The following is a 137,755-nucleotide window of genomic DNA, read 5'->3' as shown; positions in this document are numbered from 1 at the left end:
TTTGGGGCGGGTATTATATTTTTTATCCCCATTTCTGATTTTGAAATTAACTTTCATTTTCATCCTTGATCTCTGTCAGGGATAAAATTTGTTTTCTATCTCCGATCCCCGATGGGGATAGGTTTCTTGCGGGGACCCAAATTCTCAATTTTTCTTAGATAATAAAATACTCTTTTGAAAAATAAATTTATTTAAAATGAATACAAATTTTAAATTATAAATAATTCTTTAAATATGTTTTGATATATAATAAATAATATACATTTAATATAAATAACATTTATATAATCGAGTTAAGGCGGAGCAGGGGCCTAAATCCCCATCCCCAATCTCAACCCCAATGGGGGATTCTCATTAATCCCGGTCCCTGTTCCCGCCCCGTTAAAATATTCTCCATCCCCGACCCCATCGGATCTAAAAAATCGGATCCGGTTGTGGATGGAAAAATTGCCGTCCTTAGTCCAGTGCTCTTACCAAATATAAGTTGAATTCCGTGAAACCTCCATAGCTATGACACCTCCTCTAAAGACTACAAAAGAGAGAGAGAGTCACGGGCCACGAGAACGTGATTAGCGCAAGACAAAATGGGGCATGATTTGGCATAAGATTCCAGTATCTCTCCATTGCTGCCCAGCCCACTTAGTTGATCATATCATATGAACTGAAATGTGACAGTAGCAACAAACACATACCACCAGGCACCAATGAAAACGCCGTAAGCCATTGCCGTTTCTGGTCCCGACTGTCCAGGACCTAACCTAGCCTCTCTCATTGTTTACACCACCAAGTGGCCCTTCTCTGATTTTTTAATTCACCGTTTCACACCACGCAATAGCCCCTAAAACTATCAAAAGCTTTATTTATCTTGGCCAGCAGTAGAATGGAAGACATTAATGGACTGAAAAATCGCACAGGCGACTGATCCAAAGGAGAGCGATGATTGGAATATAATTCCGTCATTGATGAGTAAATCTGTGAAAAGTGAGAAACGTCACGCGATTCTCACTCGTATGGGGAGGAAATTCTTTCTATGTTGGAGCCAATGGTGACAAACAATCCTCACGGGTTACCATCTGATCTGATCACCAGCATAGAGGGTTGTCGGCTTTGTCGTATGGTTAATCCAACTGACCCATCCATCCCTCAATGTCGCATAGAGATTAGAGTATGGGAATGGTAGGGTTAACTCATCAACTGCCCTTCACGCCTTCATGATTCATGAACTAAAAAGCCTTTTGACCCTTCTGCAAGAGGCCAAGAGAGAGTAAATATAAATGCACGCCTTAGCCCATTGCCTAAAGCACCCCAGTTCAACTAGTAGCCCAAAATATTTACCTACAAGCAAGTCCATTGGACCAGTCCAATTCAATGTTCGGATCGTTTAATTTGTTTAAATTTATCTTAATTTAAATTGGTTTCAATCTAAATCTGGTCCATTAACATGTATATTCTTATCTTATATCAACGAATTGGATATTGGCTTAATCCAACCAAATCCAATATAATTTTTTACGGATGTATCTTTCCAATCCAATCTAATAAATATTTTGGACCAGATTGGTCCAATTTACTGTCTTTTTTGGTCCGACCAATCCATTCAAATTGATTTTGGACTGGATGAGGTCCAATTCAAAACGGGTCCATTGACACCTTTACCGATCAGGACTTGGGCCAGGTCCAGGGGCAAATTTGAATAATAATGGATTATAAAATTTGTGAATTTAATGAGGGTGAAAGCTAAACTATCCATTTGACTAGAAGGCCAAGTTGGGTTGTGCTTGCACTGGGATCACACTAATAATTATTTATTGACGCTTGGGAAATAAGCCCAAAACATGTACTTATTAGAGAATCCCAAAAGTCAAACTTATTTTTAAGTGCTTATTCAATAAACATTTATCTTTTTTCTGGCCTATCTTGGCCTGTCATGTCATTTTGAAGATACCTAAATTAGCCCTATTTGAAATAAATGCTTTTCACCAAATGCTCATGAATACTTATTATAATAAGCACTCATTTTTAAGCACTTATTCAGCATATGTTTGGCATTGATGCCATTCCACCAAAAAATGGTGATACACCTGTGTAACGTCGAAAAAAATGGTGCTCTAGGAAATTCCAATATGTTTGAAACCATTTTTCCATAAAAAACAGTGTTCCAAGTCACGTTTTAAAAATCGAAAAGGCGTGATTTGGAGCAATGCCAAATTTGACATTTTCTCATATTGCAATTTGTTGCTGCCAACAAGAACATGATGTGGCAGTGATGTGGATTTTCTATAATGGGTACCAATGTTGAAAATATATATGGAATTCTGGTACCAAACAGAAAGTGTTTCTATTGCTCCAGGAAACGTCTTACCTGGCAGCAACGTTTCCCAAACAGAAAAAAAAAAAAAAAAAAAAAAAACACCATTTTCTCAAAAAACGATGCTTCTAACCCACACATCAGCAGCATCAATGCCAAATATATACTGAATAAGCACTTCCAAATGCCAAAATTGGAGAGCCCATGAATAGGTTTGTTGTACATATCGACCACAAATCACAAACCAATCCGTCCGTGTAATTTCCATTTCTTCTATGTTAGTAACAGCATTTAAGTTTCTTTTTCTTCAAAAAAAAATAAAAAAGTTTCCTTTGCTTGAAGTGATAGTTTATTTCTGGGTGGGGGACCCTTTATTAAGGTAGAGAAAATGATTCTTTTGGCCGTGAAAAAGATCGCCACTGAACTATACATAGGCACCTAGAAAGATAGTAATGTGGAGAAATTTTTACTTTTTTTTGGGTACAACTTGAAAGAAATGTGTAGCAAATTTTGGACTCTAAATCCACCCTATTAACGGATTTCCCAATAGTTGAAGTGATTTTTTTATTAAGATAGAGAAAATGATTCCTTTGGCCGTGACAAAGATCGCTGCTGAGCTAGAAATAGGCAATTAGAAAGATGACAATGTGGAAGGATTTTTATTTATTTTATTATTTTTTTAGGTGGGGAGGGGGGGGGGTAGAAATTAAAAAGCAATGTGGGGCAATTTTGGACTCTAAATCCTCCCTGTTAACAGTTTTCTCAATTGTTGAAATGACTTTTTTTTTATGGGTGGGGGACCTTATTAAAGGCAGAGAAAATGATTAAATTCCTTTAGGCGTGACAAAGATCGCTACTGATCTAAGAAATAGCAACCTAGAAAGACAGTAATGTGGGGCAAATTTTGGACTCTAAATCCTCCCTATTGATAGATTTCTCAATAGTTGATACATTTTGAATGCAGGGTATTTTGCTTTCAACAAAATTCAGGTGCAAAACACATCTGCTCTAGACTTTTGAAATTAGACTACAAACTGCCATTCAAACATTTGAAGACCTTGTCTGAAGATACATAATTATAATTGGCATTCAAATCTTGTCAATTGGGAAATCAGAGTGTTCTAAAACAGTAAAACCTCCTCTAAGCATGCATCAAATGAGGGTTGGTGAAAAGAGTTGTTCTCACATCGTCTACAAAAATCATACTGCCGAAATCGGATTTGATACTCACAAGACTGCTCACACCGTTTGTACAGTTCTTTACAGCTTTGTATTAAGAATATCTCTCCATGAAAAAAAGGTAGAGATATTTCCAATGCACAGTTGTAAAAGGCTGTACTGACAGTGCAAACACGGTTTTGTGAGCAATGAAGCCGATCTCCATACTGTTAGGGACAAAGCCGAAGGCGGAGACCAGTGGTAGATCAGTCTTGCGCCGGACCCCAGTTGATCTGGAATGTTAAAACAGAAGGATGGGATCTAATTTTATTCAAAACCCTTGTGGACTAATGTGGTCGGATGCGTTATGAACCTGCTGTTGCTTTTCTTAATCTACTAAAAATAAAAGAAGCATGTTGTAACGTAGTGCCTAGTTGAGTCTAATTTATTCAAAAGAACATTAATAAATTGAACTAATTAAATTGAATAAGCAGTAGGTCTTTTCAAAGGAAACTTCTAGTTGTGATACTAGTCCTACTAGTGAATTGATGATTAAATCATCTATTGACGCGGGCCAATGTCCCGGTGAGATCCAACTCAGTCCTCACAAGATCATGTTTATATAGTATTCACAGCCACTTGCAATAGTGTATTGAAAATATTTTTATTCATGGGGAGATATTCCCAATACACGGCTACAATGCAAATGGCTGTGAGGACGGTGTTGAATCCAAGTTCTGTCCTGGTACGTTCCTACTTTGCTACCATTAATTATATTGTTAACTACCATTTACCCATTTAACTGCTTTGAAAGCTGAAATTCGACTGATACACAGCTACCATGCATCATTCCAAGACTAACTTGGCGCCTGTTTGAGAGTGCTTTCACACCGTTGCTTTTGCATCGCATGAGCCATGAAACCAGAAAAGTCGTAAAGCCCCGTTTGATAAAAATTTGAAAAGCTGAAAAGACTTAAATGAGCCTAAAAATCAACTTTCCGGAAAAGTTATCACAAGCTCTTAAGCAATCCCCTTTGGCATGGCTTCTAAGTTTGGGGCAAGCTTGGATTGAGCATCCCTATTTCGATTAAGCCCTCTCTTCCCAAAAACAGGCTCTTACGCCCATTACTTTTCCATTTTGGGGCGAACTGCATTAATTGAATCACTTTGGTTGAGCACCCAGATTCCGGATAATCTACTCCTTAAGTTGAACCGGGCCCCCTTTAACAGTCTCCACATTCCTCTGAACGACGACAAGCGTAGATTTAACCTCCAAATTCGACAGTAGGCCTAAAGTTGTAGCCAATTAATATATGGATATGGATAGGAGAATGGGAGTTGGCACTTAAGTGGATTAATGCACAATCAGTAGTTGGTATGCATTATTGTTATGTCGTGAGCTGGAACCATAATAAATTGTGTCATTCCAGACGTGTTCAACTGTTTATTTATTTATTACGTTCAGTTCAACTCTATAGATATAAATAAGAATCAAATGGTATTATCTTATAAGTTTGAATGAAAGACTGTCGTTATGTCGCAACCTATAATCTCCTCTCCAGATGTAAGCTCTATGGTTTCTAACAGTTGTTTTTATTTTATTTTATTTTATCTTCACAGTTGGTTTGGTATTGATATATCTAAGACAACAATTGAATTCCATCAGTAGCCGCTTATGATTCAATTCAAAAATCAAAATTGCAAGCCTCACTTGGTACGGTAATATTTATGAAACACATGTAATGGGCATTCAAAACTAAGCAGTAAGAGCAGTGGTGTAGTTACAGCAATGGGACACCCAACCTGTACATGCAATGTAGTGAATGCCAAAACCATTCCAAAGTTAAGCAACAAACTAACAAACAAAGACGGTGCGGTCCCAAGTCCCAACCCAAATTCATCTCATCTTCTATTAACAATAGGATCAGAGACCTCTGAAGTTGAAGCAGAGCGGGCATTTCAAGAACAAGAATTTAATAGAGACATTCAAATCTGGGCCCTGGGATATATATTATATATATGGATGTGGAAGCCGGAAGGGACAATAATCTGACTACTCGGAAGATAGGCCATTTAAGACGGCATTGCTTCTTGTCCGTATGGTCCTAGACTTTGGACCTACCTCTGCCCCAACCTCAAATATGTCCCACTATAAGGACCACATTCCCCTTTCACCTTGTAATGCAAATTGGGAGTAAGATTTTATCTGCTTGAGTGTTTGCTACTTAGCAGGGAATTCATAGTAAAGAACTAACTATTCATTTGATTCGTTTCAAGTTTCAAACTCCAACTAGGACCGTGGCGTTGATGAAGATGAAGTTTGAACATAAAAACAGAGTCTGCCCTGGGGCCGGGGTATTAACTATCAATTAAAGTCAGACAGATCAGAGCTTGAATATTTCAGGGGCAGCACTACCGTCTGTATTTTGTTATGACATGATAGAAAACCGAAGCATTAAACACAGCACAACTGAGGTTTTAGCTAAAACATATATTAATATGATACCCTAACCCTAAGTGCTCAAGGGTCCCGCTCAATCCATTGCTCAAAATGATAGTGACCAGATGAAATACACCAAAACCCAGATTCAATTCTACTTTGTTTAGGCTAAGAAGTTCCCATAGAAGATCCCCATGTCCCCTAAATGAGACACTAGATGATAGTTTCTCCTCTTTTGACTGGAAGCGGGTCTTGCTTTTTTCTCGTGAATGGCTATATAAATCATTATTCATTAACCTTAAGGGGGGGGGGGGGGGGGAGGGGGGGGGGAAATATAAACAAAATCTAGCTGGTAGCTGCTTAATGGTTAAAAGACAGTAAAAGTTCAAACACCTAAAGGATCCACAACTTCCCTAATCTCACATTTTTATTCTGAGGAAACAGAGGCAGCATGAACAAAGATGATTATCTTTCTTCTTTTTTCTTATGAAGGATAGACACGAAAGCATTTCTAGGTGGCAGATACAGTCAACATGGAGAAGGAGCCTACTGATCTGTACCATGTGGGTTGGGGTAAGGAGGAATAACATTCTTTCGATTACATATATATAAAAGAATTAAGAAGAAAAAAGAACAAGGAAATAGCTGCACAGACAATTAATCACCTAGATCAAACCATGTTATAGCGGTTGTTGCACTGACAATTAAGCAGCCAGATTGAACCATGAGATAGGGTAATGAAGAAAAAGGAAAAAGAATTTCACAAAACTTTCACAAGCTATAAGACAAGGAATATCTTTTAATCTTTCAGGGTTTGCATATTACCACAAAGCAAGGGAGAAGAGCTCTAGGGTTAAGCAAATAGAGCTCTTCAATATTTGAATAAAGGCCCACTTTCCCAGCTAATGAATCGAACCCCGTTTGTCCTGCTAGTTCTTGGAAGTTCTCCAAAGGTCTATGGACCCTCCCAGCAATCACTCGACAAACTATTAGAGCCTTCCTCACACATAGGTTTTCTTCATAAAGTTCTATCGATTCAAAAGCTCTTCCACTTGTGGAAGTCGTGAAAACACCAATGCCTCCCTTTATCTCCTTCTTGGTAGAAAATCCATGTCTTATAATCCGACAAACACTGCATTTGTCGGACACACAAAGATTGGAAGAGCCATTCATACCAAGGGAGCATGCCACAGTTGTGCCATAGAACCTCAAAAGCTCATTTCCATCAGCCAGGCAACGAGGGTGTTTCTTGGGGAGTTTGCTGGCTTTCGTCTTCACCATCTCCCTGTATTCTTCAAAACGAGCAAGGGTCTTCTGCATATTGTGGACCTTCAATACCCTCTCAATCCGCCCACAGTTGCTTTCAGTCTTTAACCAACTTGTCCGACAAATTATCTCTACAATCTTCCTAGATGAGTCTCCTTCAACAAGTTCAGTGACTGCACAGGTCCATAAGCAGAAAGTGAATCATTGGCAGAGAAAACTACCCCAGAGAAGAAAGAAAAAGCATATGTTCAAAGTTGAGAGTTGGATGAATTGAATCCAAATATAGGGAACTAGATGAAGCAAATGCTAGATATTAGAACAAATTAATAGCATGGAAATCCAACAAAAATACTAAGGAGAATGAGGAGTTACACATTTTGTTACCAACTCAAATAATTCAGATGATCGAGAAGATGAAATGGATGAGTAAACTCTTTATCTTACTAGTTTGATAGAGCTTATACTAAATTTGAATATATAAATAATATAAATCTATAGAAGAAATTATATCTAAATAAAGAACATGTGAGCATCTAATAAAGAGAGGAAACATAGATTGTCTTTGAGAAGAGAATAAAACACTAGGAAACAGAGATGCCCACCAAGGTTTCAGAGAATCAAGAGGAAGAACAAGCCAGTGAAAAGTTCAAAGGGTAATCAAGTCCTCATGTCAATAGATGATTTTTTGGAATTAATGACCTTGTCTCCATATGCAACTTCATTTAGGAAGGGAAAGTTAGTTGATTTCCTTTATTTTTCTCTTCACAAAAAAGAAAATTCACTGCATTTAAAATTCTGAAGGATGCATTTGTTGTGAAAACTATAAGAGGAGAAAAAGAATTGTGGATACAAAGTAATCTCAGATGGCGACTTTCCCCTATTCAGAAATCAGAACCTAGGGAAAAGAAAGAAGTCCGCTAGAAATTATCAAAAAGAAGCCTGGAGTAGAAAGGACTAAGGAGAATATTAGGTTTCCTCTACTAATGAAGGAAGAAGCGTCAAATGTAAACATCTTTTTGAAATGCAAAAATCAAAAAAAAAAAAATGCTTGCAGAGAAGTATAATATTGCTTACCAGCATGTTTGGATAGATGGTGGGCTTCTGCAGCTTCCCATTTCCCAAATTGCTCTCCACATTTATGGCAAGTCACAGTGGAAGAACCATGAGAATCTACATCATGGGAAGCCCTGGGATTTGGTGGAATACCACCACCATCCCCGCTACCAAAAATAGCAGAACCTCCAAATATAGAGCCTTCTCTATCAGAGAGAAAACCAGGAGACTTCCTGGGAGGGGTGGCTGAGCTCTTAAATGAAGGGTTGTAGTAGTGCATGGTATGGTGCCCTCCAGGACCAGGTGTCCCAGGCCTAAGCGTACCCACAAATGTTGAGTCACCACCACCAGCCGCTTCATGTAAACCCCCAAAACCAGTTATCTTGAGCTCGCATGTTGAATTACTGAGAATCACTTCGTGCGTTATTGGGTTGAGAAACTCACTACTTCCAATAGATCTCGGGCTGCAACTCGGAGGCTTCTCCAAGTGTCTCTTGCTTCCATGGATTACATCTTTCAGGTTTGCTATGGACCTTGAACAGCCGGACCTCCCTGTTTTTCTTGTCAAGATGGTGCTCAAATGGCTCCTGGCTTTCGGGTCATGAACATCTGAAGGCTCTGATTTGCAGTGGAGTGATCTCTTTAGAACAAACCAAACTGTAGGCATCTCTTTCCTTTACACTGTTCCTATGTCAAGGGGGTTCTGCCTTCAAATACTCAAAACTCTTCTCTGCAACCTTTCTCTATTTCTGACCAGCACGGCCTTCAAGGGTCCATCACTTTCCATTGCCATGGTTTTCAGAATCACCGTTGCCCGGGCTTTCTACCATTGAAGCTACAGAAGCATGTCACCCCTTCGTCCTTCCCCTGTAATTTCTTTCTAATTTTGGAACAAGTATCTGCAGCTCTAATCCAAAATTAATTTGCAAGCCCACCGGTTCTGTTCTGTAAGGCCTCAAGCCCTCAACTCAACTACCGCAAGTGCGATAGGAAACCAACTAAAAAATCCTCATAAATCACTCAAAAAGATAAGATTATTTCAAACTTCAAAGCACTTGAAACAATGCGCGCGTCTTTTGGGAATCAAGCCTACCACTACAGGAGCTGAACTCGAAAATCCCAGCAAAGCATGGCTCAGGCCTCAGGATGGACCTTCATGAGAGAGGAAGAAGGGGACAGATATTAAGTTAGAACCAGAAACCAAGGGAACCCCCCAGTAATGAAAGAAACAGAAATATATAAAAACTCAAATGGGAATTTAAAAAACTAAAGAATCTTTGGTTCTTGGGACGTGAAACCAACCTGAGAAAACCTTGTTCAGTGGCATTAATTAATCAAATACAGAAAGCGCAATGCCTTTTTATTACACTCATATCTAAACAACTCAAATTTCAGAACAGAAGCTTACAGAGAGAGAGAGAGACTTGATAGAAGCGTACTAGCATTTGATTTAAGGTCTAAAACTTTCATAGAAATCACAGACTCTTTGGATGAATTTTCGCCGGTGAATGAATCCAAAGAAGATCTAAAGTCTCCAGGAATTCAATTCATATAATCCTTGCCTTTGGCTTTTGGCAGCACCTGTCCTCTCTTTTGTCGCAGACCGGAACTTGGTTTACATACTTACAGGCAGTAGCAGTGCTACACGTCTTAAATTTTGTACAGTTGTCGCGTCTTAATTGCATTCAACCCGTAATAATTCCAATTAAATTGCACTTAATTTGCAGCAACTGATGGGATTTTAGTTTCCACTTTACCCCAGTGAAGTCACTTACTACATCCCTGAGGCCTGATCAATTCATTAATTGATCTAGCTTCCAAAGGAAATTACCAAAATTTCCCTTACCGAAATGTCAATAGCCACCAGAAAGACAGGGATCACATCAGAGACCTCCTCACAGTTGGAAAAGGACCGTAAGTTACTCTCTTTAGACCGTCAGATTGGAACATTTGATCTTTTTCAATTATCGGGGATGAGCATAAGTTGTGGATGATCAGTAATCACTCAGACTATCAAAGATTTGAGCAGATTGCGACAACGAGGGACTACAATACAATCCTGAATCCTTCCGCTGGAGTGGGACCCGCAAATTAAATTCATAGTGGTTGTGAACATGTGGAGGTGATGTAATGTCCTATACTCCTATTTCGGCAAATTATCGTTGTCGTGAACCGGTTTGTTTGTGCACTGGGTAAAATACTTAAACCTCCCTTCAAATTTCTTCTAATTACTAAAGCCTCTCTCATTTATTCTTGGTAAATCATTAAATTTTCAAAATAACAGAATTGTTATAAAAATAAGAATGTACCCTTCTATTTCAAATTTCCGTCCCATTTCAGGTAATAATAATCATCGTTTTCAAAATAGTACCGGATGGTCTAACCGGAAAACCAGGTGACCGGTTTTATTTTTCCCTAAAATTGTTGATTTTGATCAGCAAACTGCTGACTCGGGCGGTTAACTGATCAAACGGTTTTGACCGCTTTTAATTTTTTAATTTTTTTTGTCGAAACAGGCTGACTGTTGAGTTTAAACAGTTGGACCATTCGACCCGAGAACCAAATCTCTAACCGGTTCATTCTCCGAATCAGTTTTAAAAACCTTGATCATAATTGAAATCAGACAACTCTATCACCATGTTTATATTAATTAGTTTCTCAGCTAATATACCTAATGGACCTCAGATCATGCCATGTGGCATCGGCTTGATAGTTCATCATCAATTGATTTCTACCATTTTTAGGTAAGGTTAGCTATAAAAGGGGTGCCCATCTCAAGGTAAGTATATACACATTAGAATCTCAAAAGAATTACTCATGTTTATTAAGGATTAAACTTTGAGCACTCATCTCTTACTTGTTCCGGCCCCTCTTAAGCAATCTACTAACTAAACTGTTAGAGTTCCTGCCCTTGAAATAACACTAGAGGCCTCGGACAGTACTCTTCTTTAATTACAGATTGGACCTGTTAGATGTCCTTATTACCTTCGACCTCATATATATTCGATCAGGATTTGTTGCACTTTTTTCAGCACTTTCATTTCCTTGAAAAGATAATTAATGCTCATGTAAACTCAATTGGAGTTTTATTTTGGCTACAGCTCAATTTGGCTTTAAACCATTGAGCTGCTATTTCATTTGAGTTTCACAATCTGTAAACCATTGAGCTCGGATTGTCAAATATGCTATTTCATTTGAGTTTAACAATCTGTCGATAGATGACAAATATGGCATTAACAATTTAGTATTTGTTTTCTTTTGTTTATCTGAAATGTTAAACGTTATAATCTTAGAATATGCAGGCTTTTCTCTTTTTTGTTTTTTTTTTCTTTTTTTTTTTTTTTTTTTGAAATTAGAAAACAACCAGCGAAACACAGGAAAAGAACAAACTACTTATTAAACTCTCCATCATCTAGCAATGTAGCTAACCAATTAGGAGGTGAGCTCCACTCTGCACGAAAACCTGATTTTACAAGTTTGAAGATCCAACACCCAAATTACAGTTTTGCAAGATTCTATAGATTGAATCTCACTTCCATGGTCAAACCTTGCAGGTTTCAACACCTATAAAAAATATTAGAAAATAACAACATATTTATTTTTACATTTTTCCTTGCTTCGCCGTAAAAAGAAAGGGAGGTGTTAGTCATTTTGTAATGAGAGGAAAAGTTTCAGGTATTTATGTAAAAATTTTAAGAGTGGTTTAAGTCTTTTACCTTTATTTAATCTATATCAAATTACAGTTGGCTTAAATCCGACCCACTTTTTTTCTAAATAAAGCAATTCGACCCATAATGCCCGTACGTCTAAGGTTTTTTACCCTTTTTTAATATTGAGATTGGGTTAAGGTCCTGCATAATAAGAAAGTGGGTCGGGTCCAACTTTCTATTACTATAAGTCATAACCTTGGATGAATTAGGCTGCATTTGACATTCCTGATTTTAAGGATTTATATTCTTTTTGAGGTTAAAATAAAAAATACAAAATGCAGCCTTTTTGTTATGGGTTTGTAAAGCATGTTCAGTAACTTCAGTTTTGTAGCGGGTTGGGGTTCGTGGGTGGTGGAGCTTCGTGTTCTGAATCGAACATCAAATTTTAGGCCAATTAGCTGAAAGTGAAATGCCCAGCTGGTCGGTGGTGGGCCTACTTCCTGGCTCCTGTGCAGCTACATTGCAGGGCTATATCTAGAGAGAGAGAAAGAGCGAGAGTGAGTGAAGGGGGTGGAGGGAGTTAAAAGAGTAAAGACGAGTGGATAGAAATTAGGAAGCTAACTTCTTCCACTCATTTCCTTTTGGAAGGGATTGTGTGGATTTTCGTTCTGTGTTTGTGAGAATGGACGATTACTACAGTCCAATGGTTCATAAAAAGACCTCCTTTAGTTATTTTTTATGAGGGGCATTTTGGTCCTTCAATGATTCATAGGTGGATGTTATTTTTGCATCCACATCAGCAGGTCAGTTCGACAAGACTGTAAGAGACATCCAACGTTAGGTGTGCGGCCGAGTTGAGAAGAGCTTGAGACATCGTCAATGCCGAAACCATTTCGTGTGCCATGCCCTCGTGGCTGTCGTTACCGTGATCATAGGAGCGGTTCGCTGAACTGTGTGCCACAAGACCCGCAAGCAACCTGTAACTGTCATGTGAATCTAAGATATGCCAATACGTCTTATATTATAGAAACAGCTCCATCAAAGACAAGAGGCATTGCCCCAAGGCACCTAAACCCCAGATAACTATAAAAGGGCTTCAAATCCATCTAAAAAGATATGTGCACTGAAGCATTTAAACTCTTTCACACATTCTTATGAAAATTTCCATACTGACTTAAGCATCGAAGTATTCTCCTAGGTAAAACCTACCCAGGCACTCTAATCCATTTTCCTTTATAGCTCTTTCCAACTCGGACATATACTAATTCAGCCGTGCAGCTTGGCACTATCAAATTAAGACCTTGTTCGAACCCAATCTAAGAACACAAGGGAGCCAGCAAATTACACATCATCAGCTTCCATCCATTAGAAAACCAGCTTAGCACTAGACCAATGGTACAGCAGCGTAGTTGTTCACCATTGGATCTTGAAGAATTCAGGATTCAATGGCCTACACCATGCATTGACCTCACAGTGTCCTCACAACCAACTTAGCATTGTTTCCCAAAATCCAAATGTTATTATTTATTAGTGTTACTAGTACAGCCTTGGCCCTTGGTGAGTTTTGTAAATAAAAGGAGGGACAGGACTGACAGAGAGATAAAGAAATCTCAATTCTCAAGTGTTCATTTAAAAGAGTGGTGGATATGTAGATACCACAACCACAACCCATTTAATGCAGCACATGAACACTTGTACTAATCACAATCTGCCCTTTGCTTTCGCATTTAAACTGAATTATATTAAAGCCAACTCTCAACGGGTCTTCGACTGATCATCTGATGAAGAATGAATGGAGGCATGAGGAGCAGTTCTGTTGCCTTGTTGGCCTAAATAAACAACAACAGAAAGAGGAAGTAACCAAAATCCATGGTTATTGTCCTTTTCTTTTGTTTTCTTTTTCATTTTTGGTAGAGAATGTTTATTTTGTGCAAGGTTTGGACAGACATCTCTGTGGAATGAAATGAGCCCCATGGACCTGCAAATAACTGTAGCCAACATTTCTTATCACATATCTATTTCTCCCATTGGTGTCTAAATTATTCAGGAAAGTGAAATGAATACTTATAATCCCATGCCCACCTTTTGTTAGGCAGAGGTTTCTAAGTCATTTCTCACTTCCTAAATTTATCATCATTTTGTCCATGTTTTAAATCCTTGTTTTTTTTCACATTGACTAAAAAGTAGGAACTGTCAATGGGTTGGATCTGGGTCCGACCCGACGGATCGAAACCATTTGAGTTGGTTTTGATTCAGGATTCAGGAACCAGAACTGATGGATCGATTCCGGGTCCTGATTATTTCCAGATCGGAACATGTTCTACCCAATTCCAAACCGATTCAGACCTGACCCGAGTTATATCAGACCTGATTGTCCTAAGAATCAATCGATTCAATTCTAGGTATAAAAAGTATAAACCCTATTATGTCCGGTTCTGTTCCGATTTCCAACTGGGACCGACCCAGATCCAACAAAGAACAAACCCATTAAGTAATAAGCTATACCCACGGAAGGATATGTATGGACCGGATCATGAATTAGATCCGGGTCCAACCCAATATGTTAGGCCTTTTTTACTTCTTTTACTAGAGCCTAGAGGGTTTCAGGTTCATGTGTCATGAAAATCATTGTTAATTAGTTGTTTTTATGAAGGTCCTCACGGATATATAGTACTCATATGCTCGACACCCAAACCCGATTGGATTCTGATATATGCCATTCACGTAGAACCCATTTATAGAACACCGACAATGGTCAATGGGGCCTCATCATCGATCTCTTACTAAGTCACTCACTGCAGACTGAATATTTCAGTTATCGTTTTCACTTTTCATCTCTTTACGGTGAAAATTTTTTTTTATGGCCCTACTACTTTAATACTATTGGTGTAAATAATAAGAAAAATATGGAAGATTATGCCTATATCCGATATCTAAAATCATACTCATTTTTATAAATGTAACGTATCAACATTTTAATATTTAAAAAATATAGATTAAACATTTGCACTTAAAAATTTTACATACATTTTATTTCAAATTGAATGAAATCCAAATAACCTTTGATTTCATCTCAGTATAGAGGTGTTGACATCCTCTCATAAGTATGATGATACCAGTTTTAATGCACGAAATCACATTGGAAAATCAGAGAAGTGAAACCAATCTTGACCGATGGGATGATGAAGAGAAGGAAACATGACCAGCCTCTCTATTATGCAAGATTTTTTTTTTCCATTATTTTACAATCTCCTAATGACTCCTATTCAATACAATTTTAAAAATATATCAAGAAGACTTACAAATTAACATTAGTATGTCCTATCTGTCCCTAAATAATTTCATACTTGCTGGTTGTGCTTCATTTTTTGAATGTATATAGTGGATAGGTATTTTTCTCTCTCTCTCTCGTTTTTTTATAAGGTTGCATGTGTTGGTTAGTAGTGTTTTTCAAACATGAAGGCAGAAGAAACATTAAAGAGTCTCTCTCTCTCTCTCTCTCTTTGCGGGGCCTCCCATAGTCCCATGCAAGTCATCCTAGACCAGGTCTTAGGAAGCCATCAAGGGGTAGATTGACTGTACAAGATGGGCTTAGTAGAAAAGATCAAAATGGTGCTTTTCCTTCAGGCCTGAGGGCCCAGACTGATTATCCATTTGTATTGCTTATGGGCCCCAACGATGTACATGTACTAGGAAGCTGTCTTACAACAGTCAATAAATGAATCTATCTACTATAATCATTACTAAAGAAGTGTGTAACAATTATATTTATTTACTATTAATGATGGAGATCCATGGAGAGGGGGGATAAGGAAATTGATCCTCCTTAGTCCTTACTTAATGCGCGCAATGTTGTGGCCAACAGCTTTTCTCTAATTAATTAACTATTATGCTACTGGATTTCAAAACCAGTACTGTGATCACGTTGTATTATAGAATAAAGAAGTGGCACATGGTGAGGTTCAACGTCTCCTTCGCTACTACTAGAAAGAGAAACTTAAAGCTGTGTTTGCTTTCAAGGAAAAAGTGGGAAAAGAAAGAGAAAGGTAAGAAACCCTTTACAAATTTTGTATGATTTCCATACTTTTTCCCTACTTTTCCTTCATACCAAACATAGCCTTATCGTTGGACCATCGAAGGATACCGAAATATCTATTTTAAGGCTTTTGAAAATAATGATATTTTTAAGTGTTAAACAATAATATTATAAATTCCCTGTAAAAATATGAAAGAGAAACAAAAGTCACGTAAAACACTCAATAGGCATGTTGGTGTGTATGGGATGTATGGATACTTTGAACCATGGGCCTATGGCCCCTTTCTTCTCATGTCTATTAGTCTAAAGTTTGCAGGGGTCAATTCAACAAACAACTGCACAGCTAGAACAGTTCAAGCCGATAAAAACAGTAAACAAGTTGAACAATAAGAGCTTTTGACTTTGACTTTTCAGGCGGAAATGTTTTTATCTTTTATATATATATATATATTAATACGATTGGTGTATTCGTGGCAATTTATATTTTGAGTAAATGGAATCTTGTAGCGCAGGTGAAATGATATTCGCACGTATTGCCTATTTTGATTTCATTTAATTTTTGTTTTATTTCATTTATCATTTGTCTTAATTTTTTTGATAGCAGACAACTGAAAGTCTGAAATGTTGACTTGATAGCTGGTGGGAAAGACAGTGATAATTTGTCAGCAACAAATATATTAATACTCTCTTAACTATAGTTTCTCTTCACATCACAACATCAGAGTAAGTTTGAAACAATCTCTGAACTTGTTTAACCTGTTAGTACCTTTGGGCTTAGGTAGACTTTATAGTATCATTATTTAGATACTATAGGCTATGCCCCAGGATTTTTTTTTTTTTTAACATTTTCTGCAATCAGAAATAGTATTTGAATTGTAGTGTTGTAGGGAAGGGGGGGAGTCTTATTAGGATTGGATCAGAGTAGTGGTGGATGCTAAATTATCACCTGGGCCCAGAACTGGATTGGATCAAATTGATACTGTAGATATACTTAAGTACCGATTATGAGTTATTTTCCCTTTTCTTAGCTTTTTGTAATGGGTTATGTTTTCTTTTTTTATTTGCAAAGATTGAGCAAATAGACAGTAGGTTAATCTAATATGAATTCTTATTCAAGCATTGATCATATTTTGTTGTTCAAATATAGTGTGGTTTTTACTATTAATTTAATTAGCCATCTGAAGGGATATAAATTCGTAGCATAGAAATTATAGAGTGAAAAGTGAATAAAAAATAAAAAAATTAAACACATTAAATACTAAGATTAAATGATTAGTATATACGATAGCTAGATTGATAAAAATTAAAGATGTTGCAAATGGATGATTCATTGAAAAGTTTCAACCATATACCTATGTTTCCCAATTCAAAACTTTTCACAGTATAGGCAAATCTTCAATTATTGTAGTTAAGCCTCAAGACTTTTCCAAACATAACAAACATTTACTTTTAGTCTTAAAATAACCCTAGGCCAGTAATAACCGTCCTGTAGTCCATGATTCATTCAAGCTCTATAGTTTGGAGTCAAAGCAAGTAGCCCTACATAATTTGGTGAATTGAGAAAATAAGTGCTGTCTTTTATGATTCAACAAAATTAGTTTCATGCTGGAACAAAACTTCTGAGTGGTACCTAAGGATCAATTTGGAAAACCTTTAACTCTTCAGCCCCACAAATCAACCTAATGACCAAAAAATAAAACAATGTCAATTTTGGGTATTTGATAATTGTACAAATTAGTTTTTGTTTTGCATATATCATGCAGGATGGTTTTGCTGGAGAAATCAACACGCATAGATGAGAGACTGCTGATCTTCTTTTGAAGCCACTATACTTTTGGTATATCATTACACCTTCAATATTCAATAAAGAATGGTAACACTTCAAAAAAAGAAAAGAAAAGAAAAGAAAATGACTCACCACCATCTAGAAACTTTGAAATAAAATAGTCAAAAAATTATTTATCTTTCATTGGTTTTTTCTTTTTTTTGGCACTAACTCTAAGTAACAGGCTTATTCTCATTCTCCAAGTGTTAAATAAATAAATTTCAACAAGAAGACAAAAAATTAAATGCTCAATCTAATCCCAAAAATTAAATACGACTGTCATTAACCCCTGTGATTGCATGAATAGCATAGAAGAATCTAATCCAATTAAAAGAAATAAACTTACCATGTGGGCACATTTCCCCTCTACTAAGGATCGTTATTAAGAAAAACAAAACATGTACAACAAATTCTTACAACTTAAAGCACAAATTCTTGTACAAATCCCATCTTCCTGGACTTATTTATACTAAACAGAAGACCTGCAAATGGATGCAAATGCCAACAGTGCATTAAATCCTACATTTTCCCTTTTTTTTTTCTAGGTGTTTTCTGTAACTTTTATATAATTGTCTCATAATTGTTTAAGTAATATGCTTCTTTCCTTGCTAAGTTCCCCCACCCCCTCTATCCGCAATGCAGCTAAGAAGATTTTAATGGGTTTGAATGTTTTGATGGTGCTTATTCAAAATGTTTTTGTATTTCAATTCCTTAAATTTCCCCAAATTAGGAAACTTGAATTAGATCATGGTAACACCAACCTTGACCCTACAATTACAAGTACTAACAATAGAAGAACCATTTAATTATTGAAAGTGCCAGGCTGAGTAGATCCTCCATTGATTGATGAATCTTCTTACAAATCAAACAGAAGTAAAAGCTATATCAAACCATGTATGTTAGTGACTGTGAAACCCTCTTGGTGAGCCACTGAGAAAATTGGTGAGCCATTATGAAACCCTCTTAAATGATGATTGATTTAAGGCTGTAGTAGATTTGAAGATAATCAATATAGACAATTAGGTGAAAAGAGAGAGGTTAGAACATGGTCCATTGGAAAGTTGAACTATTCTTACAAATTATATTCTAGATCAGTTTTCTTCTTTTGCTCAGGCCTATTCAAAAAGTTGAACTATTCTTACAAATTAGGGTACAAATCCCATGTTCTTGAACTTATTTATACTGAACAGAACTAGAAAGATGTACAACAGAAAGTACTAGCTATTACATATCCAAAGTTGCTGAAATATTTGTCCCCTTAAGGAAAGCTTTTGCAAATTTTCCCCCAAGCCATCATGTCTGGTTAAGTAGTCTCCAGTACTGATTTTGTTCAGCAACTTGAGTCCAAAAGCATGCCCTTCCATAGGACCAATACCCCTCTTTTAGATATTAATTTTAGTTAAACACCTGTCCAGAGACAGCCCACACCAGAGGGCAAATGATTTTACTGAAAAACACTATCAGCATTCTAATTCCAGCTCCAACTGTCATTATTATTTATCTCCACAGATTGGACTGAGACCAGCTCAAGCGACTCAGCAAATTTAACAATTTCCCAGCCCTGAAAGTGTGTTCAAAATGAAGGGCACAAGATTACTGATCTACCATTAAACCCATAACAGTTTGTTGCAGCAGCATCCTGGTTCTTAGAAATCTGAAACAGCTTTGGAAACAACTCTGAGAGAGGGCAGTTGTTGAACCAAGGATCTTTCCAAAAGGCCAGCCTTTCACCATTACCCAAAAAACCCTACAATTTGGAAATTTTAAAAAAAATTCTAAACCAGCAAATGGTTGCAAATGCCAACAATGACTCAATAATTGATCTTAGCCCTAACATAACAAAATGTATGCGAATGGTAGAACAAATTGCTATAAGAACAAAAGAAAGCACCAAATATCCCATAATGGCAGAACCTTATAAATAGGTTGTGTTGTTCTTGGGTTTCTTTTTGATATTTGATTTGTTGGAAAGGGATGACGAGGATTATTCCTTGTGGAATCCGAGTCAGAATGTTTCCTTTTTTTTAGTTATTTATTTTCTTATTTAGGCTGTGATTATTCCATTTTTAGGCTGTGATTTAGTTTCCTTTTTTTCTTTAGGCTAAATTAGTGGGTCAGTTTCCTAGAATAGCTCCTAGGTTGATTCTTAGAAATTGTATATATTTGTACAGATCTTCTCAATGAAAGTAGAACAGAAATCTTCAACCATTTATTTTTGTTTTGATGGTATCAGAGCCTACGGCGATGTCTGGAATGAGCCATTCTTCATCAACAGTGGACTCGACAGCAGTAGATTCAACCATGAATTCATCAAGATCCCTTGGGACCTCCTTCACCACCTCTGACATAAGCCATTCTTTGCAGATTAACCAACACAAATTAAATGGGTCCAATTTTCGTGAATGGTTTCAATCCGTTTTGTTAGTGATTCAAGGAAAAGGAAAAGTGGGTTACCTTACTGGTGAAATTCCTCCTCTAATGAGCAGTGATGCGAGTTACAAGACATGGGAAGCTGAAAATTCCATTGTCATGGCATGGTTAATCAATTCCATGGAACCGCAAATAGGACGCATGTATTTATTTTACAAGAATGCTCACGAAATATGAAAGGATGTTCAGGAGATGTACTCAAATCTTGGAAACATGTCTCAGTGTTTTGAAATCCGTTCTCTCCTGCGGAACATAAGGCAGGGATCAATGTCAGTAATAGAGTACTACAACAGGTTGATTGATCTATGGCAAGAAATTGATTTGTTTTATACAATTCCATGGAAGTGTACTGATGATGGAGTACTATACAATCAAGTCCTTGAGAAAGATCGAGTATTTGATTTTCTTCAAGGACTCAATAAAGACCTGGATGAAGTACAAGGTCGTATTCTTGGAATTAAACCCCTTCCTTCACTTCGTGAGGTGTTCTCTAAGGTTCGATGAGAATAAAGCATGAGGAAAGTCATGCTGAACCCATCCTCACATGGAATCCTAGAGGAACAATCTCAAGGATCTGCACTTGCATCTACTCGGTCTCAACCTCAAAAGAAAAAAAAGAAAACCACCAGTGGTGTGAACACTGCAAAAAGTCGTATCACACAACGGAGACTTGCTAGGACATTCATGGAAAACCTCCAAATTGGAAACCACGGAATCAGAGGAAAGGCAATCCTTCAGCTCATGTAACCGAATCTGCTGAGACAAAGAAGCCTAACACAGTAACTTTCACACCAGAACAAATGGAGATTTTAAGGTCTCTTCTTCACCAGCAACAAATTTCTGAGGCATCAGGTTCTACACCTACAGCAGCAATTGCACAACGAGGTAATATTTCATTATCTCTATTATCACGAAAAAATGATCTCAATGATTGGATTGTTGACACCGGTGCATCAGATCATATGACAGGACATCATACAACTTTTTTGAATTATAAAAAATGTAATGGTGAGATAAAAGCCTCAGTGGCAAATGGGAATACAATAATTATGGCTGGAGTTGGAGATGTTTTTTACCAACGATTTATTTGAAATCAGTTCTTCATGTTCCGAGTTTAAGATATAATCTCCTTTTTGTTAGTAAGTTAACTAAGGATCAAAATTGTAAAGTAACATTTCTTTGTGATCGTTGTATTTTTCAAGATTCGTCTTCGGGGAAGATGTTTGGCAATGCTGAAGAACGACATGGTCTCTACTATCTCATTGATTCTTCTCCAATGCCAAAACCACATCTATCTCTTTCTGCATCTAGTTCGTTGAATTCAAATGTAATTCTATGGCACAAACACTTAGGACATCCTAGTTTTCAATACTTGAAACATTTGTATCCAAACTTATTTCTCAATAAAAAACCTTCTTCTTTCCATTGTGAGTCATGTATTCTTGTGAAACAGTCCAGAAAAAATTATCCTATTCACAATTACAAACCTTCCAAACCGTTCCATCTTGTTCATAATGATATTGAGGAGCATCATGGGTTGTGGATTTAACAGGCAAGAGATGGTTCATCACCTTCATAGATGACCATACTCGTGCTTGCTGGGTCTATCTCTTGAAGAACAAATCTGATGTCGGGTATGTGTTTCAACAGTTCCATAAAATGATAAAGAATGTGTTTCAATGCAACATTCACATACTCCGCACAGATAATGGAGGAGAATACTTTGCACAGATTCTTGGAGATTACCTCATTCAGAATGGCATATTTCATCAAAGCTCATGTACATCTACGCCACAACAAAATGGGGTTGCAGAACGAAAAAATCGTCATTTGTTGGAGGTAGCTCGATCACTCATGTTTGCTAGTGCTGTTCTACATCATTTTTTGGGAGAATTTGTATTAACTGTTGCCTATTTAATCAATAGACTTCCATCGAAACCCCTCAAATTTTGTACACCAGTCAGTTGTCTCCAAAAAGAATTCCCTCATATTCGTTTACTCAACTCTCTCCCACCAAAAATATTTGGGTGTTCTGTGTTTGTTCCTAATACCAGTCCTACTCGAGGAAAACTTGATCCAAAGGCCATCAAATGTATCTTCATAGGATACTCTCCCACTAAAAAAGGATATAAATGTTACAATCCTATCACAAAAAAAAAATTCTATGTATCCTATGATGTTACATTTCTGGAAGATCAATCCTTCTATTCCCATGATTCTCTTCAGGGGGAGAACTTAATTGAAGATAATCATTGGGATCCTTCGATATCTCTTCCTGTGTCTTTGCCCCAGTCTCCATCAATGTTCACTTTACCATCCTCTGAGTCTCCACCATTACCCCTACCAGATACAACCACAGGTCTCGGTCAAGGGGAAGAATCAGTCCAACAACAAAGTGAACTAATTGTTTACTCAAGGAGGCCCCGTGTTACTCAGCAAAACCAATCATCGGAACCTATGGCAGATTCACCACAAGATTCACAAAGAGGTGATGTTACAATTGGTGATCTGGGTGTTCCCATTTCTATAAGAAAGGGGGTAAGATCTTGTACTCAACATCTGATTTCAAATCATTTGTCATATTTCCGTTTATCTAACACTCATAGGTCATTTGTATCTCAACTTGATAATGTAACAATTCCTGCAAATATATATGATGTCTTGAGAGATTCAAAATGGAAGGCTGCTATTTTGGAAGAGATGAAGGCACTAAATGACAATAATACATGGGATGTTGTAAACATGCCTGAAGGTAAGAAGTTAGTGGGCTGTAAGTGGATTTTTACGGTGAAAGTAGGCTTGGAAGGAAAAATAGAGAGATACAAGGCGCATTTGGTTGCTCAAGGGTATACGCAAATATATGGGCTTGACTACGAAGAAACTTTTGCACCAGTTGCAAAATTGAACTCTATACGGGTTCTCTTGTCTATGGTAGCCAACTTGGATTGGGAATTGCACCAAATGGATGCTTCAAATGCTTTCCTGAATGGAACTCTTGATGAAGAAGTCTACATGAAGCTGCCTCCTGGCTTCAAAGACAAAGAAAAATCATGATCAGTATGTAAATTGAAGAAGTCTCTATATAGATTAAAACAATCTCCTAGGGCATGGTTCACTTGATTCAGCACAGATATGAAAATGTTTGGATACACATAAGGACAGGCAAATCACACCCTATTCATAAAACAATCAAGGGATGGAAAAAAATCAATCTTGATTGTGTATGTTGATGATATGGTAATCACGGGTGATGACAATGATGAGATTACGAATCTCAAGGGCCTACTACAATCTGAGTTTAAAGTTAAGGATCTTGGAAAACTTTAGTATTTCCTTGGAATGGAAATTGCTAGAAGCAAAACTGGTATTTTCATTTCTCAAAGAAAATACATCATAGATCTGTTGAAGGAAACCGAGAAGCTTGGTTGTCATCCATCTAGCACTCCACTGGAGAAGAATTGGAAGCATAAGATCTCTGAGAATGATCCTCCAGATAACAAAGAGAGATATCAACGTCTTGTGGGAAAACTAATCTATCTATCATTACTAGGCCCAATATTGCCTATAGTGTTAACATAGTTAGTTAGTTTATGCATGCTCCAACCGAGAGACATCAGCGTCCTGTTGACCAGATCCTTAGATATTTGAAAGGAACTCATGGTAAGGGTATATTGTTCAAGAAAAGTGATAACCGATTAGTTGAGGGATTTGCAGAAGCTGATTGGGCTGGTTCGGTTGAGGACAGTAAGTCTACTACAGTATATTGTACAAAGGTTTGGGGGAATGTTGTTACATGGCAAAATAAGAAGCAAATTGTTGTGTCCAAAAGTAGTGCAGAAGCAGAATACAGGGAAATTGCACAAGGGATTTGTGAGTTAATATGGCTTGAACGACTACTGTCAGACTTAAATGTTCCACTTGATAGTCCAATGAAACTGTATAGTGACAGTAAGTCAGCAATAGCAATTGTACACAACCCTATTCAACATGATCAAATGAAGCATTTTCACATTGACAGAAATGTCATCAAATCAGAGATCGAAAGTGGAAAATTTTGTCTATCCTATGTGCCATCTGGATCACAGGAAGCAGATGTCCTCACTAAACCATTACTAAGGGTCGGGTTTGAGACAAATATATCCAAATTGGGAATGATTGATATACATTCACCAGCTTGAGGGGGAGTGTTGGAAAGGGATGACGAGGATTATTCCTTGTGGAATCTGAGTCAGAATCTTTCCTATTTTTTTAGTTATTTATTTTATTATTTAGGTTGTGATTATTTTCCTTTTTTAGGCTGTGATTTAGTTTCCTTTTTTTCTTTAGGCTAAATTAGTGGGTTAGTTTCCTAGAATAGCTCCTAGATTGGTTCTTAGAAGTTGTATATATTTGTACAGATCTTCTCAATGAAATTAGAACAGAAATCTTCAACTGTTTATTTATGTTTTCATGATCAAGCAGTTTCACCTTTTCTTTATCAAAGTTGTTTTTTGATTTATTTTTTGCTTATGCAACACTCTCTTAGCTTTATAACTTTTGTCCTTCTATTCTCAGGTTCACAAATCAATAGTGTCTAAAGTAGCCAAGTTAAGAGGTGAGTGAGTCATATTCTATTTTAGGCCTCACTTTATTTTTGTTGTTGTTTTGGAAAAGCACATGAACTATTGTAAGAATTCCTAGGTTTTTAGCTTTGATATCTGAAACAACATTTATTAATATATACTTTTCCTTTATTGAACTTTACTCAAGTAAACATAGAAAAAAATTTCCTAGGTTGTTCTAATACTAATAGGAGGGGATGATAAGAGCAAATTAGGTTAAAGAAAAACTTAAATATCATAACCATTTGTATGCAACAAGCCCACAAATTATTTTTTCACTTAAAAGTTACAAAATTTCTGATCCAACTAAAAATTGTTCTGAAATTGATATTTTACAAATATTTTCAAAAGAGTTTTCTTTCAGCCTTGACTATGCAGTGGGATAAGCTGATCCCATCACAGTCCAAACCGAAGATTGCTCATTTTGGCAGGCCTTACTTGGCTGCTACCATGGTTGGACAAAAGCATCCAACTACCTCTTGATTTTCACATCTAAATCTTGAACTCCTAAAATTAATACTGAAAATGCATGTGGTTAGTGTACAACTGATTACTTTCAAGCCTATCCCAGCCTGCACATATTACATAGATATTATTTATACATTTTTATATATATTATTTTATTTAATATTTTATATATAAATATTATAATATTACACCTAAAATACGTATTATGTAACATATACTATCAAACATAAGATATGTGTAATATTTTGTACATAAAATTTATAGAGGTGACCATGGGTCTGACCCGGTCCATGATTTCTTCATTGAGTTCCTTCTAGAATTCCATAATTGGCCCCCTTCAGGACTCTTCCCTTGAAGGTTATCTAGAATGTCGATGTCCCATCCAAGGTACCATTCTTCTTGTATACCGCAATTTTGGACAGAATGCTAACAATCAATCACCTGATCTTTTTTTGCTAAGTTCAATCACTTGATCTCGAAAGGCATGATGCTGACCAAGATGTGTTGCCTACACCAGTCAGATAGTGAATAAGTTCCTTAGTTTTTGATTCATTGCAAGGTGACTTATGAGGTTTAGTGTCACTTCAGCTGGCTCTTTAGAAGCCCTTGGCTGATCCCAGGAAATCAAATACTGTTGCTTTCATGGATTTCAAAAGGATATTTTAAAATAAGTACAATCCTTTGGAACCTTCTGCTTTTCACAATATGCTCATGAATCTGGAAGAACAGGAACAATATTATCTTTGATCTTAAAAGCAGCACCATATTTCTCTTCATGGAGACATTAATGGGCATTAACTGTTGTCTCCCTTTGTTACAGTTCTAGCTCGGCATCTATGCCAAGTTGTACTTTGAGGGCTGATCCTCTTGTCTACCTTGTTTATTCTTCTTAATAAATTCTCCATTTAGTACTCTGGAAGAGAAACAACAATTTTTCTACATGTATGGCAATTTCATTACCAGAATCAAAATAATGTGGCAAAAAATTATTTTAGCCTCTAAGAAAATTATTCTAGCTCCCATTAAACTGTGAGTCCCAAGCTCAGATAAGGGAAGGTTGTAGGTTATATAAACTATGGGTCTCAAACAGGATTGTGGGTTATAGTTAAAAAAATGCAAACATCTTTCTTACCACTCCCAACGTCTACAACCCACATAACTACTCTTGAAACTCTAACTCAAACAGACCAACCTTTCATTAGAAAACCAGATAATTAATCTCTAACTAGATCTCTTGTCACCCTATAAATAGTTCTTATTAAGAGATAACAAAAAGGATATAAAGCATTAACATACAGACAAACTAACAAGCCCTCAAGTTATAAACTATTATAATAGAGGACAGCTCACTTGGACTCATCAGAACCTACAATTGCATCTACAAATGTATAACACCAAAACAGCAAAAGAGAGTGGGGGTGCGGGAGAGGATCTACAAATGTAACTATATAATAGAGGACAGCTCACTAGGACTCATCAGAACCTACAATTGCATCTACAAATGTATAACACCAAAACAGCAAAAGAGAATGGGGGTGCGGGAGAGGATCTACAAATGTAGTTTAAGTGGCACTTATGTACATTAATTGTTTATTTATGTCAAATAAGCAATTGAGAAAGAAAATGTTACATATAAATGTCCCTCAAGAACGCATGGAGTGTCAGATTCTGGCATTTATCAAACACAAGCACACCATCCATTTGGGAGATATGGTTGTTCTACTGCTTATGTATCAGTCTGATGGGATATGCGTTTCTCTATTTTCTGGGTCTCTCGTGTGGTTATTTTTGGTCTGTTAAGTTGTAGTAGGATTAGTAGAGTGTTATTAGAGTTATTTTAAGCGTCTCTAGTACTGATTTCGTTCACTGACTTGAGTCCAAAAGCATGCCCTTCCATAGGACCTCTACCCCTCTTTTAGACATTAATTTTAGTTAAACACCTGTCCAGAGACACAGCCCACACCAGAGGGCAAATGATTTGATTGAAAAAGACTATCAACATTCTAATTCTAGCTCCAACTGCCATCACTATTTATGTCCACAGACTGGATTGAGACTAGCTCAAGCTACTCACCAAATTTAACAATTTCCCAGTCCTGAAAGTGTGTTCAAAATGAAGGGCACAAGATTACTGGTCTACCATTAAACTCATAGCAGTCTGCCACAACAGCATCCTGATTCTTAGAAATCTAAAACAGCTATGGAAACAACTCTGAGAGAGGCCAGTTGCTGAACCAACGATCTTTCCAAAAGGCCAGCCTTTCACCACTACCCAAAAAAGCCTGCATTTTGTACATTTTAAAAAATTTCCAAATCTGAATTGTACATTTTGTAACTATAGTAAAAAGTTTTCTAGGTTCTAATAGTAATAGGAGGGAAAGCTAAGAGGAAAGTTAAGAACTCTAATAAACTACAAAGTACAGACTTGAATTTGGCATTTGTTCTCAAAGCTTATAAAAATCAGCTTGAAACAAAATTTGTATTTTATACATTTAAAAAAACTTGCAATTCTGAATTGTTGCTTGATTTAGCCATTTTTCAGGCAAAATTCCAAGCCCTAAACCTGGGGTATCTCATTTTTATTGAACTATATTTAAATGTATTTCTTTTACATTTTGTAGGGTCTCACACATCAAATCAAGGAGCGAATGGTTGAATACTTACATAATGCCTAACTCTTCTATGTCAAGTTAACTATGATGCCCAATAATCAAAAGCAGCTCGCTGTCAATAAAGTCGAAGATATTGACAAAGAAATTACAAACTAATGTTTCTAAAAGTTCTTTTTTGGATCCGTTTTGTATAATCATGTAAATATGAGGTTTCCAATGCATATACATTATAACTGATTTCTGCAACATTTAAGATTTGGTTTGCTATCAAATCCAGAGAGAATATATTTGCTTCAAAAATGTTTTGAATCACTTCCCAAAAATTAAATATGAAATTTGTTTTCTATTTGCTCAAACAAAAAGACAGAGAAAATTAAATACTGAGTCAATTTCCAAAAATTAAATATGGTTGCCATTAACCCCTGCGAAGCAGGGGCTCCCGTTAGTAATTTATTATTATGGGCCTGTTTTGATCACTTCAAGCCTGTCCAGAAGCAGAAGTAGAACAGGATGAGGTGTCACCCATTTTAAGTTAACTTGTCTGACCAATAATTCCCTCAATCCCCTGAAAGATGAACAACAATACCCCTATTAATTTGTTAAGACAAATTAATATTTTATTAGAAAATCCTTCACAATGAAATAATAGTTTTACCTCTTTTGATAATAAAGATTTAAAAGTTGTTAAACACAGTCTCATTTATAAACACTAAATGCAGTTATACCATTTCAAACTTTAATTAATTTTTTTCTTGAAGCTGAACACTACAAGGAGAATAAATGAAGGTAATTTTTCCCATATAATGTTTAATATATAATAGGGTAAAAGATTTAAACATATCCTGAGATTTCAATTTTTGACTTAAACATATCCTGGGGTTTTACAATGAACAAAAACATATTTCGTGACTTTTTTTTTGCTCTTCATTTTCTTTCAAAAAGAAAAAAAAAATGAAAATTTTTGAAACCTCAAAGTTATGTTTAAGTCTTCCATCAAGAAAAAAAAGGAGAAAGAAGTACTCAACAGCCATTGTCCCTCCATGAAACTTGTAAAGGTTTCCCTACCTTTCCCTACATATCCTTCAAACCAAACACAGCCTAAGTAAAGCAGAAGCATATATTCAGCATTTAAATTTTCTATGCTTTCCATTTATCATTACATGTTAGTTTTATTAATTCTATTTTCTAATTTATTGGTCATGAAGTTTTGCAGGATCTATTGAAGGCATTAATCTTCTTGGTTATGCTTGTTTGGCTCTTACCACATATCTAAAGCTTTGTTTAAGATGGATTGCTGATCTCTATGAGAGATTCATGGATGCTATTAACCAACTGGGTGGCCACAGATCTCAAGACAATTTTTGAAGCTTCATGAAAGATTCAAAGTATCCAAGGCAATGTATGCCATAATCCATCCTAACAAAATAAATAAAGCTCTCATCTATTACTGTTAAAGGACATAAAAGGGCAGAATAGTATTTTAAAAAATTTTAAATTAGTTTACAAGATATATTTAAGTCCAGAGAGGTCAGCCCAAAGGTATACTTAAGTCCATGTTAAAAACCTCAAGGTTTAAGTCAATTTTTAAAATCTCAAGGTATGTTTATGTTTAAGTCTTTTACCCTATATAATATTGTATACAAAAAGTGTCAAGCATGAATGAACTTTCAAAAGGAAATTAATGGCATGCAAGCAATTTTCACTGCTACTAATGGCATGTTATGAGAGGTCTAAGTAATTTACCCTATTAAAAAGTCGAAAATTGGTTCCCATCTCTTAGCCACATGGCAAGAGCCTCCATTTCTTCCATAGAAAAACTTCTTTTTAAAGCCTTAAAAGGCAAATTTCGTTAGGCGGTGTTTGGCATTGATGCCGCTTTTTGAGAAAATGGCACCACATTGGTATTATGTCAGAAAAAGTTGTGCTTCAGAAAATGGCCTCTTATTTGGCATCATTTTTCCAGGAAAAAAAAAAGTTGCTCCAGACCAAACCTTGGAAATCAGGAAAATGTGGTATGAAGAAATGCCAAATTTAATGTTTTCTCAGAAAAACAGCATATTGTTGACAGCCGTGCAATGATGTGGCATCGTCTTGGGCATTGGATAATGTAAACCAATGCTGAATACAGTTATACAGCATCAATACTAAACAAAACTAGTGTTGTTTTCTCGTAAAACAACCTATATAGCAGCATATCAATGCCAAACAAAAAAAAAAAAAGGAGATATTTTATGAGAAAACGATGCAAAAGACCCTCATGTATACAGCACCCTTTTTTCAAAAAAACATCTCTGAAGCAACAGCATCAATGCCAAACACCTACTAATAAATGCTCAGAATACAGCTCCAAGTTACAGTCAACAAGAAAGTCCAAGAGCAGTGGCAAGGAAAATAGCCCGTGAAGACCGAACTACTGATGATTTAGAGGCACGAGGAGAAAGAAAGTTGGGGTGAAACGTAATCTGATATCCTAATTCAAAGATTGAATTAGACTGTGGACACAAACGTCTACTGAATTATCAAACCTCTTTCCTCGTGCCTCTGGTTTTCTTCCACGTTTTTGTCCGAACCTTTTGATTGTTAGATTGAAGTTACACCGGTCTTTATTTGACACCAAGTTGCTAGATAGATAGTTGTCCTACCCTCTCATGTGCTGGTCTAACCGTCTAAGAACATCCTCTGTGAATCAGCGGACTCAAACTGAACCTCTTGTGAACCGATGAAGATGTTAAGTTATTAAAATTTAAAATTAATTAGTAATTACAGCCCTCTTATCTGCACTATTTTGAAAGATATCTTGTCGTATTTCAGATCCTATGTTGTTACCCAGAAAGAAAAAAGATCATATACTGCATGTTGTTTTTTGGAGATACCCAAAACTTTATGTAATCAGGAGCAAATCAATTTCCTACTCGAAAGCAAGTTGATCTGTTCATCAAAGGAACTGCCAGGAAAGGGTAGTCTTGTGTTGTTCATGTTGAAAAGGAACAGATTCTGGTTTCGGTCAAGCTGCCTTGGGCAGCTGGAGGTTCCTGTCTTTATCAGTTTTCACAAATTGCGTCCTTTATTACCCAATGGAAAAAAAGGTGGTTTAATAGGCCATATTTGTCCAGCAACGCAGGTAGGGGACGTGTAAGATCTCCGGTATTGTTGTTCATCTATCATGACATATTTGGCTGCCTAGCGCTGCACCCTTCTGGCTGCATTGTGATCTGTAGGGAGGGTTTCGTGTAGCAAGAAGCTCGCGAGCAGGTCAATCCAGCTCGGCTCTGCTTGAACGACGGGAGCTACCTCTTCTGCCCCCCGAAGAATGCTAGGCCGAGGCAAGTCCTCTATGTACACGGTTCTCATGGTGATGTCGTTGGCGCTAGCTAATCTGGACAGGGCATCGACCTCAATGTTCTCCGACCTTGTCCAGTGATCTTGTGAATTATCTACTATTTTCTTCAGAACTTCAATGGCAGAATGCCGTAAACACTAAACAGAGAGCATACGGAAGTAAAATTCCTTTTCACATAGGGACCAACCTACATGGATGGTGTAACAAATGTCTATCCAGCATGGACCATGTGACATCCCACATGGTCCCATTCTCTGTGAATTCCTACTTCAAACAAGAACTACATATCAAGCTCTCTCAAATGTAAACCTACAATCTTTGAATCCCAAAGCTACTGCCACTCTTTTACTTTTTTTTTTTGTCAAGCCCAAAGGCTAAAATCTTGTCACTCCCAAAGAAGGTTATGTCTATACTCAACATGAACAATGAATACTCTCAAGATTCATTTTACAACAGCGGATACATGTGGTTTCTACCCCAAGTCATGGACTCAAATACTCTCAAGATTCATTACCTGAGAGTGATCCACAAAGAGGTTCACCTGAAAATGCAGGCCATGGACAATGAATATTTAGAATAGCAATATAAAGACGCATAGATAACGCTGTTACAGGAAATAAAATACCAAATAAGAAAGAATAGCACCCTTGGTCCATATTGTTGAATAAACCACTCAGAGGTCTTTGAGTTGCATGCTTCAGTCATGGTCTTCTCAAGTCATTGGCAACCAATGATCTTCACAACAAAGTCTGTAAAGAGCAAATCAGGATATCAGCATCAATCATAAACATGTCTGATCCAGCTTCCAGCATCTTTCAGCCCTTCTGATCAGCAACTCAACATCTTCAACAATTTCTCTTAAAACAAAACAATGGTGACACCAGTAAATTAAGTTATAGCTTTTGGATATCTGAGGCCAACTATATTGTGAAACAAAGAGCACTTTCTTCAATGTGTTTATTGAGGCTGAAGTATCCATTATACAGTTTACTAAAATAGCATACATGCAGAATAAACAGAAAGATAAATATTGCTAAAGAAAGGACTCATAGTAAAAAGTGTTGAGAAAAATTTGAGGAAATAAAAAATGCTAAATTCAGTAACCAGTCCAGTCACTTGTTGCCTTAGCTTTTCTAAATCAAAGCTTTACAAAATGCTTTGATTTTCTACCATCTGACAGCTTAATTTTCCAATTATCTATTCAGTGATCCCTATATCACACGTTCGGTTGTTATTTGAGAATGTTGAAGCCAAAATCTAAATAGCATATGGGTTTATGACAGAAATAACTGTTTTCAATTTTAGCTATGTCAGTTGTCAATTAATTGTTATTTCTTTTTTCTGTTTTCAACTCAACTCAACAAAGACTTGCCTAACCATTTGGGTTCAGCTACATGAATCCTTTTCCACCATCTTTCCTTTGTCCTTCCCCTTGCTCTTTTAGGACCTTTCTTTCCATTTTAATCATTTTTTTTTTCATCTTATAACCTATTGGGCAACTCCTCTTCCTAGATGTGCCTGTTTCTACTTGGTGTTCAGTAGCACTGGACAAACCACCTATCTATGAAAGACTGCTGCTCAAAGATCGGCTATTCATTAGATTGTCTTCTAAAGACCACCTTTTAATGCTGAGAAAACATCTGACTTGTTCAGGGGTGATCTCACCTCTTCATTTGGTTAGAGGTGGTTTTATGATAAAATCTGATTAAATACCCTGCATGAGAATAGGAAATGACTTCAGTTGTCCCATTCAATCAAAACCCCAAATCGATCCCTTCACACTCCTCCATTGGAAAACAGGAACCACTCTCCTCCATGGATGACTAACAATGAACACCAGCTCCAGCTCCCTCCTCCATCTCTGCCTCTGAGCTCTGGCATCATCTGCAAGATGCATCCATCCTATCATCTTCCTTTTTCAGTTCATTCAATGTTATCAATGGATTGATTAGTCATCATAAAATTTGCATCACTAACTAGTTGTAGCGGTGGCTTGGGATCGAATCTCACCTGCACCTGGGTTGGAGATGGTATACCCCCGTCGTATAACCTTTCAAACATTAAAAAAATTTTAAAAAAAATAAAAAAAAAAAGCTAGTTAATTGGGACTCATGATGCAGTCATCTAGGGCATCCACGCATCAATTAGATCAAGTAGGCTAAATAATGACTAGTCAGCCTAATTGACCTAGTCAAGCTCATGGTTATTGGAAGGTTTTATTTTTCTTGTTTCTATCGCTATTATTTAAAATAATATCATATGTGCCTTTTTGTTATATTGTTATATGCACACAGTTACAGTCCTAAATGTTAAAAGGGATTGGCAAGGGATTGGCTTGATGCATTCCCTTTGATATGCCAATCAGTGAGATCCTTTACCGGGTCAAAACCTAGGCATGTTGGGGCAGTCCGAGAATTCACCTAAGTGGATAATCATAGTGACAGGATCAGCCCCTTTGTTAGAGTGCAGCACTGTTAGGCCCATTATGGGCTGAGAGGTTTTAATTTTAGGGATCCATGTGAGTAGAGAGTGCAGCACTGTACCTTGCAGCCGAGGGAGAAGTCCTCTCTTGTCGGGTAGTGTTTGATCATTATGGGCTGAGAGATTAAGTGTAAGGCCATTGAAGGTAATACCTGATGGGATAATCTTGCATTTGCCCACAGTCTTTGGGTTTTCACAAAATGGCTCGACCCAAGGACCATTTAGTGTAAATGTTAGGCCCAAGAGCCCATGTTGACAGACTCAAGGGTTCGTTGTGATTTATAGTGAATTCGGTCAGGCCTTGTAACAAAGGCTAGGCTGAACCCATGTGGTTGATGTGTAGATCAATTCTAGGGTCCCACGCCATACAAAGAGAACCAAACTAGCCAACACTTAATGGGCCTAAAGCCCATTTCAAACTGGGCTTAAATGCTTTAATTAAATTGGGCTAATTTTGGATTTATAATCTGACTGGGATTAACAGTTGAATAAGATAGGTCTTATCAACTTGAGAGTTCAGATCTAAATACAAGATTGCCTAAAGCCCATTTCGAACTGGACTTAAATGCTTTAATTAAATTGGGCTAATTTTGGATTTATAATCTGACTGGGATTAGCAGTTGAATAAGATAGGTCTTATCAACTTGAGAGTTCAGATCTAAATACAAGATTTAGATTAGAAAATCTCATTCCTAATTAGATTAGGAAGCTAATCCTGAATGGATTATAAATAGGGGCAAAATCCACAATGAGAACACAGTCCTCTCTGTAGTCTCTTCTCTCCCTCAGTTCTTGGCACCATCCCAATTCGATCTCCACCTGCTAAAGCATCAAGAAGTGTTCTTGATATTGTTTTTTGGTGAAGAAACAATTAGAAGTTGTGCTTACATCACCCTATTCAATTTTTGGTGAAGAATCTCAGGTTCTTGCTGAAGAACCATTCCTATTGATCCTGCCTCAACATTCGTTGTGCCATTTTCAATTGAAAAGGATTTAGTGTCCTCTTTGGGCGTGAACACCTACGTTAGTAATTTCTTTTAATTCTATATCAAGTATTTCCTTCTCCCTTCCTTTGGTTTCAAATCCGGTATGGTTTTGCTTCAAGAATGATCATTAAAAATGCAGTTTTCTAAAATAAGGAATGCGATTCCCAAATGAGAGAGAAATTTTTGAAATTTCGCCCAACCTTCCTGCAAGATTCGGCCATTCATATGATAGATCTCTCATCCCTTCACCATGTTGATTGTTGAAAAACCTAAGTGGTAAGCCTTGTAATCTACCACCTCACCCATGAAATTCCTAGCTATGGCTGCAACTGAGCACATCCCATTACTTAGCTGGGACGCATCAAAATTTATTTTGATAATACCAAGTTTTGGAGTTTGCCACAACATATTTACACACCTTATGGGAATCAACACCCTTAGGCTTCATATTGGTTTCATAATATTCCATAAAGGCCAAAACAGCTCTTTCAATCACCACTTGAATAGGGGTTGACACATTATTAAAAGATTTTTTGTTTCTATTTTTCTAGATATACCATAATGAGAATGCACACTTTTCTCTTTCATTGTTTCCTCCACTTGAATTTTTCTTGCCAATTTTTAGCCATCATTCCTCCAAGGACAAGCTAATGCTTGTAAGACCCTCCAAAATGGGATTCATTACATCCCAAATTTGATTAGCAACTATACAATTCTTAAAAATATGATCCATATCCTTGTTATCTCCATAAAAATTACACTTTCCATCCACACTTAAACCACTATTTTGCAGGAGCATTTTTGTTGGGAGTCTTTTATTAAGAAGGAGATAGAGAAAAGTTTTCAATTTTGGGGGACGATTTACCTTTAAAATAATTGAGTTCCACTTTGAGTTCAAATCTTCATGAAGAGACAAGCTACATTTTAATTTATATGTAGACTTAATTGAGAATTTCCCGTTACAACTAAGTCTCCAAACTAATTTATCTTCTTTTGAGTTTAAGGGGATAAAGATTGATTTTATTTTCCCCCAAATATTCACAGGAACCAAACTACAAATTTTATTTTCTATCCACATACCCCTATTCACCAATAACCTCACTAAGTAGGAGATTATCATTTCAATCCTATCAGGTGGAATAATTTGGTCCAAAGAGGCATTGCCAACCCATATATCTCTCCCCTTAAGGATACATCTCCAAGTCCATGATATACATTTCCTTTCCTTAACATTCCAAAAGTCCTCTTTCTGAAGATACTTTGCTTTAATAATTTTAACCCAAAGGTTATCTCTGTTTACTAATATTTCCCAACCCAACTTTTCTAAGTTAGCCTCATTAACCCATTGAAGGTTTTTTAGCCCCTAACCACCCCAACATTTTGGGGTACACACTTTGTTCCAACCAATCAAATGAACTAGTTTTTTTCACTAGAATTTGTCCATAAGAAGTTCCTTTGGCTTTTATCAATTTCATCTATGATATTTTGGGGAAGCTTGAAAGAGCTCATCTTGTATTCGTTGTAGCATTCAGAAGGGTCATTCTACCTGCCAAGGATAAAGTGTTTTTTTTCCAACTTGCCAGTTTGTTATTTACCCTTTCCTTGAAATTCAAGAATATGTTCTTCGAAACTCTACTATTTATTATGGGGGCTCCCAAATAAATATCAGACTTTGCTTGGATTGGGATCCTCAAAATTTTTGCTAAATTTTTTGGAATCTTAATAGTGTATGTTTCGAAAATGGAGCATAGATTTTGAAAAGTTTGGGCACTGGCCAGAAGCCGTAGCAAATTTATTGAGAATGTCTTTTATTTCAAACATCATGTAATTGATGTCTCAGTGAAAATCTAGTCATCTGCAAACTTTAAAATTGGTATTTTTGGACTTCCTTTGGCAACCTTACAACCAATTGGGTTATTCTTACCTAGAGATTCTTTTTCAAGCTTCTTTGCTAACGCTTCAGCGCAAAGAACAAAAATATAGAGGGATAGAGGATCCCTCTATCTGATCCCTCTAGAAGGGGTAAATTCCTTAAAGGGGCTTCCATTTATTAAAATTTGATATGATACCTTCTTTATACATTCCATAACCCAACTAATCCATTTCCCATGAAATCCAAATTTCCTCAAGAGTTTTTCAATGAATTCTCATTCTTATCATATGCTTTTTCCATGTCAATTTTGCAAGCAAACATACCAGTTTTTCCTTTCTTGTTTCTCATTGTATGTAACACTTCATGAGCAATAAGAATGTTGTCATTTATGTGCCTGTTTGGCACAAAGGCACTTTGGTAGGGAGATATAATATTATCTAAAAAAGGTTTAATTCTGTTAATAAGGATTTTTAAAATAATTTTGTAGATGACATTGCATAAACTTATGGGCCAACAATTATTTACATTTCCTGGGTTCCCATTTTTTGGGATGAGGGTTATAAATGTTTTGTTCAATATTCGACACAATTTTCCAAAATGGAAGAAAGCCCTTACAGCTTTACAAATGAAATCTTTTGTGATATCCCAAAAGTTTTTGAAAAATAAGGCATTAAGACCATTCGGACCAGGAGCTTTAAGGTCTTTGATTGATTTAAGAGCCTCAACAATTTTTTCATCAGTGACCTCCCTAATAATTGTTTTGTTTTGATCCTCAGTTATACATGTATTGATCTCCTTAATAAACTCCTCAATTCCTCTTGTCCCTTCTGTTTGAAATCTTTGCTTAAATTTCTCATAAAAGACACATGATATCCCCTCTTGATCTTCTATTCATTCACCCTCGTCATTTTTAATAATAGTAATTTTATTTCTAGATTTTATTATGGTCGCTGAAGTGTGGAAAATTTTATTATTTTTATCCCCAAGCTTAACCCACTTGAAGCATCCAAGATTTGTTTGAAATTAATTCAGTTATGCTAACATGAACAAGTCTATCATTAGAAAACATTATATAGAGGTTACATAAATTTTTTCCCCATAAGATCCAAAGACCCCCAACAAAACCAACAGAATCAACAAGAAAAAAATTTCAAACTTCAAAGACTTCACTATCTTTCTTGCACAAACTGGGTTGACTCTAGTTTCCAGCAAAAAAATAACACCAAACTTGTGAATGCGGTTCATATCTAAAATTTGTCTTTGGAATCGTGGTCTGCCCGCATCCCTAATGTTCCAGCTAAGTAGTTTAATTGTTCACCTTGGTACTATTTGAACCCATATTGTCCCATCCAAGAAGATCATGAACATTCTCATAACCTTCCCCATGTTGGTTCTTCTTAATCTTCATTTTTTCATTTGGTTCCATAGTCTCATTTTGGAGTGGCTCCATCCAATCTTCCTCCATATCATCCTCCTCTTCATCATCTCCTTCCCCAATTTCTTCATTCCCTAAGTCTTCCTCCTTGTCATCTAGCCAATTTTTATTCTGGTTACCTTCTTTCATTTCCTAAAAATCAACATCATAAACATTAACATTTTCTTTGTCCTTCATTAAAACTTTCATTTTACAAAGAAAATTATTTGTCTCAATACAGTTTGCCCCTTTGATATCTTTTTGTACCTTTTTTTTAACCCATCATTTTTGTTGAATATTTGTGGCAGGTTCAATGGTGGCATGCCTAGAATTTATGAATTTGGTCTTAGCAACTCCATTAGTATAGTCCAAACATAGTTCCGATTGGGGAATTTTCACTTGATTTCGAAAAATTCGCTTATTGGTCCAAGGCTTTTCCCTGTTGCGTTCATAACCCCTTGGGATGCCAGCTCTCATATTACTTGGAGCTTTTTTATGGAAGTTAATATTTTTTCCTGCGGTTGACAGTAACTGATCCATCCTGATTATTGACATTTTGCTTGGCTTTTGGACATTCATAGGCTTTGTGACCTCACCAACCACAATTGATACAAAGGTCAAAAAAGTTTTCATAGAATACATTGATACTATTTCGTTCTTCCTCTGAAGTGAGGAGGATTTCAAGAATGAAAGGTTTGGTGAGGTTCACTCTCATGCAAATCCTTAGATACAATGTACGTGACATTTTGATGGTATCATCATCAAGTTTTAACACTTCCCCTACTTTCTGAAGAATAACCTCCAGGCCGTCTCTTGACCAACACTCTATAGGTAATCCAAGCAGTCTTACCCAGATATCAGCTGACTCAAGTTTAGCTTTCAATGGATTGAAACCAGGTTTCCAAGGAACTAAAACTAAGTACTTACCATTCACCATCCAGGGGCTGTTCTTTAGAACTTTGTCATAGTCATGCTGCGAAGAGAAAATTATGAGAAAAAAGTCAGTACCAATCATTTGAGTGTCAGTTTTGTTGTCCACTTGCCAGTCTCTTGCTTTGTCAAGGAAGGCCTTGAGAAGTTCCAGATCCCCTAGGATCTTTGCATATAGACTTAAAGTCCATCTCTCTTCAAAGATTGTTGCATTCTTTGAAAACAAAGATTGTTGCTCTCCATTTCAACATATTTGGCTTTTCTTGTTTTGTTTACAAAAAACTAAACTAAATACTCTATATCATCTTCTCATATACATCCTCCTTTTTTCTCTCCAAAGTCTGAAATAAAAGTTACCACTTCTCTAAAAAAATTGAAAGAAAAACTCTATATCATCTTTTTATTGCATTATTTGTAGTTTATTTTGATTTATATTGCATCACCATCTAACAGTGCTCATGGTTCGGTTAACCGAAATGTGGGCTTATTTTTGAAACCAAACTGGTACTACCGATCTTTGGAAAATCAATAACCAAAGCCGACCGGCTAACCGTTTGATAAGTTAAGTTTATTGGTTTTTTAGTTTTTTTAAGTTTATAATATATTATAAATAAATATATAAATATATAAATATATAATAAAAAACTTGAAATACATATAAAGTATTCTATTATAAATAATATAGAATATATTTATATATTACAAATATATATTTATATATAATGCATATATATTAATTTATAATATATGGATAATATAAAATATATAATATACATATAATGTATACTACTTTAAAAAGTATGAATAGCCTCAAGAATATTTCTGTAATTTTGTGATGGCAACCTCTATATTTAAATTTATTGATAAAAAATAAGGGCAAATAGGGTAATTAGTTATTGATATTAAATGAGTTAAAAAGAATTAATTTTAAGATATTCAATGCATTAATTCAACTATCTCTCATTAAATCCAACATTTAAGGTATTGATTTGCATTCACCTTCATTGAATCATATATTTAAGGCTTCTTTGTTTCTTCTCTTCATTAAATTCTATAATTAAATACATACATAATAAATTAATAATTCAATAACATAAATACTTATACTTTTGAAATCTATCTCAAAAAATAGTGTTTTCATCTAGGTGGTGGTATGAAATTAAACCATTTGAATCAAATGGGCCAATCCATGTTGCCACAATTAAATAATAAAATTCAAAAATATATAAAATACAAAAAATATATAAATTAATAAAACTGGGAGTGTTTTTAACATCATATATTTGACATATTAAACAATAATAAGTATGATAAACAATGTTTTAAAAATCAATCCAGAGGCCAACCTACTTTTGCCTTTGGATCATAGGTTACCATCTCGACTGTCAAGGTCAATGAGTCAAACAGCTCTATGTCAATACTATGTGCATGTGTGTGTGTGTGTGTACAAATACATATTTTATCAATAAATAGTATAATTATGTTATACATATATCATAGTTTTGTTTTACATATATTACATATAATATATGTAATATGTTTCATTTATTTATATTCTTAATTCTATTTTGAATTTTTTATTTATAAAAAATACTCAAAATTACAATTTGGGGCCAAAAGGGGTTTTTTCGTGAAAATAGCAAGGCAAGGCACATAATTTCCTTGGGACATATAGATCTTGAAAATTTATTTAAAATACAAAAAAAAAAATATAACCCCAATCGAACATCAGAGTGCAAAGTTATGACTTCCAAAAGTTTTCACATCATTAAGTGTGCAACCTGCGACTTGGTTACTAGGTTTGACGGTTTCTAACCAAAAGGGGAGTTTTGACAGAACCAAAACTAGAATCAAAGCCAAGTAACGATTTCAACGGTTCAATCGGCTAGGTCAACAACAAGTTGAAAACATTGATGATAAATAAGAAATGTTTTTATTTATGATGGAAATGAAATGTAAAATTTAAAACCAATTGGAAGTAAAACTATTTTCCTATTATCTCTCATTAAATCTCATATCTAATGTATATTCTCTTATTAAATCCTATATTTAAGATATATTTTTCTCATCATGAAATTGTACTAATTAAATACACAACATTTAACAAATATTTTGAAAAATAATTTGAAAGCAAAACCATTTTCTTCCCTCTCGTTGGTGGGTAAGCAATTCAACCATTTAGGGTAAAATCCGTTAATAAATAATGTCATAATTAAATAATAAAAAATAAAATAAATAATATTATATATTTATTATACTGAGCAAAACTAAGTATGAAATGCAAGAAGTATTTTTGTAAATGATGAAAATGGAATGCCAAAATTAAAATCAACCTAAAAATGAAATGATGTCATAGTCAAATAATAAAATTTTTAAAAATAAAAATACAAAGAATCACAAAAATAAATATTATACATAAGACATAATGTTATATATTTATAAAAAAATAAAAAATTAGATATATATAATATTATACATTCATTATATTGAATAAGAATAAATTTTATACATAAAATATAATTTTATCAATAATGGAAACATAGTACAAAATTTAATATCAACCTAGAAATCAAACTATTTTTCTTTTTGGGTCATGGGTTAGTGGTTTGGGTCAAATGGATTAATTGATAATATAATAATTAAACAATAAATATTTAAAAAATAATAAAAAGTACAAGTAATCAAAAGAATATATAAAAATTATATATTACTTATGTCAAACAAAAATTAAGTGTGATAAGTAAAAATTATTTATAGAGTGTAGACGAAATATATAATTTAAAATTGATCCAAAAGCAAATCTATTTTCTTATTTAAATGGTGGGTCAATGATCTAACTTTTCAAAGAAATTCATGATGTCATAATTAAATAATAAATATTTAAAAAATATAGAACACAAAAGATAAAAAAGTATAGAGTTTTGTCAAAGACAATTTGAAACATTTCTAATGTTATGTAATCATCATATTAAATAAAAATAATTGTTAAAAAATAATTTATTTTTGTTTAAGACAGAAATGGAATACAAAATTTAGTAGTAGTTGTAGTAGTAGTAGTAGCAGCAGCTACTACTACTACTACTACTACTAATAATAATAATAATAATAATAATAATAATAATAATAATAATAATAATTGTTATTGTAATTTAAAATTTCTGCCAGTGCACATTTAGTACAAGTATTTAAGTTTATTGTTAACCGTATTGTTCCTTTTATTAATTTTCAATTTATATCCTAACTATGATATATCTAAAATTTAAATAATTAATATGAAAAAATTTATATGTTCAACACACATGCTTAATTACTAGTATATAGAAATATATGTATACCGGTTGGTTCGGTTAACCAAAACCAAACCCGAACCTTCAGTTTTTTAAAAACATCAAACTGATTGGTTCAATTAACCAAATTTTTCATTTCAGTCTCATCGATTTGGTTTTTTTTTCGTTTTTTCTTCCTTACCCCTATCAGTATCATAAATTTAGAACATATACATTTTGTGGTTGAGTGGTCAACACCTAGGCACTGACTAGTCATTGCATCACCTTGGGAGGCCAAAACAACTGATCATCACCCCCTACATTGACAACACTAAATTAATTAATATGAGGTGCGTTTCAAGTTATGTTTGTAAATCTTGATCAATGGTATGAATGGGAGTTTGTGCCTGTATTCTGTAATACTACATGTGAATCCATTCTGGATATGTTTATGGTTGTTGAATGAGATATTTTTCTATTAATATTCTGATTTTGGGGTTTTTTGATCTATTCATTTCAAAGATCCACATTGCATGTTCTTTTTTGTGATATCTGCTTGTGAATCTCAACTAAGCATACCTTCTGCTAGGGTTTTTTGTCTTAATATTATTTATTGTAGTTATCCACCTATGCATGTAGAAGAAAGATGACCAACTTGTGAATCTCAAGTGAGGTTATCTTCCCATGGTATTTTGATGCATTTTATGTGATGATAGGGTTGTTTCCTTTTGTTGTTTTTGCCCTATCCTCTTGTACATCCCTCCTTTCTTTTTGAATGAAATTACCTTTAAAAAAAATTGCGTATGAAGAATACAGTGCTTATTCGTCCTTCTTTAATGAGGGTGTGCCCCTATTAGTTCTTTTTTTTTTTTTAATTTCCTTACACCTTTACATTATTTTTTCTATCAATAAAATATTTTCAGTTACTATTCAAAATAAAAGATAAGTGGCAACTTTAATTAAAATTGATTTCAGAAGTTACCACGTAGAAACTTAAGCCCCGTAGGCTCTATCTCTACAACCAGAAACTGGGATGTTAGAATCGTTGAATTCCACTGCAAATTGAGGTTTGGCTTTCAGGTCACCATTTTTTATCAAATGTATAAATGTTAAAAGAGTTTCTTTAGGAAGTGCAAGTGAGCCCACAAAGCTCAATAAAGTTAAACCCCAAATCCTTGCATTCCTATGAATACGTTTCGGCTGTATTTGGTTTGAAGGAAAAAGTAGGGAAAGGAAGGAAAATATAAGGAAACCTTTACAAATCTCGCATAGGTTTTCTTATGTTTCCCTTCCTTTCCCTACCTTTTCCTTTAAACCAATCATAGCCTTAAGGAAAAGTAGACTTCCTTTTGTATTATTAGGAAGTAGAGGGACACAAGTTCCATTCCTTACATACCTTTACATATTGTTTGAAATCAGACAGTCATCTGTGAAAAAAATGTTCAACAATCTCCAGTACTCATGTATAAATTGTGTTTGTGAACCATGTTAGCTACTTTGATTAATTTTTTTGGCATCAAACTTTGTGAGCTTCCATTAAACTTCAAGCAACCAATAATAAACTTTACATATCCTCCTGCACTAGACATAAAATGAGTTCATGCTACCAGGATCATCAAACAACCGAACAAAAAAAAAAAAAAGAGGAAAGATAGTTGAGCAATATGTAGTGGGTGAAGAGACAATAGTTGAACAACCACTGGAGAAATGAAGAGACTTGAAGAACAATTTTGCTCATAAGAGTATAAAATTTCTCCGTGATTTTCTTTGTCTAACTAACTGACTAAAGAGTTCACATTTAACTTGTGAGTAATCACACTAGGGTCGATGCTGGGCATTTCTACCGTGGACCAAGAAAAAACATCTAAATTATTGGTCGACACACACGTGCCACTTGCCGTTGGCCTTCTTCACCAGCATAGGTTTGGCGACCCAGCTCGGGTAATGGATCTCCTAGACGAAGTCTGTGACGAGGAGCTTCCTGACCTCCTCATCGACTACCCTCCACCGCTCTAGGGCGAGGTTGCGTTTTCTTTGTCTAATTAGCCTAGCTAAAGGGTTTACATTTAACTTGTGAGCAATCACACTAGGGTCGATGCCAGGCATTTCTACCATAGATAACTTGTGAGTAATCCCCTCACCCCGATGGGTAGATCGATGGACATTCTTATCGGCCTTGTGCTAGTTCTGGTTCTAGTTCTGCCCTTTGTACTGACCTATGTGCTTTGGTGGAATCTGTTGTTGGCTTGGCTACAATGGTGGAATCGGCTGCTGGTATTGTTGGTAGAAATAATATTGTTGAAACTACTAGATTTGGTGGATCTGCATCATCCTGACACTCTGAACGAGGTCGTCGAACTGAGAATGCCCGACCCCAGGAGGGGTCATAGAGGGCTTTGAAAATGTGGTGTTCACTTGGGGCAACAGGACATTTACCTGTTGGGTTGTCTGAGGCACTGATGGAGAGGGGATCCCTAAAGCAATAAGGGGAATGGTAAACTGCCCAATTGTTATTGAGGGGCCTTGAGGGAGTGATATTTAATGAACTTGCCCCCTAGTGACGTTCATGTCAATTCCCTTACCGGTGTTGCTGGAAGGATCAGAGGATCATTTCTGATTGTGCGTGATCTAGAAGCTCCTAGCTAGAAGATGACCTGGACCTTAGTTGCTTGGCGAGCTGGATCAAGCTGCAAGACAGAGGATCAGAGACCCGGGGTGGCTAACCCAATGAGGTCACTTCGATGCTTAAGTCAATACTATATTATGGTTGCAATCTGAAAATTTGAGTGTTAGAATGCTAGTGAGCAAGTAATAGCGCGTATCTAAGTCTTGGGGGTTGATGCCCTTATATAGCTGGGATATTGTAGGTCTTCAAAACGTTCCCGGAATCTTTGGCTCATGACGTTGGGATCCATTTCATTTTAGTAGGAGAGTAACACATTAATAAATGAGGTTTATCATTTCCTTCTGATTCAGACGGAGAGAAGATAAGGTCTAGGTTACGCGATGTGATCCTAGGAGGTTCAAAGATAACCGGCGACCTTCTAGGTTCGGTTACGTGACATCTTGGCATGTGTGGGTACCAAGGTGCTCTGGCACCGTGGTGCTTTGGTTCCGAGGTGCTTTGGTTCCAAAGTGACCACTTTCCTAAGGTCCTATGATCTGCTATCGTGGCATCACACATTGATCTGTCGTCTGGCAAGCAGGCCACATCCGCGTGCCCCTTACTTATTAGGTGGGGCCAAATCACCCCTTATCAATTTCGATCAGAATTAGAAGAGAATCGTAACACCATATCCTTGATAACCTGAATCCTTTCAAGTCATGGGCCCCCAGTTCAAGTCAGTCCCTCAGCAATCCCCCTTCATCTTCCTATGTACCATCAACACCATCTCCCTCAATGGACCCGATTGACTGACGGAGTACCTGGATGTGCCTATGAGATAGGGATTTGGAAACCCTAAATAAATTCTAATAGTTAGTTGCAACCTAGGCCACCCTGTACTTGTTCGATCCCATTGGAGTCAACTCATTTAGACCCCTCAGCAGCTCATTCATGTCCGAAACCACACCTCCCATCTCCAACCATGCCACCTCTCTCCAAGCATAGTTCTTCGGAAAGTCCCACCCCACCGACCATATCCCTCTCCACAACCCTCCCCCCATTCCCCCTTCCAGCTTCTCTGCGATCCTTCTTGCTCTCATTGACCCCTTGTAATATCCTCTCGAAGCTCAGAAATTTGGCACTCAGTTCATTAGTGAGTGGGAGAGTGATATTAGGGTTCCCCATTGCCGCACCAAGAAGGCTTCACCTAGTACTAGCACCAACAAGGAGACTGTTAGGAACAACAATAGAAACGACCTAGAATATGCAACCCGGTGCCGATGGGGAGACTGTCATGAGCTGTGTTTTGTTTTCTTTTGATATTTTGAAAAATTTTAAGTTGTACATGTCATTGTGTGATATGATAACTGATGAATCGTTAAAGTAGGGACCAAATTGAGAGTTTTTGAAAGTTTGGATACTGTAGTGACATGTTTAAAAATTTGAGTACTAACTTGACACTACCCCAAATTAAGTTTAGGGTACTAAAATGAAATTTTCCCTTTAGATAATTAGATATCCCCTAAGAAGCAATGTTCAATTCAAACTTCAAACTGCAAAATTAAACTGAATAAAATCAAATTTGCAATGTGGTTTGTTTTGCACCTAAAAAAGGTTTGGTTTATGGTTTGTGGTTTTAGTTAATTAATTTCGTGGATTTTATAAATCAAACTAAACCGTAATTATAAATCAAATTTTATTTATATATATGCAATATAAGTATATAAATAAAAATGCAGGTAACCATTTGAGTTTATTGTCATCTAGTATAGACACGAATTAGGTCATTTGACACTAGGGCTATGGATCACAGGGTTTCAACACACTCTTTCATGATACCCATCGACCTACAACTAAGGAAAGATAGTTGAGCAATATGTAGTGGGTGAAGAGACAATAGTTGAACAACCACTGGAGAAATGAAGAGACTTGAAGAACAATTTTGCTCTTAAGAGTATAAAATTTCTCCGTGATTTTCTTTGTCTAACTAACTGACTAAAGAGTTCACATTTAACTTGTGAGTAATCACACTAGGGTCGATGCTGGGCATTTCTACCGTGGACCAAGAAAAAACATCTAAATTATTGGTCGACACACACGTGCCACTTGCCGTTGGCCTTCTTCACCAGCATAGGTTTGGCGACCCAGCTCGGGTAATGGACCTCCTAGACGAAGTCTGTGACGAGGAGCTTCCTGACCTCCTCATCGACTACCCTCCACCGCTCTAGGGCGAGGTTGCATTTTCTTTGTCTAATTAGCCTAGCTAAAGGGTTTACATTTAACTTGTGAGCAATCACACTAGGGTCGATGCCAGGCATTTCTACCATAGATAACTTGTGAGTAATCCCCTCACCCCGATGGGTAGATCGGTGGACATTCTTATGGGCCTTGTGCTAGTTCTGGTTCTAGTTCTGCCCTTTGTACTGACCTATGTGCTTTGGTGGAATCTGTTGTTGGCTTGGCTACAATGGTGGAATCAGCTGCTGGTATTGTTGGTAGAAATAATATTGTTGAAACTACTAGAATTGGTGGATCTGCATCGTCCTGACACTCTGAATGAGGTCGTCGAACTGAGAATGCCCAACCCCAGGAGGGGTCATAGAGGGCTTTGAAAATGTGGTGTTCACTTGGGGCAACAGGACATTTATCTGTTGGGTTGTCTGAGGCACTAATGGAGAGGGGATCCCTAAAGCAATCAGGGGAATGGTAAACTACCCAATTGTTATTGAGGGGCCTTGAGGGAGTGACATTTAATGAACTTGCCCCCTAGTGACGTTCATGTCAATTCCCTTACCGGTGTTGCTGGAAGGATCAGATGATCATTTCTAATTGTGCGCGATCTAGAAGCTCCTAGCTAGAAGATGACCTGGACCTTAGTTGCTTGGTGAGCTGGATCAAGCTACAAGACAGAGGATCAGAGACTCGGGGTGGCTAACCCAATGAGGTCACTCCGATGCTTAAGTCAATACTATATTATGGTTGCAATCTGAAAACTTGAGTGTTAGAATGCTAGTGAGCAAGTAATAGCGCGTACCTAAGTCTTGGGGGTTGATGCCCTTATATAGCTGGGATATTGTAGGTCTTCAAAACGTTCCCGGAATCTTTGGCTCATGACGTTGGGATCCATTCCATTTTAGTAGGAGAGTAACACATTAATAAATGAAGTTTGTCATTTCCTTCCGATTCAGACGGAGAGAAGATAAGGTCTAGGTTACGCGATGTGATCCTAGGAGTTTCGAAGATAACCGGCGACCTTCTAGGTTCGGTTACGTGACATCTTGGTATGTGTGGGTACCAAGGTGCTCTAGCACCGTGGTGCTTTGGTTTCGAAGTGACCACTTTCCTGAGGTCCTATGATCTGCTATCGTGGCATCACACACTGATCTGTCGTCTGGCAAGCAGGCTACATCCACGTGCCCCTTACTTATTAGGTGGGGCCAAATCACCCCTTATCAATTTCAATCAGAATTAGAAGAGAATCGTAACACCATATCCTTGATAACCTGAACCCTTTCAAGTCATGGGCCCCCAGTTCAAGTCAGTCCCTCAGCAATCCCCCTTCATCTTCCTATGTACCATCAACACCATCTCCCTCAATGGACCCGATTGACTGACGGAGTACCTGGATGTGCCTATGAGATAGGGATTTGGAAACCCTAAACAAACTCTAATAGTTAGTTGCAACCTAGGCCACCCTGTACTTGTCCGATCCCATCGAGTCAACTCATTTAGACCCCTCAGCAGCTCATTCATGTCCGAAACCACACCTCCCATTCCAACCATGCCACCTCTCTCCAAGCATAGTTCTTCGGAAAGTCCCACCCCACCGACCATATCCCTCTCCACAACCCTCCCCCCATTCCCCCTTCCAACTTCTCTGCGATCCTTCTTGCTCTCATTGACCCCTTGTAATATCCTCTCGAAGCTCAGAAGTTTGGCACTCAGTTCATTAGTGAGTGGGAGAGTGATATTAGGGTTCCCCATTGCCACACCAAGAAGGCTTCACCTAGTACTAGCACCAACAAGGAGACTGTTAGGAACAACAATAGAAACGACCTAGAATATGCAACCCGGCGCCGATGGGGAGACTGTCATGAGCTGTGTTTTTTTTTCTTTTGATATTTTGAAAAATTTTAAGTTGTACATGTCATTGTGTGATATGATAATTGATGGATCGTTAAAGTAGGGACCAAATTGATAGTTTTTGAAAGTTTGGATACTGTAGTGACATGTTTAAAAATTCGAGTACTAACTTGACACTACCCCAAATTAAGTTTAGGGTATTAAAATGGAATTTTCCCTTTAGATAATTAGATATCCCCTAAGAAGCAATGTTCAATTCAAACTTCAAACTGCAAAATTAAACTGAATCAAATCAAATTTGCAATGTGGTTTGTTTCGCACCTAAAAAAGATTTGGTTTATGATTCGTGGTTTTAGTTAATTAATTTCGTGGATTTTATAAATCAAACTAAACCGTAAATTATAAATCAAATTTTATTTATATATATGCAATATAAGTATATAAATAAAAATGCAAGTAACCATTTGAGTTTATTGTCATCTAGTATAGACACGAATTAGGTCATTTGACACTAGGGCTATGGATCACATGGTTTCAACACTCTCTTTCATGATGGGACCTCCACTCCCATATCTCTCTCATTGGGACCACATCCTTAAATGATAATATCACACTCACAAGTGTCTTTCGTGTTCTAGTTTTCAAGTTTAATTTGTCATCAGTCAACAAAATTACTAACTCCTGCACTTTTTATCCTAACCATTGTGTGTTTGAGGACTTGGATACAGAGATGGTGATTGGACTAGGTAAAGAACGGGGTGGATTATATTACTTCATGTCAGAACCAAAACCCCCAAATATATCTTTATTATCCTCTTCTAGTAATTTTGATGTATGGCATTGACTTTAAGGCCATCCGTTTGATGAACGATTAAAGAAAATTAAAAATATTTTTTCACAATTACCTTTCACTTCCAATGTTTCACACCATTGTGACATTTTCCCCTTAGACAAGCAAACACGCTCCCCTTTCACCTGTTATTTCCTCTCTCTATCATTGATGACTTTACGAGATGCACTTGGGTCTTTCTCATGCGACTAAAATCTGATGTGCATGATTTGTTATGTTATTTTCATGCTTATGTACAAACCGAATTCCATGCATCCATTCAAGTAATTCTTCTGCAAACCAACCTCACAAACTCTTTGACCTTCAGTCCCACACCATTTTTACCAGCAGAGACGTCGTCTTCCATGAAGACATCTTTCCATTCTATTCTCGCACACCCACCTCCTCAATTCCACTTCCGTCTCCCTTCCTCGATGTTACCACATCTCTAATGGTGCCCTTTAAACCACCTGAACCCTCTCCCTCAACCGAACCTGCACATGGTGTTACCCAACCACCTTCCACTTCCATTAACCCATGCCCTTCCTCAACAGCCAAATGTGAACCTCCAGCCCGCCAGCACTCTCAGAGGCAATGCTCTACACCTTCCTATTTGAAGGATTACTGTTGCTCTACTCAATGTCCCCTGGCGCTCTCACCTCTCTCTTTCACCACATTTAACCCACATCCTATTTCTAAGCTATTAATGAACCCAAATGGTGTGATGCCATGGATGTTGAAATCTGAGCTTTACATGACAATGGTACACGGACTGTACTGATTTATTGCCTGGCAAGTGGACAATTAGTTGTAAATGGGTCTATAGAATTAAATGCAAGCTTGATGGCATCATAGAACGTTACAAAGCTTGTCGGGTTGTCAAAGGCTTCCCCCAAGTTGAAGGCTTAGATTTCACTAACACATTTGTACCTGTGGCTAAAATGGGCACCATGCATTTTTTTACTTGCTATTGCAACCATTAAGAATTGGTTTTTATTTCAAGTTGATGTAAATAACGCATTTCTTCATGGTGATCTTGATGAAAATGTTTATATGCAGCTCCTTCCCGGCTTTACTAGACAGGGGAAGCAAACAATCCACAGACTTCATATGTCCATCTATGGCTTAAAACAAGCCTCTCGAAACTGATTTTCAAAGTTCTCTAATGCACTCCTTGTAGCTGGTTTCTCTCAATTCAAGGTCGATTATGCACTCTTCACAAAGAGTTCTGCTTCTTCCTTCACGTTGTCCTAATTTATGTTGATGACATCATTGTGGCTGGCAATTATTCAACCGCCATAGCTTCTCTAAAAGAATTCTTGCACTTCCAATTTCACATTGTTAGCACCAATTTTTGCTCGGTCCCTTCTTTAACCCATCTCCTATTTGATTCTCTTTTGATGGTCTTGATTATGCCACATCACCATACCTAATCCCGATCAAAATCCATCATGTGAAACAAAATCCTCAAACAACCAATCATGCAAAAATTCCAACCCCAAATTCTTGGATTTAGCTAATCATCCATCAGAGATCCCATTTTGATGCACATAACACTACGACGCTCATCGAATCTAAAATGTGTGATTTGTACACACCTAATACGATCAAACCCTTTTAACGGCCTCATAATCTCAATCCATACCTACCCACCAAGTTTTATCCCAAAATTCCCTCATTTGACATTTCATCAAGCATGGATTCTATTTTGATGAATCTTATTGATCAAAAGCTCACCTGTCACAAACCTCCATCATCCAAGCCCTATCTGACCAACCAGACCCCACCACCATGTTTAGTGACCCAAAATATCCCAGCATGTCAGATTTCACGATTAAACACCTCCATTTGACCGTTAAAAAAACAAGACTTCATTCCAGGCCCTTTTGTTGATTAAAAAATCATAAGCTAAGACCATGATCTGAACTAAATCAGTCAATCCACACCTCTGATCAAAGATCAGTCGCTTCCATAAGATTTGGGATGTTTGAAAATGCCTACTCACCAAATTTCATTCCAAAATTCCCCCATTTAACCCTTCATCAAATAAAGATTATATTTCAACAAATCTTATTGATCCAAAATTGTCAGCCATAGATCTCAAACTTCCTAACCCCATTTGTCCAATCAGACCTCATCACTGTGTTCAGAAACCCAAAAAACCCCAACACACCAAATTTCATTACCAGATTCATTCGTTTGACCTTTAAACTAGAGAGATACATTTTTTACGCACCTGATTGAACCACCACATCAGTTGTCCAACTTAGGATCTTAAGTGGGTGATGACTAACGTCAGATCCTTACTTAACCCCTTTAAAACACCTGGACCAGTGATTTTGAGCCTAATAGGCTTAGAAAACCCAAAATGCCAAACAAGCCCTTACTTAACATCAAGAAAAGACAAAATATCATTTAAAAGTTCTTCAAATTTATGTTTTTTGCCACTATCAGCCCCAAATACGGGGCTGCAACGTCTGGCACGCCCCAATCCCTCATTGGACGCATGAAACCCATGAGAAACCACCCAAAATCGAGAAGATTTGTTGCACAAAGAATGAAGGGTCAACTACAAGCCCCTTTTTTTCAAAATCCTTACTCATTTCTATGAAAAAACTCTGCTAAGCTACAAACACTGTAGTTGGACGAGTTTCAGACCCATCTCCCTCCATTTTCTTTATAAATAGAGGCTCAACTCGAGCTTGAAGAGGGGGATGAGAGCTTTCCCAACTCCTGTAGCACACCCAATTTGCTTGAAATCTCAGTATCCTTGTAGCCAAGCTCAAGCCTCATCCTCTATTTTTCAGTCTCAACACGAGAAATGCCCAGCCTAACTCCTGCCTTGTTCAAGTTTCATTTGAAGTCCTTTCGACTGTTGGAAAACTTGTTTCAAGGTCGTACAAGAGAGGTAAGCTTCTCATTCCATCATCTCTTTGCTTTTAATTTAGTTTCAGGTTGCTTAAAGATCTGAAATCTTGGGAAATCTGTATTCCTATTTTCCTCTGGATTGAGAAAAAGAGGTAAAGAGGCAAGGGTCTTAGGGAAACTAGTACCTAAAACCCGATAGCATCACTTCAAATTAATTCTAGGCAAAGTTGGAAACATTTTTGCCAGATTTCAGGAGCTTTGGACAATTTTGTTAGTGTAGGTTTATACTAGAATTTGAGCCAAAATTACTCCCATAGTGGACTGCTATAGCAGCTTGGAGAGAGGAGTGTCTAACACATTTCCTTTTCCAAACCTTTGAACCCAAAGCCTTTTGTTTTAGTGCCTTTCCTTGGTGGAGAACGGAGTCACTATCAAGGCCAGTAAACCATTTTTCAAACTCAAAAGTGAGGGCCCATTTCCTCTAAAAATTGGGTGGCAACTCTAACTCTTTTGAACCGGCCATAAACTTCCCAGAAGTCACACACATCAAAGACCTTAGACCTCTAAAATATTTTTGGGGTCTTGAAGTTGCTTGAAATTCCTCAAGCATTTTTATATCTTAGCACAAGTATGCACTTGGCATATTGTTTGACATTGAATAGTCAGATGGTTGCCCTTCTGAATTTTCCATGGGGTAGAACATCAAATTACATGACAAAATGGGCATCCCCCATGCTAATCCCTTTGTTTATCGCCGCCTAATTGGTCACTTGCAATATCTCACCATCACTCAACCAAATTTGGTTGACTCTGTTAATTCATTCAGTTAGTTCATGAATCACCCCCACAAGCTCCATTGGAATGTTGCATTACGAATTTTATGTTACATCAAGTTCATTGTTGGTCATGGTATTTTTGTCAACTCTGGTGGCCCTCTCACACTTATTACATGCTGTGATTCAGACTGGGGCGATTGTCCATCTACCATGCGCTTTGTTACTGGTTACTACATATTTTTTGGTCACAATCCTCTCTCTTAGAAACCCAAGAAACAACCTACTGTGGCTCGCTCTTCTGCTGAACCTAAATGTTGTGACATGGCCACTACATCATGTGAAATACAATGACTCTTATTTTTCCTTCATGACCTCGGCATTCCCCTACAGCCAGTGGTTCTTCATTGTGATAGTCAGGCTTCTTTACATATTGCCAACAATCCCGTATTTTGTGATCACTCGAAGCATATTGAAATGGACTACCATTTCATATGGGAATGGATACAATGTGGCATACTTCGTCCTTGGCACATTCCTTCCTCCCAACAAATTGTTGACATATTCACCCTAAACCAGAATTTATATTCCATTTGCATCATTTTTAAAGGCAGCTAAAATCTCAGTCTATAAAGAATACAAATACAAATATGTACATTTCAAATACTTATAAAATAATACAAAATGTAAGGTTTTACATTCTACGTAATTGTATTTATACTCCTTTGTCGCAAATGGAAGTTGAGATTGGTATTTGTCACTGACCCCCATGGTACATTGGGGCCTTTGTAATTTACTCTTCTTTTGCCTTTTCCGAAAACCCATTGTGATTAAGATTAAGAACATGTATAATATGTTTTTGTTTTTATTTTTTTTACTTTTATGTGATAATTTTAAAAACAAATAAAAACAAAAATTGTTCATGTTATAAGAGCATCCCCTATAAGTAACAAATTAGAAGCAAAGATGAAAAGATGAAAAAAAAAAAAAAAAAAAAAAACTTTGTTTAAAGGTAAAGGTACCTTTATGCATCATGCATGTGGTCAATAAAACCGCGTCTGGGTTTCCTACTTTTTTCGCAAACTTTGTTTACACTTCCATTTAATAGATTACATGTGCTCCCTTACACGTGTATAAATATTGATACATATGACATGGGCCACTTGTCACAAACTGGATGAACGTGTACCCCTGCAAAACCAAATTTGATTATTTTAAGGAGGCCTATCTTTTTCTGCTCCAACCCAACTGAGTTTAGATTCTATGACCAGCTGACCACAACTCCACAACAATGGTTTTACGTCTAACGATGATTTCAGCCATTAAGTCATTATCCATTACACCATGTTCTCCACTTATTCATTTTTTAATTTCTTTTTGCTTTATTTTAATCGCCACCAACCGTTATCATTCATCATTGTTGTTGCTAATGCTAAAAGCATTGTTGCTCTGGAGTGTAATATTTCTTATTCGGCCCTCTTCTTTTATTGGAAACAGATTTATCCCCATTCTTATGTCAAAAAAATACTCGGGATACATATTCGGCCCAGGTTCGAATCTGCCCCCCGCCGATTTCCTCCCCCGCCCCCCAAAATCGTCCCACACTATCGAAAGACGCCGCGTGTCGCATTTCAGTCCCGTGCAGAGATAAATGAGACGGCCGTTATTTCGCCCAAAAAAGTGAGTTTTTCTCTTTCAAGTTCCAATCTCAGTCTCTCACTCCTATTGACCTGTCCTCTGAAACCTAGACCACCCTATCTCCTCCCTCGTCGGATTCTGCCGAGAAATCCAACACTGATGATCGTTTTGGTAGATACATCGGAGGTACGTACTCCCCATCCCTCTCATCTCATATATTCTCAAATATGTTTTTTTCATTTTTTTTTAATTTCTTCTTTTTTGCAATTGAAAAAACGCAGAAGGAAAGAATCGCGACAGATACAGGTGCTGGCTCTGGTTAAGATAAAGGCTTGAAACAATGGCAATAATGTCTTTTCATGTTATCCCCAGATAGCTCTTTATCTTGATTCTGCCACTCTTAAGTTCCACAAACCGACTGCTTTCTATCTTTAAATTATCAGCAACAAAGACGACTATAGGAAAAGGATTCATCATTTTCCTCGATGGAAGCCAAACTGAATTAATTTACGCAACTCAACCACCAACTACTCTTCAAGTTCTGAACTTGTTTATGAGGTCTTCAGCTTCAACCCTCTAATCTTTTTTTTTTTTCTTTTGAGAGTACCAACCCTCTGGTCACGAAAACGATTGTGCTCTGTCTAACCCACACAATTATTTTAGTTTTAATTAACGCCATCTTCATTCCTTAAATAACCATGAAATTTGCTTATCTTCCGGCGGTTCTTCCTTTCTGCGTTTTTCTATTGTATAAAAAAGTTAAATAACTGAAAAAAAAAATATTTGAGAATATTTGAAATGAGAGGGATGGAGAGTTCTGGTGTATCTGCCGGAATGATCATCAGCGTCGGATTTTTCGGCAAGATCCGGTGGGGGAGGAGATGGGACAATCTGAGTTTCAGCCATAGGAGTGAAAGATTGAATTCAGACTAGAAAAAGGGAAACTTACTTTTTTGGGTGAATTGGGAGCCAACGGGATGAGATAACGGCCGCGTCTTTTAATGGTGTGGGACGTTTTTGGAGCGCAAGTCATTAGAGGGTAGATTCGAATCCTCTCATGCCTCATGAAAAGTTCAAACTCAAATTCGCTATATAATCTTATTTGTTAATCGAATTGAACTCGAGTCCAATGAATAATATAACCAAGCTCATATAACCAAAAATTTGGTTCAACTCAGCTTGAATCCATCCGCAAGTGAGAGTTCGGAGACACTTATCCGGAAAAAATGGTCCAACAAGCTTAGTAGAGGCAACTTTTCATGGGTCTTGTAGTTCCCTCCAAAAGAATGCCCCTTATACCAAAGAAAGAATCCTATATTAGAGAATTCATTTCTTGTTGTAAGTTGTAAAACTATATATTTGTAACTTTTTTTTTTCGTTTCAGTGTATTCTATCTTTAGTTGGACTCTTTGGCCCTATTTAGTGTATCTTTTCATTTCATGCGGTCTATCGGTTATTTATAAGTCCAGCAGACCGTGATTCAGTCTTTACCCATTTAGTTTGTAGTAGATATAACCGCTAAAAGCATGCATTGAAAAAATCAAGAAGCCCAAAACAGGCAATTTCTGAGAAGCTTCAAATGGAAGTTTTACATTTTTTCTATTCGTCTTCGTGCAGAAAAACACATGAGAAAATACGCCTTAGCTAAACAAACTTCACGCTGCACAGATCTTAATGCAAAAATTCAATACATCTTTTAACTGTTAAAACTACCAAAAAGATATATCAAACGGCTCTTTTATTATTGTACAGAGCTGAATTCCTAACAAATTGGAACCACTGTAGTTAGAGTCCAGTATTTTGTTAATACTCCGAGTGATCTCATGTATGTTATTTGGGAGGATATTTCTGGTCTATCATTTACGAGACTATGTAGCTCATTTGTAGCATTTCCTTTATTTCTGCAAAATCAAAAAGAAAAAAAAAAAAGAAAAGAAAAGGAATGGAAAAGGAACCGCTCTCATATGGGATTTCAAAAGTAAAAAGGAAATTACATAAAATGAAACAATAGCATAATTCTCAGCCTCCATTCCATGGATGGTACTATGAAAACATAGTCTGCACATATATCATGTCAATATAGATGTAATGCAATTAAAATTTACCCAGCTCGTTAAGCTAAAACATAATTGATGTATATGCCTATCCATCTGGGCCGTTTATATTGATGCCATCCCTCCTTGAGCTGGTGATACCCTACTTTTCTTGTCACCCATGAAAGGAATCAAACCTACGAGAAAAGAAGAAAAAGTAGGAGCATAAGTAAATAAAGAGAGTTGTCAAGACAAGAGAAGCTTTTCCTCGCTTATCACAGCTAATCACTTCCAATATGCACTATCTATTATTAGATTAGTCTATATATATCCTCTTCAATTTACTACTCTCCTCATCTCATCCAACTCTAACGAGAACTCTCTTCAATCCTCACAAGAAATCTTCCCTTTCTCTTCTCTTCCATCTCGCCTCATCCTTGAGATTCCAACTTACACAAATGGTGAGACCAGAAGCTGCTCTAATTTGTCTCTTGATCTTGGCCGTGGATGTCAGTGCGGGAATACTGGGAATCCAAGCTGAAGTTGCTCAGAACAAGGTATGAAGTATGATATGCCACACAAGAAAAAAGAAAGGAAAATTAATTTCCTTTGAACACATTGATGATTTTTTCTGTCCAAAATTTACAGGAGAAATATGTGAGGTTGTGGATTTTTGAGTGCAGAAACCCAAGCCATCAAGCTCTCAAGCTGGGACTGGCTGCAGCATCCCTTCTGGCTTTAGCGCATGTTATTGCTAACTTGGTTGGTGGGTGCATGTGCATTTGTTCCAAAGAGGAGTTGGAAAGATCTTCGACCAATAAACAGTTAGCAGTGGTTTGCCTCATTCTATCATGGTATGTGTTCCATGGGCTCGTTATACCTTTCATATCCTAAATTTCCTCATTACTTAGGCTCTTATGCATTATTTTAGGTTTGCAAATATGGATCATACTCTCTTTAGTTAATCAGACTTAGAGGATGTTCCTCTGAAACTTACTAACTAAAGCATAAGAAAAGCACAGCTTAGCTGGTAGCTTAAAGAACTTCTATGGTTTGTACTGTCATACTTGAAACTTTTTTTTTTGTTTGGATATAAGTGACGGGGTTTTAGGTCCCATAAGGTTGTGGGTTGCTATATGCTAGACCCAAAAAAAAAAATAATAATAATAATAGCAGGATTAGTATGTTAAGGAATTCACATCTGTGCCCCACAGCACATCCCAACCGAGTATTGGGGTTTTAGGTCCCATAAGGTTGTGAATTCTATATTAATATAGCAACAGGGATATGCGCATGGGCCTATGATTAGCATTGAGTATATGGAGAATCTACCCTTTCTCTTTGGGGAAATACTTTGGCAGTTTGGGAGGTTCATCTGCATATGACATGTTGCATTCTCCATTCAGTTTCCTGTTTCTCCTTTTGGCTAGATATTGATTCTCAAATAAGGGTGCAAGTGTGTAACTCAATCAGCCTAGGTTAACATTTTACACTAATTTGGGCTCAAACTTTTGGGCTGAGCCCATTCTGATATTGACAAAAGCCTTTTACCCTAACCTGCTCAAGTTGCACCCCTAGTTGAAAATATTCTTTCGCCTCACACCCATAATAAAGTGTCATGGACAAGAAACTTAGGTTGTGTTTGGTATAATTGTCACTTGTAATGTTTTAAGTTGATCAATATAATTTTTATGAGAATATTTTTTTTTTCGACTACAAATGTTTTGAGTTATCAATGTAACATTTGGTACCATTGTTATTTCTTCAAGATACATCAAATTTGATGTTTTTACTATAAATGCTAACACCCAATCCAATATCTATATTTTTTAGAAAATTTAATTATTTAATGTAATGAAACAAAATAATTTATCAAAAATTTATATTAACCAAGTTAAGAAATATTACAATTAAAAGTGACAATCATACCAAATACAACCTTAAACAACTAAAGCCATAATTTGTCCTCCTATTTGAACCCCGATCTTCCCAAACGGAGGAATACCAAATAACCGGCTGAACTACTAGGCCATGGATAAAAGTTCAAAATTTCAAATGATTTCAAATACTGTTGGAGTTTAGATATTTACATGAATAATTTAATAGGAAGTTAAAAGCATACAGGGTAGCTCACATAGTCCACCGGCAGCAAAAATTAACGGAATGTATGGGCCTTTGGGCTCTAGAATGGGCTAGAAGTCATTGCACGAAAATGTGTTTGACGGTAGTTGGCCATAGCCCATAGGACTCAAATCTATACCATCAATTATCGAAATAAAAGATTCTAATCCTACGGGCATTAGCTTGAAAAGGGAAGACGATCTGATGTGTACCTACTAGGGTTATCTCAAGTATACTGTATACATAACATAAGATAACTAACCTCTTATTAATCAATTGCTAATTTTCAGGATCGTACTAGCAGTTGGATTCTCGATGCTGATAATAGGAACAATGACAAACTCAAAATCAAGAGGATCTTGCGGGATATCACACCATCATTTTCTATCAATCGGAGGGATTTTGTGCTTCGTCCACGGGCTATTTTGCGTTGCGTACTATGTTTCCGTTATCTCAGCCGTGAGGGAGGAAGAAGGAAAAGATCGGACTTCCACCACCAGAGACGCACAGATGGCCTCAAGGGGACAGCATGTATGAGTGTATCACTCAGCTAGTCAGCTGTAGTCTGTCTGTAGGTGTTTTTCTTCCCATATTCCACATCTTAAATGCAGTGTGCAAACAACGGGTCTAGCTTGACAAGATTATCCTTACAAATTACAAAATACAACAATTTGTGTATGAATTATGTAACACCCCAGACCCAGAGGCACAATTTGTTTATGTAATTTTGGTTCTGGCTTCTTACTCTTTACTTCTCCAGGAATTACCGTCTACCGAATTAATTTCTGCCATTATCAACCCAGCTGTAGTCTGGGTACAGACTTATCCAGGTCCCACTTCGACTGTTGACACCTGGCTAATTGTCAAAACCGGAGAATTTATGATACAATAAAAAAAACTTAATGCCTTATTGTTTGAGTAAACAAGAAAAACCGAAAATCGAATCAATTTTGATTCACTATTTTAAAAAGTCGAAGGTTATTAGCTTAATTTTGATTAATTAAAATAGAAAACAAACAATTAATCGAATCTAATGATATATATATATTTATATATACATATAATATATTTTTTATACATCATAAATTAATAAATATGTATTATATATATTTATAATATATAATATATTTTTTATTATTTAAAATATAATATTTTATATATATTTTTTAAATTTTTATTATATATTAATATAATTTTATAATATATATTATAAATAATAAATCAACCGAACCGTAAGCACCCATACATCTGGTGATGAAATTGTACCAATTGACGGACCTCGTTCGATAATACATATGTTCGCAGAAACAAGCATTAGTAATGCCGATTCCTGCCTAGGAGGCTTCACGTCCAGACCCTCATCCACATGGGATTTATTTATTTTTCTCTTGTGAACATTCTCTCTCTTCATTTACTTTTTTTTTTCAAATCTCATTCTTTCTCTCTCTCCCTCTTGCACGTGTATTGCACATGCAGAGAGAGAACCAAGCATTTCTGATAATTGCAATTATTTGCTTATTATAAAGACTCATGATCCGGACCGTTCTTTACCTCTCAATCGAACAATCATCCTTTCGATCCGTGTGCTCCTCTCTCATTGGTTACCGCCAGACACCAACTACTATATAAATCAAAGACCGGCTACTAAGCAACGAAAATATTCAAAAAGCTTTTGGCCCTTCCTTCCGCAGCCCTTCCCCGCTGTGGTTCTAGCCGCCCTCCGGTGATTTTTTGAAGCTTTCTTTTCTGATATTTTCGCCGGGTTTTATTATACATCGGCGGTGGTCTCGGTTGCCTGGAATTGATTTTAAGGGGAAGATGGCTGGAAGGGGTAAGATACTGGGATCTGGGGCAACGAAGAAAGCCGCCTCGAGGAGTAGCAAAGCTGGTCTTCAATTTCCCGTCGGACGTATTGCTCGTTTCTTGAAAGCCGGAAAATATGCTGAACGTGTCGGTGCCGGCGCTCCTGTCTACCTCGCCGCCGTCTTAGAATACCTTGCCGCTGAGGTACAGATTTAATTTAACTGAGCTCCTAACCAGCTTAGTATTCATTAGATGTCTATTTTCAGATTGCTTTCCTTTCTCTTTTTTCTAAATTTGTTTTCTGGAACATATTTGGGGTGATAGAATGCCGAAACTACCCCTTGAAAGGAACAATATTCCTAGGTTTATCTGGTTTAATGTGGGTACACGTGTACTTAAGAGTGTACGGGCTCCGTTTCACAGGTGTTGGAATTGGCGGGGAACGCAGCCAGGGACAACAAGAAGTCTCGGATTGTTCCACGGCACATCCAGCTGGCGGTCAGAAACGACGAGGAACTCAGCAAATTGTTGGGTGCCGTTACCATTGCCAATGGTGGTGTCATGCCCAACATTCACAATCTGCTTCTCCCCAAGAAAGCTGCCGGGTCCAAAGCCGACGCCGGCGACGACAACTGATCGGAATATTTCCTTTGCTTATACGTTTTCGGCAGACCAAATAATTGTTGGTTAACTGTTTACTTATAGAGATGTTTTTCTTGGATCCTTTGGTTGGTGCTTTGTAGTTTGTCAGTACGAAATGTGAATATCTTTTCTTTCCATTAAAACGAATCTTATCTCCTGGTATCTGTGTGTGGCGGGCTTAGATATTCGGATCCGAGGTTGTTAACGACGATAGGGGTCTCTAATGTAAGCACAAAAAAGAAAAAATTATTATTTTGCAGCCATTTTAACGTCTTATTTAGCTAAAAGTGACGGGCTTGTTTTTCTCGGGTGTGGTAAAACACCCCAACTTCATCTCCACCGGCGGGGTTCGCAATTTCAGACGAAAATGGCTTTGAACTTTTCGTCGTTCAGTCGCTTTTCGGGCTTGTTCTCGGTCTCAAATTCATTCGTGGAATATACACACCCCTAAAGAAAAGCAACAGCAATCAAAACGAGAACTTCGTCTTCGACACATGATTTCTTTTTCTGTGCTGCACGGCTGAACAGAGGGAGGATTGGGTCTTGGATATGTCGTAATTCTGAGCCGACCACAGTTTTGATTTTTAAATGGTCTGTGGGTTTGACTAGTGTGGGCCCCATGGGTGGGTTCTAAGTGTACATTTTGAAACATGACGCATGACAAATAATAGTAAATAATGGACGCTTACATCACCTGCAAAGTTGGGTGTTCATCTGCTTCTTTAACGATTTATGACCGAAGCCGGCCACACGTTATTGGTTCATAGCCCATGAACCAGCGCTACGAAATTATATTAGTGGCCACTGTCCATGAACCGGCCACATATCCTCCCACCACCTTGGTTATATGCACCATCTCTTTGATTGTGGTCGTTGCAATAGTCATCCCTGAAATCGAAATCGACGGGCAGATTGATGCATGGGATATGGAACCTGTGATGTTGGACAGTGCAATGTTTTGAAGTGGAAGAGCGGCGTTTCGTCGAAGGAGATCTCCCGCTCATCGTAACGAATGGAGTCGCAAGCGGCAGCGTTGCGTAGGCTCTTGATGTAGTTGGGCAGGACGCGAAGGTCCATCATAAGCTCTCATTAGACAGATACGGAGGTCCAGGCGCAATACCGTTGAAGAGAAGTTGCAGAGGAAGGTAAAATTTACATGGATTTTATCGATCTAAACTTTCCACCAATTTTCAATAAATATACTGACAAGAATGAAATTTTACACCGATTGATACACCTCTATCAAATGCTTGCAAAATCGAACCGATGTATAAAATTCATCCCGATTTAATTTTACACCTCTACCAAACGCAGTCTAAAAAATATAACTTAATTAATTTGGTCTATTTAGAAAGACCATTGAAAAAAGAAATAAGAAAATTAATAAAAATAGTAAACTTAAAATGTTAAAATTAGAATAAAAAAATCTATTGATATATCTTAGGCCCATCTTGCATTAAACATTCCTAAAACACTAAGAGAAACTAAAACTAATATAATACTTGAAGGGCATATGTATTTTTTCATCTGCCACTTAACGGCTGGTTAGCATCAGATACTAGATTGTTATGTTTTTAAAGTTCAAGCATTAGATTGTCTCATTTTTATCAAATTGTCACTCAAGCCAAAATATGGGTACTGATCAGAAATTTTCCCTATTCTTTATTCTAAACTATTGAATCGTCATAAATCTTATATCCAATTATATGGATGATTCTTCATATGTTTCCTTTCTTCCAAATTGGTCACTTGAATTATTTGAGAATTTTACATTTTCAAACCTAAAATGTAAAATGTTTATAATTAATAGTTGACTCATTATTTTATTTTAATGTAATTGCTAAAAGTTAATGCTTTTAAACTTTTATTGTATAGATATTTATACATTCTATCATTCTAATTTAGTATAGTATATGATATTTTTATCAATTTATAAACTTTAATTAATTTTGTTCTTAAGCTTTGAGGTTTACGCCTCACCTTTTTGGGCCATTATGAATCAACTAAGCCTTTAGGCTTTTCTAACTTTGGGAATGGGATTTCATTCCCAATAGAGGGACAAGGAATGGCCAAGGGGAATGCCATTCCAGTAGGAATAGAAATTGGAATGCCATTCTGATTCCAATTCCAAGCCTCTATTCATGCGAATCAAGTGGGGGTTTTAACCTTTTTTTTTTTTAAATTGTTTAAAACATATTATGATTTTTCAGCATTTCTCTTACACTCACCATAACTTTTCAAAATGTCTAAGAAACCCTATGTCAGTAATTTGGCTTTAAAGAAATTATGAAGTATTAATAGATTACCATTTTACCCTTTGTTATAGTTAATCCATTTTTTAATATTTCAAAAATACCACTATGAGGCAAGGTGCCAACCAATTGATTGGTAATGTTTTCTACTGGTCATAGCAGAGACTTGGGGTCAAATCCCACCTACACCAGGGTTGGGGGATGGGCTACCTCGGTTGTGTAACCCTTGAAAAAAACAAATATGAGAGCAAAATGTCTCTCAATGAGTAGAAATCTTATATATAAGGCAGTTGGGTGCTTAAGGGCATTTTATTCATAAAAATATGTTTTGATTCACCATTCAAGAACAGTTTGGTCATGAAAATTGCATTTACAATTGACATAGACAACTTCTATAAATGTACACTAACAGTGCTCTAAATGATGGTGAGTTTTGAAAAACAAAAACTTACATGAATATTTTGAAAAATTATGGTGAGTTTTGAAAAACAAAAACTTAATGAATATTTTGAAAAATTATGGTGAGTTTTAGACAATATCTTTTTTATTTCTCTTTTGGATTTGGCACCACACCTATCTCACATCAAGTTATAATTCTTTTAGATTTCAAAACCAATTGTTAGGAAGTACTTTTTCTGAATAATTCTTTTTTTTTTTAACACAAAGCTACTTCATTAATAAGGAAAGCAGGTTCTCAAAATATGTCACCAGCCCCTTTACATATTTTATAAGCTAACATACGTTGTACTTCATTACATTGCCTATTTACATATACACAATCAAAATGATGGAGCTGCGTCGACATGTCCATACATTGATCAAAAGTAAGTTTCTAAGACCACCCTTCTACAACAGCTCTTGAGGTCAACAGGTTTACCTCTTGTTTCGCATCTGTCCATACAGAACCTCCTTCCCTCCACGGTCTAACAATAGCTGGAGATCTCTTACGATTATTTGCCACTCTGCTTCCATGCTTTTTACTGCCCAACATTCAGTGTTTTTTGAATAATTCTTAGGTAATACTTAATAATAAAAATGTTTTTGTTTTCATTTGTTTTTAAAAAGTTAAGTTTAAAAAGAATACAAATATAAATATATACGGTATAAATACATATAAAATAATACAAAATATAAGGATTTGCATTATACATATACTTCTTCCAAACTGAACCTAAAACTGTATTATCAGAAAAAGATGAAACATGTTTTTTGAATTAAGTTTTGTATAAATCAAAAGTTTTGAGTGCAGGTATTAGTAATCTTGATTATGTCATATTGTCATGAGTGCAGGTATTATTTCAGTCAATTGAGCCTTTTCCCCTTTGGAAAATTTTCAAAAATTTGTTGTTAATTACTTAATTTTCTTTTAATTCACTGATTCGCCCAAAAGAATGCGCAAATCACATAATCAAGATTACATGAATCACTTTCTCATTCGGATGCATTTTTTTAGAAAAGAACCAATATGACAAAAATCCACAAAGATTACATCCATCAATTCGTTAATCTACAGTCACGAACTTTAACTGTAGTCCCAAAGAGGAAAAAAGAAAAGGCTTTCTAACCGTGGACACTCTATTTATGTCGAGTTAGAGGAAAACGCAATAAATAAAAGAAAAAACTAATAATCTACACTTGTCTCATTCTTTCACTCTTTCCTCCTGTCCAGCTCCAACTCTAGCTCAGGGGATAAAATAAAAGAATCTAGCTGTCATCATCGGCAGCAACACCCTTCGAAGAACCGGTTCCAGTCTTCTTCGGCAGCAAGAGGTTATGAATATTGGGCATCACACCACCATTTGCGATCGTAACGGCACCCAACAACTTGCTTAGTTCTTCATCGTTTCTCACCGCCAACTGAATATGCCTCGGCACTATCCTTGTCTTCTTATTATCCCTTGCTGCGTTTCCAGCCAATTCCAAAACCTGTTTTCAAGAATTATTAGTATAATTTATTCAATTCAATTCTTCGAACAAAGGAATCGTCTAGGAAAAAATGAACCTCAGCTGCGAGATATTCGAGAACAGCGGCGAGATACACGGGGGCACCAGCACCGACTCGCTCTGCGTACTTGCCGGCTTTCAGAAACCTAGCGATCCTACCAACCGGAAACTGTAGACCGGCTTTGCTGCTTCTCGATGTTGCCTTCTTCGACGCTCCGGCTCCAAGAGACTTTCCTCGTCCGGCCATATTGAATTTTCAGGAAAGAAATTTTGCAGAAGACTAGGATGGTCGATGGGCAGGGGAGAAGGGAAGAGATAAGATGAGAGGGAGCCCTTGCTGAGAAAAATCAGTTTGCGTTTGTTGGGGCCTGGGGGGGATGTTTGAATGTCCCATTCCTATCGATAATTTATATATGTGTTCAATGATATTAGCCAATAGGAACCAACGACGCGGATCGTAATCTGATACCGTTCGTTTCAAGTGTACATGAACGGCTGGATGCAATTTATATGTAAATTTTCGAGGAACTTGGATTTATTTATTTATTTTGGTAAGATTGGATTTATTGTTTGGGTGAACGTGATTGGATCACTCTTCACAGTCGGAACTGGAGTTGTACAGTTGGAGCGAGTGAGAGGTGACGGGATCTGGTACTCACAAATGGACGCCTCACTGGTACATCCACCGTGAGAGCGACTTTGATCAATAATCCAACTGCATGTATGAGCCGGATCACCCGCCGATGAAATACGTTTCAAGTTTCAACACCCTCATACATGGCGCGGGTCCCCGTCTCATGCTAAGATTGTGCGGTGTCAAGAAAGTGTTGGGAAGGGTGTTATAACGTATTTTATTGACAGAATTTTTGAAAATTTAATTATATCTTAATTTATTTTGATTAAAAACTAAAGCATGGGCATAAATAGGTGAATTGTCCACCCAAAAACTGTGTCAACAATCCGTGTTCTTGAGTTCCAACACCCAAACTTAATCCAAACAATACATTACAATCAAGGTTCAAAGTATCAGAAACGCAAGGTGAATCAAAAAGGTAATTTTAAGAGACGTATCAAGATATATTTTGGAAACGTATAGATACAGATAAAAAATTAAGATACACATGTATACACAAAAAAAATCCCCAAAAATCCTTAAAAATATGAATAATAATAAAAATGAATTTTATGTAAGTGCAGAGATGAGATCCTTAAGAAAGAAACTCCAAGACAAATCCAAAATGAGTTGAGAAACATGAGAAGCAGAAGAACCAATAACAATAATATCATCAACATAAACCAAAACATGTAGAGAAATATTATTTTTGGTATAGACGAAGAGAGAGGGATCACATTAAGAGCTTCTGAAGCCAAAATCATGAAGTCTACTACTAAATCAAGAGAACCAAGCCCGAAGGGCTTGACAAAGACCATAGAGAGTCTTTTTAAGCTAGCAGACATAATCTGGATGTGTTTGATCCTCAAAGCCATGGGGTTGTTTCATATAAATATTTTCTTGAATAAATCCATTCAAGAAGGCATTATAAACATCTAGCTGCTTAATGTCTCCACCCTTGTGAGGTGGCCAAAGATAAAATTGTATAGACAATGGCTAACTTAAGAATAGGGTTGAAAGTATCAGTGAAGTCGACACCAGGAACTTGAGAGAATCCCTGAGCCACTAGTCTGGCTTTGTATCGTTCCATAGAACCATCAGTTTTTCTCTTAATTTTGTACACCACTTAGAGCTAACAACATTCATGGAAGAGTCATAAGGAACAAGCTGCCACTTACCATTCTGTATGAGAGCATGAAATTTAGATGCCATAGTAGTGAGCCAGTGTGCAGACTTGGATGCCTGAGAGTAGGAAGTTGGTTCTGCATCATTCGGACTACCATCTGCAAGTAGCCCTTCAGGTAAGGGATACCTTGTGACAGTTTGCGCATGGTGGAAACTCATGGAACAAGTATTCAAAGAATGTGTCTGTACAACCAGAGCAGGAACAACAGGTGTGGTGTTGAGAATATCTTGAATCAATCGCGTTCTCTGTCGTGGCTCAGCTATCTGATTATCATCATGAGACAAAGACTAATTAGTGTCAATGGAAGATGAACTTGCAGTTATACCTTGTCCAAGAGACGGAAGGTCATGAGAGGTGATATCATTCTCCTGTGCATCGGTGATTGAAGGAACATGTAGTAGGGTGATTGGTGCTAAATTCAAAGGTTCAAAAAAATTTCACTCTTGAAAGAGTCTCAGAAACTGTTTCTCATCAAAAACCACATGTCTTGCAATAATTTCTTGTGAAGTAACCGGATTATAGCACCTGTACCCTTTATGAGAGGAATTATATCCAACAAAAATGCATCTAATAAATTTATAGTCCATCTTGTGCTTGCTATATGGCCAAATGAAAGGATAGCAGACAACCAAAACTCTGTAATATAGAATAATCAGGTTTTTTACCAAATGACTTTTCATAAGGAGAGAGATTACCAACTATTGGAGTAGGCAACTGGTTAATGAGAAACACTATAGTTTTTGTTGCTTCGACCTAAAAGGATTTGGGGAAAGAAGAGGACGCTAGTAGAGAGAGAGTGAACTCAATAATATGCCAGTGTTTCCTTTCAGCATTTCCATTCTACTCATGAGTATGAAGACAATTGACCCTGTGTGAAATTCCTTCACTATGCAAGAGGGGGGATAATTTTCGAAACTCTCCTCCCTGATCACTTTGAAACATCTTAATTTTAGTGGAAAATAAATTTTTAGCATGTCTCTTAAATTTAACAAAAGCATCAAAACATCTAATTTCCTTTCAAGTGGATAAATCCAAGAAAATTTTGAATATGTATCCATAAACGAAACATAATATTTATAGCCTTTTATAGACAAAAATAAGGCAGGTCCCCACACATCTGAATAAATTAGGTCTAGAGGCTGAGAGACATTACTATAAGAAATTGACAAATTTACACAGACAAATTGATCATCTACATGTCCTGAATAAGGTAAACCAAATTTAGAAATTACTAATTTAACTATTTTCAATAATGCATGTCCTAAGCGATGATGCCAATCCTGGAACGAGGCTCTTTCTCCAACAAGTGCTTTAGTTGATTTTTCTCTATCATTAATGGTTCCTGAGAACTTATAGAGTCCATCTTTACTGGGTCCTTTGAGTAAAACTCTCCCCATACAATCCTTCGATAAAAAGAAATCTGGGTGAAATTCAAATACTAAATTATTATCTCTTGTAAATTTGCTAACAGAGATCAAATTCTTCGTCAGAACAAGAACATGATAAATATTTTGAGATTAAACTAATAATGATCATAATTTAATGAAGAAGAACCAATACTCTTAATTGTCAAACCTTCACCATTACCAACTTTCACTTGGTCTGTACCAAAAAATTAGACTTGTTTTGTAAGTCATCAGCATCCTGAGTCATGTGATGAGTTGCTACACTATCAGGGTATCAAGCAAGATTGAAATTAGCTGGTGAGCCATTGTAGGAAGACATACCACTATGAAATGTAGTCGCAGGATCTGGAGAAGTGTGGTTATTTTCTCCTTGGTATGAGAGGTCGTACCATTTATAGCACATGAGTTTATCGTGGCTAGGTTTGTTACATACCTGGCAGATAATTGTATTACCTCTATCTTGACCTTGTCCTCTTCCAGACTGATTGCCATGCCCCCTGCCTCTGCCGCGACCATAGTTCCCTTTGCTATTCTAAAATTGAGAATTATTATTTTTATTCTTGCCATTATTATTGTTATTTGCAACTATATTGGCATTGAAAGCTTCATTGGAAACATTGTGTTGAACAAGCCAAGATTCATGGCTAAGTAGTAGACTAAGAACATCATTGATGCCTAACTGATCAATATCAGTTCTATTTGTAATAGCAGTGATGAGAGATTCATATTCACTTCCTAATCCAAATAGGATGTAAAGAACAAGGTCTTCCTTAGCTAATGGTTCAGAAACAACAAATAGATTGCTTGCAATAGTTTTTGCTTTCTGAACATACTCACTTATGGACAAATTGCCTTTCTTAAGATTTTGTATTTTTAGCCTTAGTTGTAGCACCCTAGATCGTGAGTGAGAAGAAAATGATCTTTTTAGGGCACTCCAAACTTCGGTTTCTATAGACAGTCCAACAACTAGGCTAATATGCCCTCTATCAGAGATGCAACAAGCCAACTTAAAACAAGTTGGTCCAACTGTACCCATGAAGAATAGTCTGGATTAAGAATTTTCTTACTACCACCGTTGGGATTTGGAATTTCCTCTAGTGGTGCCTTGGCTGAACCATCAATCAAGCCCATCAATTTATAGGCCCTAAGAACTGGCAAAAGTTGAGCCTTCAATAGAAGAAAATTTTCTCCATTCATTTTGATGGTGAGATATAGAGAAATGTTGGGAATGGAATTCATGGCTACTGTAGTAGTCATGTTCTGAAGACCAAAAGACTTGGAGCTCATAGCTTTAAACGAATTAGCACTATGAGATGCCATAGGCTCTGATACCAAGATAAAATTGTAAATGAGAGAAAATAAAAAAAAAAATAAAAGATTTGTTGTATTGCTTGACCTATTAACAAGATGGGTACAATATATATACTGTACAAAGATTTTTAATTAATTCTTCTACCTAATTTATTGGTTTCCAAATCTATGTGAGAGCCTTCATTGGTAACTGGAGGAGATCTCACATTGGCAGCTACTAAAGATCCTTTATTAGTAGTTACTATTCTGGAAGAGCCTCCATTGGTAACTATAGTCTTGTGGAATTACCTTATGGAGAGCTTTCCTTAATACTCTCATATTCCCTGTCTCTTTCTTATCTCCATCATTCCCCTACCTATCCTGGCGAGCTAAACTCAAACCCGAGCCTTTGTTCATCGTCTTCTCGATGAGAAAAGAGTAGTTGCGGCAGTGTGAAAACCCCACTCCTTTCTCTTTGTTTTCTCCTATTCTCTCATACTCCCTCTCTCTTCCTTATCCCCGTCATTTCCCTCCCTCTCCCGGTGAGCTAACCTCAAACCTGGGCCTCTGTTCATTGTCTTCTCGATACATTTCTAGCACACATTTTATCATTTTTTAAACTCTACTTCCTCCTTCATCGTTCTTCTTGCTCCACTTTCATCTTCCTTCAACCGATCACCGGTCGTCCTGTTTTCTCAGTCTTCACTGGTTAGGAATAAACCACAGTAGCAACCGTCGTTGGAGGCCGTTCTCTTCTCGGTTTTAGGTAGAAACCATACCCAGACTACCATTTCTACTTGCCAAGATTCAGTTACCATTGTCGATTAATATTGAACTAAAGCTCAAACAATGGATTTAGTTCCTTGCTTTTCTAACTCTTTAAAAACTGTCCTAGGGTGATTTGCAAGCTGCATTAAATTTTGCAGCAGTAATGGAGTCCCCTGTTATTCCCCATTTTTTTTTATTTATCGCCTGTCATGCTTTCGTAGGTTTCTATATTTCCACATCAAATAGTTTCGAAGTACTTCCTCACCTGTCATGCTTTCATAGGTTTCTATATTTCCATTTGATGGAGGCCCATCCCACTGCCCATCTCACCATGGGGGCGGCAACCCATAGGATAAGGATAAGGATAGGATCATAATTCAAGACTCATCAGGAATTCAAGAGTTCAAGACTCATCAAGATTTCCAAGAATTCAAGATAATCCAAGCATCCCAAGATTGATGCATCAAGGGAGATCGAACGATGGAGATCACGCCAAGAAGAGTTCGATCCTATCAGACTAGATGTTTGGATCTATCCTAGTTGTTCTTTCCTAATTCTTTTACAATTTCTAGATGTATTATAAATACTGCTATTTTCTAGTTAATAGACAATTCACACTTCAAAATTATTCCTCAATCTTTGCCACCTTTTCTCTCTCCTAGAGATTTTTCTTTTCTTCTTGCTTCGCTAAAATCTTGGTTCGCCCGTTGCTTGCGTAGCTAGCCCGGTGATTGCTTCCACGCTGCGTCAAGTGGTATCAGAGCAGGGAATTCATCCAGTCAGATGGCCAACCAAGATGGTAGCAGTCGCAACCCACCCTGTGACGGATATCAAGGGTTTCCAGTTGTTTGGAGAGCAATCGAAGAGCAGCGCACGGCTACACGTAACATCGAACAACAGTTGGTAGAGGTGACTGAACAACTACGAACCTTGTTACGGGAGGTTGTTCCACGGAATCGGGAAAATCCACATCAGATCGAAGGAGACGACCACGACAGACCACCCGTCAATATTGCGTTCCGACGCCCAGTTCTTGACGACAACAGTGATGATGATCTAGAATTTGGTGGCGCTCCAGTTCTTCCTGGCAATGACAGAAATTACAGAAATTGGCACAATCAAGGTAATTTCAATCCCCGTAGGAATAATGATGAATTTAAACTCAAGGTAGATATTTCTATTTTTAGTGGAGATCTTGGCATAGAGGGACTTCTAGATTAGATCACAGAAGTCGATAGATTCTTTGAGTACATGGAGATACCAGAGGAATGGAGGGTAAAACTGGTAGCTTTCCGGTTAAAGGGAGGCGCATCTGTTTGGTGGGAACGCCTGAGAGAGACCCGGATCAGAGAGGGAAGGGGTCTTGTTCGAACCTGGAGGCACATGAAACAGCTTATAAGAGGTAGATTTTTACCCCCAAATTATGAACAATACATGTTTGAATCTTACCAACGGTGTACGCAAGGTTCTCGTGGTGTTAATGAATATACATCTGAATTTTTGAGATTAGCTTAAAGAAATCAACTATCTGAATGTGATAACCAGCAGGCAGCCTGTTATCTGAGCGGTTTGAGACTGTTCATCAAAGATAAAATCGGGGTACAGATGGTTCTTAGTGTGCAGGAAGCAAGGAACCTAGCCTTGAAAGCAGAATTGATGTTCCAAGACAAGGCATGCAGTGATAATTATCGCCGATACAGCGGGAGTGACAACAGACTGGCAACTGTCGACAGGAACAAATCAGTCCCAACAGTTCAACCTTCTCACCCGGCAAGTACAGCTAATGCCGGTAAGGTTACTATAGGAGGACATACTTGAGGTAACCCTTCCAACCCTCCTAAACCTAGTAACCCTAATGCAAAGCCTGCTCTTATTAAATGTTTTAAATGTAATGAGGTTGGACATAGATCCAGTGACTGTCCCAGGAGGAAGGCAATTAATATGGTAGAAAGGGAGGAGGAAGAAGATGTGGAAGGGGAAGTATACTGTGGACCTGATGGGGAAGATGAAGAGGGTCCATACGAACATGAAGAATATACCTGTGTTGTGAGAAAATTAATGTTGTCACAGAAAAATCAACATACCTCTCAAAGGCACTGATTGTTCCGCACTAGATGTACTGTCAAGGGTAAATTATTTGATTTAATTATTGAAAGTGACAGTCAAGAAAATATTATTTGTAGGGGTGTCATCCAAAGATTACAATTACTTCCTGAAAAACATCCAAACCCCTACACAATTGGGTGGATTAAGGAAGGAAGTGGCGTACGAGTGGAGGAACGCTGCAAGGTACCATTTTCTATTGGTAAATACCATGATGAAGTCTATTGTGATATTATAGACATGGATGCTTGCCATATTTTGTTAGGTAGGCCTTGGTAATTTGATACAGATGCAAGGCACATGGGTAGGAAGAATACTTATCAACTTGAAAAGGAAGGTATATGCTACACCTTGTTACCCATAGCTGAAAAGAATATTCCTAAGGCCCCAAAAGCAAATGAGAAAAAATTTCTTACTATTACCCATCATCATGCTGAATTTATGAAAGAATGTAAGGATACCCATGAGGTACATTTGTTAGTAGTAAAGGGGAAACATATGAATGAGACCCTGGAGGAAAATAAAATTCCAGTGGAAATGCAAGGACTACTGGAAGAATTCCATGATGTAGTTCCAAATGAATTACCAAATGAACTCCCTCCCATGAGAGATATACAACATCATATTGATTTTGTTCCAGGTGCTAGTCTACCTAACCTCCCACATTACAGGATGAGTCATCATATTGATTTTGTTTCAGGTGCTGGTCTACCTAACCTCCCACATTACAGGATGAGTCCCAAGGAGAATGAAATTTTATAGAAGAAAGTAGAAGAATTGTTGAAAAAGGGACACATTCAAGTCAGTATGAGTCCCTGTGCAGTACCAGCTCTGCTAACGCCCAAAAAGGATGGCAGTTGGAGAATGTGTGTCGGCAGCAGGGCTATCAACAAAATTACTATTGGATATAAATTCCCTATTCCCAGGCTGGATGACATGCTAGATCAGCTTAATGGGGCTGTGGTTTTCTCAAAAATCGATCTCAGGAATGGATACCATCATATCAGAATCCACCCCGGAGATGAATGGAAGACAGCCTTCAAGACTAGAGATGGTCTGTTCGAATGGTTAGTCATGCCCTTTGGACTAACCAACGCACCCAACACATTCATGAGGCTAATGAACCAGGTACTATGTCCCTTTACTGGAAAATTTGTGGTAGTATATTTTGATGATATTTTAATTTACAACAAATATGTCACTGAGCACATTGGACATATTAGGGAGGTCCTAAAAACATTGGGGGAAAATAAATTATATGCTAATTTAAAGAAATGCACTTTCATGAGTGATAATTTATTATTCCTGGGATTTATTGTGACTAAGAATGGTATTAAAGTAGATGAAGAAAAGGTGAAAGCCATGAGTGGCCGACCCCATCAAATGTCACAAATGTGATACGCTTCCATGAGTTGGCAATTTTCTACAGGCGATTTATTAAGCATTTTAGTAGTATTATGGCTCCCATTACTGAATGTTTGAAAAAGGGGAAATTTCAATGAGAGAAGAACAAGAGCAGAACTTTGCTCTCATAAAAGAAAAATTATGTACTACTCTTGTCCTTGCCTTACCAAATTTTGATAAATTGTTTGAGGTTGAGTGTGATGCCAGTGGAGTTGGCATAGGGGCTGTATTGTCCCAAGAAAAGAGACCCATTACTTTCTTCAGTAAAAAATCATGTGAAGCCAAGAGAAAGTGGTCCACCTATGACAAAGAGTTCTATGTTGTGGTAAGATCCTTGAAAACGTGGGAACATTACTTAATTGCAAAGGATTTTGTGCTAGGCCTATAAAAAACACAAAGAAATATGGATTCCGTCTTCGTGGTAGTTGATAGGTTCTCTAAAATGGCTCACTTCCTCCCATGCAAGAAAACAACAGATGCATCAGCAATAGCCAAATTATTTTTCAGGGAGATTGTCCGTCTACATGGGGTACCCAAGACCATCACATTAGATCATGACACAAGGTTTTTAAGTCTTTTGGATGACCATGTGGAGGTTGTTTGACTCATCACTAAATTTCAACAGCACAGCCCATCCGCAGACAGATGGACAAACCGAGGTTGTGAACTGGACCCTTGGTAACTTAATTCGTAGCATATGTCGGGAGAGACCAAAACAATAGGATTTCGCCATTGCACAAGCCGAGTTCGCCTATAATAATGCAGTGCACAGTTCTACAGGTAGATCCCCATTCTCCATTGTCTACATGAAGGTCCCAAATCATGCACTTGACCTAGTAAAATTACCTAGAGTACTTGATGTCAGTGCTTCTGCAGAATAGATGGCGGACTAGATCCAATTCATCCAAGAAGCCGTGAAGTAGAATCTAGAGCAAACCAACTTCAAGTACAAGTGGGCAGCAGACAAGCATCGTCGACCACAAATATTTGACGTCGGTGATGAAGTTATAGTATTCTTGAGGAAAGAAATGATCCCCATGGGAAAATAAAACAAGTTGCAGCCTCGGAAATACAGTCCATACAAGATCATGAAGAAAATCAATGACAATGCCTATGTCGTGGACCAGCCAGATCATATGGATATATCTAAGACCTTCAATGTTGCTGACATCCATCGCTACCTGTCAGAGATGACATTTGCCTACCCTAGCCACGACTCGGGGTTGAATTCTTTCCAAGTGGGGGAGAATGATGGAGGCCCATCCCACGGCCCATCTCACCATGGGGGCGGAAACCCATAGGATAAGGATAAGGATAGGATCATAATTCAAGACTCATCAAGAATTCAAGAATTCAAGACTCGTCAAGAATTCAAGAGTTCAAGACTTATCAAGATTTCCAAAAATTCAAGATAATCCAAGCATCCCAAGATTCATGCATCAAGGGAGATCGAACGGTGGAGATCATGCCAAGAAGAGTTCGATCCTATTAGACTAGATGTTTGGATCTATCCTAATTGTTCTTTCCTAATTCTTTTACAATTTCTAGATGTATTATAAATATTTATATTTTCCAGTTAATAGACAATTCACACTTCAGAATTATTCATCAATCTTCGCCCCTTTTTCTCTCTCCTAAAGATTTTTCTTTTCTTCTTACTTCGCTAGAAGCTTGATTCGCCCGATCCTTGCGTAGCGAGCCTGGTTATTGCTTCCACGCTGCGTCACCATTAGTAGAATTATAATCTCTTTATTGATCAAGGCTAATAGTGCTCAAGTTTATATATTGGTAGGTGCTTACGAGTAGTACGTAGCATTCGAGTAGATGGTAATGATACTATTGCTGTTTATAGTGCAGTTCAGACTGCAGAGAGCCCGTGAAATGGCTATTAGTGAACACAGGCCCATCTTAATAGAGGTACATCGTTACGTTATTCTTCTGACACTACCTGTTGTTTGTTCTTAAGCAACAATGGTGGTCTTTTTCCCTCCCATTTATTGATTTTCTCCTTGATTTTAAATTTTCAGGCGCTTATTACCTATTGAGTTGGGCACCACTCCACTTCAGATGATTCCACCAAATATGAAATATCGCCCAGTTGATGAAATCGAACTATGGAGATCAGCACGCGAGGCCCTGTTACTAGATTAGAAAATGGATTGAATTGAATGGTTGGTTGGTGCAGTAATGAAGATGAATCAGAGCTTAGAAGCAGTGTGAGGAAGAAGGTGGGTGTCCATGAGGTCCACATAACTCCTACTTTGCTTCATATTATTGTAATATTCTTGGTAAAAAAGGTAAATGGTCACACTTCAATGCAGATATTGCATGCAATACAGGTGGCAGAGAAGGTGGAGAAACCTCCATTTGCTGATTTGTTCACGAATGTCTATGATCATCCCCATCTTATCTCCTTGAACAAGAAAGATTACTTAGAGAGACAATCAAGAGACATCCACAGGATTACCCTCCTAATGTGCCTGTTTAGATCTATGTAGAAGAGTAATATTTTTGGAAAATCTTGGGATCTTCCAGCATCTATGTATATGATTGTTATTTCTATTTCCTTAATTCAAAACATGTATGTCTGATCTTGGGGATCACATGGACATGTGATGTAAACCAGAATTCGAGTAAGTCCCTTTCCCATAGAAATCGTTCTCACTTCTGCTGTAGCTCTGTTTTTCCTTAATTTCTTCTCATTACTATTAGTATGACGGACACCTGGACCTGGGTGGTTGTATGAGCCGGCAATGAAGCTTCTGAACCGGCTTCTGTAAAGTCCATGAAACCCACCCATTCCCAAATCTGTCATACTTATCCCCTTGGGCTCTGATCATCATGTGTATCCGTCTCTCAAAAGGGAAATGCCTATTTGGTTGCTCAGGCTGTTGTTCAGGTGTCGAGAGGATAGGGGTTGATTTAGGCGCATTCGGCTGGACTGTACAAGGTTGACACATGTTGATGTAGGCGCATTTGGCAGAACATCTCTCCAATCCTTCGTATGGCTTGCATATGGAACATTTGAGTCCAATTATCCCTAGCAGCTCCGGCTATAAATGCAAAGCACCCCCACAAGGTAAAGAATTCCAATTATCCCTAGCAGCTCCGGCTATAATGCAAAGCACCCCCACAAGGTAAAGGATTCGAGACTGCCTCTCTCTTGATAACTTAAGTGCTATTTGAGACCTCGTCTAGACCTTTCGGTTCCAAACCTCTAGCTCACCTTGTGTACATACTAACTTGACCGTTGGAGTCTTTGTCTCGGGTACTCACCTGAGGCCTCTAATGCTTCATTCCTCGCAAGATCCGTACCGAAGCCTCCTTCGGACCCCTTGCACAACACACTCATCACAAGCCCTCGGCTTCTACAGTATTCGAAGAGACCTTCCACCTCGGACGTAGTTCTTGACTTTGGCTTTCCCCCTTCGGACCTTCGAAGCTTTCGGCTCCTTCCTTTGAAGCTCGGGAGTGAAATTACTTTGTTGCCCTTGGCTAATCCAAGCATCAACAGGGGTGATGAACAGATATAAACGAGAGTTTTTGACCATTAGCAATCTACATGATGCCATAGTGAATCTTTGATGTTGGTGATGGTGAACAATCCTTTAAATGCATTGGTGAGATTTCAAAAATGTTTATTGGTGAGAAGCAATAAAGATTTTTATGGTTAGTTAGTTAGACTGCATTTGGAATTGGTGTAAATCAAGAACTATGTAAAAGTTATACTAGTTCGGTTTTGTTGGCTCTGGATGGAATTGAATTTTATATTGTGAATCAATGTAAAACATTCATTATCAAAGTAAATACTACATCATAAATTTTATGGATGGATGTAAAATTTTACACTTTTTATCATGGTTTTCAAAATGTACAAAATGTAATGATCACCTATTATACAGTTCAGTATAAAACTTCATCAATGTATATACTTTTTTACATTGATGACATTTTACACCGGATCTAAAGTAAGCCTAAGAGAATTTAAAAAAAATAGAGAAAAGTTAATGGATATTATTTTGATTACTTAACTTTTTTTTTTTGTCATGTGACTGAATTAACGGTTGAAGGGGTTTTTGTCTAACAGCTAATGTTCAAGAGGCCTTTATGTGAAATTAAAGTATAAGGGTCTTTGTCACTGACCTCTACGGGGGGGTCTTCGTAATTTACCCAAAAAAATACAGTTTGACTCTGTATTGGGAGTTTGGGTCCCGGCCGGCCATATCCATTGACAGCTCTGGACCGCTGCGAGCGCAAATACTGAAATACATGCGGGTGAAAGAGCGAGGGAGATTTGAATTTGAAACTGCAAAAATTGTCTTCACCTCTCTACTCCCTCTCCCTCTCCCTCCAAGCAATGGTCTCCCTCTCCCTCCAAGCAATGGTCGCTAGGCCCGCTCTTACTAGTTGCTCATTTTTCCCTCTGTGCTTATCATCTATAGTTCTCGTTCTAATGTGATTCCTCTTCAAGCAGTCTCAACTCTTAATCAATGGAGAATTTCTCCCTTCTGACTCGTCCATATGACTCTTTCTCCCTCAATAGAATTCCTGCTCAAGAACCCACTTTTCTCTCTTCTTCAAAGATCGAAAACGACCTCAGAGATTATCCAAATCCATGCCCAGTTGATCAAAACCAACCTTATCTCCAACACACTCGCCGCAAGCCGATTGGTTGTTTCCGTAACTTCAGGCGCTCTAAACATGGATTACGCAGAGATGATGTTTGCTCAAATTGAAAAACCAAACACCTTCATTTGGAACACCATGATTAAAGGCTATGCTGAAAGCTCGAGTCCTTCTCGAGCGTTTTATTTCTATGGTCGGATGCGAATGGGAAGTGTCTCGGTCGATAACTACACGTACCCTTTTGTTCTTAAGGCATGCCGGCTGATGTTGGGATTGCAGGAAGGAAGGATGGTCCACACAGAGGTTTTGAAGAAAGGGTTCGAATTCGATTTGTTTGTAAGGAATGGCCTGATTAGTATGTATTGTAGGTGTGGCGAGACGGCTTCGGCACGAGCGTTGTTCGATGGATTCCGCGAGAAGGACTTGGTTTCTTGGAATTCTATGATAGGCGGGTATGTAGGACGCGGGGAAATGAACGAGGCAGAGAAACTGTTTGACGCAATGCCGGAGAGAGATCTGTTTTCCTGGGCCATTATGATTGATGGGTACGGGAAGGTCTGCATTTTTCAACTATGGCGTTTTCCTTGTTGTCGCTACTTCATAATATTAATCTACTTCTGGTCAGATGAGTTTGTGAAATACATGCTCTTGTGTTATTTTCAGAAACTCGGTGATGTTGCTCGTGCTCGCCTGCTATTCAACACGATGCCTGAGAGAGATTTAGTTATTTGGAATTCTATGATTGATGGGTATGTAAGTCATGGAGAAATATTTTCTGCTCGCCAATTATTTGAGGAGATGCCTGAGAAAAACGTTATCTCTTGGAGCATCATGATTGACGGCTACACCCGATCTGGGAACTGCAAGGAAGCTTTAAGTCTCTTTAAGCAAATGCTTAGGGAAGGAATCATACCTGACAAGATTTCCGTAGTAGGGGCAATTTCAGCATGTTCTCAGTTGGGTGCCCTTGATCAAGGAAGGTGGATACATATCTACATACACAAGAAAAAAATCATCTCTGATATCGTAGTTCAGACCGCTTTGCTGGACATGTACATGAGATGCGGGAGCCTGGATGAGGCTCGCGGGATGTTCAATAGCATGCCAGAAAGGAATATCATATCTTGGAACGTGATGATTGTCGGACTTGGCATTAATGGCGTTGGAGAAGAAGCTCTGGAGCTTTTTTCTCAGATGGAGACGCAAGGGAACCTGATGGATGACTTGACCTTCCTTGGTGTTTTAAGTGCATGTAATCATGCAGGTTTAGTAACTCAAGGACTGCAGATTTTCAACAGAATGAGAATTGCTTATGGGATTAAACCGAAGCTTGAACATTACGGGTGCTTGATAGATCTCCTGGGACGTGCAGGAAGATTGGATGAAGCTAAGGATGTAATAGAAACCATGCCCATGGAGCCTAGTTCAGCTTCTTTGTGGGGATCTATTCTTGCAGCCTGTCGGATTCATGGAAGAGTGGCCCTTGCGGAGGTCTCATTACAGAGGCTCTTAGAACTTAAAGCAGATGATTGTGGTGCATATGTTCTCATGTCAAACATGTATGCTGAGGAAGGGATGTGGAAGGATGTCTGGAGAATAAGAAAGCTAGTTACAGATAGGGGGATGAAGAAGGAAAGGGGAAGAAGTGTGATTGAGGTGGATGGTACAATTGAGGAGTTTGTTAACGGAGATAGTTCCATCACGGAGGAGATAAACCTGGTTATCCGAAGTTTGTCAAAAGTAATGGTGTCCAAATGATAAGGCAGAGTAATAAAGATTGTGGAAATTCAAGGTGAAAAACTTGTCACCTTAATTCCTTTTCTCCAAACTTAAGCAGCCATTCTCTCATTCTTATGAAATTCTTTCTTTTTTTCTTTTTTTCTTTTTTCTAAGACATTCTTCTAGGATCGGTTTGATTTGCAGAATAGAGGTCTGGAATTTAAATGGGTCTTATAGGAGTTTTGAAGACATGGGGGAGGGGGACATAGCTCTGCCCCTACTTCTAACAATACATAAATAGTTTCAATTAAACTTGACAATTGGGTCAGCAGGTTAACTCATGACCCAACCCAACCCAACCTAGTTTTTTTTGAGTTGGGTCAGGCCGGGTCATTCTTGCATTCAGGTAAATAAATATAACCCCGTTTTTCAAGTTGTGTTGGGTCAAGTTTGCGGGTTGGATCAACTTTTTGCTAGGTCTAAGGCCAATGAAGTTGAATATTTTGTAAAAGTCAAAATTTAAATTTATAACTATTTCAAAATTGAATCTCTTAATGTAGGTGAAGGGGAAATCCATCATATGGATGGCCGAATCATGTAGGGTGATTGGGCGAAATTTCAAAACTTTCTTTTCTCCATTTCGGGAATCATATTCTCAGTTTTAAAAAAAATTGTATTTTTCAAGGATCGTTTTGAACAACCGGGCCAAATCTGAAACCAAAAGAAAGGGAAAGCATTACTAGATACGAAATCCACACGTGTAGCTCCCAAAGTAGGTGTTCACACCCAAAGAGAGTACCAAAACTCACTTCCACCGAAGATGGCACAGCTTGAGATGAAGTAGGTTCAACAATGTAGTCCTTCAGCAAGAACTGCAATCCAACCGCTTGGATCGAGCAAGGGAGGTGAGCACGAGCTAGATCTGATATTTTCTTGCGAAATATCAAAATCATAATTGATCTTTATCAGTTCAAGAATGGAGGTCGAATTAGGGTTATGGCGGCAAGAGCAGAAGGAGAGAGAGAATTGAGAGTAGTGTGTAAACCTAGAGCAGTTTGCCCTCTTCTATTTATATAGCTTAAAAAGATGCACTCCTAATCCAATTAGGAACTTTCTGATCAAAATCTTTATTTGGATCTGGATTGTTTGATTGGATAAGACTTATTTTTTTATCCTTATCTACTAATCCAAACCCATATCCATATCCATATCCAAATTCGCCTGTGTCACATGATTGCTTAAGCTGTCATGTGACACTTGGATTAATTCAATTAATCTTTGGGCTTTAGGCCCATTAAGGAGGTTGCTCACGTCCCTTATTAATTGCTGACTAACTTGGCTCTCTTTGTATGGCGTGAGACCCTAAAATTGATCTTACAAAAGCCATATGGGTTCAACCTACCTTCTGTGACAAAGCCTGGTCGAATTCATTACTAAACATAATGAACTCCTGAGTCCATCAGTATGGGCTCTTAATGGGCCCAATATTTACACTAAATGGTCATTGAGTCTAGCCGTCTTATGAAAGCCTAAGGACAATGGTCTTAAGTGAGATTAGTCCATCAGGTATAATAGCCTTAAATGATTTTACACTTAACCTCTTAGCCCTTAATGATCAAACACTGCCCGACAAGAAATGACATTTCCCTCGATTGCAAGGTATAGTGTTGCACTCTCTACTCGATTGAAATCGACTGCAGCTAGTTTTGGTTTCCATCAAAGAGAGTGCAGTTTCGATCATTCACTTTATCCAACAAAGAGACTGATCCTGTCACCTCAGAGATGGAGCCAACACGCAATATGTTACATACACTACTTTCTTGTTTAGTGTTTACATCGATGTACTTGCTAAATACAACCAGAAGGTGGCATGTGGGAACAAAGAGTTTGACTGGAAAGATCTCATGTTCGCCAAGAAACAGGTAAGGAGATTAATCTCTCTTTGGTCCCTCCTCTCTAGAAGTCTCACATGCTAACATGCCCAACCCAGATCAGATTAACTAAATTCTTCTTCTAGAAATTAATTGCAGATGGATTATTTGCTTGGGAAAACCCATTAGGGAGATCATACATGGTTGTGTTCGGCAACAATACACCGAAGTAGATGCAGATGCAGAATTGTAGGTACAGGGTGATCACTTAGACCATCCTAATAGAGGAGGTGTCAACCTAATACTATGCGAACGCCTATAATTAGTCTATAATTCATCGCACATCTGTGATGAGTTATGAGTTCATAGAGTTCATAACTCATCACACATCTACGATGAACTCATAGCCAAAACAGGTTGCGATGAACTTTGGACCTGCGCGGACTTACGATGAGTTTAAATCCATTGCAAAATCATGATGATCTCCGGACCCGCATGGACTTGCGATGAGTTTAAAGTAATCATAGAATTGCGATGAGAGCAAACTCATCATAAATCATAAACAAAATAATAGAAACACATGCATCATTGCTTAAGTTCATAGATGGATTGGTTAAGTTTACACACCATGTGTTATTGACCTGAAACAATGAAACATTGCGGTTGTTGCATATAGATATCTTCATTAAGATCTCCATTCAGGAACGCGGTTTCGACATCCATTTGCCAAATCTCATAGTCATGGTGTGCTATTACAACTTCTGGATCTGTATGGATTTAAGTATCGCCACTGGCGAAAAGGTTTCCTCATAATCGATTCCCTCTTTTTGAGTGTATCCCTTCGCTACAAGACGAGTTGTATAGGTCTCTCAACCTTTCCATCGGAGCCCTTTTTCCTCTTGTAGATTCATTTGCAACCAATTACTTTCACCCCAAGGGGTGGATTTATGAGAGTCCAGACTCCATTGATTTCCATTGAATTCATCTCGGCTCTCATAGCATCTACCCACTTTAAGGAATCTATGTCCAACATAGCTTCTGTATAAGTTAGGAGATCTTCCTCACTAATCATGGCTTCCATCATGTAACTTTGTTGATCATAGCCGTAATGGATTGGAGGTCTAGAAACCTGGGTAGACCTTCTAAGTTGGGTGTTATTTGAAACATGTGGGACATCTCCCACTATTCCTGAGTTGTCATCATCAAGAACAATTTCCTGATGATGATTTTCCAAGACATAATCTTCTTAAAAAAAGTAGGCATTTCGACCACAAAACACCTTTTGCTCTCTTGGGTCATAGAATAAGAATCTTAAGAGCTTTTGGGGTAACCTACAAATAGGCAACGATTGGTTTTGGATTCCAATTTGTCAGTACTTGTTCTTTTAACATGTGCTAGACAACCCCAAATTTTCAAGTGTCTTAAACTTAATTTCTTACCAGTTCAAAACTCATATGGAATCTTGGAAACGGATTTGGTTGGAACCCATTTCAGCACGTAAGTTTCAATCTCCAATGCATACCCCCAAAAGGATATAGGTAGTTCTGAGTGAACGAGGAGTGATCGAACCATATCTAATAAAGTCCAATTTCTCCTCTACAACACACCGTTTAATTATGGTGTAGCAGGAGGAGACAACTATGATACAATTCCATTGTCCTTTAAATAGTCTCTGAATTCGCCGAAGAGATATTCACCTCCTCGATCTGATCGAAAGGCCTTGATTTGTCTCCCCAACTGTTTCTCGACCTCTTGTCTGAATTCCTTAAACTTTTCAAAGGATCTAGACTTATGTCTCATTAGGTACGCGTAACCATACCGAGAATAATCACCGGTGAAAGTTATAAAATAAATATGTTGGTTACGTGTTTTAACATTCATGGGACCATATACATCGGTATATATCAGGTCAAGTGTGCTTGTAGATCTTTCAGGCTTTCCCGCAAATGGTCATTTCGTCATCTTACCCTGAAAACAAGGTTCACAAGTTGAAAGATTTTTTATAGTTAAAAAATCCAAAAGATCATCATTTACTAACCTTGTGATACAATCTATATTGATGTGGCCAAATCGGTAATGCCATAAGCATGTGGGATTTACTGTATCACATGATCTTTTCTTGGGGATAATTTCTGACGTAGTTTCGGTTATCTTAATTTCCAAAAAGAACAAAGGACATAGAGACCATTCTCAAGTTCTCCGTAAGTGAGGAATTTTTTATTCAGTTTAATATTAATTGTATTACTAAACAAAATAGAATAACCATCCTTGCACAATTTTGAAACAAAAATCAAAATTCTTCTCAAAGTTAGTACATAAAGACAACCTTAGGTTTGATAATGCCTTATCTGAAAACTAATTCTACAGTTCCTATAGTTGTAGTTGCAATAGTTGTAGAAGTCCCCAAGTAGAGTATCACCTCGTCATCACTCAGCCTTCTACCTTCTTTGAACCCCTATAATGTGTTTCGTGTGTGAGTTGAAGTCCCGGAGTCAATAATCCAGGATGCAGAAGTAACCAACATATTGGTCTCTATGACAAGAGATTCAAAATTACATTCTTTGTTCTCGATTTCCAGATACTAACGACAATTCATCTTCCAATGCTTGGTTTGTTTGCATAAGTGACATGCATCCGATGCTTTGTCCTTCTTTTGCTTTTTCGGATTACTTGCTTTCTTCTGAGGCCTCTTCTTGCCCTTCCTCTTTATCTTGTCTGACTTGCTACCTTCAACAAGCATGGATATCGGCTTATCCTTCTTTATCTGTTCTTCGGACATCTGCAACATATTGCTAAGTTACTAAAGGCTAACTTTTAGTTTGTTCATGTTGTAATTCGTAACAAATTGATTGAATGAGGGAGGTAGAGAAATTAAGATTGCATCAGTTTTGATGTCTTCATCTAGCTGAGAACCAAGAGCCTCTAATTTGTTAATATAACCCATCATTTTTAAACAATGGTCATGGACCTGTTGGTTCTCGGTCATCTGGGTGGTCATCAACAGTTTGAGGACCTTTTGACAGATAAAACGATTCTACTCGTCGTACATAGTTTTTAGACTATCCAGGATGTCTTTAGAGAGACTTCGATCTTATCGAATTGCCTCTGGATAGCATTATCTAAAAGTGCTATGATGCAACACTGGGTAAGAAATTTTTCTCCTCCCATTCCTGATACTCTTTTCTACGGGCCTTAGAATCCCTATCACCTAGATGTTCCAGAGCGGGGTTCTTAGCAACCAGGTTAGGGTTATGAAACTAGTCAGCATAATTGGGTCCCTTAAGCATATTATCATCCAACAACTTGGCGAATTGTCCTTTTGCCATTTCCGGTAAAAGCGGACACAAATTAGTCCACGACCTAAAATTGATTCATGTTAATTACATAAAAATGTCTTTTATCTATGTTTCATCTCCAATTATTCATCTCTGAGATTTCCCTCCTATCTTAGTGATGGAGACATGGTTCTTGTCTCTAAAAATGTGGGAAATCGCATACGTTCATGGAGCCAACTGTTTCAACTACAAAACCCCACCACTTTCTGTGAATGATCATATCCACTCATCAAATAAGCTTTCCCTTTGGCCTCTATCAAACAAGATTCATTGTCATTTTAGGTTAAACCTTTCTATCTAATAAATACTGACCCACCATATCATGGACCCTAAGGTACCGTGAAAGAGTCTTCCATTTTAGGATAGGCCTCTCCCACATCGGTCTATGATGCCCCTATTATCTCATGAAGCAATCCAGCCAATTGGACTAGCAAATGGATAGCCCAATTTTATGGTGTAACTCCTCATTGCCGATTCAGCCTGCCTTCATGCTAATGATGGAAGGCCTTTAGAAAATTCATCATATGAAGTTCCCTATCACTTGCACTTATATTAAATGGAGGGAACAAGTTGAAATTAGTCCCTAGTTCTGATTTAAGTCAAACCAAAGTCGCTTCCACTAACTTTCATAAAGTCATATTCAAATGGGCCCAAAACGGGTTAGGGTTCTGTAGGGTTTCTCTTGGGGAGGAACTGATCAGGGGGCTCATTGAGAAGGGAGATCATCCAATGATCTGAGGGTACTATGACAATGATGTGCATTCATCACAGAGAACCACATACGATTAAACATGGGCCAAATTCTTATGGCCCATGTGCGAATCACATTCAACACATTACAAGCAATCACATCCACAAATTGATCCAATCAATTAATAAACTTGTAAAGATCCTAATTAATTTAAGTTAACACACAATCAGCCCATTAAGCCCATGAATTATCAAATAATAACATCTAGGTATATGGGCTAAGCTACAAAATGTAGTTCGGCCCGTATAGCAATTATGCTGTAAACTAGGCTGATCTTGCTTTAACTTAGCAGAAATTAGGTCTGGGCCATCAAACCCTTGGCCCACAACCGAATTTAGGCCACTTAAAATGTGACCATGGGGCTGAGATCAGACCCTATCGACCATGGGTTTGGTCCAACCAATTTGGACCAAACTAGGTCAATTCGGCCTAGGGTTTGGTGTCCAAGACATGTTACAATTTTCAAGATTTTGATATGAATTAAATAACAACCGAAATTGACATTCAATCACATCAAGAAAGCACACAACATAGGGCTGCAAGTGTGATTGTCTGAATATGATCTAAACAAACTGCAAACCTGCAAGAAAGGGGTTAATCGTAGATTATAGATTTCTTTTCTACAAAATTTCTTCTTCTCCTTCGCACACTCTAGCAAGTCTTCCAATGTAAAAAAATAGAAAAACCTAATTTTATATTAATTACATCATAATAAATCCTGTACATTTTTTTATAAAAATAAAAAAATATTTAGAGACCAAAATTGAATAAATAAAATTGCAAGGTGCGCAAATCTTGGCGCCATTAACGAATTCGATCTCCATCACATAAACAACCCAAGAATTCAAGAGATAATGATAGAACAATTCTAAAATTATTGCAGAATAATGAAGAATTAATTTTAGATCAAAACGCCCTAAATTTGATAACCGAATTCTCAGAAAATTGATAAATGCACAAATAAAGTAGAACAATTCTGCTGATTTGATTCTTGATTCAGATCTGGTTTATTTTGGCTCAAGATTGAACTTGGCTCTGATACCTATAAAGGAAGGGGAAATCCATCATATGGATGGCTGAACCATGCATGGTGGCTGGGCGAAATTTCAAATATTTCTTTTCTCCCTTTTGGGAATCGTATTCCTAGTTTTAGAAAAACAGCATTTTTCAATGATCATTCTTGAACCAAACTGGACCAGATTTGAAACCAAAAGAAAGGGAGAGGATTACCTGATACAGAATCCATACATGTAGCTCCCAAAGTAGGTGTTCACGCCCAAAGAGGGTATCAAAACCCATTTCCATTGAAGATGGTGTAGTTTGACATGAAGCAAGTTCAACAATGCAGTCCTTCAGCAAGAACTACAATCCAATAGCTTGGATTGAGTAAGGGAGGTGAGCACGAGCTAGATCTGATATTTTCTTTCCAAATATCAAAATTAGAACTGATCTTTATCAGTTCAAGAATGGAGGTTTAATTAGGGTTAGGGCGATAAGAGTACAAGGAGAGAGAGAACTGAGAGCAGTGTCTAAACCTGGAGCAGTTCGCCCTCTTCTATTTATATTGCTTAAAGAGCTACACTCCTAATTCAATGAGGAGCTTCCTAATCCAAATATTTATTTGGATCTGGACTCTTTAAGTGGATAAGACTTATCTTCTTATCCTTATCTGCTGATCCAAACCCATATCCATATCCAAATTTGCCCATGTCCATAACTGCTTAAGTTGTCTAAGCTGTCATGTGACACCCTGATTAATCCAATTAATCTTTAGGCTTTAAGCCCATTAAGGAGGTGGCTCACATCCCTTATTAATTGTTGGCTAACTTGACTCTCTCTATATGGCGTGGCACCCTAACACTAACATCACAAAAGTCATATGGGTTCAACCTAGCATGTATGACAAACCCTACCTGAATTCAGTGCTAAACACAATGAACCGCTAAGTCTATCAGTATGGGCTCTTAATGGGCCCGACATTTATACTAAATGGTCATTGAGTCCAGCCATCTTATGAAGGCCCAAGGACAATGGTCTTAAGTGAGATTAGCCCATCGGGTATAATAACCCTAAATGATCTTACACTTAACCTCTCATCCCTTAATGATCAAACACTGCCCGACAAGAGAGGACCTCTCCCTTGGCTGCAAGGTGCAGTGTTGCATTCTCTGCTTAGATGGATCATGTATATAAATATATTTTTCAAAACAAATCTTAAACATGGTTGAAATCAACTGCCGACAGTTTTGGTTTCCATCAGAGAGAGCGCAGTACCGATCATTCACTTTGTCCGACAAATGGGCTGATCTTGTCACTATGATCACCCACTCGAGTGAATTCTCAAACTGTCCCAACATACCCAAGTTTTGATCCCCAAAGGATCTCACTGGTTGGCATATAAAAAATAACCTAATCCGACACCTAGTGCAATATCATAATCAAGTTTAGGGGTTAGGTGTAACTTTCCAATTTTTTCCACTAGTCTCCAAGGTCCAGGGCATATATTACTTCAGTATATGTATATATATTAGCTCAGCTTTCTCTTATGCAGTTGTATTTTGGAGGGGAAAAAAGTCTAGAAAACTTCAAGAAGCACGACAACTTTGTATGTTTTGTGCTTCTTGAGAACCCTTATAAGAAGGTCTACTTCACTCCAAGTTTGTCCCTTACTACACAGAGTATCTTAATCAACACACACCACCATAATTAATCCACTTGAAGCAACAACTGATATTAGTGCCTTTGAATTTTCAAGTGGGTTGATTCACCTCAGAGATGGAGCCAACACACAATATGTTACAAGCACTGCTTTCTTGTTTAGTGTCTACATCGATGTGCTTGCTAAATACAACCAGAAGGTGGCATGCGGGAACAAAGTGTTTGATTGGAAAGATCTCGTGACGTTCGAAAAGAAATAGGTAATGAGATTAATCTCTCTTTGGTCTCTCCTCTCTCGAAGTCTCACGTGCTAACATGCCCAACCCGAATCAGATTAACTGAATTCTTCTTCTGGAAATTAATTGTAGATAGATTATTTGCTTGGGAAAACCCCATTAGGGAGATCATACATGGTTGGGTTCGGCAACAACCCATTGAAGCAGATGCAGATGCAAATGCAACATCGGGGGATCACGCCTTCTACGTCTTGAGCCTTGAACCCTTCTTCCGCTGCGTGTAGGGTTTTATGGCTGAGAGGAACAGAAAATAGACGAAAGCGGGAAAAAGAAAGGGGAAGGGGAAGAAGAGAAATCAGGGGAGAGAGAGAGAGAGAGAGAGAGAGAGAGAGAGAGAGAGAGAGAGAGAGAGAGAGAGAGAGAGAGAAATGTGAAGGAATCTGAGGCAGAGGGGATTACCGTTGTTGCTATTCGTGTATCGTGAAGATGAACAATGTTTTTCTTCTAATTGTCCAAATAGTTATTATGGGGATTGAAATATATTGCAACGACCTTTTTGGACGGAAGGCTAATGGAAGGAGATCTTTGTCTCACGGTCATAGTACAAGGGGGTCTTTGTTGCAAAACAAAGTATAGGGGGGTCTTTGTCATAGACCCCATAGTACAGGGGATCTTTGTAATTTACCCTATTTTTTTAGGGAAAACTTCACTTTAGTATGCTGAACTTTGGGAGTAGTTTCAAGATGGTATCCAAACTTTCAAACGTGTCACTGCAATACCTAAACTTTCAAAAAGTGTCAAGTTGGTCCCTACTGTTAATCGACTGTCAGTTATCTATTGAAAATGTCAAATCTACCTTCAAAAGAAGACATTGTTCATTGTCTTCTACCTTGAGGGTGAACTGGTTATTTTCAAAGAAAAAGAGAAAAAAACATGAAATATGATAGAGGGAAACAATAACCAAAAGCAAAGAAATAATTGGACAAGAATGTGTTTCAGATCTAAAGGTAGAAGCAATGATTTCATTAGTCTAGAATCTCAAACACCTCAACCAGTTCAGTCTCACGGTAGAAGATAATGAACAATGTCTTCTTTTGAAGGGTAGTTTTGACATTTTCAATAAATTACTGACTGTGTGAACACGGTCTTGTGAATGTCAAATCCAATTTCATTCTCTCTCTCCCCCCTCCTTCTGATATGGTATGATGGGCCTGGGATCAAGTCGGTCTGGGTTAGGTCGGGTTGGTGCCAACCCTAAGTTCTAAACCCCCAACCCTAACCCTAACCCAACCCGGCCAACCCAACCCTAACTAAATTCCTTTAATCCTAACCCAACCCAACCTGAAGTCAATTTTGGGTTAAGTTGGGCTCAACCTTCTTCCCATCCCTTAAAACCTCATAGAATTTCTCGATTTTAGATCTTAACTCAACTTTCACTATATATATTAATCCTATGTTTCATTAGTATTTGTTTGTTGATTTTTTTTTTTTTGTTCTTTTGGTACAAAATTCAGAAAAACAAGTGTTAGAAATGACTATAGTTTATTATGAGTTATAACTTATGATAGATCTTTTATGGGTGACAAACAACGAGAGGAGGGATGAAGAATAACATTTTCAGAAAAACATAAAATAATGTTATTAAGGTTTTAGTCTTTCTGATTAGGATTAAATGAAATTATTATCTTAAAAGAAATACATTATACTAAGTGGTGGGGGCTATACAAATATCATGCAGCTAAACAAATCAATGTATGTTATATATTACATATAACATATATTTATATATGACACGTATTATAGAGTTGGGTTTGGGTTAGGTTGGGTTGCCTAAGGGGTCAACCCTAACCCAACCCAAAATAAAATCAGGTTTATGAATTTCAACCCTAAACCTAACCTGAGCATCAACCTGACTCAACTCAACCCAACTTTTTCGGGTTGGGTTCAGGCCAACCCGGCCCAAGTTGCAGCCTTAGCTTCCACCACTACCAGGGATGGGTGATGGGCCTACGTACAAACACTCCAACATACTGCGCATTGTCCACTAGAATCCTGAGCTAGGCACTGATCTGCTGAAAGTTCACATTGACTCCCCCACAGGCGCCCCACAGCACATCCCAGTGTGCATTGGTACACAGTTGGAATGTGCTGTGGGGGTGGGACGCTCAGAAGTCTCTATGGGGCTTACATGCGAATTCGAACACTGAAGGCTAAAAGTCCTGTCTCTGCACATTACAGCATCAACAGAACTCAGATTTCGCTACTCACTTTCTATGCAATTCAAGGGGCTGGAAAGTGCTCTGATGATATTAAATATTTTAATAATGGAGTTTTCATTATTCAGTCCACCTCAATAAATCTTAGCCCCAGGAACAATTGGGGTAGGTGCCAATTCAGAATTGATGCCAATGGGGGTATTGGTATTATAGGTGGGGTATTTGAAATTTTGAATTGTTGTAAGCCTACAGTCAAATTTAAAATTATGAGTTGGAGTGCAATATACTTTTTACTTTAATAATTCATTATTAATCGGGAGCATTTTTATATATTTCTAAATGGGTTTAAAACCAAAATAACGGGTCCCAATCCAATTATTAATTGGGACAAAACCACAGAACCAGAACCGACAAAATTAGTTTATTGGTTCACTTCCGTGGGATAGACCGGGCCAATTGACAGCCTTAGAGATAAATAGCAGGGACACCCTTGTATAATGACCTTTTTATTTCAGTGCCCACAAAACGGAAGAATACCTACCAAAGAAACAGACAAAATCTTTGCGTATGTGGGTCACAGTATCTTAACAAGCCATCAGTGCTCTGTAAAAGCATTGAGACCCAGTTTCGGATGGTCCTACCTTGTACATGCTCGGTGAAAATTCAGCATTACAGGAAATCATAACCATGCAATATTACTGCATTTATTAAGATAATTGAGAAAAGTCTGTCTTCAATTAAAACTATACAAAAAGATAAAAAAAAAAAAAGCCCCAATTAGACGGCTAAAAATAAGAATTTTTTTACATGCATAGTAGCTAGGCTCCAATTCTTGAAACATGTAACAGGCAGCTAGTTATTGGGGCCCCAGATCCACTGTCATCTGTGTCCCCAGACCTAGTATGCTTCCTAAAGATGATAATCACCTAGGATATATAGTTGATGATTTGAGTAAGTCTTGAAATTCTTACAAAATACAGTCTGAATCTTTCTTCTGTGTAAAAAAAAAAAAGGTAGTCAATATGCTTTCTAATAAGCAAAAGAAATGCAAATACACGCCACACCTCCTGCCAATTAAAAAATAAAACTAAGGAAATTAAGTTTCTTCATCAGAACTGGAATTATCCTTCCGTCTTGATGTTAGGTGGTGGTTCTGGTGGAGCAGGCGGTTGACCGGAATCAGAAGAAGATTGCGCATTTGCAGCCTCCTTATTTGATGGTGTCTTTGTTGGCACTTGTGGTGATTCTTTCACCTCTTTACACACCTTCTCCAATATAATCAGGAAATCCCGGACAATCACAAACAAGCGTAAGCCTTCATCCTTGCCCGCACGCCCATGAAAGTAATCAGCAGTGCTTTTCACCAATGTCATAATCCTTTTTTCTTCCTCCAGCAAGTGCGTGATGTCCTTCTCTGCGTGCTCTACAAAACTCTTGAGTGTGCAGTGAAATCCACTGTCCTCTTCTGAACTCTTCATTTCTGTGTCCAGGAACTCCTTGGTCTTGATCAGCATATGTCCGAGTTTGGCCACTGTTCCTGTTATATTATCTGCATCCAATACTGCTGCCTTCTTGACATTCTCGAGCTCATTACCCACACCCGAAACAACCTGAAGACCAAGGCTACGATAATGGTCTTCTGTTTCTTGGGGAGTATTCTCCTCCAATAGATCTTCTGTTTTCACGCTAGAGATGCTTGGGTTCTCTCTGGCCATACGGACAGCCCGTATGCCTTCAGAGCGGGTTATCTCCTGAACAACAAAATGCAGGAGAGTTGTCTTCCCATCAGCTCCTTTGACATCCACCAGTTTCAAAAGCGTGTCAAGTTTGAACGCCTGTGCACCACCACGAAATGTACCATCATTCATGCGATTCCCTGTTTTGAGTACAGCTTCTAAGAGTTTCAGGAACAGTCTACTGTTTCTTACTTCATTGCAGGCTACCTGCCAAATAAGATGAGACGATGAAACATAGAAGCAAATGTTAGTCAGCAACTAAATTTTAATTGATGAACCTCTCTAACAATAGCTTAATCATGTAAAATGCATCATATCTCCCCAAAACAGAACAAATCCCATATACAAATGGGTTGAATCTACCAATATGTGGAAACAATTAACCTCCATATCGCCTTTTTTTTATTTTTTGGTTTAATGAATATCAGGTGTCCCAAGTGATGTATGAAAATTGAAATAGAGGCTCAGTTTGGAAGGAGTACAAATACAAATATGTAGAGTGCAAAATCTAGTATTTTGTATTATTTTGTATGTATTTGCACTGTACATATTCATGTTTGTACTCCTTCCAAACTGAGCTAGAAGACCAAAATCCTATCAACATAACTAATGATGGCAACTAGACCAGTTAAATGGGAAGCTACTCAGCAAAATGAGTTTAGTATTTGTTGCGCCTCTTATCAAAGTTAGGGAGGATCTGGTTCACAGTGATTTCAAGCTCTGTTGGTCTTCCTATCCACTGAATGGGAGGAAATCTAGGTTGGGATCACAATTTAAATGAATAAGGGTTGAAACTTGAAACTTGAAAGATTTATCTCTTGCTATGAAATTGTTGCGTGCTTGACCAATACGTCAAAAGCCTTAAGACTGATGGAACCCAATAAGCCAAGCATTTTAACATTTAGGACCATAACAGAAACAGGTTCTACTCTTAATCTTATTGCCCTGGCTCTCAATCCGCATCACTCAATCATGTATCTTGCCTCTCCCTACCCCCTTTTCACAGGACTTGGTTAGGGCTGCCTAATAGTGTCAGGATTGGAGTGATCAAACCCTAATTGAACCTGATACATTTCAATCCTGAAACCATCAGAATATGTAAATATAAGTTGCTAATCATATATGACGAAACAATAAACCACATGTTATTTATTGTGTTTTCATACTTCCATTCTGCCTAATAATGTCAGGATGGAAGTCTACTAGGGATATTCTCTCTTCTGAGCCTCTCAGTTCCTCCATCTTAATCTTTCCTTTTCACACTTGGAAAGGGGAAGATCAAATTACTGCCTTCTTCGGTGGACAATTAAAATAACCTACAATTTACCAAGAGCAAATCCTTCATGTAAGGGTGGACCCACCAGTTGATAGTCTTATTATCTATGAGGTCATAACCATCTGAGTGAATGCTTGTTTGAGAGGAGAAAGTGATATGTGTTCCATAAATAAAGTGCCACTTATTGGATGAATCACAAGAGCTTTCCTGGATTGGAATCACTATATAGAGGTCCCTTCCAACTGCTTGCTCAAAATTTGTGCAGCCGCTGCATTAACCAGGCCTCATAGTCAACTGACATGGAACAAACACTAACTTTTATTTTTTGCCAAAACCACTATTAAGGCAATCCATAGAATCAACTTCTTTCTACTTTTACTTCAGGATGGTCAATTTGGCACTTATCAATAGAGTATTCATTCTTTGCTATCGAAGATATAAAAAAGAAAAACCACAGGAGTCATTGTTCTGAAAGCAGAATGCCAGATATTGCACTGAAAATCAAAACTTTACTTGCAGTTTATCCCACCAAATGCAAACTCTGCAGCATGCAAAGCATTGGCTGAATCATGTGCATATTACAATTTATTCAATTGCATTGCAATAATTCAAGGCCAACAAATTGCACACTTTCCATAAATTCTGCTAGGGAAAGCTCTCAGCAGCAACAGTGCCTTTTTTTTCATATTCCTTTTCAAAATTAAATCTATTTATTCATAAATTACCAATTTTACCAAGCATGTGATATTTGCTACTTGAAAATTTCAATTAGCGAAAAAGAAATGCAAGAAGATTTTCAGTTTATACCTCGAAGGTCTTACCTCTAAAATTGCAAGAGACTCATTAATGCCTGAGGATTCTTCTTGAAGTGAATTCATGAAAAGCAAAGATTCCATTCTCTTAAAAGCAAAAGGGATATCAACCAAGACTTTTAAAAACCGCTCTGCATGCCCGAGTTGGGAAAGTGGACCAGTATATAGTCTAAGCCTTAGTTCTTCTTCTGTTGTTGGTGCCATCTTCAACAGAGTTTGGAGGAGCTCTGAGGGAAGCTCATTTCCTGTTTACATTAAATGGTGGATGTTATTCATGCATTAAACATCAATCATCAATGGAAACCAGTTTCACAATGTTGGTTAAAATCAAATGAAACTTGGATCCTGTTTCAATAATGAGGAATACTGAAACAGCAGTCTGATGTATTAACTATATCTATTTGTTATCGTTCCATACCTATTCATACGAACTCTTATTTTCTCATGTTTTATAACTTTTTTAGTAATTATAAGAAATGGTCATTCAATGTGTAAATTTGTACCAATCGCATTCATTTAGACTCATTAAATATTTTGTTAGCTTTGATGCCGTACAACTCAATATGCTTGTGTTCAGCCTGGAGCTATTCAATCAGAACTGCATCTTTATCATAAAAGGTATCTTCTGTAGATATTGTGACAAATGATGACCATTTGAAGACAATAAAGTCTTAAATTCAGAAAACTGCCAGATGAGTCCAATTCAATTTGCAAAAAATACATACATTTGTTAGTCTAAAGAGTTGTTGCAATGGTTTCCAAGCACTGCACCTAATGGAAGGTAAGATCCTTTTATGTTTCCATTTCTCAGCCAAATAAAAAAAAAAAAAGAGAAAATAATAGAATTGACCTTTTCAATTCATAAATTTACCCTTCTAGGTAAAACAAAACCCCTTTTTGAACTTCGAAATAAAGGTGGAGATCTCTCTCTCCAACGCCTCTAGATCCTCCCTTGATAACCAGCATGTACCTTCAATGCTAATTGCTATCAGAGTAGGCATTTTTTATCCACAAAAAGAGAAAGAAGGGGAAGAAAATTCATTATTGCATGTCATTTTCATTACGGGTTTATGCATCTTTTCTTGCTTTATGAGAGAACACAGTTATGTTCTAGCTAGGGTGTCCCCCTTTTTTTTTCTCTCTTATCTTTCATGTTTTTGTAAATTATTTTAGAAGATTAAAATCAGATTCCAGAAGACATTGTTCATATTAAATGACCGAATTTGGGATTTTGATTTCTTCTTGACCCTTTCCCCTATGACGTATAAAACTCAAATGGATCACATTGTGCTGGAATAAGGACTTAGTTGAGTTGCATGTAGAAAAAGTGATAAATATTTTATTTTATTAATAACGGAATCCAAATACAGGAAATGAATAAGAGATGGAATAAAGGAAACTACAACAAATTCCACTATACATCTCCAGATACTCAGATTAAAAATGTCTCCCATGGGAGATTGCAAACATTGGAGTCCGGGAATAAAAATGTTCAGACTGGCCACTACAAATTGAACCTCCTCGGTGAAATGTGGAAAATATCCAACAAGGACCACGGCTTACTCTTTATCCAGTCAATTAACAACAGCCAAACACTATTAGTGCACCTTATTATTATTTTTTCTAGGATTGTCATTCATAGGTTTCACTAATCTAGATTTTAGCATCCTCTGTTGTTAAGGCCAACCTGAAGTTCTGAACCATTCATCAATTTGTCAGTTACCAATTGAAGTTTGGTCATATTTTAATTCGATGTTTGTGAAAACCTAATTCAATTGTTTCACTAGGTTCCAGTTTTTCACTGAAAACAGCAAATCTTCTTAGATATTTATGAGAAGGATAGCTGGACATATCGAGTCATTGGAACTTGATCCCCAAGAAGATCATTCAATTGTTTCACTAGGTTCCAATTTTTCACTGAAAACAGAAAATCTTCTTAGATATTTATGAGAAGGATAGCTGGACATATGGAGTCATTGGAACTTGATCCCAAGAAGATCATGCTCTCTGGAAATCTTAGATATTTTAGTCACGAACCCCAAGGGTTTTAATTTGAATCTTATGTCTAAAACCTTTGTGCAAAAACCTTACAATTTTTGTTTAAATCCTACATTTTCATTTGTAAATCTTATGATTAGTACAGATAATGCAGTTCGAATCAAATAAATCAATATTAGTTCTCTACTTTGTCATTTCGTTGTTTCTATTTAGTTTTGTCAAGTGAGACTTGTTATAAAGCCCTTAGCAGAAAATGATTTATTAGAATATTTAAGACCTTTTAGAAATGATATTTGGTTTATTTTCTATCATATGTAAGTTAATGAGCCATTATATGTGGATTATTTCACTTCCAAGTCAAACTTTATTTAATCATCTTAGACTTTTAGTGTATAAGTGGTAAATTCTATTATTTTGGGTACATATATGGTAGATACAGATTAAAATAGGGTAACATCAATTATATAGTATATTCATTTTTAATTGTAAAAAACAGAAATAACCTTACTATTTATGTTACGATTACAATTTTTAGAACATTGCTCTAGATGTTAATAGAATTGCACTGCAGGCTACTCATTTTAATGTAAAAAAGAGCAGAAAGTACCTTCCTGTAATGCATCACAGACTTCTTCTGTTGTCACATTCAGTGCCCGCAGAAGAATTGCTAAATTTTGTGACTTCTTGGGATCAATGAGTTGAATGTACTGGGTAGAAGGATCTTGAGATGATGGCTTTTTTTTTTGCTCAGTTTTAGTTTTATCAGCAACAGCATACCCAAATAGAGACTCTATCATCTCTTCATTGAACCTATTACATAGAGAATAACAAATTTAGCCACAGTTGTTTAGTACTTTATAATCAGAAAACTAGAGCTAGACTTGGAGCCTTACTGGAATGATCCTGAACTAATCTGATGCCAAACCATTGATTGATCAGGGCTTGCAAGAACCTTATCCCAGAAGAATGGCTTTAGCTTGGTTTTTGGAGGTCCATTTGAACCCTTTAAACCTAATCCATCAGGAGCACCGTGTGGACCATTTGGTCTAAGTGGTGGTTGACCTTTACCAGGGGGTGTTAGTGGTGGACGGACTGGAGGGGGAGGATTATTTGGTGGGTTAGGACCACGCTTTCCAGGTGGTGGAGGTGGTGGTCTAGGTCCAGATGGTGGTGATGGCGCACCAGGTACAGTTGTAGTTGGGGGTGGTGGTGGTGTTGTCGCAGAAGATACAGGTGGTGGTGGTGATTGTATCTGTATGTCAGACTTTCCAGACAAACTGCCCTTCAAAGATGATCTTCTTCCAGAAGGAGGCTTCTGTGAGAGTGATGAAATTGCTGCATTAGTACTTTTGAATGAAGCAGATGATTCTGATAATGGAACTTCAACTAGGGAGGAATCATGTATGTTGGACTTTCCAGACAAAATGCCCTTCAAAGATGCTCTTCTTCCAGAAGGTGGCTTCCGTGAGAATGATGAAATTGCTGCATTAATACTTTTGAATGAAGTAGATGATTCTGATAATGGAACTCCGGAGTCAGACTTTACAGACAAATTGCTTTTCAAAGATGATACTCTTCTTCCAGGAGGTGGCTTCAGTGGGAGGGATGGAATTGGTGTAAGAGTGCTGGATGAAGCAGATAATTCTCCTGAGAATTTAGTAGAACCAGCAATTGTTCCTGACAGTGGAGCTTCACAAAGGGAGGAACTGTGTATAGAATTTGCAGACAAATTGCTGGGCAAAGGTGATAGTCTTCCGTCTTGCAGTATATTAGTATTAAATGACTGACTTCCTTGCTCGTCAGTTTGAACTGTATTTCCACAAGAATTCTTTGAAGAACCTGAAAGTTCAAAGTTTCCCATAAGAAATTAGCATTATACTCAATTTAAATTCATAACAATTAAGGAAGACCAATAGGACATGCATATTACATACCAACAGAGCCCAGGTTGAGAAGTGGCCTATCATCCTTTCCTCCAGAGACAATGCTGTTTCTGCTCCACTTATTGTAGCATAAAAAGAGCATTGCAGCAAAAGCAAATGTCCCTGCTGCAGTTGCGACAACAGGAACAGCAACTGGGTTCTGGTCACTATTGTCACTCGATGGTGTACCTGGTGTAGAAAGTCGAAGTACAGAAGAAAATGGATGAGATGAAGGTTTCTCATCAGATTCATCATCAGACTCGTAATCGGATTCCACATTTGCCTTAACAAATCGATGGATCTGAGAGCTGGAAGTAGGTGATTCAACTACAGGAGATGGTGCAGGAGTTGCAGCACTTTGATGCATCACACCACCTAGAAGCCGTCTAGAGGGTTCAGTCAAACCAGAAAGGGACTCAAGATACTTGGTGTACCAATTCCTAGAGTCATCCTCTTCCTCAGAAATGTGAAAAGGAAGATTCTTCTTTCTTAAACAATTCAAGAGTGTCTCTTTTGTTTGGGGAGGCAGGGCACTAATAGCTTTCTGTACATTTCTTTTTTCCAGCAACTGTGCTTTTGAATTGATACCATTAGAGGCAATGGCTATTTTCTCTGGAAAATGTAAGTCAAGATTCTCATTGGATTTGCTCATATGCACCGAATCTAGCCTGCACTTTATCAACAACTCCTCTGCCTGTGGTCAATTTTTTTTTTTTTTTTGTTTGTGAAACTATTACTTTCCAATGATATAAACAATAATACAAGTTAAAAGAATAAAGTTTGACAAGAAAGGGTATTTCTTGTCATATTCTGCAGGCAACCTCAGAAAACTAAGGCACATGATCAATATCAACAGAGACAAATACGAGCAACTGTCATGGCCAATCCCATTTAGGGAATATAGATGAAGATCAACAATTTTAAAGTAAGGGTTCCTTGATTTCAGAGATAACTTTTACATGGATGTCGCATTATCATTTGGATGATGAAAGAAGAAATTGAGTTGACAAAATAGGCAGAAAATTGTTAATTGAAACTGCATAGTTTATAATTGTTCTTTCTTTCTTTATTTATTTTGTGTGTTGGGGGGGGGGGGGGATATGAAACTATTTTATTGGTAAGCAAAAACATAGACCAACAATGACTGGTTTACAATTTTAGCCATGAAGTTTGCCTAGTTTACAACAATAGTTCTAATCATTCATTCAATTCTTAGTTTTTCTGCTTGTTTTCCCTTTTGATCCTATTAACTTGTTTAGTAGAAGTTCCATTAGTAGCTAGTTTGTAGGATGGATGCCAGATGTGAAATTCAAATATGCCCATTTTCTCATCCACACAATACATGCCATTGCTCCTCCATACCTGGCAAGTTTCATATGGTTATTTAATAATGGTTCTGTAGTTAGTTGTTATGAGTTGGGGGTAGAAGCATGGTGCAGACACCATCATACATGAAGAAACATACATGCATATGATCAAAAGGCTAACCAGTTACTTAATTCCATCTTTTTCAGAAAATGAACCAGAAAGTCAGGCACCAACTTCCCTACAAAGCTAAGGCTTGGAGGCTTGGAAATTGGCTGATAGAGGCAATGTTCATGGTAATGTTATTAATCCCTAATGAGTAATGCGGGCATTGAAATTCCCTCGGGATTAATTTGGTCGCCAAAGGGGAGGATGATGCATAAGCATAACTTGTGCAATGACAAGGAAATCGTGACAGAGACAGACCTTCTCTCTGAGTTAATGCACACAGAACAAAAATAACTTGAACATAAATGACATCAAAAGTTCAAAACCACTAGTGGAAATGTTACTGTATCCAACACTTGGATTCCAGCCTAAATCCAATGTTGCATCAATACAACATATGGGTACCCTTTGTATGAGCAAAATCAATGAGAATGCAACCATAAATTCCAGCCTAAATCCATGATAACATTCCAAGTTTGAAATGGAAGGAACAAGTTGGCAGATTTAAATGACATTATTCACCAACAAACAACGCCGCTTAAAGTTAAAATTCATTCAAATGGAGATGGCAACAGATGAAAGCAGATACCATTTTTGTTAAAAAAAAAAATGAAAAAAAAATGAAAAGAATGCATCGAATAACACCGACAGAAATATAGATGGCAAAAGATTCGTACCATGTCTTCGTCCACCTCTATCTCTGGAGAAGCCGAAACAATTCCATTGCTCCAGAAGACTTTCCCTGCCCTCTTGATTCCCTTCGAACTTCCCGTCGCCAACGCAAAAAGCAGAATGACAAAAGCGATAACAGAACCCACTCTTCTGACATCCATCCGTTCTCAAATCAGCGTTGCAAACGCATATTACCTTTTTCATTTGATCTGCAATATCAACATTTACATAACCCAAAAACAATAATACCGTCTTTTCCTCAATTAACGAGAAGGAGAATTTCTCAAAATGTCGAAGCGAATGACCTGTTATTCATTTACTACCGATTCCATGAAGTTTCTCTTTGTCCTCAAAACCAACTCTTATAATCTTTCAAGCGTCATTGGTTTTCCAATTCCTCCGTCGTCCTATCAATGTTTCACGTAAAAATTGAAACATGGAATCAATGAGGCTAATCCAGATGAAAGACTGCAGCTTTCCCTGGGGAAAAACATATAATATAACAGATTCAATCCAAATCTCCACGAAAAATCACAAATTTGATCCCCCCCTCCTTCAAAATGACATCGAAATGTCAAAAATATGATGCAAGGAATCTGCCGTCAATGCGAGGCATCAGCCAGGCACTTCTGAGCAGATCCACCCGGAGAAGTTCTGAAGCAAAGCTGGAAATATAATCTGTAAAAGGCCAGGTTGACCAGAATGTTGAAGGGTGAGAAATTCCGTTGAAAGGTGAGAAATTCCGTTTGATGAACGTCGTCCAGAGGAGAGAGAGAGACAGAATTTGCAGGCCAAATTTTTTTTTTTCCAATTTATTATTAATTAATTTTTTTTTTTTGAAAAAAATATGGGTCTAGCAAATTTTGGAGGGTTCTTTTGTTGGTTTGTTGCCGATGCGAAAAGCCGAACTCGTTCTCTCCGAAGGAGATCGACGTTGAAAGAAGAGAAAGACGTGTGTATGGGTATTGAAGAGTAATTTGGTATTGAAGAGTAATTTGGACACACCCCAGAAATATATAAATGATTCGTAGTCCACGTAACGTAAGATATAGATAGGTAATATATACTAACAAATTATAATTATTTCTCCATTAATTAATTTTTAGTGTACTTGGGTGGACTCACGAAGATGCAGATGCTCCCTTTTGTTCTAAAGATTTAGGAAAATTCCCAATTATTACCCGTCCTTTGTATTTAGTGCCATTTTTCGTCTTCTGCACAAATTTAGTATTTGAATTTTCAAAATGTGATAATTAAATACTTGTTATTAATCAATTATAAATTTATAAGTAGTTAATTTAGATATATGTGATAATTAAATACTTGTTATTAATCAATTATAAATTTATAAGTAGTTAATTTGATTTTGAAAAGAACAAAATGTCCTTCGAGTGATTTAATTTTCTTTATCAATCTTTTAAACGTTGATAACAAAAAAAAACAGTTCAAAATCCTTGCTTCTTCCATTTAAAGAAGTTGGATTATATTTGAGTGGACATTCCGGTGATCCCAACTTTATTGAATAGAAGAGGCAAGGATTTGGTACTATTAATTTTTTTTTGTCAATGTTTGAACAATTGATAAAGAAAATTAGATGACACTCTAAGGGCATTTATGTCTTTTTAAAATGACAATTAATGACTAATTAACAACTATTTAACTACAAATATTGGATTGTCACATTTTGAAAGTTTGGGTACTGAATTGTCGCATTTTAAAGTTCGGAGACCAAAGTGACACTAGACCCAAAGTATAGGATACTAATCGAGAACTTTCCCAAAGTCTTACCCATATCTAAAAATTTTAAATAGAAAAAAAAAAAAAAAGCTTTGTATTGTATCTTGCAATGTTATCGAGTCATCATTTACCTAGAAGATTGGAAAATTTGGCTCGATAACCATCTAGTCAATCGGTTTTGTTTCACTCTTAACCCGTTTTTTGCCAAAAATTATTAGCTTGGTCAACGATTTGTTGATCTGGGTGAACCATTGACCCATTTGACCCAGACAATGGTTTGGTTGTTTTTATTTTAATTATTCTTTTAATTTGAAATGGGCCATTTGTTCGAACCAAATGGTCGAACCGCTGATCTAGAAACTAATGGCCAAAGTAGTTCCAATTTCGAGTCGATTTTTAAAACATTGGCCTCTCCTATTCTCCAAGATTATCTTGTATTGGCTTGTAAATGAAACTCACATCGATGCCCCCCAGCACATCCTAACTAGAAGTGTCAATTGGACTGGATTTAGTCCAACTTGATCCAGTTCAATGTGAGTCCACTTACAAATGGAATGGATCCGGTCCAAATCCAATCCAATCCATTAAAATGTAAATGGACTAGATTGGATCCAATCCAAATCGAATGAAATATAAAAAAAAAAAAACAAACCATATAAAAAATTTCATAAAAGTGATTTTATAAAAATACTTTCGTATATGTGCTTTTATAAAAGTACTTTTACAAAAGTACTTTCGTAGAAGTGCTTTTATAAAGTACTTTTGTAAAAGTATTTTTATAAAAGCATTTTCATAGAAGTGCTATTGTAAAAATGCTTTCGTAAAAGTGCTTTTGTAAAATGCTTTTGTACAAGTACTTGTACAAACGTAATTTTGTAGAAGTGCTTTTGTAAAAGTTCTTTCTTCCATGAAAGTTCTTTCATAAAAGTGCTTTTATAAAAAAGCACTTCCATAAAAGTTCTTTTGTAAAAGTGATTTTATAAAAGTGCTTTTGTGAAAGTTCTTTTGTAAAAGTACTTTCGTAAAAATACTTTTGTAAAAGTGCTTTTATTAAAGTTCTTTCGTAAAAGTGCTTTTATAAAATCACTTCCATAAAAGTTCTTTTGTAAAAGTGCTTTTGTAAAAGTACTTTCGTAAAAGTGCTTTTGTAAAAATACTTTCGTAAAAGTGCTTTTGTAAAAGTTCTTTATGTAAAAGTGCTTTTGTAAAAGTGTTTTCGTAAAAGTTCTTTCATAAAAGTGCTTTTATAAAAGCACTTTCGTAAAAGTTCTTTTGTAAAAGTGATTTCATAAAAGTGCTTTTGTGTAAAAGTATTTTTATTAAAGTACTTTCATAAAAGTGCTTTTATCCGTAAAAGTTCTTTTGTAAAAGTACTTTTCATAAAATTACTTTTATAAAAGTGCTTTCAAAAAAGTATTTTCATGAAATTAATTTTATCCCAACTTCAATTTTGAATGATTTCAAATTGGATAAGGGTTTGGCCTCATGATCTGATTATTGGAAATTTGGTTTAGGTCCAAGAATATGAACTTTATTTTAGATTAGCCCAATCCAATTCTGATCTGATAAGGTTTGTATTGGGTTGGATGCAATCCAAAACTGGTCGATTGACACCCCTAATCCTAACTGCGTATCTGAAACATCTCCCAGTGATAAATAAGGAAAATTCTCCCAAAGTATGCTGAAATGTGCTTGTGGGGTGCCTGGGGGCACTGATGTTATCTCCTATAAATGCTTTATGTAAATATGCAGGTTCGTATGGTCTCCCCACAGAGCGCATCCCTCTTTGCTTTATCTTTCCTTGTTCTCTCAAGAAAATACTCTCTTATATGGACACCTCATCATGCCCGGCCTACTTTACAATATGTAAGCAATGTGACAGATTAGGAACCCACTTCACAATTCGTAAGCAATGCGACCAATTAAGAAAAAAGCATGGCAGGGGAACATCCGAACATGGGCGTTTAAAGAAAATAGCAAGGCAGAAGTTCGGGTCCTCCTCCTCAAACCCAACAGATCTAACAATCAACTCAGGGGATAAGGTGGCGAGCCCAAATGTGCCACCACAAGAGCCATCGTTTCTGTAGCTTGGAATTGTCGGGGAGTGGGGAGCAGACCGACAATTCTGACATTTACACAACGTCCTCAGAACGATAGAACCAGACTTTCTTTTCATCTCTGAAACTAGATGCGAAGAGGCTATATCATTTAAAATTTTGCACCGCTTTCAGCTTTATCAATTTTTTGTCGTAAGCTCTACAGGTCAGTTTGGCCATCTATGGGTGGGCTAGCCAAAAAATGTTAAGGCCGAAGTTGTGTCTGTCAATTCCAATATCATCCATGTTTGCATCAAAGAAATTAAACTGGCATTCCATCTGTGTTTAAAGAGCATGGACCAATGGTCGGGATCTTGTTATGGAGAAGATAGACAGGGCTTTATGTTCTTCTCAATGGATTCGCAATTTTCCAAATGCTGTTGTGAAGCACTGCATTGAAGTTAGGAGTGATCATCTACCAGTTATACTTTATACTAACCCCACTCAAAACAAAAGAAGAAAGCAGTTTCATATATGGAGGCCATCTGGCTGAAAGAAGCAGGATTCAATCAAGAGCTGGGCAGAATTTGGCTAGATGGGGCAGGAGCAGGAGCAGACTGGGTAATTTCAGGCATCGAATCAACCAAATTGAACAAAAATTACTTCACCTTCGTTTGAAACTACACACTAATTGCAATCAGATGGAAGAAATAAACTTAAGAATGGAGCTCAATTATCTTCTAGAGACAGAGGAGCTGTTCTGGAATCTGCGCTCTAGGTCTGATTGGCTGAGGGATGCGGACCGCAACACAGCTTATTTCCACATCCAGGCTACCAATCGGAGGTGGAAGAACACCATATATGGTCTCTATAATGATCATGGTTGTTGGGTTTCAGATCCTGCTGCAATGACAAAGTCTATAAGTGAATATTTCAGTGAATTATTTTCTAACCTCTAATCCCAACATAGTGTCTTTGCCTTCCGATCTTTTGCCTCCACAGATTCTTGCCATTTTCTACCAAAAATGTTGGGCTGAAATTGGTAGCGAGTTCCCTATATTTATTAAAGTAATCTTCCAGAACCCCGAAATGCTTAGAGAAGTGAATGACACCATCCTTACCCTCATTCCGAAGGGGGAGAAAGTCAAATTAGTGAGGGATTTATGGTCGATTGGCCTGATGAATGTTCCATACAAAGCTATGGTTAAAATCATTGTGAACAGATTAAAATCTTTGATGGACCAATTACTCACTCCTCTCCAATATGCTTTTACTCCTGGCAGACACATTCATGATAATCATACCATTGTTGTAGAGGTTGTTCATAGTTTAAATCACTTGAAAGGGAGACCTGGTTGCTTTGCTTTGAAATTGGACCTTTCCAAAGCCTACGATAGGATGGAATGGAAATTTCTTGAGATTCACAGACAAAAGGGGTTTCTCTCCCTCCTCCTGTAAGTTAATTATGTGTTGTGTCTCCATTGAAAATTTTCGTGTGTCCTTAAATGGATGCTTAAGAGAGAGGTTTTGGCCTGGGAGAGGGCTAAGACAAGATTGCCCTCTCTCCCCTTACCTCTTTAATCTCTGTATTGATGTTCTTTCTAGAATGCTTGTGAGACAGTTGGAGTTTGGGGAATTAAAAGGACTCAAGTTTGGAAGGGGTTCTTGCAAAGTTAACCATCTTCTCTTTGTCGATGACATGTTATAAGAAAACAGAGTTACTGTTTTCTTCTTTTTTTAGACGTCAAAACAGGGGCCACCAAGTTTTAGACGCTTTCATATGTAAACATTTTTATCATCTTTAGCAATCCAATTTCAATGTTTTCTTCATTGTAAATTCCCTGTTTTCGTTCTTATTTTGGGTGTCAAAATACGGGTTCCGCCCCCTATTTCTATTATGGTCTCACATTATTTTGGACATCAAAACAGGGGCTCCGCCCTCCAAGTTTCAGACAATTTCATATATAAACATTTCATCATCCTTGGCTATCTAGTTTCAGGCGTTTTCTTCATTGTAAACGCCCTGTTTCTCCATTGCAAAAATCTTGCCATAGCTTCGAACTTGAACTAATGGAGTTCATGTAAGTTGGTTTTGTTATAAATATCGACCCACAGTGTGATTTGGTCAATTTGGCAACCCAAAAATAGAGAGAATGCCCCTTGTTTTGCTACTATAGTTGCTATATCAATCAACCAAGATAGCAAAAAAAAAAAAAAAAAAAAAAAAAAAAACGGGTTAAGAAGATAGTGTAAACAGATCAAGTTTCGATAATTTGATCCGAATCCGGTTACCAAACCTATACGGTTCATCCCATCGGTCTGAAGCGTTTCCTCGATTCGGTTGTCCCTAACTCGATCGTGGTTTAATAGAATTTTGGTTATTTATTTTATTGTTTATTATTGTCATTGTCAGTTATACCATAATATAGTTAATTAATTAGTAGTATTTATTATTTTAACTGTATTAATTAACTACCATTTATTAATTAATAGTATTTAATATAATTAATTATGGTATTTATTAATTAACAATATTTTAATATGATAATGTGAGGGAATAGAGAGAAGTTGGATGGAATGAAATTCTCGTCATCGCCACTCTATCTTCATCTCAAGATGGAAGATGATGAATAGTAATCCCTCGCTCATTAGCTCGAATGAAAAATTAGGTTAGGTTTTTTATAATGGGGGCAAACAGTAGTTTTTGTAATTTTAGGGCTTTTGAGGGGCCATTTTGGTAATTTTAGTATGGTCAAGGGTTATTTTGGTTAATTCAAGTTTAAGAGGTCAAAACTAAAATTCTAATATGATGTTGAGTATTTTTGTAATACCAAAAAAAACCCACTAAGGTTAATAATGGGAGAGGGTGTTGTAGGAGGGGGCGGTTTGGAATTTCGTTTTAAAGGGGGACTTTTTAGCAAAAAGGAAAAATGTGTTTAGAAAAGAAAATCTAATTTCTTTAGCTAATGCAAGAACTCTTTCCTCTTTTTTTTTTTTTTTTGAAGAGCTAAGAGAAGGTGAAGACAAGACATTATTGGAGAATCAAGTTGGGAATTTATCTCAGTGATTTTTGGCATTAAACCGCTCTTTAGGTAAGTCTTTTTTCTCCCTTGGATTTTTGCTTTTCGTTTTCTTGTGTATTAAACTCAAAATTAGGACTTTTTGTGGATAACCATTTTCCGGCCAATCTAAGACAAGAAATGTAGTTTTATTAGAAACCACTTGACATTAGAAATCCAATGAAGTTAACCTTGTGTCTTTTGGATTTGTGGAAGAAAAGCTAGGTTAAATTTCAGATGGAAACATAAGGGACGTCAGCCGACTTTAGGCCACTGAAAATCAGCATTTTGGTGACATTTTGACTTGATTTTGGTTCTAAATTATAGTTCTCGACGATATCTTCAAAAGGTACCTAGATATCCTCGTTTGGATTTTTGTACTAAAAGTTATGAATTTCTAAAGTTGGTATCCTAAATCTACCCAAATATAGGAATCCTAGAAAATTTTAGCGACCAACTAATTTTAGGCTACTAGAAAAGGGTCGTCTAGTGATCTCTTTAGATGAGAGTAATGTTTAAATTGTAATGGGCTGTGAGACCTTCACGATGATATATCATACTTGTGAAACAAACATTTTAACCGGAAGTTATGAGTCTTAAGATTTGGATCATTGAACATAGCAAACTTGGAAATCTAGAAGTCTCAGAACCTAAGCTAGTAAACTACGTTTATAATTTTCACATCACAAATTTATCAATATAAGTTTTGAAATTGGTGGTGCCAATTATTCGTTGATTATAGGCATTTGGATATACCGTGACTCACTTGTATTGGTACTTTGGACTCAACATGTTGGGTAAGTGGCTTTTCATCTTTTAGTTATATATGTTTTTTTTTCCTTCTTTTGTCAACTGTAAAGTAAACTAACAAATAAATTCTTGGTTATATATTTGATTTTGTTTATTTGAATTGGGATCCAAGCATGTGAATATTATGAATTTGGAATCCAGATGAATTTTTATTGACCATTGTAAATCACATTGTTATTCCTTAAAAGAAACAATGATATATTTTTTTTAAGTTGTTATTCTTTATTTAGCTATGTTGTTATTCCTATTATAAATTACTTTGTGAGACTCATGTGTGGTTTGATGTATCTGTTATATTCTAATAATATAGGAATATGCTTTGGACCCTACCACTGGGAATGAATACAATGGCTGGACTAGTCCATTTTGAATTTAGGCCCTCGCCATAGGGCATATATGTGGTCCCTTATCACTGGGGTTAAAGTGGTCATAGTTTAGTATATGACTACACCATGGACCCTGTCATTGGTGATGAATACGATGGCATCTTGGACTAGTCCATTTTGAATTTGGGCACTCTTCATAGGGCATATATGTGGTTTCTTACCACTAGGGTTAAAGTGGTCATAGTTTAATGTATGACTACACTCTGGATCTTGACATTGGAGATGAATACAGTGGTATTTTGGACTGGTCCATTTTGAATTTGGGCCATCACCACAGGGCATATATGTGGTCCCTTATCAATGGGGTGAAGATAGTTGTAGTATACCCTTGTGAAATTGCTATTTGAATTTGAATATATCAACATCAGCCCACAACATGTGTTTCATCCAACTTGTTTTTTCATTTTGTGAACTGTTAGAAAGTATGATACTTTTTTTGAGTATGTGAATTTCTTTTATCCAAGACAAATTAAGTGGTTTGAAACTTATCTTGTGAATAATATGGGGATTTTATGAATTATTTATTATTATTAGTATTATTATTTTCTTTCGTATGTTTGATCCAACTTGGGGGATGAAATGTCACTTATTGAGGGTTGTACTCATTATTCCTATTTCTCTTCCTTTTCAGATGCCGAAGCAGAATATCTATTATTTGGGATTGCTTGGGAAAGAAAGCGTTAATACAAGTTTTCTTTACATTAGAACTTGTAGTAAACCTTATTAGTTAGATTTTAGATTTATTTTGTACTTTTTTGTAGATAAGAATTTTCATTAAAACCTTAGACATTTAATGGAACTCAAGTTGTTGGAGATTATGTGATTTTACATTTAGTTTATGATTTGTTTTGATTTAGAGTTATTGTTAGAAGCCTTACATGCTAGTAAGCATGTGGCATTGTCTCCTACTTAACCTTGGTTGGGGGCGTGACAATTTAGGCTAAAAAAATTATGGGTAGAGATGGATCTAAGCATGAACAGTGGTTTTACGTATGTGAGCCAATGAAATTGGTTATAATTGAATCTTTTTATATAAAGGGGCAAATTAGGGTATTTTTTATTAAAATTTTACTAGGTGGGGTTTTAGGCATTTGGAATCGATTGATGGGGTCAGATTGGCCCAAATAGGCCCGGATTAGGCAAATATGGAGGGATAAGAATTGAGTTAATCTAGAGCTTTGAAACAAAATCTTGGCGTAATGAGGGAAAAATGATGAATTTTTTTGTTCAAATTTGTCAAGGTGATATTTTTGAGCATTCTCTTTTGATTGGTAGGTTAGATTGGCCTAACTTTTCCCAGATCAGGAAGATCCAAAATGGGATTATTTTAGTCAATCTAGATTTTTGAAATAGAATCTTAGCGTGATAAAAGGGAAAACAAATGTATTTTGGGCTGAATTTTTGTGAGTAGGATTTTTAGGGTGTATAGGATCTGACGGAAACATTTGATTGGTTTTGGAGGGCCAAAATCGTGGAAATTTGGGTCAATAAGAAGATCCAAAATGGAATCTTGGTTCGATGATGGGGAAAATGGAAGAATTTCGGGTTGAAACTTTATCGGTAGATGTCTAGGGTTCAATAATATGGTCTAATTGGTTTCGAAAGAGAATCTTGGTTTAATGAAAGGGTAAATAGAGAATTCTTGGGTTGAAATTTCAAGGATAGGTATTTTATAAGGTCTTGGACCTGATGGTGGTGTTCGTGGTCTTTAAGCGCTTCGAAGGGATCAGAACGGTCTGATCAAGTGTTTAGGGTGAATTGGGGGCTTTGGTAGCAGACTAAACAAAATCGGGTGCTGACAGTGGACTTTCTAAAGTTATTGGTCTCTTGGATCATTTGGTGGGGTTTGATTACTCTATAAATAGTATGATCAAGGGCATTCAAGAAGTGGATATCTTGGTCAATGAGATAACCTAAATTGAAATCTTAATCTGATGAAGGGTTAAATGGGGGATATTTGTGTTGAAATTTTATGGTAAGGTGTTTATAGGAAACTAGGGCTCTTTAAAAGCCCATTAATTCTAATTCGCATGGGTACTGACTAGTATTTTCTAAATTTGGATTTATTCCTTATAGAGAATTCCTCACATTCCTTACACCAACCTCACAGTAAGGTTTTCGGGTCAACGGTTTAACGGATCAGTTTGAACGGATAACCCGCTTTGACAAAAAATAAAAACATAAAAAATAATTAAAATAAAAAGCAATTAAAAACCCTTGACCAAGTCGAATGGGCTGATGGTTGAACCACCCAGGTCAATGGGCCATTGATTGATTCAATGGTTTTTGGCCAAGGACCAGGTTTGGGGGAAAATGGAATTTGTTGCCTTGATGGTTCTTGTGCAAACGGTCTGACCGTCTAGGTCAACGGTGGTTCAAAAATGTCGAGTCCAATTTTAGACTATGTGCTTGGTTGGGGTAGATCCACAAAAGACGGTAGGGCCCCAAACATTACAACCGCTACTAGAGACTATAACTACCTTCCATAATTGCATCCGCCGGAGAACTACAAACGGAATTGACCATGAATTGCATTTGCTAGAGAATCACGAATGGACTTAACCATGGACAATAAAACATAAAGCAACATCCACCAATATCAAATGCCCAATATAGGATCCAAGAGAAAGTTACCCCCTTATCAAAACGCTTGTAGAAAGAAGAAAAAAAAAGCACAAAAAGATGCAAATAATGGAGAGAACTAAATGGGAAAGGTGAGGGAAATAGATGGGAGGAAGAATAGTGGGAAATAGAACAATGGGAAGAATGGAGAGAACGAGATGGGAGGAAGAACAAAGATTGAAAGTAGGAGAGGAGGGAAGAAAAGAAACAACAAAAAGAAAAAGAAAAAACAAGAAGAAAAGAAAAGAGAGGGTAATGGAAAGGGGGGACTCCCCGAAGGGAGCCACCCCAACAGAGAGATTGATAAAACCTTGAGAAACTCGAGAGAGAAGCTCTCTCTAAATAGAGAGAGGGAATGGTTTCTCTACTTGTAGAGAGAGGGATTTATAATCAAAATCAGAACCAAAATCCTTTGGTATTGGAATCAGAATTGGAGTGGTCTATTTCTATAACCTGCTTGGTTCAGGCATGAATCAAAATTAGAGTTGGAATAAGCTGAAATGGGATTTCATTCCCAAAGGAAGGGGAGGGAATAGCCATTTCCTCAAATAGGGGAATGCCATTCTAACAGGAATCTGAATGAGATTCCAATTCTGCCCAACCAAACAGTTGGAATTGGAATGGGTCATTTGATTCCAATTCCAAACAACTATTCATACGAACCAAGCCGGCCCCAAATGTCTTACCCTAGGTCTCTAGGCTATTTCTAAAACAGCCTTTTAGGAATTCCTCCTAGGCCTCGTTCACTTTTTGGTAAGCTACTTACTTGGGTAATGCAGTTACAAGGGTAAGTGCATTTACTCATGTTCTTTTCTTTCTCATGTAAATAAGGAAATTACCATTTTAACCATAAAAATCCATTATTAAAAGGGGTATTTTTGTTCCATTCAAGTGTTGGCAACTTCCCCCCTAGGTGGGAAAGTTATTTACCCACCTAGGAGATGGGTATCACTTACCCAATAAGTAATACCCAGTAAAATAAACTTTCCTTGGTCCCCACATAAATCTGAAAAAAAAAAGAATATGCGATTCTTGGTCATTGGGAACCAAAATTCCATTGACCAACTTTCCTCCCTCAAAACCCAAAAAAAGAACACCCCCTAATGCTAAGTCAATGAACTTTATTGGCACTTGATAATGCTACAAATCTCTCTTTAGGCTCATGGTGGCCCAGTTCTTCCAAGTGCATCGTGCACGTCAATTCGTCTCTCTAAACCTTTCTCTATTAAAGGTGTAAATCGGGCCGTGTCATCCGCGGCCAGGCACGATGGTACACAGACCATGCTGGACCTGGGGTTTTAGGTCCACGGGCCAACACAACATGGTACGACCGAGCGGGCCATGCCGCCTATGGCCCACAGGTTGGCACGGCCCGCGACACAACCCATATATATTATTTATATATTTTATATATACTTATATGATATTGTATAAATTATAATTATATAATAATATATAGTATATAATATATTAATAAAATAAATATTATTTTAATTTTATTATACTAATTTATTTAATTATTGTATATATAAGCAATTTTATACACATAATTCATATAAAATTAAAATTTTAAGTTTTTGTCAATTTTTTAAATAAGTAGCTTTGGCCCAATGCACAGCTCGACTTGGCCCAAGGCTCGGCCCATAGCCCCGCACGGGCCTAGGCTGTGGGCTGTGCTGGGCTGACCCCCAAAATTTTCATCGGGGAGGGTGGCACAACCCATGACAGCCTGCGGGCCAGCACAACACGGCATGCACTTTGTGCGAGCCGCCCACGGGCCATGTTGTGTTGGCCTGGCACGACCCACTTTACACCTCTATTCTCTACTTTGCAGACATGGCTTAACTATTACGTTAGATAACTATAAATTGGAAAATTTACAAAAAAAAAAAATTCCTTTGGGTTTTCTCAAGTATAAATCTCTCATATACCCAAGCTTTATTTCATACATTAAAAAAATGGGGTCATTTAATTGACTTAGACATCCCTTACAGTTTCAATGGTTTACTAAAACCTACCCTCTATTTTGTATATTATTAAAACACCCCCTATAGTATACATATGTTTTACTTATTTGACCTCCATCAAAAATATTTGTATTTTTTTATTTCAAAAATAGTCCTAATAATTCTCTTATCAACCATTAGAACTTTGGAAAGGAGGTGGACTACATGTGATATCTAATATGAGAAGTTGAGAACTTTAGGGTTTTTATTCAACTAGAGGATAAATTTTTGTGAATATGTAAAACTATAAAGGGTGCCTAAGTAAACAACACAAAAAAAAAATAATGCATTGTAATGAGGGGTGATTTGTTTTGACCTACTCATATACAGACGCGTGGAAGCGACCAGTTGATTGGACATTGACTCGGCACTTCCTGCCACCTTAGTAGGCCATGTCACCTCAAGTATCTTGGGCACCTCGGCCAAGACCGAGGTCCGAGAAGCTCGTGACGGCCCATCTTGTTGATGTGACACATAGTCATCTTCTAGAAGAGGGCCAGCTATCTCCAAGCTCTTCGAGATCACGCCGCACGACTATAGGTCTTATCCTTATCCCACCTGGATTGGACGAACTTGATAAGCCTTATCAGCTAGAACAAAATCCTCCGCTTGTTGCGGAATGGACTCCTAACAACATGAGCCAAAGATTTCGGAGGTGTTTCATGAGGCCCACGGCAACCCACCTATTTAAGAGAATCACCCCCAGCGACACAAGGTACGCACACTTTACTAGTTACTAGCACTCTAGAATTCAAGCATCCAGTTCGCTCAAACAAGAGCACTAACTTAAGCATTGGAGTGCCCACACTGAGTAAGCCACCTTGGGTTCTTTGAGCTTTCCTCTGCTTGCAATTCGACTAGCTAGCTAAGCAATCGATGTCCAAGCTCTTATCCATCTAGGAGCAACCAGATCTTGCATGACCAATTAGCGATGTCTATGGGAAACGCAAACAAAAAGCTAAGTTCTCACTTTCTACTATTTTCCTTTCCGCAAAAATTTCATTAGTGGCCTCTTTAAGTACCAGCAAGAGCATCGAGATGCCTACACTGGGGGCAAGATCAGCCTACACTCAACCTAAAGACCCCCTTAGTGACCATCGGACAGTTTACCATCCCCCTCACTATTCCAGGGGTATTAGTAGTCTAGAATCCAATATTCACCACTTAGCAAGTCAGCGCACCCATGCCTCATGTGAGCATCGCTCTCCCAACCATAGAGCCCTTTGTGGTTCCTGTTGGGGTAGAAGCACGGTAGTACCATGAGCTCATGCAAAGTGTAAGAATCATTCAACTACAGATGCAATAGTTCCAGTAGTTCCAACGGTACCAACCGTACCAGTACTAGCAACAGTTTCCACCTCTCCACCAAAACCAATAGAACTTGAGCCAGTAGCATGGACGTCGTTCACCTCCCTGGGGGTCAGTGCAGTCTTGGGTCCCAACTCCTCCTCGAGACCCAGCACTAGGTCAGCATCCATCACCACCAGTCGCAGCGCACCCACCAAATCGATCGGCACCAACAATCGTGCAATGAGCAACATGATCAACAGCACTATCATTAGGAAGAGAGAGAAGTCAGTAACCGACAACCTAGAGTGAGGGATGAGGATCCAGCCCGAGATCCATCTTATCACCCTTGCCAACAAGATCTAGCCCGCATTCATGAGAATGTCAGTAACAGAGACCAGCTCCCTACTCGTAGCAATGTTCGAGATCAGGAGAACACCGAGGTGAACAACACGAACAATGAAACAACAAAGAAGCGATACTGTCGGCGTGCACACTACACCTCGAGTAAGAGTAGTGTTGCCCCAACAACAAAAGGACAAAAAAGAAGGGAAGAAGTGAGCTCAGTAGCAGCACAGCTAGCTCCTATTTCCCTGAGCCGGTCTTACCCCTTAGCACAAGAAATCCTCTCGGCCCCAAGGCTAAAAAGCTTTAAGATGCCAGCCTTGGAGACTTACAATGAGAGCACCGATCCAAACAACCATGTAGACAACCTCCAATCCCTGATGTTGCTCACGGGAGCCAATGAAGCTAGTCTATGCATGGCCTTCTTGACGACTCTCAAGGAAGACGCAAGGCTATGGTATCGAACTCTACCTCCAGGTTTGATCAAGAGTTGGAAGCCTTCTTGACGACTCTCAAGGAAGACGCAAGGCTATGGTATCTTGTCAACCTCTTCATGACACACTTCGTCACTAACAAGAAGTGTCCAAAGTCGGTGACAAGCCTTCTAAACGTGGCCCAGAAAGAAAACAAGATGCTGAGAGACTACATCAGACGATTCAACTTGGAAAGACTATAGGTACCCAACCTCGATACATCCATGCACCTCGAGTTGAACCCGTTGAGCACCACAGAGGTGTTCCTCAAGGAGGCTGATAAGTTCATTAAAGCGGAAGAGGCTCTGGGGTCCTGGTTAGAGATGCACTAGGTCGGGAAAAGGAAGAGAGCAGAAGAAGAACCGAGTAGCAGCAAGCAGCAATGGCGAAAGAGCAAGTCATCAAAGATAAGTAGGTCACCGTGCAACAGGCGAAGCAAGCCGCCAAGAAAGAGTCGGTCACCACCCCATGGTTCTAGGTCAAGTCGTCAATCTAGAACCCCTCTAGTCTAGAGATCCACTTACATCACCCTGAATGCCAAGCGAGGCGAAATTTTAATGTCCATCAAAGATATCGGCTATGTCAAGTGGCCACCTAGGATGAGAGGAGACTTAGCGAACAGGAACCCGAACTGGTAGTGCCACTTTCACTAGGACATCAGACATGATACTGAAAGTTTTTGCAACCTAAAGGACAAGATCAAGGAGTTGATCCGTCGAGGTTACCTGAGGAAGTTCATCATGTACAAGGACAAAGAAATGGAGCACCGACCTATCGAGTAGTGAAGAGACACGCTAGAGTCGAGCAACAGGAATGACCGCGATTAGCCACCTCGGGATCCTCCAACAGAAGAGAGACCGATCCATGGGGTGATCGATTGATCATCGATGGGTCGATTATAGCAGGGTACAACAACAGCGAATAAAGCAGTAGTTTGGGAGCTCGAGCATGAAGACATGAACCTACCAAAGTGCCCTTGGGTAGAGGAGGTGATCTATTTCATCGAGGACGACACTCGCGGGATCCAGTATCTGCACGATGATGCCCTCATCATCAAAATGATAATCACACTGAAAGCTGCTGCAACTTGAAGGACGAGATTAAGGAGTTGATCCATCGAGGTTATCTGAGGAAGTTCATCAAGTACGAGAACAGAGAAATGGAGCACCGACCTGCCGAGCAGTGGAGAGACGTGCTAGAGTTGAGTAGGAGGAACAACCGCGATCAACCACCTTTGGATCCTCTAGCAAAAGAGAAACCAATCCACTAGGTGATCATATTGATCACCGGTGGGTCAATTATAGCAGGTTGCAGCATGGCAGCGAGTAAAGCATCAGTCTGGGAGCACGAGCACGAAGACGAGAACCCCCAAAGTGCCCTTAGGTAGAGGAGGTGATCTATTTCACCGAGGATGACGCTCATGGGATCTAGTATCCACACAATGATGCCCTCGTCATCAAAATGATAATCAATGACTTCGAAGTGAAGCGAATCCTGGTAGGCTCAGGTAGCTCTGTGGATATCATATTCCTGGAGGCATTCAGCAAGTTGAAGCTAGAACGGAAAGACCTTCAATTGGAAGATACACCCCTAGTCGTGTTCAATGGAGATGTGGTGAGGCCCCTCGGCAGAATCACGGTATTGGTAGTAGCAAGAGCGAGGCCTAATGCAATCCGATTAAGCACATGTTCCTTGTGGTCGCCACCCCGTCCCCTTACAATGTGATTCTAGGTCGGCCCATCCTACATGCACTTCATGTAGTGGTGTTGACCTACTACCTCACGATGAAGTTTCCGATGAGCTACAGAGTAGGGGTAGTACGAGGAGATTAGTTGGAGTCGCGAAAGTGCTACGTCACGTCATTGAAGGGCAAGGCAAAGCTAGCGGATGATGTGGAGTTGGAACCTATCATCGAGTACACTGAGGAGAAAGCTGCACTGATGGAGGAGACAGTCTAGGTCCCGGTCTCTTGGTCCTCCTCGACCAAGTTGATGATTGGAGGGTCCTCGGTCCAAACAGGGGCAGCAGGTTCGATCGAAGATGCTTGGCAAGAGTCACCTTGGGATGTCTTTCTCTTCTTCCTCTTCTTCATGCTAGCGAAGAGGTTGGTCATCGGGACTCTCGCCATAATGCTTGTGGAAATCAAGTGCCAGGTTAGCCAAAGTGATTCAAGAAAAGATAGCGTGGAAAAAGCAAAGTGTGTGTACCAAAGTGACGACCTACCCAGAGGAGCGATCTCTGGGGTCACTGATGGTTGTTCTCCATTGAGTTGGTAAAGGCCACCCCCCTTCAACAACCATAGTAAAGTACCTATTCTTCCAGGTTGGCACCTTAGAAGGATACTCGTGGAGTAGCTTATACCCAGGGCGATAAGCTATGTGATAATTGAACTTATCCACCCCTTGGGACCGATGGGGCTCTTCTTAATAGAGGAAAGCGAGGTGAAGGTTTCAATGTCTAAGGGGAGGTCATAATCGTGGAATAAGGAAATGGTGCCGACCACGATACGAGCTGAGTTTGGATGAAGCTGGTCAATAGTGACACCAAAGAAGTTTCAGATTTCAATGACAAAGGGGTGAAGAGGGAATTAGAGCCTAACAATCAACTACTCCTCAAAGACGATAATTTTGTCATCATCGTGCTCCCATGGAAAATTCTCCAAAGGCAAGTTATAACCATAATGATGATTGGGGAACTTATAATGGACAACAAGCGCACTAATCTTCTTGAGTGTTAGGATAGATGAACCGAAGCAATCTGGCCCCCGAGAAGGATGAATGAGACGAGAAGATGAAGCTTTTTTACCAGAAACTTTCTGCTCCTAAACTGAGGCCTCCACCTAGGTCGAATTGGACTTTGAGCTATGTGCTGACGTGACCATCTCGGTCAAGCCAAATTCTAAGTCTTGGACCGAGGTACCCTCCTTGGCCCGACTGGACTCACCACTCATATCAAAGAGGCTACTCATGCTACTAAACATATTGAAATGAAAGACAAAAACGGGAAAAGGCAAGAAAAGAAGGCTTACCAAAGGAAGGAGACGACCTCAGAGACAAGACAAAGAGCACCGACCCCAAGGCCCCTATTTATAGCCACTCTAGTCGGTCATGGATGGGACAGATCAGTTTGATCCAATGTCTCCCATAAAAACCGGCCGCATAAATTTGGAGGTCAAAATCAATTGAGCACACGTTTTGACGTCCATAGAGGTTTTAATCCGAGTGACGTCCGCACGTCCCTGGTACACGATTTGGCTTTACGGTTGAGCTAGTTGGGTCATCACGTTCTAACCTCTAGACCAAACCTCGACCGGGCCAAATCTACCTAAGCTCGCCATGAACTCCCCGTACCGGGTCAAGACCCCTGGCACGGGGAGTGGGGGGCAATTGATGAGGGGTGATTTGTCCCAACCTACTCATATGCGAACACATGGAAGCGATTGACATGCCGATTGGACATTGACTCGGCACTTCCTGCCACCTCAGGTACCTCGAGAACCGAGCACCTCGGCTAGGACTGAGGTTCGAGTAGCTTGTGACGGCCCAACCTGCTAACATGACATGTAGCCATCTAGAAGTGGGCCAGCTGTCTCTGAGCTCTTCGGGATCACACCGCATGACTGTAGGTTTTATCCTTATCTCACCCGAATCAGACGGAGACGATAAACCTTATCGGCTAGCACGAAGTCCTCCTCCTGTTGCGGAACGGACTCCTAACAACATGGGCCCAAGATCTCAAAGGTGTTTCATGAGGCCCATGACAACTTACCTATTTAAGGATATCACCCTCAACAAGACAAGGTACGTGTGATTTACTGCTTACTAGCACTCTAGCATTCAAGCATCCAATTCCCTCAAACAAGAGTACTAACTTAAGCATCGGAGTGCCCACACCTGGTAAGTCACCTGGGTTCTATGAGCTTTCCTTTGCTAGCAATTCAACTAGCTAGATAAGAAATCAACGTCCAAACTGCCCTCCAGCTAGGAACAACTAGATCACACACAATCATATTGAATCATCATTTTCCATCTAGAAAACTAAGGGAGGGGAGGTATTTATATATTTTTTCAAAATATTATGGGAAGTGTTTGTTAGAGTTCAAACACTTGGGAGGTTTAATGGATTGTCAAAAAATGAAGGGAAGGTTTTTATGATTTTGCAAATAAATTTTAAGCTTACCGCTAAAACATCACCCAAAAGACTAATTAAGGCACTAAACTTTTGGAATTTAAATAAGGCCCCATTTGGCGTATCTTTCCATGCGGTCTTTCGGCTATTTACAAGCCAGGAAGACTGAAAATCAATCTATTCCCGTTTGGCATGCGGAAGATCTCGCTGCCAACAGGGTGCCGAAAAGATGCGAGAAGCCCATTTTGGGTTGATTTTGAAAAGCTCCAAATGAAGCTTCCCATGTCTTCCACGTTTTTAATCTCATGTGGAAAGACCCGAAATGATGCACGGAAAGATGTGCATCTGCCAACCTGTCTTTGGGCTGCCCAGATCTTATGTCAAAAGCTGAATGCGTCTATTGATTGTCAGAGTTACGAGAAGACCTTCTCAAAAAGACTTGCCAAACAGGCCCTAAATCTTTCAAGACATTAAACTTTTGGAATTTTGTCCTTAAAGAACAAGATTGTTTGGTAACATCTAGGACTACCGAATTGCTAAAAAAAATTGGAAGCTATTTTAAACACAAAAAGATCAAAAGATTCATTAGAACTTTCTGATTTTTAGTTATTTTGGTCTTTCTATGTGCTTATCTTCGGCTCTTCGGTCCATAGGATAGACCAAATGAAAATGACCATTTTTTTTATCTTTCAAAATTCCCATAGACCGAAAGACACACATAAAAATCATGCCAAACACCCTTTAAATTTGACATTGGAGGGACCCAATATTAGATGTGAGTATAAAAGACAACAGTAGGAAGCTCCCCCAGGGAGCTCAGAGAGGTGGTTGAATGAAGACAACATTGGCAACAAAACAACCACTGTTTTGTTAACAATAAGTACTAGCAAAAGGGCCCTGCATTGCGAGGGCTAGTGGAATTGTGAAAGTTCTATGTAAACTATTTGCTTTAAAAGGATGAGGGAAAAAATTTAATAGTTTCAGTAAAATGATAAAAATGATCTAAGTTTTTATCACTATCTTTGTAGTGAAAACTATTTTAACTCATTTTTCATTTATTAATTTTTATTTGTAGGGCTAGTGGAATTTTGAAAGTTGAATGTAAACTATTGGTTTTAAAAGGGAAAAAATTTAATAGTTTCAATAAAATGATAAAAATGATCCAAGTTTTTATCACTTTGTAGTCAAAACTATTTTAACTCATTTTTCATTTACTAATTTTTTTACAGATAAAATATTTGAATGACAACATGTAAAATTAATTATACATTTAAAAATAACAATGCCATACAAATAAAGGTACATTGACAATCCATAGTCAGGATCCAACTTAGCACCTAGTGACATGTTGAAATGTGATTGGACTCGAAGAGAAAATCCCTTCAAGTCCAAACACATTAGACCGAAGTGCATCCCACTCTTCCCAGATAAGAAAATAATGTCCACCCTGACCTTGAGTCCCCACCATACGGATAATCAGCTACAACCTACACCCAATACAGTATGATTATTAAGAAAGAAACCAACTAATCTTGCAAAGTTTTCCCTTTGGTCAAAACGTGTCCATTCCAAAATATCATCCTTAGACTCCAGTGGCAGTCTTCGTAGTTCGTCCATCATGATGTAATTCTTGTGGGAAGAAAAGTTGAGAAATCAAGATAAAAGTTGAAGGAGAACAGACCGATAGTTAAAGGAGAGTTCTGGTTCTCCCTGCCAAATAGTTACTCCTTGTATTCTAAATAAAAAATAAAATAGAGAGGAGCACCACCATCTCACACCAATCTCCATTCCAACTGCAAACAAATATAGAAGAAACACGATTAAACCTCAATAACTCTAGAAACCATCGAAATAAAGAGGAAAATGAAAATACACAAGTACAGTAAAGTAGGCACAATGAAGACAACCTCAATAGTCAATAATACTTAAATTGCAAAACAGAGGGAATCGAATCTTGTAAAATGAAGAACATAAAGAAGGAGAAATAAATCACATCAAGCTAGGAAAAAACAAAGTAATTTGGAAAAGAAAATTAACAAACGAAAAGCCATCTATCCTAATACCCTTGAACTCCATTTATTTTGTTTGATTGCTATAAAAATAAAGTAAATTAAGACATGAACAACGGAAATTTGCATTTTCTTCATTTGCATTCCTATACTAGTATAAATAAAATTGAGTTGCAATCAAACATACCCTAAAAAACAGAAGCAACATTACTAGTTGCTCCCTGGCTTGGAAAAGAGAAAATCTAGGGCTGTTGAACCCCACGTATCACCCATCCATATTGAAGTGTATAAGAGAGGAAATTCGGATCTGGTAAATTTTCATATTGAAGTGTATAAGGGACAACCTGTGATAGAGTGAATGGATGTGTAAGGCTCCGTTTGATTTGTGGGATGAGGATGAAAAAAAGAATATTTTAAAAATATTCACTTTTTCTTTATTTGTTTTGGGGAAAATAGAGGAATAGGATGGAAAAAGGGTAAGATGCGGGGTGTCAAAAATAAGAACGCGACCCCACTGAGAAAGGGAAAATCGAAGACGTGTATCTAGGAAAAATTATCGGCTTTGTCAGAGAGGAAGATCCTTCGTCATCCCCTATCTCTGCTTTTCATCATTCTCTCTCTCTCTCTGCTTTTCATTTTATTCATCTCTTGTAGTCCCCCACCCCAACACCCCCGGTCTCTGTGTATGAATCAGGTCAGCTTTCTTCTACAAATTCTCGTAGCTAGAATTTTTGTTTTTTTCCCGAAAGAAATCATGGACTCAATCCTCATAAATTTTCACGGCCCAACATCTTTTAAAACTCTAGATTTTGGTAGAATTATTCAGCATTAATTCACCCTCAATCATTTCTCAAGCCCAACACCCCTGAAGACATTTCTGTTTTGCTAAGATCCATATCTTCATCCTCACGCAACAGCAGTCTTACAGTTGCTGACAGAGGTGCAGCCATTCTATCCACGGCCAAGCCCAATCACTTGGCGGTGTTGTTATAGACATGGCCAGCCTACCAAAATGCGTTAGAATCGGTAAAATCCAAATGGGTAGTGGCAGAGAGGATATATTGTTTCTTCGTGGATGTTGGAGGAGTTCTTTGGGTTTAGCTTTTAGAGGAGACACTGAAGCGTTTTTTTTTTTTTTTTTTCCTTTTGTATTGCATGCTTTTTTGTTCTCTTCACCCTCCTTCTGAGTCTTAATGGTTGCAGCTGAAGAGCAAAATTCAGAACTTTTCTATGGCGTCTTAGGTGGACTTGGACAGTTCGGGATTATTATACAAACAGATTATACAATTATGCGTAGCATCAAGTGATTGATAAAACACAGAGAGAATTATGTAACAATATTACTTGTAGATTAGTTTTAAATGCAGGTTGGTTATCCCAATTGTCTTTGAATGCACTTCAGAAATGAGAACCGGTATATGTACCTGATCAAATTTGATAAGATGTATAAGAGTGTCGTACGACGATTTTAGCAAATTCACAAGAGATCAAGAGCGTTTGATTTCAATGAAGGATGTAGATTATGTGGAGGGTTTCATGAAGCTATGCTACAATACTGGAAGTAGTGAATCTTTAGATCGTCTACTGCTTTTTCCCTCAATAAGAATGGATACAGAAAATAACGCAAGAGGAATGAATGTGCCATTGAAATGGCAATGTACTATAATGAGGAAACAAACATTCAACAGGTCACCTTCTGGTTCAAAATTCTTACCAATTTTCAATACTTAATATTATTGCAATGAACTAGGTCTTTTTTGCTGAATGCAATTGTCAAACTTTGTTTGCATCTTCTGAATCAAGTATTGTCAAGATTGAGCAGTTCAGTGTCAATGGTGCACAGCTTTGATATCCCTTATTTTTATTTCCTCAACCATATAAAGCAGGAGGAGAAAAAACGGACAGTGGGAAGTGCCCCATCCATGGTCTCTCTCTCTCTCTCTCTCTCTCTCTCTCTCTCTCTCTCTCCCCCCAAGGGATGATGTAGAGGAAGGCATCTTCTATACAATATAGGACTACTACACACTGCAATCCCATCTTCAATGCATGCCTAAAAAATACTTCCATACCAAAATAAGAAAATAACTGATGCTGCAATATCAAGAGATCTTGTTCATGCTGATAAAACGAGAGTTGATATATAGCAACTCAACCAATTCCAGAGGGAGCATGAGATTGGATGAGGAGAGTGATGACTGATGAGGTTGACTGGAGAACAAATTTTGGAGAACACTGGGACAGATTTGTGGCACTGAAATCCAAATTTGATCCTTTGATGAATATTCTTTGTCCTGGTCAAATGGTTTTCAAGAGGAAGGCTAAAGAAGCTTAATGGCATCGGGTGTCTTTGTTTCAAATTCTCATGGTAAAATTGAGAGATGGCTACTTATAGTTAAAGTATTGTTTGCTGATAATAAACACAAAATACTTTAGTTTTCTTCCCCGATCCCCCCTCCCCTGTAGCTATATATTTCAAAGGTACGTAATTTATTGTGGTTAAAAGAAAGAAAAATGTTATCAATTCTTGCTTTTAAGATAGGCCATCTAGCTAGTTGTAATCTTTTCATGGCCGGATTGTGATGGATAGGAGGAACGAAAACATGATGATTTGATAGCACTGAATCCCTTGACTTCATCAATATTGTTTTTTAGTAGAGAATGAAAAGCTATGGAAGATAAAAATTCCCCATGCCATTCTATATTTAACAGATCAGTGGACAGGGTAGGCTAGGATACTTATTAAACAGTCTTGATCTTTAAAGATAATATCTCAAAAGCTTGTGTCTTTTGGAAGATCTTCCTAAAAATATTTTCTAAATGTTATCCAACTCTTTCTAAATTTTTTTCCCTCTAGAACCATTCATTTGGCGGGGAAGCCTAATAATTCCATCCCTAGATTTCATCAAAAAGCCCGCAAGTGCCAATCATATTAATGTGTTTGATTCAATTTCCTAATTCAAATAATGATTCATTATAAAACTTTAAATGGTGTGAATCCCGTTCTTAAGGTTGTTAATTACAAATTAAAACCTGATTTAATGGCGCAACTAAGAACTAATGGCGCAACTTGGGCGGGTTGGGTTGGGTTGAAGGTCAACTCAGGCCCAACCTAAGGTGCAAACCTCAGGCTCAGGCCTGGCCCAACAAGAGGTTAAGCCCAAGTTTATGAACCCAGGCTTAAACCAAGTTTAATCCAATACAACTTGAGTTGGATTGGGGCTTAGGCTAGGTTAGGTTAGTAGGGCTCGGGGGTAAAGGTGTCATTGGACTAGTTTTAGGTTGGACTCTGTCTAGTCCAAAATTAATTTGAACGGATTGGACGGACCAACAAGATATATTAGATTGGATCAATCCGGTCCAAAATATTTATTAGATTGGATTGGACCTGGTCCGTTCATAACAAATTTATATTGATTTGGGTTGGATTAAGTCAATATTTGGTCCATTGATATAAGATAAGAATATACGTGTCAATAGACTGAATTTGGGTTGAAACCAGTCTAAATCAAATGAATTTGAACAGATTGAGCGATCCAGACATCAAATTGGACCGGTCCAAATTGGTCTAAAACATTCATTGGTTTGGATTGGACCTGATCCATTTATAATGGACTCACATTGGACTGGATTGGATTGCACCAAATCCAGTCCAATTGACACCCTACTTGGGGGGTTGATCGCATTTGAAAGAATTTATATGTATTATTTTTACATAGTCTTCTTTTATATGTAAAAATTTTATTTACAAATGCACGTACTTTTTGCATATACACATGATTTCTACCCAAAATGCATATACACATGTATATATAAGGGTGTCAAGTGAACTGGTTTTGGATTGGACCCCGTCCAGTCCAAAACCAATTTGGATGGATTGGACAGACCAACAAGACATATTGGATTGGACTAATCTGGTCCAAAATATTTATTAGATTGGATTGGACCTGGTCCATCTGTAACAAATTTACATTAAAATGGGTTGGATTAAGCCAATATCTGGTCCATTGATATAAAATAAGAATATACGTGTCAATAGACTGGGTTTGGGTTGAAACCAATCTAAATCAAAATGAATTTGAATAAATTGGACGGTCCAGATATTGAATTGAAACGGTCCAAATTGGTTCAAAATATTTATTGAAGTGGATTGGACCAAATTTAGTCCAATTGACACCTCTACATGCATATATAATTAGAAAAGAAAATATATTTTTATATAAATATAATACATATATGTATGCATTTGTTTGGACAAGATGGCAGGCCTAGGTTGAGTTGACCAAGGCTTGAATCGAGCTCGGGCTACCCATGGCCTTAACTCAAGCCCAACCCAAATTTAGGCCAGATCCAAGTTTTCTGGCCCAGGCCCAATCCATGATTCTTTGAAATAATTTTACTATTGTAGAGGCGTACATAAGGGATGGGATGAGAAAGAAAATTTTATTTTCTCATTTTGGCATTCCTTGATCGCTGAGAAAGTTTTTTTTTAACAAAAATACCCTTGAAGGATAGGAAAGTTTTTCTTAATTTTTTTTATATTTTGACAAAAATACCATTTAAGGATACCCAAAATTATAAAAATACCCTTATTCAGGAAAACTAAGTTTTTCATTTGATTTATTGTACTGTTCATCATCTTCCTTCGAACCAGACGAGGTGAATTCCAATCTCCCCTCATCTCTCTCTCCCCCCTCTTTTTTTCGATTTATTATACTGTTCATCGTCTTCCTCCCTTCGAACTCAAAACTATACGAGTAGACGAGGTGAGTTCCAATCTCCCCTCATCTCTCTCTCTCTCTCCCCCCTCCTCTCCCTCTTTCTATTTTTTCCTCTTCTTCTTCATCTTTTTCTTTGCTTGCCTCTGCTACTTGAATCAGTAATGATAGAAAGACCTTTGTCCCTCCTGTTTTCCTTGATTTCAGCCACCCCTGTTTTACCATACCTTGTTCGCCGCCTCATCACTTGCGCCTCTACTGGACTATCATCACTTGCGCCTCCACCGAACCTCTCTCCATCTCTGACGATGCCACTACTATTTTAGTGCAACCGTTTCAGTACACCTCTACTGGATCTCAATCAGCTTGACTTGTATTTTTCGCGTGTTTGCTGCCTCATCACTAGCGCCTCCACCGGAACTCTCTCCATCTCTGACGATGTCGCTACTATTTCAGTGCGACTGTTTCAGTGCGCCTCCACCAGATCTCGATCAGCTTAACTTGCATTTTTTGCGTGTTTGCCGCCTCATCACTTGCGCCTCCACCGGAACTCTCTCCATCTCTGACGATGTCGCTACTATTTCAGTGCGACTGTTTCAGTGCGCCTCCACCAGATCTCGATCGGCTTAACTTGCATTTTTTGCGTGTTTGCCCTCATCACTTGCGCCTCCATCGGACCTCTCTCCATCTCTGACGACGCCGCTACTATTTCAGTGTGACCATTTCATTGCACCTCCACCGGACCTCGACCAGCTTGACTTTTTTTTTTCGCGCGTGGTTTCCTTTCTCACTGGGGTGCCCGCATTCCAAGTTTGGGAAACCGTGTCTTACTATTTGTCGGTCCCTCTCACAAAACAAACGAATGAAAATGGAAATCTAAGGAGAATATTACCATTTTCTCTTAAAATGAAAATATAAAAAAAAATATTCCTATTTTCTCTTTTCGGTCGCACCAACCAAACAGACCGTAAGACAAAACGGTAAGTTGGGCAGTGAGAACATTGAAGTGGTCAGTAGGGATTGCCTGCGGCTGTGTCAAGCTCTGGTAATCAGGACCTAGTCAAATTTGGGCGGTGAAGACTGAAGAGAAGTATGTGAAAGCTACGATATTTTTAAGTCCATATGCTGATCATAGTGTGGTCTCATGCTTCAAGACCAAGTGCAATATTGGGTTTCTACTCCTGGAGTGAGGTACAAGTGAAAATTCAAAATTTTGCTGTTGGTTTGATATTTGCATGTTTGTCTGTCAGTTTAACTTCTTTCCTACAAAAAAAAGGTAAAATTGGAACCCTTCGGACTCATCCAGAATTTCGTTTTTTTTTGTTTGGGAAGCAAAATAAACACGGGAGATGTCATGCAGAAGAAAGAGAGCTGGAACAGTTCTTCTCTCACCCCCCATGGTTGTGTTCTCTGTTGAAAGGATGAAAAATCCATTTCACACCTGTTAGTGCATTATTGCCCCATAGCCAGAAGATTATGGCGTTGTGTCCCTTCCTAAACCTCCACAATTTGGATTGGGTTGCTCCGAACAATCTGTTGGACTTCCTGATCCAATGGCGCTATTGTGATGTAGGGAAAGGGGAAAGATTTACTGGAGCTTCATTATTCACGCACTGGTGCGGGTGATTTGACGGGAGAGGAATGGCAGGAATTTTTTTATAATGTCTCAAGACCAATCGAAGCTTTGGAGCACCAAGTGCTTAATCTCTGCAATTCTTGGGCTGTTTCAGCTAAGGAGTTCACGGAGATCCCTCTCGGTGACATGTATAGTACAGATGCCTTCAGCCTTCAGCCCTCACCTCCACAAGAATCAGATTTCCGGCTGCTATTTGATGGTAGCTAACTCTCTAGGCAACATGCCTAGGTGGTCTGATAGAGTGATCGTATCAAGGAACGGGAACATTGTTTGGCCTAGGCTTGTAACGCGGGCTGTGCTGGGCCTAACCCTTGAAGGGGTAGGGAATGGGAATCCCCATGGGGACAGGGATGTGGATTTTCACAGGAAGCAGGATGGTCAATGGGGAGTGATTCCCAGTCCCCGCCCTGCCCCGTTGCCATTCTTAATCAAAAGAGAAATTCCAAAATCACAATTTACCGCCCCGCCCTGCTGGATCTAATCCGGATCTGTCAATATGGAGAAGTGATTTCCACAATCCACACACTAGCATTTTGCATAAATATACTAGTGAAAATTGAAAAACAAAGAGGCCATTTTTGTTGTCAAAGAAATCAAAATATGGGGGCATTTATGTCTTTCAACACATGTATTCTTTGGGTACTGATTAGATTAGGGTAAGGGGTGTTCTGTTTTTTATCAAAAAGAAAAAACTGGGATGTGCCCAAATCACACCCCTAAAAATAATATTATACCTTTTTAATGTTGGTATGGACACATTAAAAAAGAAGTGAATGTATAGAGGTACTTTTGTCCTGATAAAAGGAACTTTTTGGCTATTACTCAAGGCTATATATACATATGCATTGTTTATTAATCAAAACCAACAGTGTAAATCAGAAGGTGGTGATCGTGGAGCTTAACAGGTGAATGCATGAATCCGCTGGCTCCGGAAATATCCTCTGCTGGTAGATATCAATACAACCAAGCAGCCCATGGGCTTCTCAGGATATTTTGCTTCCAATTTATCTTCAGACATTTTACTACTCCTGGGCTACTCGATCACCCGATGGTTTCCATCCAATCTAAACTGTCCATTTTGGACGACTAGCATATTTATCATCCATCGGTCATGAGTTGTATAATAATAATAATAATAATTCAATTTCAAGATACCTGTGCACATAGGTACACAGGTGCTTGCTTTATCTTTTTCCCCGCCCAAAAGGTGCTCAAATGAATTCTTTGGACGGTGGTCCCTTTTCAGAGCTATTAGCCTGTTCCAGTCATGCTCTGAGAAAGTAACTCGCGAGCCAGTGGAATACTGCTTTTATTAAATGCGTTAACAGTTTTATGCATCCCCAGCTAAAAGAAGCTAGATTTGGCCTTTGACAAGAAGATAGAGACTAGAGCTTCGACTGTTAAAACTCCAAATCATCCATCAAAGACTGCATCTTTGGTGTGGCCTAGTTTCAGATAGAATTTCTCTCCATGTCAATCGAGCATGATTCTCCATTGCAGGTGCCAAGTCACATACAGCAAAATAAAAAAATCTTACGGTCCTTGGCCATGCCATATCCACGTTCTTGTGCATATACAACTTGCCCAGTGTGAACGGTCTAGAGAAAAGAAATATTCTGATAGCTTTACAGCCATCCAAAATTCAAATGGAATTTGTCCGCGCTGCCTTTTCTGAAGATTGGTGGTCTCACGCTATAAAAGCCATAAAGCTTCAATCCTTCTTTGACATTATTCCTGCATTTTATTTCTAGAGGCCATGTCCTCCCAAAAACAGCTTCAAGTTCAATTAGAAGATGGTAACACACAAAAATGGCGTGTATCATTGAGGGAAGATGTCTTTCATTCCTTCATTTCTAAGGACAATCCCACCGTGCTTAAGGTCTTTGGTGATGGATCACTCTTCAGCCCGTTGTTGTTTGGGAAGTTCTTCGATCCATCTGATGCCTTCCCTCTATGGGAGTTTGATGCAGAGGTTTTGTTGTCCTGTCTCCGGAGTTCTGGTCAGAGCAATGTCAACTGGTTTGAAACATCTATGGAATACGTTCTACAAGCAGAACTTCCAGGTAACTGTTCTTTAAATGTCTTTCTTATTCTCTGTTGCTACCTCATGCTGTCATGCATAGTCATGCAGTGCATCTCCTGTGCTCTGTTTATTCTTTCATGATTATGAACCCAAGGCACCACATGTAAACCAACATCAGATTGCAGCAAGGATACAGGAAGATTGTGGGCCTTGTGGTACTTTAGGTAAATCAATTTCTATGAAGGAGCCTGCTATTAGATCCATGTTCCAGTCAATTTATGATATTCAGCTCTTAAATAGGAATAGTTGAGGACAAAACAGAGACTTCTTGAGAATCATATTAAAAGCTCCCGGTTGAATAAATTCCCTGACACTACTGATTTCAAAACCAGGATGCGGGCTACATAACACTCAAGTATGTCTGGAAAACGGGAAGGTTGTGGAGATAAGTGGGCAATGGAGGCAGCAACGAGAATCCAATCCAGTGGACTGGAGAAGTGGCTCCTGGTGGGCATATGGGTACGTTCGACGGCTTGAACTGCCAGAGAATGCAGAAGGGAGAGAAGTGGAGGCAAAAGTCTATGATGAAAGGAATTTGGAGATAAAAATTCCTAAGAAACACCTGGACTCCAATATTCCTCAAAAATGTGATGTGGCACTCAAAGATTATGAACTTGTATAAGCTAATGGCATAATATCAAAAAAACAGGCTGCACATAAATAAATTTGATTTAACATAATGGAGTTGGTGAGTGATTACAATACCACAAAAGGGAAAATCCAATCTGTGATGATACTACACAAATTTAGTAGACAGAAAAAGGAAGAATTGCTGAAGTGGTATAATAATACATTAAGGAAAAGCATGAAGAAGGCCAGAGATAGATATATCCTATTAACAGTTGTAAATTTGTACTGGATTTTGTTACACTAGCACAATATCATATGTAACCATATAGATGTTACTTCATTAGCAAGGAGAAGGGAATGCAGAAAATGCTTCATTGCATCATAAACTGGTGCAGATTTAATCTGGCCGCTAAAACATGGGTTTTTTTTTTTCCTTTTTGGTATTACAAACTATACATTCAGGGCAATCAGTGGTAGGGCAGAGCACGGTGTATGTGAGGTCCACTGACCATACCACGGACTAGGGGTGTCAATTGGACCGGATTTGATCCAATCTGATCCAGTCCAATGTGAATCCATTATAAATGGACCAGGTCCAATCCAGTCCAATTAATATTTTGGATCGATCCAATTCAATGTCTGGACCATCCAATCTGTTCAAATTCGTTTTGTTTTAGATCGGTTTCAACCTAAACCTGGTCCATTGACACCTATATTCTTATCTTATATCAATGGACCAGATATTGGCTTAATCCAGCCCAATCCAATATAAATTTATTACGGACGGATCAGGAACAATTCAATCTAATAATTATTTTAGACCGGATTGGTACAATCTAATATGTCTTATTGGTCTGTCCAATCCGCCCAAATTGATTTTGGACTGGATGGGGTCCAATCCAAAACCGGTCCATTAACACCCTTACCACGGACAGCCTGCAGTTCCATGGGTTTGATCCCATGCCTCCTATTTGGAGGGATGCCAAGTGACCATCTTGAGAACTGTGTCAACAGCTGCTAAAACACGGTATTGTTCATTCACATTTGATGGCATTAACCTTTTTTTCCACCATGCACAATAGCAGTAGGATACACAATTTTATGCAGTAAATTACTATATCATACATGTGAATTTTCATTAAGCAAATATCATGCAAATCCAAAGGGCAAAAATGCAAGGATCCAGAACAAAGAACTCTGTATTTCCATTCATAACTTAAAGTTAAAAAAAAAATATGTTTAAATGATATTTTCAATGATCAAGAACAAACTGTGAGCCCATGGATACGACAGTAACAGTTGATTCTGTGGATCTAGTGGTGGGTTGAGGAGGATGGAAAGTGGCCGGACCCCCTGGAGGGTATGTACCCTTCAGAGAGGGATCAGGCTGTCATAGTTTGCAGTTTTTTCTGTAATCTGATGGAGAGAGGAGGAAGAGGAATACCCCCCCCCCCTTGCATGAGAATGAATTTATATATGGAGGGCTTCTGGAACTTTCTTATGACTAGGGTGGTCAGCTATCAGCCACTAGTCTTCTCTTATACAGTTCCTACATTACTGTTTGGTAATCCAGGTTGGTCACTGGACCAGGTCAATTCAGTTTGGTTCCGGTTCAAGGTGAAGTAGTCCCAGTCTATGGCGGTTTGTATGTCTGTGCTCTTACACAAACTTCATTGCAAGTCTATTCAATAAAAATATCTTAATCCCACTGCCACGTATTTGTATGGTCACCAGCAATCCCTACATGAACAAGTCCCGTTTTCAAAATTGGTGAAAATGACAACCATCCTTTACAATAATTGCCATGGTTGCCCACCCAGTAACCATGGCCAATTGGCCATCAACTTAACTACATTATGGTAATCACCACAAATGAGATGGCTCTACAACTTCTACGATGGTGCTGAATGATCTGATACATTGATGATTCCAAAAACAATTGCCAACCCCCCACTGTGGTAAAAGGAGCCTTTCTTATCATTGCAAAGCTTCACCCAAGAGCCCTTCCTGGTTTAACAGATCAGTCACACATGATTGGTTCATTGGACGTGGATTGAACTTGTAGTCCCTGTTCATTAACTCAAAAGCACCCTTCATTTGATAAACCCGAATAGCTACAAGCACACAAAATAGCAGAAAGCATTGCATGGTTCAGAAGAATTCCTTCATGAAAGTATCTGTTCAAAAATCTCAATGGCCTCAACTCCTCGACATGGTTACCTTATCTAGAAATCAAAGCATCCCAAGAAATGATGCTCTTCTCTTGTAATGCGTTTCATCAAAAATGCACCAAGCATCTTCGGTTCTACTCCATTTGCCATAGAAACCCACCGCTGCCATATTGGCTACCACATCAAACCCAACCTATTATGAACTAAACCTACTTGGCATGTTCTAATAACATAACTGGGCACAAATCCTAATAATTATTGAATAAGTAAAACAGTCCATCTTCAGACCTGACTCCTGAGGCTTTCATCTCATGATACATATTTAGAGCTTCCTCACTAACCCATGAAGGCCATACCCTGCTATGATCATATTCCATCCCACCACCATATTCTCTGGCATATATCCCATCAACAAATTAAGCATCTTAATGCTCCCACACTTGTATATAAGACAAAACACACCATATTCTCTGGCACAAGTCCCCATTTTCAACACACAGGAATAATCACAAATACCAACCGAACAGAAGCCGAACAATGGTAGGAAACATTCGGAACCCAGAATCTGGAAATTCCTGCCACATCAGCAGCAACAAGTGGAAGGCCCCCATGAATTCTCCCGAATCGGCAAACCCACCAATAATGGTGGAAAATGAAATTGGACTCCGCTCGGGCATTCTCAAATAATCGTCGTCCATTGATCATCATTCCACATTTCACGTGCATATCTGAATCCCTGTTTCTCGATCTGGTTCAAATCCTCCTCTAATTGACTAGAAACCCAATGTATACGCATTGGCTCCACATCGTAAGCACATTAGGATCCCAAATTCTCGAACAATTCCAGTGCCACATCATACCTTATGGAGAAAACAAGCTTTACTATCTGACCACGTAGCCCTGAAGTGGGTTTTCTGATCTGGGTTTCTTCCGGACGAGTCTCCAGTTCAAAAGTTTAGGTGGTCCTTTGGGTTTTCTGGTTGAAGTCTTCATTCAAAAGAATAACATTTGACATAAAAAACTGATCATCTGGACTTTTAACTGGTGTTAGATAAATCAGACCCGGAGAAGAAAAGAATATTTTTGTATGTGAGAATCCTAAACTAGAATCTTAAAGAAAACAAGGAAAGCTAGAACCAGTTTGGAGTTGATCCAGTGATATGTTTTGTAAAGGAGAGAGGGGAAATCGTCATCATCATTTATAAATTATTTAGACAAGAAAAAGGATCGGTTATTCAACCATAAGATGAACAGAGAACACACCTTTGATTTGTGCCAATAAGAGGTCGGAATGCGAAGAATTTAAGCTGGTATTTGGTTTGAAAGAAAAGGTAGGGAAGTTACGACGCACTTCTGTTGCGCGATCTCGTCTTCCCTTCGTTTTGATTTTGATACATTTGACTTTTTTAGTTTCAGCATCGAGAAATCTTCCATTGCAGGTCATTGTTTCGGCGGAAAATTTGAGTGGTAATATATTTATTAATAGGATATTTTGATAATATGGGGATGTAGCTCAGATGGTAGAGCGCTCGCTTAGCATGCGAGAGGTACGGGGATCGATACCCCGCATTTCCATTTTCCTCGCAATAAAATTTTTTTTATAGCTTCTATCTCTGTTGATTTTTTCGAAGTAACGATTACCAAAAGACATGGCGTAATTATTATATTATTTATAGACTGACTTTCAATTAATAATATAACGGGGATGTAGCTCAGATGGTAGAGCGCTCGCTTAGCATGCGAGAGGCACGGGGATCGATACCCCGCATCTCCATTTTCCTCGCAATAAATTTTTTTTTATAGCTTCTATCTCTGTTGATTTTTTCGATGTAACGATTACTAAAAGACGGCGTAATTATTATATTATTTATAGACTGGCCTTCAATTAATAATATAACGGGGATGTAGCTCAGATGGTAGAGCGCTCGCTTAGCATGCGAGAGGCACGGGGATCGATACCCCGCATCTCCATTTTCCTCGCAATAAATTTTTTTTTATAGCTTCTATCTCTGTTGATTTTTTCGATGTAACGATTACCAAAAGACGGCGTAATTATTATATTATTTATAGACTGGCCTTCAATTAATAATATAACGGGGATGTAGCTCAGATGGTAGAGCGCTCGCTTAGCATGCGAGAGGCACGGGGATCGATACCCCGCATCTCCATTTTCCTCGCAATAAATTTTTTTTTATAGCTTCTATCTCTGTTGATCTTTTCGATGTAACGATTACTAAAAGACGGCGTAATTATTATATTATTTATAGACTGGCCTTCAATTAATAATATAACGGGGATGTAGCTCAGATGGTAGAGCGCTCGCTTAGCATGCGAGAGGCACGGGGATCGATACCCCGCATCTCCATTTTCCTCGCAATAAATTTTTTTTTATAGCTTCTATCTCTGTTGATTTTTTCGATGTAACGATTACCAAAAGACGGCGTAATTATTATATTATTTATAGACTGGCCTTCAATTAATAATATAACGGGGATGTAGCTCAGATGGTAGAGCGCTCGCTTAGCATGCGAGAGGTACGGGGATTGATACCCCGCATCTCCATTTTCCTCGCAATAAATTTTTTTTTATAGCTTTTATCTCTGTTGATTTTTTCGAAGTAACGATTACCAAAAGACATGGCGTTAGAGCGCTCGCTTAGCATGCGAGAGGTACGGGGATCGATACCCCGCATTTCCATTTTAAATAGTGACTGGTTTTTTCAACATTGAAGATGACGCATATTACGCTAGCTTCTATTGGAGAGATAAAAATAGGTTGCAGAGGGGGGTCTGCTTTTGGGAGCCAGGTTGAAAATTTTGTAAGGATGGGCCAAAGATTTTTATACTGCAATTTGCAAATGATTGTCTTAAGAAACTATTAACTAAAATTATGAAAATTCCCATTAAAGTTAATTAATTATAAATTCTACTTAGGAACGCCCATCATCAATGGTAGGATGACTAAAAATACCTTCCAAAACCTCCGTAAGAAAATTGTAAGTAAACTTGCCAAATGGAAGAAGAATACCCTCTTTATGGCAGGTAGAATCACTTTGTTCAATTCTACTATAAACATGATCTCGCAATTTATTTTCCTACGACCAATTCCAAGGGTAGAAAGCCAATTCATCTAATGAATTGGGAAAGAGCTTGTACTCCAAAAAGTAAGGGAGGAATGGGGTTCAAAAATCTTCTTTAGATTAATGAAACTAATCTAACCAAATTGAGATGAAAAATTCTCAAACCTTTTGGGTCAAAGTTGTGAAAAGCAAGTACCTTAAAAATAATAATTTTAAAATAAAAAAAAAAAGGTGTTTCATAGGCTTGGAGAGGGATATTAAAGGTTAGAGAACTTCTAGACAAAGGAAATTATTGGGAGATTAACAATGGTAGATCAGTGAATTTCTAGAAAGATAGATGGATTGGAGAAAAGGTAAAAGCCAAATTGATACCTCGAGAAGCTATTGTTAATGAGGAGCTCTTAGTTAATGATGTTATTGATCAAGAAAGGAAGGTATAGAGGAAGGAGAAAATCTGGAATCTTGTTCCAAACAATGTTTGACTAAAAATCAAGGTTACATTCATCTCTTCAAACCAAAAAGAGGATAAGTTGATTTGATGGTTTAATTCTAACAGCAAGTTTTCTTCCAAATCTGCCTACAATTAACCATTTATTGAATCCCGTGAATGGTTACAATTGGAATAATATTGTCTCAAATCTCAAGTGCCCTCCAAAACTGCATGTTTTTATGTACCTTTTATTGAATAATAGACTTCCCACAAAGTCTTTTCTAAGATTTAGAGGAGTGAATACTGATGGAGATTGTAATATTTGTGGGGAGGAAGAGGATGTGAATCATTTTTATAGAGGTTGCTCCTTTTGT

The 137,755-nt window shown here is 37.8% G+C and overlaps 7 protein-coding genes, 3 long non-coding RNA genes, 5 other non-coding genes and 1 pseudogene across 20 annotated transcripts; 11 read left to right on the top strand and 5 right to left on the bottom strand.

Moving 5' to 3' along the window:
• Nucleotides 1-6,563: 6,563 nt before the first annotated feature.
• On the bottom strand, nt 6,564-10,068 carry LOC148875574 (uncharacterized). 3 transcript variants are annotated; one of them, XM_088964919.1, is made up of 3 exons: nt 9,528-10,068; nt 8,247-9,377; nt 6,564-7,345 (listed from the first exon to the last, which is right to left on the bottom strand). In XM_088964919.1, exons 2-3 carry the CDS (start codon nt 8,890-8,892, stop codon nt 6,714-6,716), a joined length of 1,278 nt encoding a protein of 425 aa, XP_088821045.1. In that variant the 5' UTR covers nt 8,893-9,377; nt 9,528-10,068; the 3' UTR covers nt 6,564-6,713. The 3 variants fall into 3 exon arrangements, with proteins under 3 accessions (XP_088821045.1, XP_088821046.1, XP_088821047.1); XM_088964920.1 differs by having other exon boundaries at nt 9,634-9,870; XM_088964921.1 differs by having other exon boundaries at nt 9,665-9,846.
• Nucleotides 10,069-31,677: 21,609 nt separating this feature from the next.
• LOC148875573 (protein HEAT-STRESS-ASSOCIATED 32-like) lies at nt 31,678-48,726 on the bottom strand (annotated as a pseudogene).
• Nucleotides 48,727-54,973: 6,247 nt separating this feature from the next.
• On the top strand, nt 54,974-56,349 carry LOC148875572 (uncharacterized). The gene is made up of 2 exons (XR_016100164.1): nt 54,974-55,119; nt 55,215-56,349. It is a non-coding gene; the product is annotated as an uncharacterized LOC148875572 (long non-coding RNA).
• Nucleotides 56,350-57,236: 887 nt separating this feature from the next.
• LOC148875571 (protein VASCULATURE COMPLEXITY AND CONNECTIVITY-like) lies at nt 57,237-59,850 on the top strand. 2 transcript variants are annotated; one of them, XM_088947933.1, is made up of 3 exons: nt 57,237-57,523; nt 57,615-57,820; nt 59,392-59,850. In XM_088947933.1, exons 1-3 carry the CDS (start codon nt 57,425-57,427, stop codon nt 59,639-59,641), a joined length of 555 nt encoding a protein of 184 aa, XP_088804059.1. In that variant the 5' UTR covers nt 57,237-57,424; the 3' UTR covers nt 59,642-59,850. The 2 variants fall into 2 exon arrangements, with proteins under 2 accessions (XP_088804059.1, XP_088804060.1); XM_088947934.1 differs by having other exon boundaries at nt 57,244-57,523; nt 59,378-59,850.
• An 896-nt stretch (nt 59,851-60,746) lies between these two features.
• On the top strand, nt 60,747-61,675 carry LOC148875570 (protein H2A.7-like). Its single transcript, XM_088964873.1, has 2 exons — nt 60,747-61,094; nt 61,314-61,675. Exons 1-2 carry the CDS (start codon nt 60,906-60,908, stop codon nt 61,524-61,526), a joined length of 402 nt encoding a protein of 133 aa, XP_088820999.1. The 5' UTR covers nt 60,747-60,905; the 3' UTR covers nt 61,527-61,675.
• A 3,523-nt stretch (nt 61,676-65,198) lies between these two features.
• On the bottom strand, nt 65,199-66,114 carry LOC148875569 (putative histone H2A.3). The gene is made up of 2 exons (XM_088964872.1): nt 65,787-66,114; nt 65,199-65,710 (listed from the first exon to the last, which is right to left on the bottom strand). Exons 1-2 carry the CDS (start codon nt 65,973-65,975, stop codon nt 65,489-65,491), a joined length of 411 nt encoding a protein of 136 aa, XP_088820998.1. The 5' UTR covers nt 65,976-66,114; the 3' UTR covers nt 65,199-65,488.
• Nucleotides 66,115-76,114: 10,000 nt separating this feature from the next.
• LOC148875568 (uncharacterized) lies at nt 76,115-77,307 on the top strand. The gene is made up of 3 exons (XR_016113041.1): nt 76,115-76,415; nt 76,526-76,726; nt 76,820-77,307. It is a non-coding gene; the product is annotated as an uncharacterized LOC148875568 (long non-coding RNA).
• Nucleotides 77,308-78,649: 1,342 nt separating this feature from the next.
• On the top strand, nt 78,650-80,952 carry LOC148875567 (pentatricopeptide repeat-containing protein At1g08070, chloroplastic-like). Its single transcript, XM_088985139.1, has 2 exons — nt 78,650-79,679; nt 79,788-80,952. Exons 1-2 carry the CDS (start codon nt 79,020-79,022, stop codon nt 80,880-80,882), a joined length of 1,755 nt encoding a protein of 584 aa, XP_088841265.1. The 5' UTR covers nt 78,650-79,019; the 3' UTR covers nt 80,883-80,952.
• An 11,641-nt stretch (nt 80,953-92,593) lies between these two features.
• FH5 (formin homology5) lies at nt 92,594-102,592 on the bottom strand. Of its 3 annotated transcripts, none has more exons than XM_088942062.1 (7): nt 102,105-102,591; nt 101,805-102,008; nt 99,667-100,348; nt 98,626-99,571; nt 98,340-98,542; nt 95,744-95,979; nt 92,594-93,853 (listed from the first exon to the last, which is right to left on the bottom strand). In XM_088942062.1, exons 2-7 carry the CDS (start codon nt 101,958-101,960, stop codon nt 93,032-93,034), a joined length of 3,045 nt encoding a protein of 1,014 aa, XP_088798188.1. In that variant the 5' UTR covers nt 101,961-102,008; nt 102,105-102,591; the 3' UTR covers nt 92,594-93,031. The 3 variants fall into 3 exon arrangements, with proteins under 3 accessions (XP_088798188.1, XP_088798190.1, XP_088798189.1); XM_088942064.1 differs by having other exon boundaries at nt 99,667-99,843; nt 102,105-102,516; XM_088942063.1 differs by having other exon boundaries at nt 99,667-100,322; nt 101,805-102,592.
• A 27,219-nt stretch (nt 102,593-129,811) lies between these two features.
• On the bottom strand, nt 129,812-135,338 carry LOC148875564 (uncharacterized). The gene is made up of 2 exons (XR_016105083.1): nt 135,136-135,338; nt 129,812-131,781 (listed from the first exon to the last, which is right to left on the bottom strand). It is a non-coding gene; the product is annotated as an uncharacterized LOC148875564 (long non-coding RNA).
• Nucleotides 130,779-132,102, top strand: LOC148875565 (HSP20-like chaperones superfamily protein). Its single transcript, XM_088964869.1, has 2 exons — nt 130,779-131,111; nt 131,464-132,102. Exons 1-2 carry the CDS (start codon nt 130,805-130,807, stop codon nt 131,751-131,753), a joined length of 597 nt encoding a protein of 198 aa, XP_088820995.1. The 5' UTR covers nt 130,779-130,804; the 3' UTR covers nt 131,754-132,102.
• A 36-nt stretch (nt 135,339-135,374) lies between the features above and the next one.
• Nucleotides 135,375-135,447, top strand: TRNAA-AGC (transfer RNA alanine (anticodon AGC)). The gene has a single exon. It is a non-coding gene; the product is annotated as a tRNA-Ala (tRNA).
• A 126-nt stretch (nt 135,448-135,573) lies between these two features.
• Nucleotides 135,574-135,646, top strand: TRNAA-AGC (transfer RNA alanine (anticodon AGC)). Its single transcript has one exon. It is a non-coding gene; the product is annotated as a tRNA-Ala (tRNA).
• A 124-nt stretch (nt 135,647-135,770) lies between these two features.
• TRNAA-AGC (transfer RNA alanine (anticodon AGC)) lies at nt 135,771-135,843 on the top strand. Its single transcript has one exon. It is a non-coding gene; the product is annotated as a tRNA-Ala (tRNA).
• Nucleotides 135,844-135,967: 124 nt separating this feature from the next.
• TRNAA-AGC (transfer RNA alanine (anticodon AGC)) lies at nt 135,968-136,040 on the top strand. Its single transcript has one exon. It is a non-coding gene; the product is annotated as a tRNA-Ala (tRNA).
• Nucleotides 136,041-136,164: 124 nt separating this feature from the next.
• Nucleotides 136,165-136,237, top strand: TRNAA-AGC (transfer RNA alanine (anticodon AGC)). The gene has a single exon. It is a non-coding gene; the product is annotated as a tRNA-Ala (tRNA).
• The last annotated feature ends 1,518 nt before the right edge of the window (nt 136,238-137,755 follow it).

This window comes from Nelumbo lutea, chromosome 1 (assembly GCF_056320005.1).
Source record: "Nelumbo lutea isolate HS-2025 chromosome 1, American lotus-T2T, whole genome shotgun sequence".
NCBI lineage: Eukaryota > Viridiplantae > Streptophyta > Magnoliopsida > Proteales > Nelumbonaceae > Nelumbo > Nelumbo lutea.
This window is presented reverse-complemented; position numbering and strand designations above follow the sequence as displayed.

Excerpts from the sequence above, each read along its gene's own strand:
- LOC148875574 (XM_088964919.1), bottom strand. The coding sequence starts at position 8,892 with ATGCCTACAGTTTGGTTTGTTCTAAAGAGATCACTCCACTGCAAATCA. Across the intron at positions 7,346-8,246 it reads CCATCTATCCAAACATGCTG|TCACTGAACTTGTTGAAGGA; the intron begins GTAAGCAATATT and ends GGACCTGTGCAG.
- LOC148875571 (XM_088947933.1), top strand. The coding sequence starts at position 57,425 with ATGGTGAGACCAGAAGCTGCTCTAATTTGTCTCTTGATCTTGGCCGTG. Across the intron at positions 57,524-57,614 it reads CTGAAGTTGCTCAGAACAAG|GAGAAATATGTGAGGTTGTG; the intron begins GTATGAAGTATG and ends CAAAATTTACAG. Across the intron at positions 57,821-59,391 it reads GTTTGCCTCATTCTATCATG|TTGGATTCTCGATGCTGATA; the intron begins GTATGTGTTCCA and ends TCGTACTAGCAG.
- LOC148875570 (XM_088964873.1), top strand. The coding sequence starts at position 60,906 with ATGGCTGGAAGGGGTAAGATACTGGGATCTGGGGCAACGAAGAAAGCC. Across the intron at positions 61,095-61,313 it reads TAGAATACCTTGCCGCTGAG|GTGTTGGAATTGGCGGGGAA; the intron begins GTACAGATTTAA and ends TCCGTTTCACAG.
- LOC148875569 (XM_088964872.1), bottom strand. The coding sequence starts at position 65,975 with ATGGCCGGACGAGGAAAGTCTCTTGGAGCCGGAGCGTCGAAGAAGGCA. Across the intron at positions 65,711-65,786 it reads TCGAATATCTCGCAGCTGAG|GTTTTGGAATTGGCTGGAAA; the intron begins GTTCATTTTTTC and ends TCTTGAAAACAG.
- LOC148875567 (XM_088985139.1), top strand. The coding sequence starts at position 79,020 with ATGACTCTTTCTCCCTCAATAGAATTCCTGCTCAAGAACCCACTTTTC. Across the intron at positions 79,680-79,787 it reads TGATTGATGGGTACGGGAAG|AAACTCGGTGATGTTGCTCG; the intron begins GTCTGCATTTTT and ends TGTTATTTTCAG.
- FH5 (XM_088942062.1), bottom strand. The coding sequence starts at position 101,960 with ATGGATGTCAGAAGAGTGGGTTCTGTTATCGCTTTTGTCATTCTGCTT. Across the intron at positions 100,349-101,804 it reads TAGAGGTGGACGAAGACATG|GCAGAGGAGTTGTTGATAAA; the intron begins GTACGAATCTTT and ends AATTGACCACAG. Across the intron at positions 93,854-95,743 it reads AGTCTCTTGCAATTTTAGAG|GTAGCCTGCAATGAAGTAAG; the intron begins GTAAGACCTTCG and ends CTTATTTGGCAG.
- LOC148875565 (XM_088964869.1), top strand. The coding sequence starts at position 130,805 with ATGTCCTCCCAAAAACAGCTTCAAGTTCAATTAGAAGATGGTAACACA. Across the intron at positions 131,112-131,463 it reads TCTACAAGCAGAACTTCCAG|GATGCGGGCTACATAACACT; the intron begins GTAACTGTTCTT and ends TTTCAAAACCAG.